The sequence below is a fragment of the Oncorhynchus masou genome, chromosome 8 (genome assembly GCF_036934945.1).
Source record: "Oncorhynchus masou masou isolate Uvic2021 chromosome 8, UVic_Omas_1.1, whole genome shotgun sequence".
Lineage (NCBI taxonomy): Eukaryota > Metazoa > Chordata > Actinopteri > Salmoniformes > Salmonidae > Oncorhynchus > Oncorhynchus masou.
In genome coordinates this window covers 37,416,492-37,560,670 of record NC_088219.1, presented here as the reverse complement: position 1 = coordinate 37,560,670, position 144,179 = coordinate 37,416,492, and the positions used below count along the sequence as shown (strand labels likewise).

At 42.8% G+C, this 144,179-nt stretch overlaps 1 protein-coding gene across 1 annotated transcript; it reads left to right on the top strand.

Moving 5' to 3' along the window:
• Window positions 1-54,328: 54,328 nt before the first annotated feature.
• Window positions 54,329-120,451, top strand: LOC135543945 (GDNF family receptor alpha-2-like). Its single transcript, XM_064971266.1, has 10 exons — window positions 54,329-54,368; window positions 59,745-60,044; window positions 84,666-84,737; window positions 108,971-109,164; window positions 109,327-109,514; window positions 117,802-117,911; window positions 118,551-118,691; window positions 118,849-119,033; window positions 119,826-119,873; window positions 120,308-120,451. Exons 1-10 carry the CDS (start codon window positions 54,329-54,331, stop codon window positions 120,449-120,451), a joined length of 1,422 nt encoding a protein of 473 aa, XP_064827338.1.
• Window positions 120,452-144,179: the final 23,728 nt, after the last annotated feature.

Sequence of the window (144,179 nt, the reverse complement as noted above, 5' to 3'; positions counted from 1 at the left end):
ATCCAATGTTGACCTAAATGACTAATGATGATAAATACAATCCACCTGTTTGTAATCAAGTCTCCGTATAAATGCACCTGCACTGTGATAGTCTCCGAGGTCCGTTAAAAGCGCAGAGAGCATCATGAAGAACAAGGAACACACCAGACAGGTCTGAGATACTGTTGTGAAGACGTTTAAAGCCGGATTTGGATACAAAAAGATTTCCCAAGCTTTAAACATCCCAAGGAGCACTGTGCAAGCGATAATATTGAAATGGAAGGAGTATCAGACCACTGCAAATCTACCAAAACCTGGCCGTCCCTCTAAACTTTCAGCTCATACAAGGAGAAGACTGATCAGAGATGCAGCCAAGAGGCCCATGATCACTCTGGATGAACTGCAGAGATCTACAGCTGAGGTGGGAGACTCTGTCCATAGGACAACAATCAGTCGTATATTGCACAAATCTGGCCTTTATGGAAGTGGCAAGAAGAAAGCCATTTCTTAAAGATATCCATAAAAAGTGTTGTTTAAAGTTTGCCACAAGCCACCTGGGAGACACACCAAACATGTGGAAGAAGGTGCTCTGGTCAGATGAAACCAAAATTTGACTTTTTGGCAACAATGCAAAACGTTATGTTTGGCATAAAAGCAACACAGCTCATCACAATGAACACACCATCCCCACTGTCAAACATGGTGGTGGCAGCATCATGGTTTGGGCCTGCTTTTCTTCAGCAGAGACATGGAAGATGGTTAAAATTGATGGGAAGATGGATGGAGCCAAATACAGGACCATTCTGGAAGAAAACCTGATGGAGTCTGCAAAAGACCTGAGACTGGGACGGAGATTTGTCTTCCAACAAGACAATGATCCAAAACATAAAGCAAAATCTACAATGGAATGGTTCAAAAATAAACATATCCAGGTGTTAGAATGGCCATGTCAAAGTCCAGACCTGAATCCAATCGAGAATCTGTGGAAAGAACTGAAAACTGCTGTTCACAAATGCTCTCCATCCAACCTCACTGAGCTCGAGCTGTTTTGCAAGGAGGAATGGGAAAGAATTTCAGTCTCTCGATGTGCAAAACTGATAGAGACATACCCCAAGCGACTTACAGCTGTAATCGCAGCAAAAGGTGGTGCTACAAAGTATTAACTTAAGGGGGCTGAATAATTTTGCACGCCCAATTTTTCAGTTTTTGATTTGTTAAAAAAGTTTCAAATATCCAATAAATGTCGTTCCACTTCATGATTGTGTCCCACTTGTTGTTGATTCTTCACAAAAAAATACAGTTTTATATCTTTATGTTTGAAGCCTGAAATGTGGCAAAAGGTCGCAAAGTTCAAGGGGGCCGAATACTTTCGCAAGGCACTGTATGTTCTCACCCAGTCTAGGCATGAATGTGTGTGCGTACGCTCATCAGTGTATGTGTGTGAAAACACATTCAATGTTATAAAGTGAATCAGACCTGAATTAACTTAATCAGGAAGTGACTAATGACCTACAATTTACTGGTGATTCAGAGAAAGAATGGATGTGGAGGAGAGAGAGTCACACAGTCAGAAACAAATACAAAAGTAGAGAAACATAAATGGAGAAAAGAGGGGAAAAGTGCAAGGGAGAAAGGAGGGAAGGGTGGGTGTGAGGTCTGGTACTTTTTTGTGATAAAACATTTCAATTTGGGTAATGTGTCTACAGCAGGTTAATGGAATGCCAGAGTGCGCTCAGAGTGCGTTCATAAACTCAGAGAGTTTGTCACGTTCTTACCTCTATTTCCTTTGTTTTGTCATTATTTAGTATGGTCAGGGTGTGAGTTGGGTGGGCAGTCTATGTTTGTTTTTCTATGATTTGGGTATTTCTATGTTCCGGCCGAGTATGGTTCTCAATCAGAGGCAGGTGTCATTAGTTGTCTCTGATTGAGAATCATACTTAGGTAACCTGGGTTTCACTGTGTGTTTGTGGGTGATTGTTCCTGTCTCTGTGTTTGCACCAGATAGGGCTGTTTTTGGTTTTCAACGTTTATTGTTTTGTAGTGTTCATCTTTTTTATTAAACATGAATCAATATAACCACGCTGCGTTTTGGTCCGCCTCTCCTTCAAGTAAAGAAAACCGTTACAGCGTTGTCAGATTGTCTGTTAGTAAATTCAGAGCTTACACTGGACGCTCTTGCCGAGGACTAGGGTTGATCCGAACGTTCTGATCTAACAACATTAGTCAAGCATCCAAGCTAACTGGCTCATGTTGGCTAGCATGCTAGCTACTTCAAGACACAAATGAGAGAAAGCTCACTCTGATCATTTTACACGCCCTAGCAGAGCTGGTTAGGCTGTTTTTATGTTATCCAGAGGTGACTAACTGTGCTGTTGGCAACAATTTATTTAAGTTTTTTTGCCAACGCTTACTGACACCGGCCATATTCAACAGGTGTTGAGCGTTTGTAAGTTCATCAGTTATTCTGCGCTGTTGCACACCCAGACAAGAGTACTCTGAAATAGGAGTTGATAGCCAAAGAGAATTTACCAGCTATGTCTATCGACAGCTGTTACAGTGAACATTCTATTGAACTGGTTACTTGCGTAGTGGAGTTTTTTTATTGAGAAATGTAGCTAGCTAGCTAAAAAATGAACCATAATCCCAACTCAAAGTTACTACCCTCCTTGAATCTGCAGGTAGCTGTAATGGGTGTGTGTTGGTGGCAGGGAAGTCAGGTGCAGGAGAACGAACTTGGTAAAAATGGAGTATTTAATAAATGCTGATAAAACTCCAAAAACCAAAATGTACAAAATTACAAAAGTGGGTACAAAACCCATCACACACCATAATACATGCACAATCAAACAATCTCCGACAAGGACCTGAGGGGAAACAGAGGGTTAAATACACAACATGTAATTGATGGGATTGGAACCAGGTGTGAAGGAAGACAAGACAAAACCAATGGAAAATGAAAAATGGATCATTGATGGCTAGAAGGCCGATGACGTCAACCGCCGAACACCGCCCGAACAAGGAGAGGGACCGACTTCGGCGGAAGTCGTGACATTAGCTAACCAACCAGGTTCAATGTCAGCTAGATAGCCAACAGTACGCTTTAACTTTAAATGAAAATTACTTTCTGACATCATTTGAAAGATGTTATATCTGAAAATGTAGCTAGCTTGACTATATTACCCATATAAATGGATAGACCCCTTTTCCCTCTCTGTCACAGATGCCATGGTTGCCCTTAGTTTGTAGATGTTTTATACAATCAAATGCTAGAATCTCCTTAGCTACCATACTCTAATTCCACTGGGCATTCCAATGGGCACGCCAGTCCTCCAGAAAGTGGAAAGCTTTTGCAGTTCTACTACGTGATATATTTCAAAAAAGCCGGAATCGAAAGGATTACCTACATATTCTGACCAGCTCATATTATAGACAGAAGCGTGCTACATGGCAGACCAATCCAAACTCATCTCTCTACATGAAGTGGCGTGTGGTGCAGCAGTCTAAGGCAGCGGTCTAAGGCACTGCAGTCCCTGGTTCAAATCCAGACTGCATCACATCTGGCTGTGATTGAGTGTCAGATTGGGCGACGCACAATTGGCCCAGCGTCATCTGGGTTTGGCCGTAGTAAGACGTCATTGTAAGTTAGTTACTAACTGACTTGCCTAGTTAAATAAAACAAAAATAAATCAAATGAAATTTCACATGAGCCAGAAGGTGTTTCTGCCCAAAAATTATTTCTCATTAAAAAAAGTTTACATTCAAAGGTTCTCCTGTGAAGCAGTGGCAAGCGACATAGACCTAGTTTCCTGAAACATGTCACATTGGGCCTTGTGTTTTAGGTTATTGTCCTGCTGAAGGGTGAATTTGTCTCCCAGTGCCTGTTGGAAAGCAGACTGAACCAGGTTTTCCTCTGGGATTCAGCCTGTTCTTGGCTCTATTCCATTTCGTTTTATCATAGAAAAACTCTCTAGTCCATGCTATTGACAAGCATACCCATAAAATGATGCAGCCACCACTATGCTTGAAAATATGAATAGTGGTACTCAGTGATGTGTTGTATTGGAATTGTTCCAAACATAACACTTTTTATTTAGGAAATTAAGTTAATATCTTTGCCAAAATGTTTTGCAGTTTTACTTTAGTGCCTTATTGCAAACAGGGTGCATGTTTTGGAATGTTTTTATTCTGTACAGGCTTCCTTCTTTTCACTTTGTCAATTAGGTTAGTATTGTGGAGTAACTGCAATGCTCTTGGTCCATCCTCAGTTTTCTCCTATTACAGCCATTAAACTCTGTAACTGTTTTAAAGTCACCATTGGCCTCATGGTGAAATCCCTGAGCGGTTTCCTTCCTCTCCGGCAAGTGAGTTAGGAATGACGCCTGTATCTTCGTAGAGACTGGGTGTATTGATACACCATCCAAAGTGTAATCAATAACTTCACCTTGGGATATTCAATGTGTGCTTTTTTAGTTTTTTACAAATCTACCAAAAGGTGCCCTTCTTTGAGAGGCATTGGAAAACCTCCCTGTTTTTTTGTGGTTGAGTCTGTATTTGAAATTCACTGCTCGACTGAGGGACCTTACAGATAATTGTATGTGTGGCGTACAGAGATGAGGTAGGGCTAGGACCCTTTTTTCTCCACTTCCTGTCTGAATGATGTGCCCAAAATAAACTGCCTGTAGCGCAGGCCCAGAAGCCAGGATATGCATATAATTGGTATCATTGGAAATAAAACTCTTTGAAGTTTGTCGAAATGTTAAAATAATGTAGGAGATATGATAGATATGGTAGATATGGTAGGAGAAAATCCAAAGAAAAACCAAACAGAATTCATTTTTTGAGAGAGACCATCCTCTTAGAAATGCAAGAGAAAGGTTGTATTGAAAAACGCTTCCATGGCTTCCACAGGGTGTCAGCAGTCTATGTTAAAGGTTTCAGGCTTGTAACTTCAAAACAAAGAAAAATATATGTTTTAGTAGAAGGACACAGTCTTGGAAATTCATGTTTGCTTTCGCCATGAAGATATTACGCTTTGTCATGCCCTGACTGTAGATTGCTTTGTATGTTTCTATTCTTAGTTTGGTCAGGGTGTGATGTGGGTGGGTATTCTATGTTTTGTTCTATGTTTGTATTTCTATGTGTTTGGCCTGGTATGGTTCCCAATCAGAGGCAGTTGTCAATCGTTGTCTCTGATTGAGAACCATACTTTGGCAGCCTGGTTTCGCCCTTGAGTTGTGGGTAGTTGTTTTCTATTTCGTATCTGTACCAGACAGAACTGTTTCGGTTTCGTTTGTTCACGTTGTTGTTTTTGTATTTTTCAGTGTTCTATTAAAATAATTATGAACACGTACCATGCTGCACCTTGGTCTTCTCCTTCATCCACCAATGACAACCGTTACACGCACCTGCTGAAATTTCCTATTGATCATACTTCTTTCCGAAATAAATATTATACTTTGATTACATTTTAGGGTATTTGAGGAGTAAATAAAAACATACTTTGACTTGTTGAAACAAAGTTTAGGGGTAGATTTTCAGAATCCTTTCTCTGCAAGTTGAACAAGTGGATTACTCAAATCGACGGCGCCAACTAAACATACTTTTTGGGATATAAAGAAGGAGTTTATCTAACAAAACGACACCACATGTCATAGCTGGGACCCTTTGGATGAAAAATCAGAGGAAGATTTTCAAAAAGTAAGTGAATATTTAATCGTTACATGTGAATGTGCCGGTGGAAAAATATTTTGATGTGGGGTGCCGTCCTCAAACAATCGCATGGCATGTTTTCGCTGTAATAGCTACTGTAAATCGGAGAGTGCAGTTAGATTAACAAGAAGGTAAGCTTTCAGCCGATATAAGACACTTATATGTACCTAAATGTTTAAAATCCATAATATTTATGATTATTTATTTGAATTGCACGCCCTCCTGTTTCACCAGCTAGCGGGACATCGATCCTTGAGAAGTTTTTTACAGAGTGTGAGTCCGTGCAACTATTTACGTGATTTGTTACATTTTTAGTCTTGAACTTATTTAGGCTTGCCATAACAAAGGGGTTGAATACTTATTGACTCAAGACATTTATAACGTCAAATGATGAGGCTACTGTCCGCACGCTTCTCGGTCTTGGCCACTCATCTCAACCTTTGCAAAATGTAGCTGTTGTCGTAGAACCACACGTTTTCAAGTCCATTTGTTCATTGTTCACGCGGGTGACACACGTTAGTGATAAATAATTGTGCAAAATCTATAATAGTATTTTTGGCATCTTTGTTTGAATTATTGTGATAGGCTCATGTTCACCCTGTATGTCAAAGACCCCACTATTTATTTTGCGGTACCAAAAAGTACAGGCTTGCTTTCACCCCTGCTGTGTATATACACAGTAACTATCAGCCATTCAGCAGCTAAATGTGGCTCTGCTTTCACTGGAGCTCTTTAAGTGTTTTAAAACCCCTGCTATCTACTGAACTGATTGTCACCTTAACCACCCCAGAGCCAGACAGAGGGGGATGGGGAGAGGAGGAGCGAGATACAGAGATGGGGAGAGGGGGAGAGGAAGAAGGAGAGAACAAGAAATACAGCGAGGGGGCTGGGGGGGAGAAAATAAAAGGATAGATACGTGATAGATTGGAACGAATTAACAAAAACACAGAGCAAACTAGAATGTCATGTGGCCCTAAGCAGAGAGTACACTGTGGCAGAATACCTGAACACTGTGACTGACCCAAACTTAAGGAAAGCTTTGACTATGTACAGACTCAGTGAGTATAGCCTTGCTATTGAGAAAGGCTGCCGTTGGCAGACCTGGCTCTCAAGAGAAGACAAAATTAGGTGGAAACTGAGCTACAATTCCTAACCTCCTGCCAAATGTATGACCATATTAGAGACACATATTTCCCTCAGATTACACAGATCCACAAAGAATTAAAGAAAAAACCCAGTTTTGATAAACTCCCATATACACAGGAGCAAGATTTGTGACCTGCTGCCACAATAAAAGGGCAACCAGTGAAGAACAAACACCATTATAAATACAACCCACATGTATGTTTATTTATTTTCACTTTTGTATTTTAACTTTCTGCACATCGTTACAACACTGTATATAGACATAATGTGACATTATTTTGGAACTTCTGTGAGTGTAACGTTTACTGCTAATTTGTTTAATTTATTTCACTTTTGTGAGAGATAGGGATAATGGGGGAAGTGGAGATAGAAAAAGTAAGCGAGAGAGAATCACAAAAAGAGAGAAACAGAGGGAGAGAGAGAGAGACAGAGAGAGGGGGAGAGAGACAGAGAGAGAGAGAGAAATGAGAGAGATTGACAGAAAGAGAGAGAGCAAGAGAGAGAAGGAGAGAGAGAGGGAGGGAGAGAGAGAGGGAGACAGGGAGATAGAGAGAGAGGGAGAGGGGTAGAGAGAGAGATGGGGAGAGAAAGAGAGAGAGATTGACAGAGAGAGAGATAGGGAGAGCAAGAGAGCTGTGCCGAAGTGCTGCACGAGCAGAACTACATTTGAAAAGACAAAAATATCATTAATATTATCTTCGTTCCCCCCTGGAAGAATGTTCAAATTAAATATATGTTTCTCCAAGTCTGCACTGACAATGTCCCCAATTACAACTAGGATATTATCTGTTACCTAACTGTACAACTCGTCTGTGTAAACTAACCACACACACACACACACACACACCCCCACACACACACACACACACACACACACACACACACACACACACACACACACACACACACACACACACACACACACACACACACACACACACACACACACACACACACACACACACACACACACACACACACACACACACACAGACACCCACAACTGTACCTACACACTATACCTCCCTATTACTACCCAGAGACCTCCCGCCCACAGTATCCATTTGTGCCGCTTTCTGGTACGTGTGTGTGTGTGTGTGTGTGTGTGTGTGTGTGTGTGTGTGTGTGTGATTATAGTGCTGAGAGAAAAAGAGGTGGTTTGAGAGAGTGTCAGTCTGCATGACAAGTGCAGTAAGAGAAATAAGCCCTAAGAGCAGCCATGGATAGACTGTTCTGTGCCCACAAATTACTGTCATTTCACACATAATGCCTCTATGTTTGTAAGCCAGGAATAGCAGCGTACGTGTGTCTGGGTCTTTATACATGCTTCTGTAGTCATGCACTGTATGTGTGTGTGTGTGTGTGTTAGGTTGTCGTGCTGTACATGTGATGACCAGAATGTTATAAAAAGGCTATTTTAGGCTTATGGGTTAAGTTCAGGTTTAGGGATAGAATTAGGGTTAGGGTTAGGCATTAGCTTTAGGGTTAGGAGTAAGGTTAAGCATTAGATTTAGGGTAAGGGTTTGGGGTTAAGGTTAAGGTTAGGGTGAGGACTAAAAGTCCTCACAAGTATAGTAATATCCCACTTTGTGTGTGTGTGTGTGTGTGTGTGTGTGTGTGTGTGTGTGTGTGTGTGTGTGTGTGTGTGTGTGTGTGTGTGTGTGTGTGTGTGTGTGTGTGTGTGTGTGTGTGTGTGTGTACACTGTACCGTTAGATAATCATTAGATAAGCAGCCCGCCGCCCCTGGTGGGAGCATGATAGACTAATCAATTATCTTTCGCTGTAATGATTTCTATGGAAACATAACTCCGGGGAGGGGGGGCATTCAAAGCGAGCGACCCTATATGACCCCAGGGACGCCAACCCCAGAGGTCAAATATCATCATTAGCCAAGGCTTATTCTAATTGGATAAGCATATGGTTGAGAAGCCAATCATCATGCACCTTTCATCCCCAAATGCTTTTTTCACGTATAGATACCTAGAGAGAGACTAGATTGACAGCAAGTGTGTTTTATGGGCCACTTTATGCATGGAGTAACAGGGTTAGCAGTGATTTGCCTTCACATTGAACGATTTGCCTTTGATCTTGAGAAACTGAAGAAAACAAATGTTTGTTTCATGTCAAAAGTTTTGCAGTGTAAAGGAATTGGTTTATAATTTACTGTTGCTGAGATTTGCCCGGAGAGATAAAGTCATCCGAGATGACGAGATAGGATTAGATATGATATGATTACATACCCTCCCAGCAGATGTCTACCTCCGTTACGTAATAATATTATTACATTAAAATGTGAACAGATTCCCTAACGTCATATAAGGCCAGAGAGAGGGAGAGGGAGGGGAGAGGGGGAACAGAGAAAGAAATAGAGAAATAAGAAAGAGGGAGAGATTGAGAGGGAGAGAAGGAGAGAAAGTGAGTGATAGAATGATTAAGAGAGAGAGAGAGAGCGATAAAGATAGATGACAGCTGATAATGACATATGTGGTTACAGTACTGTCATACAGAATCTGTCATAAGTGATAAACAGGCCATGAACAGTAAGACTGTTGGGCTGTATCTCCAAACGGAATACTTTTGATAAGCTTTGTGCGCGCGCGCGCGCGTGTGTGTGTGTGTGTGTGTGTGTGTGTGTGTGTGTGTGTGTGTGTGTGTGTGTGTGTGTGTGTGTGTGTGATTCCTGAGGGTGTGCTGGCAATAGTTTGACGTGTCACCCTCCCATGGCATTATTACACATCAATACCAGCTAACTCATTAGCCAAAAGCCACACACACACACAATATCATACCCTGCAGACACCCAGTGTGTGTATATGTAGCAGGGGGGTATCTGTGTGTGCGTGTGTGCGTTTGTGCACGTGCGTGTGTGTGTTGTTTCCTACGTCTGAGTGAGGGTGTGCATCTGTGTGTGTGCGTGTGTGTTCATGTGTGTCCATGTGCCTGTGTGTGTGTGTGCATATGTCTCTGCGTGTGTGCATGTGTGTGGTGTGTTGTTTGGGGTCAGACTGAGACAATACCTACTTCCAGCTGTGCAGAATAAAGACTGTCCAAGGGGTTTTCACTAAACCACAGCAATCACTCTCCTATCCATGCTGCTTTCCCATGAGGCTGTATGAGGCTCTGTTGAGACTAATCTAGGGATTACCACACCTGAATACACTGTGAGTACATACAAGATAATACAATGTACACTGTTAGTACACACACTATACCCTACACATGCTATGCTAATGCTAATGTTATATTAGCATACTGCACACATGCTACGGTAATGATATACACACACTAACTATATTTACACTCACTAATTTCAACAACAGTAAAACAATGAACCATTGGAATAACTACATTATTGGCTGCTTACTTCTATGTCCTTTACTGAGCCTTTATGCAGTTCAATTGGAGAATGTTGCAATGTTTCAGGCCTTCGTAGTTCCGTAATTGGATTCGTGAGTAACGTTAAATCACTAGATTGATGTGGGCCAGTAAGTGCTATTCCATTTCATGAATAAAAAGCCCTTCATAACAGAGTGTGTTTGTGTTGTCCGGGTCTGAATAAAATGTCACTTTTGTCACTTTCAAACAAACAAGGTCAAGCACAGGACGAGAATGGATGTAAGTGTGAGGGAGAGTGTATCTTCTCAGGTTTTCGGCGAAAAACACTGCTGCCAAAAACACTGCTGCCAAAAACGAGGAGAATATCCATAGAACACACACATACTTTCACAAAGACATGCGGGCCACACACACACACACACACACACACACACACACACACACACACACACACACACACACACACACACACACACACACACACACACACACACACACACACACACAAACATTATAGAAAATAAATATGAATTTTTAGAAATATCATAATGAGCAATGTCAGAGGCAGGAATATTAATATATATATATATATACATATAATGTATATAAATATACTGTATATACGTATAATCCCATACTGAAAAAACAGTATGGGATTATGTGGCAAACCTTTGGTCAATTTGTGATGCACATTTGCAGCAAACTCATAATTCCACATGCAAATTAGTTTTGTGGCAAACAGTTGTGGAAAATTGGTGGCGACTCGTGAATTTCTGGCTCTGGGAAACTTGTAGAGAACATTCTTCTGTTTTCTGAAAATTTGTTGGAAACTTATGAACAGGCAAAATATATCAAGTTTTTGGTTACTATGTGTGTTAACAACATTGAAATGTCATATCTACATAAACCAAATCACATATAACCTGAAATGAACTTGATTCTCACAGAGAAAACTTAACTGAAGATACTAAATGCACTAAATACTGAACATGTATTCAATGTCTTAAAAGATCAAAATAAATCCAATACAACCTGAAATCATCAGCATGTTAATGAAAAAAATAGCACAGAATGGATATTTCCCAAGAAATGTGAACACTATGGTGATGTTGACCGTACAATGTTTAAAGGGGCTAAATGTAGAATTTACATGAGCCAATGGAGGTTGAAAAGATAATTTAAAAAAATGTAAATAAACATCAAAATCCAAATAAAATGCAGTTCAAAACTATTGCATTTTTGAGTGAATTTCAGAGATGAACTGTGGAAATAAATTATATATAAACAAATTATGTAGCTATTATTGTCACGCCCTGACCTTAGACATCTCTGTTTTTCTATATATTTTGGTTAGGTCAGGGTGTGACTGGGGTGGGTACTCGAGTTTTTGTATGTCTAGGGTTTTGTATATCTAGGGAGACAGCTGTTTATCGTTGTCTCTGATTGGGGATCATATTTAGGTAGACATGTTCCGCATTTGTGGTGTGGGATCTTGACTATGTTTAGTTGCCTGTCTGCACTAAGTTGTATAGCTTCTCGTGTCATTTGTTGTTTTTGTTGTTTTTGTTGTTTTTGCTGTTTTTGCTGTTTTTGTTGTTTTTGTTAAGTGTTTTCATTCATTAAAAGAGAAGGTAGGCATACCATGCTGCGCCTTGGTCTCACTCATACGACGATCGTGACAATCATAAACTACTGTAGGACTTAGGCCTACTACATCTACCTTTAAGTGTGTGGCCGACTGTTCCTAGGGAGCAACAGTATACATTCTTTTTCTCTAGCTAAGCCTCAACACAATTGATTCAAACTAGTCCGCCAATTATGGTTCACAATCTAGACTGGGGATAGTTGTCTACCAGTTGTCCCTGCATCCTTACTCAGATATATAAGGCTTTGATGGAAGAAAAGCAACACAAAATGGAGTTATGCTTATGCCTAAAAAGACATTTCACATAATTTTTCCTAAATCACTTACATCTCAAAGCCATGCACGCAAGCCTTGACCTGGTGCATACACATTTCTCGGTCCTCAGTTTGATTGAAGGCCTCAATCTGTCTTTTTGCCTTGTAACAGATTGCTTCTAGAAAGAGAGAGGGTTTTAGGTGCCAAGCCAAATATCTTCAGCCTCCTGAGTTTGAAGAGGCACTGTTGCTCATTCTTCACCACACTGTCTGTATGAGTGGACCATTTCAATTTGTCAGTGATGTGTGCACTGATGAACTTGAAGATGTCCACCTTCTCCACAGCGGTCCTGTCGATATAGATAGGGGGGTGCTCCCTCTGCTCTTTCCTGAAGTCCACAATCACCTCCTTTGCTTTGTTGACGTTGAGTGAGAGGTTATTTTCCTAGCACCACACACCCAGGGCCCTCACCTCCTCCCTGTAGGGTGTCTCATCATTGTTGGCAATCAGGTCTACTGTTGTGTCGTCTGCAAACTTGATGATTTGAGTTGGAGGCGTGCGTGGCCACACAGTGAACAGGGAGTACCGAAGGGGGTTGAGCACGTACCATTGTGGGGCCCCAGTGTTGAGGATCATCGAAGTGGAGATGTTGTTTCCTACCTTCACCACCTGGGGCGGGCCGTCAGGAAGTCCAAGACCCAGGTGCACAGGGCGGATTTCAGACCCAGGGCCTCGAGCTTAATGATGAGCTTGGAGGGTACTATGGTGTTGAATGCTGACCTATAGTTAATGTACAGCATTCTTACATAGGTATTCTTCTTGTCCAGATGGGATAGGGCAGTGTGCAGTGCAATGGCAATTGCGTCGTCTGTGGATCTATTGGGACGGTAAGCCAATTGAATTGGGTCTAGGGTGACAGGTAAGGTGGAGGTGATATGATCCTTGACTAGTCTTTCAAAGCCCTTCATGCTGACAAAAGTGAGTGCTATGTGGCGATAGTAATTTAGTTCAGTTACATTTTCTTTCTTGGGTTTTTTCTTTTTTTCTTTATTTTACCTTTATTTAACCAGGTAGGCCAGATGAGAACAAGTTCTCATTTATATCTCGCACGCAGGCAAGATAAAGCAAAGCAGTGTGATAAAAACAACAACACAGAGTTACACATAAACAAACGTTCAGTGAATAACACAATAGAAAAATCTATGTACAGTGTGTGAAAATGTAGAAGAGTAGGGCGGTAAGGCAATAAATAGGCCATAGAGGCAAAATAATTACAATTTAGCATTAACACTGGAGTGATAGATGTGCAGATGATGATGTGCAAGTAGAGATACTGGGGTGCAAAAGAGCAAGAGGATAAATAACAATATGGGGATGAGGTAGTTGGGTGTGCTATTTACAGATTGGCTGTGTGCAGGTACAATGTTCGGTAATCTGCTCTGAGAGCTGATGCTTAAAGTTAGATAGGGAGATATAAGACTCCAGCTTCAGTGATTTTTGCAATTCATTCCAGTCATTGGCAGCAGAGAACTGGAAGGAAAGGTGGCCAAAGGAAGTGTTGGCTTTGGGGATGACCAGTGAAATTATCCTGCTGGAGCGCGTGCTACGGGTAGGTGTTGCTATGGAAACCAGTGAACTGAGATAAGGCAGTGCTTTACCTAGCAGAGACTTATAGATGACCTGGAGCCAGTGGGTTTGGCGACTAATATGTAGTGAGGGCCAGCCAACGAGAGCATACAGGTCACAGTGGTGGGTAGTATATGGAGCTTTGGTGACAAAAATGATGGCACTGTGATAGACTACATCCAGTTTGCTGAGTAGAGTGTTGGAGGCTATTTTGTAAATGATATCAGCGAAGTCGAGGAACGGTAGGATAGTCAGTTTTACGAGGGCATGTTTGGCAGCATTAGTGAAGGAGGCTTTGTTGCGAAATAGGAAGCTGAATCTAGATTTAATTTTGGATTGGAGATGCTTAATGCGAGTCTGGAAGGAGAGTTTACAGTCTAACCAGACACCTAGGTATTTGTAGTTGTCCACATATTCTAAGTCAGAACCGTACAGAGTAGTGAAACTAGTCGGGCGGGAGGGTGTGGGCAGCAATCGGTTGAAGAGCATGTATTTACTTTTATTAGCATTTAAAAGTAGTTTGAAGCCACGGAAGGAGTGTTGTATTGCTTTGAAGCTTATTTGGAGGTTTGTTAACACAGTGTCCAAAGAAGGGCCAGAAAGAAAAAGAAGCGACATCATTGATATATACAGAGAAAAGAGTTGGCCCGAGAATTGAACCCTGTGGCACCCCCATAGAGACTGCCAGAGGTCCGGACAACAGGCTCTCCGATTTGCCACACTGAACTCTGTCTGATAAGTAGTTGGTGAACCAGGCGAGGCAGTCATTTGAGAAACCAAGGCTATTGAGTCTGCCGATTAGAATGCGGTGATTGACAGAGTCGATAGCCTTGGCCAGGTCGATGAAGACGGCTGCACAGTACTGTCTTTTATCGATGGCGGTTATGATATTGTTTAGGACCTTGAGCGTGGCTGAGGTGCACGCATGACCAGCTCAGAAACCAGATTGCATAGTGGAGAAGGTACAGTGGGATTTGAAATGGTTGGTGAGCTGTTTGTTATCTTGGCTTTCAAAGATTTTAGAAAGGCAGGGCAGGATGGATATAGGTCTGTAACAGTTTGGGTCTAGAGTGTCTCCCCCTTTGAAGAGGGGGATGACTGCGGCAGCTTTCAAATCTTTGGGGATCTCAGACAATAAAATAGAGAGCTTGATCATTTAAGAAAGAAAAAAAAAAGTCCAGATTGTCTAGCCCGGCTGATTTCTAGGGATCCAGATTTTGCAGGGGGGGTGGGGTAGCAGCACCCCCTGCTGCAGGATGTGCTGAGCTGATGGCCAGGGGTAGGGATAGCGAGGTGGAAGGCATGGCCAGCCATAGAAAAATGCTTATTGAAATGATCAATTATTGTAGATTTATTGGTGGTGACAGTGTTTTCTAGCCTCAGTGCAGTGGGCAGCTGGGAAGATGTGTTCTAATTCTTCATGGACTTTATAGTGTCCCAAAACTTTTTGGAATTAGTGCTACAGGATGCAAATTTCTGTTTTTAAAAGCTCGCCTTCGCTTTCCTAACTGATTGGGTATGTTGGTTACAGACTTCCCTGAAAAGTTGCATATCACGGAGGCTATTCGATGCTAAGGCAGTACACCACAGGATGTTTTTGTGCTGGTCAAGGGCAGTCAAGTCTGGGGTGAACCAAGGGCTATATCTGTTCTTAGTTCTACATTTTTGAACGGGGCATGCTTATTTAAATAAGATGGCGAGGAAAGCACTTTAATAGAGCAACCAGTTATCCTCTACTGACAGGATGAGGTCAATATCCTTCCAGGATTCCCGGGCCAGGTCGATAAGAAAGGCCTGCTCGCTGAAGTGTTTTAGGGAGCATTTGACAGTGATGAGGGTTGTTCCTTTGACCGCGGACCCATCACGCACGCAGGCAATGAGGCAGGGATCGCTGAGATCCTGGTTGAAGACATCAGAGATGTATTTAGAGGGCAAGTTGGTCAGGATGATATCTAAGAGGGTGCCCATGGTTACGGATTTAGGGTTGTACCTGGTAGGTTCTTGAATAGTTTGTGTGAGATTGAGGGCATCTATCTTAGATTGTAGGACAGTTAAGCATATCCCAGTTTAGGTCACGTAACAGTTTGAACTCTGAAGATAGATGGGGGGCAATCAATTCACATTTGGTGTCCAGGGCACAGCTGGGGGCTGAAAGGGGTCTATAACAAGCGGCAACAGTGAGAGACTTGTTTCTGGAAAGGTGGATTTTTAAAAGTAGAAGTTTGAATTGTTTGGGCACAGACCTGGATAGTATGACATAACTCTGCAGGCTACAGTGGGACAAAAAAGTATTTAGTCAGCCACCAATTGTGCAAGTTCTCCCACTTAAAAAGATGAGAGAGGCCTGTAATTTTCATCATAGGTCTGATGACACAAAAGTAGAACTGTTTGGCCATAATGACCATCGTTATGTTTGGAGGAAAGAGGGGGATGCTTGCAAGCTGAAGAACACCACCCCAACCATGAAGCATGGGGGTGGCAGCATCATGCTGTGGGGGTGCTTTGCTGCAGGAGGGACTGGTGCACTTCACAAAATAGATGGCATCATGAGTTAGGAAAATTTACTGTATCCCATAAAACATGACATTGCTAAATATGCATTAATTTCCTACACAATTTTAAAGTTTATTACAAAATGTAAATAATTAGTTGGACAATCACCGGACAACTTTTGGTAGGTAGCTAGCTAGATAGGATGGTTTCCATTTTCCAACAGATTTTTCTAATCCCCCGATTGGTCGTCAACAGCCATTTTCAAATCTTGCCATAGAAGCCGATTTTAGTCAAAACAGTAATAAGGCCACTGAGGAACATTCAATATTGTCTTGGTAAGCAACTCCAGCGTATATTTGCCCTTGTGTTTTAGGTTATTGACCTGCTGAAAGTTTAATTAATATTTTAACCATTGTGTGGTGTTCGGGTCTGTGGAACCCATTTTCAATGTTTACTCAAATAAAAATGATACAAGACTCATTGGTTTTAGCTCATTTTCTGTGAAGAATATGTAAAATAACACATGTTCATTGAGTACACACTGTGCACCCCCCTACACATTTATATTACTTATGTGGTGTTTGGATCCACTGGACCCGAGGGTAATAAAAGTGTGTGTAAGTGAAAACAAGTAAAAATTAAACAAAAAGGTTTGCTTGTGTGCCTACACTCTGTCTTCCTCCTCCCTGGGCCTGCTGTTTCAACATATTGTTACGCCCTGATCTGTTTTACCTGTCCTTGTGCTTGTCTCCACCCCCTCCAGGTGTCGCCAATCTTCCCTATTATCCCCTGTGTATTTATACCTGTGTTTTCAGTCTGTCTGTTGACAGTTCATCTTGTTTGTTCAAGCCAACCAGAATTTTGTAAAACAATGCAGTATTTTCCCACACTCTACCCCAACCAGGTGCAAATTGGGGGAGTGACACAACAAATAAATAGCTTTGCATGTATGGCAAAAATAATCTCTGCTCAGAGGGCCTTAAAAATATTTTTTGCAGAGATAGAAGCTAGTGTGGAAGGAGCGTCTCTGTCAAATCAGAGTCTGACAGTGAATTCTAAGAATGGGATGAGATTGACCCTCAGCCATGCCCCAGGGCCAGCCCGCCAGCCCCAGGACCAGCCTTCAGCAAACAGCTCATCAGCAGCCTGCAGGAGGAAAAAATATGGATGTCAAAAAATTGTCTTCTTGCCCAAGGAATGAGCCACCCCGCATGGCTGCCAATGTGATAAGGATGCAACCACGGCCGACAAGGATGGTGGTTACTCAGGTGCAGGACATAAAGTCTTCAATTGAACTGTTCACCCCAGACACCAGCCAGAATAATATTCTGGACGGCACTAATTTGGAGGGAAGGCGTGTTTTTGGAGAGAGATGAAAGGAGATGGACCAAAATCAATTACATGTATACTTTAGGGTTCTTATCCTTGCTGCTGGTTTCAGATCCAATGGGGAATCCACAGAATCCCTGTGGGATGCAGAAACTGGCAGAGAACTTCTCTGTGCAACAATGTCTCTGGAAAACTTCCTCATTATTTCCAGGATGATCTGCTTCGATAACTGAGACACCAGACCAGCTCGGCGGCTGAGAGGCAATCTAGCTGCAAACAGGTCAATGTGGGACAAGGAGGTGGACTGCATTCTCCAGTTTTACAACTCTTGACCCAACTTTACTGTTGATGAGCAGTTTATGCCATATAGGGGCCGCTACCCCTTCAGGTAGTACCTACCGTCTAAATCCGCAAAACATGGAATCAAGATCTGGGCTGCCTGTGATGCCACTTCATTATATCAAATCAAATTGCATTTGTCACATTCGCCAAATTTCACCTTACAGTGAAACGGTAACTTACATAACCAACAATGCAGTTTTAAGAAATTCAACAAAAAAAAGTAAAATATAAGAATAACATATAATTAAGATGCAGCAGGAAATAACAATAGATGGGCATTATACAGGGGATACCGGTACAGAGTCAATGTAACGTCTGCTTACAACTCACACCCTCAAACACCTAGATCCCCTGAATGCAGCTCACTCTCCAGATCCCAATCACCTCACTTTCCAGCCCACTTTCCATCTCACACACTCAAACACCTAGATCCCCTAGAACTCTCCAGATCCCAATCACCTGAATTCTAATCACCTGTTCAGACACCTGTATGTCATTATCCCACAGTCTTTTCAGCCCATCACTGTGAGGTATTGTTTGTTTTGTGACACACTTCTTTCTGAGCTCTGTTTTTCCTGTGATTTAGTCCTTCCGTGTATGATAGTTTTTGCCTACCTCACTGACGATGCCTTTTGCCTATTCCCTGCCTGTACTTTAGCCTCGGATTTCCTGTTAACAACCTATTGCCTGGTCCCCCGGACTACGTTACTATCCTTTTCCCTGCCTGTACTGTTGCCCTTTTGAACCCCCTGTATATGAGCTTCTGCCTGGACCCAGCTACCTACCTGCCTCCTCCTGTGGTCCTTTACAATAAATACCTGCTGTGCCCTGCGCTTGAAACCAGCGCTCTGTCTCCTCTAGTGTTCATTACAGTCAATGTCAATGTGCGGGGACACCGGTGTCGAGGTAATTGAGGTAATATGTAGGTGGAGTTATTAAAGTGACTATACATAGATAATAACAGAGTAGCAGAATCATTCCAGAGGGCGTTGAGTGTGTGGGGGGGGGGGGGGGTAATGCAATTAGTCGGGCTAGCCGTTTGATCATCTGTTCAGGTGCCTTATGGCTTTGGGAAGAAGCTATTTAGGAGCCTCCTGGACCTAGACTTTGGCGCTCTGGTAACTCTTGCCTTGCGGTAGAGCAGAGAGAACAGTCTATGACTAGTGTGGCTAGGGTCTTTGACAATTTGCAGGTCCTTCCTCTGACACAGCCTGGTGTAGAGGTCCTGGATGGCAGTAAGCTTGGCCCCAGTGATGTACTGGGCCGTACGCACTACCCTCTGTAGTGCCTTGCGGTTGGAGGCCGAGCAGTTGCCATACCAGGCAGTGATGAAACCCGCATGCTCTCGATGGTGCAGCTGTAGAACATTTTCAGTATCTGCAGACCCATGCCAAATCTTTTCAGTCTCCTGAGGGGGAATAGGTTTTGTCGTGCCCTCTTCACGACTTTCTTGGTGTGCTTGGACCATATTAGTTTGTTGGTGATGAAGCTCTCATCCTGCTCCACTACAGCCCCGTCGATAAGAATGGTGGCGTGCTTGGTCCGCCTTTTCCTGTAGTCCACAATCATCTCCTTTGTCCTGATCACATTGAGGGAGAGGTTGTTGTCCTTGCACCGCATGGTCAGGTCTCTGACCTCCTCACTATAGGCTGTCTCATCATTGTCAGTGATCAGGCCTACCACTGTTGTGTCATCAGCAATTGTAATGATGGTGTTGGAGTCGTGCCGTGCAATGCAGTCATGAGTGAACAGGGAGTACAGGAGGGGGCTGAGCATGCACCCCTGAGGGGCCCCCGTGTTGAGGATCAGCGTGGCGGATGTGTTGTTACCTACCCTTACCACCTGGGGGTCAGGATCCAGTTGCAGAGAGAGGTGTTTAGTCCCAGGGTTCTTAGCTTAGTGATGAGCTTTGAGGGCACTATGGTGTTGAAAGCTGAGTTGTAGTCAATCAATAGCATTCTCACATAGGTGTTCCCTGCAAGGGCAGTGTGGAGTACAATAGGTATTGCATCATCTGTGGATCTGTTGGTGCTATATGCAAATTGGATTGGGTCTAGGGTTTCTGGGATAATGGTGTTGATGTGAGCCATGACCACCCTTTCAAAAGCATGTCATGGTTACAGACTAGAGTGCTAGGGGTCGGTAGTCATTTAGGCAGGTTACCTTGTGTTCTTGGGCACAGGGACTATGGTGGTCTGCTTGAAACATGTTGGTATTACAGACTCAGACAGGGAGAGGTTGAAAATGTCAGGGAAGACACTTGCCAGTTGGTCAGCGCATGCTCGGTGTACACGTCCTGGTAATCCGGCCTTGGGAATGTTGACCTGTTTGAAGATCTTAATCACATCAGCTGCGGAGAGCATGATCACACAATCATCCCGAACGGCATATGTTCTCATGCATGCTTCAGTGTTACTTGCCTCGACGCGAGCATATACGTTTTTTAGCTCGTCTTGTAGGCTTGTGCCACTCGGCTATGCTTCCTTTTGTAGTCTGAAATAGTTTGCAAGCCCTGCCACATCGAGCGTTGGAGCCGGTGTAGTACGATTCGATCTTAGTCCTATATTGATACTTTGCCTGTTTGTTGGTTCGTTGGAGGGCACAGCGGGATTCCTTATAAGCGTTCAAATTGGAGTCCGGCTCTTTGAGAGCGGCAGCTCTACCCTTTAGCTCAGTGCAAATGTTGCCTGTAATCCATGGACTCTGGTTTGGGTACGTACTGTCACTGTGGGGACAACGACCTCGATGCACTTATTGATGAAGCCAGTGACTGATGTGGTGTACTCCTCAATGCCATCTGAAGAATCCCAGAACATATTCCTGTCTGTGCTAACAAAACAGTCCTGTAGTTTAGCACCTGCTTCATCTAACCACTTTTTTATAGACTGAGTCACTGGTGCTTCAATTTTTGCTTGTAAGAAGGAATCAGGAGGATAGAATTATGGTCAGACTTGCCAAATGGAGATCGAGGGAGAGCTTTATATAAGTCTCTGTGTGTGGAGTAAAGGTAGGGTAGAATTTTTTCCCCTCTGGTTGCACATTTATAACATGATGATAGAAATTAGTTAAGACTGATTTCACTTCTTAGTGATAGGGGTCAGTATTCGGAAGTTTGGATGACTGAGGTGCCCAAAGTAAACTGCCAGTTACTCAGGCCCAGAAGCTGGGATATTCATATAATTGGCAGTATTGGATAGAAAACACTCTGAGGTTTCTAAAACTGTTACAATCATGTCTGTGAGTATAACAGAACTGATATGGCAGGCGAAAGCCCGAGGAGAAATGTTTTTTTTTGTTGAGGTGACCACCCATTGAAATGGCTGTCTATGGGAAAATCAAAGGAAATCCACTAGATGGATGCCATAGAAAGGGTTTCAAGCTTGTGTTTGAAAAATGAGCTAGAATTTCTGGCATTTCAAGGTGGCTCTCATTTTGACTGTAGTCTTGTGGCGCGCGTGGATGAGGGTGTGCACTTCATTATTTATCTCCGGTATTGAACACACTATTCTCCATCTTAAATTTGATTGTTTATTTACATATTCGGGTACCTGAGGATTGATCAGAAACGTTGTTTGACTTGTTTGGACGAAGTTTATTGGCAACTTTTGGGATTCCTTTGTATGCATTTTGAACGTGGGGAACAGGTGGATTACTGAATCAAGCTCGCCAAATAAACTGACTTTTTTGGGATATAAAGACTTTGTTCAACAAAAGGACCATTTGTTATCTTCTTCGATATAGGGGGCGCTCTTTTAATTTTTGGGTAAAAAAACGTTCCCATTTTAAACAAGATATTTTGTCACGAAAAGATGCTTTGACTATGCATATAATTGACAGCTTTGTAAAGAAAACACTCTGACGTTTCCAAAACTGCAAAGATATTGTCTGTGAGTGCCCCAGAACTAATGCTACAGGCGAAACCAAGATGAAATTTCATACAGGAAATGCCCCAGATTTTGAATGTGCTGTGTTCCAATGTCTCCTTTTATGGCTGTGAATGCGCCAGGAATGAGCCTACACTTTCTGTCATTTCCCCAAGGTGTCTGCAGCATTGTGACGTATTTGTAGGCATATCATTGGAAGATTGACCATAAGAGACAACATTTACCAGGTGTCCGCTTGATGTCCTCCGTCGAAATTATTGCGCAAAATCCAGCTGCGTCCACTTTTCCATTAGGTTCAGAGGAGAAAGGCAACTGCCACGAATGATTTATCATCGAATAGATATGTGAAAAACACCTTGAGGATTGATTCTAAACAACGTTTGCCATGTTTCTGTCAATATTATGGAGTTAATTTGGAAAAAAGTTTGGCGTTGTCATGACTGAATTTTCGGGTTTTTTTCTTAGCCAAACGTGATGAACAAAACGGAGCGATTTCTCCTACACAAGTCTCCTCATTGAAAACATCCGAAGTTCTTCAAGGGTAAATGATTTTATCTGAATGCTTTTCTTGTTTTTGTGAAAATGTTGACTGCTGAATGCTAGGCTTAATACTATGCTAGCTATCAATACTCTTACACAAATGCTTGTGTAGCGATGGTTGAAAAGCATATTTTGTAAATCTGAGATGACAGTGTTGTTAACAAAAGGCTAAACTTGTGAGCCAATATATTTATTTAATTTCATTTGTGATTTTCATGAATAGTTAACGTTGCGTTATGCTAATGAGCTTGAGGCTATGATTACGCTCCCGGATACGGGATTGCTCGACGCTAGAGGTTATGTAGCTTGGACCCTTGGGATTGCAAACAGAGGTAGCTCTTCAAAGGTAAGTGATTTATTTTATCGCTATTTCTGACTTTTGTGACGCCTCTGCTGGTCTGGAAAATGTTTTTAATGCTTTTGTATGTGGGACACTGTCCTCAGATAATCACATGGTATGCTTTCACCATAAAGCCTTTTTGAAATCTGAGAAAGCGGCTGGATTAACAAGAAATTAAGCTTTTAAACAATGTACACTTGTATTTTCTTGAAAGTTTAATATTACAATTTTTGTATTTTGAATTTCGTGCTCTGCAATTTCAACGCATGTTGTCGAGGTGGGTCGCTAGCGGCACGTCTAGACCAATGAGGTTTAAGTTTTTCTGTGTTAAAGTCTCCGGCCACTAGGTGCGCTGCCTATGGATGAACATTTTATTTTTTGCTTATGGTAGTATACAGCTCATTGAACGCAGTATTAGTGCCAGCATCTGTCTGGTGATATGTAGACAGCTACGAAAAATACAGATAAATTCTCTAGGTAGATAGTGTGGTAGCTTATCATAGGATACTCTACCCCAGGCGAGCAAAACCTCGAGACTTCCTTAAACATCTTGCACCGGCTGTTGAAAAGAAATAAACGTCCTCTCACTTTGAACTGCGTTTATTTTCAGCAAACTTAATATGTGTAAATATATAATGGATTGATGAGCCTGCAGGAAGGGTACCACATGAGGGAGGAGGATGTCTTCCCTGTAACGCACAGCGTTGAGATTGCCTGCAATGACAACAAGCTCAGCCCGATGATGCTGTGATGCACCGCCCCAGACCATGACGGACCCTCCACCTCCAAACCGGTCCCGCTCCAGAGTAAAGGCCTCGGAGTAACGCTCATTCCTTCGACAATAAACATGAATCCAACCATCACCCCTGGTGAGACAAAACAGCGAATTGTCAGTGAAGGGCACTTTTTGCCAGTCTTGTCTGGTCCAGCAACTATGGGTTTGTGCCCATAGGTGATGTTGTTGCCTGTGATGTCTGGTGATGACCTGCCTTACAACAGGTTTACAAGCCCTCAGTCCAGCCTCTCTCAGCCTATTGTGGACAGTCTGAGCACTGATGGAGGGATTGTGCATTCCTGGTGTAACTGGGGCAGTGGTTGTTGCCATCCTGCACCTGTCCTGCAGGTATGATGTTCGAATGTACCTATCCTGTGCAGTTGTTGTTATACATGGTCTGCCACTGCGAGGAAGATTAGCTGTCTGTCTTGTCTGCATGTAGCACTGTCTTAGGTGTCTCACAGTACGGACATTGCAATTTATTGCCCTGGCCATATCTGCATGCCTCCTTGCAGCATGCCAAAGGCACGTTCACGCAGATGAGCAGGGACCCTAGGCATCTTTATTTTGGTATTTTTCAGAGTCAGCCTCTTTCGTGTCCTAAGTTTTCATAACTGTGACCTTAATTGCCTACCGTCTGTAAGCTGTTAGAGTCTTAACGACCATTCTACAGGTGCATTAATTTGTGGTTCATTGAACAAACATGGGAAACAGTGTTTAAACCCGTTACAATGAAGATCTGTGAAGTTATTTGGATTTTTACAAATTATCTTTGAAAGACAGGGTCCTGAAAAAGGTTTCTTTTTTTGCTGAGTTTATGCATAGGCCCCTGCCCCATATCTTACCAGAGGCTGCTGTTCTGTCCTGCCGATGGAGTGTATAACCCGCCAGTTGTATGTTCTTAAAGTCGCCGTTCAGCCACGACTCGGTGAAACATAAGATATTACAGTTTTTAGTGTCCAGTTGGTGGGATATGCGTGCTTTCAGCTCGTCCCATTTATTTTCCAGCGATTGAACGTTAGCTGGCTGGATGGAAGGCAAGGGCAGATTAGCCACTTATCGCCTGATTCTCACAAGGCACCCTGATCTTCTTACACAAAATCTCAGAATCACGAGGACCTGGGCCATGTCGGGTGTCTGTAGTAATATATCGCTCCCATCCGACTCATTGAAGAAGAGCTATTCGTCCAATTTGAAGTGAGCAATCGCAGTTCTGATGTCCAGTAGCTCTTTTCGGTTATAAGAGACGGTAGCAGCAACATTATCTACAAACAAGTTAAGAACATCGCAAACAAAACTAACAAAATAGCATGGTTGGTAAAGAGGCCGATAAGACGTCAGCCCTCCCCTCCGGCGCCATCGTAATATTGTAACTGGAACTTGTAACTGTACACCGCGAAGCCAGATGGAGGAGCCTCTGAGAAGAACCAAGGGATGCTGGTTGTCCTGGGCGTCACACAGGGACTCCATGGCCACAACAACACATGTGATTACTTAAAAATATGTTTTTTTACTTCGCCCAGCTGGGACAGGAGCTCCTCAAGAGGTAGCTGATGATGGTAGGAACATTACGAGAAAACAAGCCAGAGCTCCCACCTCAGCTGTTGAATACACAGAACAGGCCTGTCAGTTATTCTAAGTTTGTGTCCTACGTGCCAAAGAAAGGCAAACATTTGGTAGTCATGAGTATGCTGCATAGGGTTGGGAGAATCTGTGGCCAGGAACATAAAAAAAACAAAAATCATAATGGATTACAATGCTACAAAAGGAGGGGTGGACAGTTTAGACAAACTGGTGACTGGCAACAGCTGCAAAAGAAGAATCCTACGCTGGCCGCTTATGATATTCTTCAACATCTTGGACATCTCAGTGTACAACGCATTTCTCATCTGAATGGCGTTGAACCCAGATTGGTACAGAGGGAAGCTCCAGAGGAGACATCTCTTTCTAGAAGTGCTGGGCAAGGCATTGGTAAGACCTCTAATCCAGAGGAGCCAACATATCCCAAGGACCCCAGCTTCTGCAGCCATCGTGAGGAGGATTCAGGAGGAGGATGCTGGTGCCCCATCCGCCCAACCCACAGAACAAACAAGTCCAATACCGAAAGTACGTTTGAGTGATGTTGTTGCATGTGTCTGTCTGACTCTCTATCTTGGCCTGCTGTAACTACTGTGTATATATGTGAGTGAGATGTTAGTAAAATGTCTGAACTCAGTGTTATCATCATTCTAGATTGCAGCCGGTAGCAACAAGAAGAAGCCCTGCGATGTGTGTGAACAGAAGAAGGACAGGAAGACACAATACACATGCATCAAGTGCAATAAATACATTTGCAACACACGCACAGTAAACTCTGTCCCTCATGTGCTGTGTAGACCGGCCTTAATTTGTGTTCAATAGGGCTCATTTATCAATTCCATAAAATACTGTTATGTACAATTTGTCCTTCCAATTTGTTCAGTTCAAAGCAATAAACATCAATAGTGATGAAAACCTTGTTTCATTTATATTTGTTCAAGATAAACATTTATTCCACCCATATTTTTTTATACATAGATCACATTTTAGATCAACAACAAAAAAACTAACAGGGCTTTTATTGATAAATGTGATCTAGCAGAGGTAAATGGCAGAAATTAACCATGTATGCTGTCTATATTGCTTGTAATTGATATGTGTTATTTTTACATACATTATTATGGCTGTATTGTGACCCAATAACGTTGTGGGTCCATCAAACCTGCGAACATCGGGTGAATAAAAGAAATATGAACACTACACTAATGTCTAGTTGAAAGCAGACTGTTTCTTTTTTATCCTGAAAAACATCCCAGTCCTAAATGATTATAAGCATACCCATAACATGATGCAGCCACGACTATGCATGAAAATATGGAGAGTGTTACTCAGTAATGTGTTTTATTGTATTTGCCCCAAACATAACACTTTTTTTCAGTACAAAAAGTTAGTTGCTTTGCCACATGTTTTGCAGTACTACTGGAGTGCCGTTTAAAATATATATTTTACTCTGTATCGGGTTCCTCTTTTCACTCTGTCAATTAGGTTAGTATTGTGGAGTAACTACAGTGTTGTTGATCCATCCTCTGTTTTTTCCTATCATATATGATTTAAAGTCACCATTGACCTCATAGTGAAATCCCATAGTGGTTTCCTTCCTCTCCAGTCACTGAATTAGGAAGGACACCTGTATCTTTTTAGTGACTGTGTGTATTGATACACCATCCAAAGTGTAAATAATACGTTTTTGGCTTTTTAATATTTTACCCATCGACCAATAAGTTCCCTTCTTTGCAAGGAACTTGAAAACCTCCTTGGTCTTTGTGGTTCAGTCTGTGTTTGAAATTCACTGCTTGACTGAGGGACCTTACAAATAATTGTATGTGTGGGGTACAGAGATGAGTTAGTCAACACAAAATCATGATATTGCACACAGTGAGCTCATGCAACTTATTGGGACTTGTTAAGCACATTTTCACTCCTGAACATATTTATGCTTGCCATAACGAAGGGGTTGAATATTTCAGATTTTCATTTTTTATTCATTTGTAAAAACGTTGAAAAACATAATTTCACTTTGACAATATGGGGCTAGTGTAGGCCAGTGAAAAACAAATCTAAATTGAATCCATTTTAAATTCAAGCTGTAACACAACATTTGAAAAAGTTATGGGTTGTGAATACTTTCTGAATGCACTGCACATATAACATGGGTGAAATAGTACGTAAACATTATTAAACCTTCTTGGGGATCGGTGTCCCGTCCACGAGATGGTTGCGCTAACGTAGGCTAATGTGATTAGCATGAGGTTGTAAGTAACAAGAACATTTTCCAGGACATAAACATATGATATCGGCAGAATCTGCACTGTGCAATTTACAGTAGCTCTTACAGTGAAATAATACCATGCTATTGTTTGCGGAGAGGGCACAATTTTGAACTTGATAAGTTATTAATAAACAAATTAGGCACATTTGGGCAGTCTTGATACAACATTTTTAACAGAAATGCAATGGTTCATTGGATCCGTCTAAAATGTTGCACATAAACTGCATAAATCTAAATTGCACCTGGGCTGGAATAATACATTATGGCCTTTCTCTTGCATTTCAAATATGATGGTACAAAAAAAATACAATAGAACAGTTGTTTTTTTCTTTGTATTATCTTTTACCAGATCTATTGTGTTATATTCCCCTACATTCCTTTACCATTTCCACAAACCTCAAAGTGTTTCCTTTCAAATGGTACCAAGAATATGCATAGCCTTGCTTCAGGGCCTGAGCTACATGCAGGTAGATATTGGGTATGTAATTTTAGGCAAAAATGGGCTGCAGTCTCTAAGGTGCAGGGTAGAGTACCAGGTGTTGGCCGGCTAGACCAGTGACTAAGGTTCAGGGCAGGGTCCTGGGCGGAGGCCAGCTAGTGGTGAATGTTAAACAGTCTGATGGCCTAGAGATAGAAGCTGTTTCTCAGCCTTTCTGTCACAGTTTTGATGCACCTCTACTGCCGGCAATTTCTAGATGGTAACGGGGTGAACAGGCCATGGCTCAGGTGGTTGATGTCCTTGATGATCTTCTTGACCTTCCAGATGTCCTGGTGGGACCGGCAGTGTGCCCCCAATAATGCATTGGGCTGATAGCCCCACCCTCTGGAGATCCCCTATCGATTGTGGATGGTGTAATTGAGTACCATGTGGTGATACAGCCCGACAGGATACTCTCAATGGTGCATCTGTAGAAGTTTGTGAGCGTTTGTGAGCCTGCTGAGGTTGAAGAGGCACTGTTGTGCCTTTTTCATCAGGTTGTCTGAAGGTTATCAATGATGTGCACACCAAGGAAGTTGGTCCCTCAGATGTGTATGGGGCGTGCTCTCTCTCTGCTGCCTCCTGTAATCAATCATCAGCTCCTTCGTCTAGTTGACGTTATTAACTTGTTGTAACTCCCATCCCGTGAACGGGATCGTTGTCATCATCTGACACTAATTAGCATAACGCAACGGACATAAATATTACTCTAAAATATTCCTATTCATGAAAATTACAAGTGAAATATATTGAAACACAGCTTAGCCTAGCCTTTTGTTAATCACCCTGTCATCTCAGATTTTCAAAATATGCTTTACAGCCAAAGCAAGACATGCATTTGTGTAAGTTTATCGATAGCCTAGCATAGCATTATGTCCAGCTAGCAGCAGGTAACTTGGTCACGAAAATCAGAAAAGCAATCAACTTAAATCGTTTACCTTTGATGAACTTCGGATGTTTTCACTCACGAGACTCCCAGTTACATAGCAAATGTTCCTTTTTTCCAAAAAGCTTATTTTTGTAGGCTAAATAGCTCCATTTGTTCACATTTGGCTGAGAAATCGACCGGAAATTGACAACGCTGAAAAAGATTCCAAATTAGCTCCATAATATCGACAGAAACATGGCAAACGTTGTTTATAATCAATCCTCAAGGTGTTTTTCAAATATCTATTCGATAATATATCCACAGGCACAATTGGTTTTTCAGTAGGAGCGAGAGGAAAAATGGCTACCTCTGTATTCTACGCAAGAATCACTCTGAGAACCATCAGGTGACCACTTGCGCAATGTAGCCGCTTACGCTTATTCTTCAACATAAAGGCGTGAAACTACGTCACAATGCTGTAGACACCGTGGGGAATACAGAGAAAAAGTAATCTGGTTGATAGCATTCACTGCTCAATAGGGACGCATCGGAACGCAGAGCATTCAAAACATGAGTCACTTCCAGATTGGATTTTTATCAGGCTTTCACTTGCAATATCAGTTCGGTTATTCTCACAGACAATATTTTTACAGTTTTGGAAACTTTAGAGTGTTTGCTATCCTAAGCTGTCAATTATATGCATTTTCTAGCATCTTGTCCTGACAAAATATCCCGTTTACTTTGGGAACATTATTTTTCCAAAAATGAAAATACTGCCCCCTAGTCACAACAGGTTTTAAGGGAGAGGTTATTTTCCTGGCACCACTCCTCCAGGGCTCTCACCTCCTCGCTGTAGGCTGTCTCATTTTTGTTGGTAATCAGGCCTACCACTGTTTTGTCATCAGCAAACTTCATCATTGAGTTGGAGACGTGCCTGGCCACGAATTGTAGTGGGTCTAGGGTGTCGCGTAAGGTAGAGGTGATATGGTCCTTAACTATCCTCTCAAGCACTTTATGATGGCAAAAGTGAGTTGATGCTCATTTAATGCAGTTACCTTCACATTCTTGGGTATAGGAACAATGGTGTACATCTTGAAGGAAGTGGGGGACAACGGACTGAGTGATGGAGAGATTGAATATGTCCGTAAACATTCCATGCACTCTCACATACCAAAAATATCTCATGGTTTCACACAGTTTGACTTCAGTATTCAACACTTGTCCAGGGGGGTGATAAATGTAAAATGGTTAAGGTAAGGTTTTAAAAAATTGAACAATAGTCTAGCACTGGGATTGAACATGCAACCCTCAGAGCCAGAACTTGTGGCTAACACCCATCCTCCATCCCAACCCTCTAGTTAGCTGCAAGTGACCTCATGATTTTACATGTGGAAAATCTTATGATTTCTCATTTAACATTTCCACATGTTTTACCATATTTTTTGGACCACTTAACATGTGATGATATTTCACATGTGGCTCTTCCCATGTGATCACTTTCACATGTGGATTAACATTTTCACATGAAATTTCATAGGTGATTGTTATGAGAATTTTGTTATCAATGTTCATAAACTTAAATTAATCTACTCAGTCTGCTACTCAGAATTTGTCAGGTTCAAAACGTTTATTCATGAGAGCACTCTGAAGTCCATTATGCAAAGACATCCATTTTATACTTGCTCCCTACTTACGCACATACTTCCACACAAACAGTAGGTATCCTACTCACATACATACACACAAAGAGTAGGTGAGTTTTATCCTTCTCCATAGTTCTCACCACTGTGTATCACTACCCAGCCGACAGTTCCATTCCCCCGAGATTAGGGAAACCTTGAGAAGTACTCCCTGTCCTAAAGTTTCTCAGAGTTCTAGCCAGGTCGGGTCAAACACAGTTTAATTGTTCTCTGTATTTTCTTAGGCACACACATTTCTCTCCCTCACAGGTCTCTTCTGAGCCTAGTTGGACTTATGTTTAATACTTAAAATTTTCCTTATACATGCTACATAAACTATAATCCCTAATAGTTAGGTTTCAGGGTAGAATTATTTCATCATTATCTTTAAAGTTATAAATGATGTTTTTATCAGTGATGCCCTACAAACAAAAATGAGTCGTTATGGTACATGCACAGTGTTCTTTTATTTGTGTTTGTTTTTTCTCCCCAAATTTCGATCTTGTCTCATCGCCTCAAATCCCTAACGGGCTTGGGAAAGGCGAGTCATGCGTCCTCCGAAACATAGTGTCTTCAACGTACACATTTGACATACTTTGACGTACATGACTACATTGTGTCTGTTTATTCATACAGTAACTATTATTTGACATGTCCTTACCTGGGATTTGAATTCACAGCATTCTGATCATCCTACTGCGCCACCATGTCTATGTCAGTAACTGATTTCACCTGTATTGCTGCACTTTGTACTTCAAAGTAAATCTCATCTTTGTTAGACATACACTCAAGAAAAAACGATTCTATTTATCATAGTGATTCAGAAGTAACATTAAAACAGAATAATATGCCCCAACAACATTAGACAACTGCACAGAAAACCCTCAAATTGCTCAAATAAGTCAATTAAATGAATGATGAGAGAATAGTCAGAATAACTGATCAGTGAAATAGCAGTGCATATGGCACTCTTTTGCTAAGTGCAGAGATGTAATATAGGGAATGAATGTTTCGGGGAATGCTACAGACTTTGGTGCAGCAGAAAGATCTGCGTACCTCAAATCCAGAGGTTGTGAAATAAAGGTGAAATTATATATATATTTTTAAAGTAAACAGTAACCTGAATTGCCTGCTTCACCACCAGGTCTGTGGCTATGACAGAGAAAAGCCACAGATTTATTATCAATAATACAATTCTGCACTTTGCTAAATGTTGCCCAGAATCAAGTTAATAATTGTGCGATTATCTGACAACACCAACTAAAAAGTAGCAGTGTTCAGGGACACGACATTAAGGCCTAGATTCAATTAGATCAAGCGTAAACACACGGTAGCCAACACCTATTTCCTGATTGCCTATGTTAGCAGGTGATGTTACTCTTCAGTAACACAGACCCCAAAGCAAATCAGGGGGGATAAAAATAGGTTTATTAGAAGATGTCAAATCATAGATGTTATGCTGACAGGTAGATGTTCATTCTCCCCTGTACTCAGTGATTCTCTTCAGTGATTCTCTTCAGTGATTCTCTCCTATGATTCTCTCCACAGAACAAAGCGACAGGATGCACTTTATAACCCAGCCCTAGTCTGAGGTTCACCAGAATTCCTTGCAATAAAACTGGGCCAAAGGCCAAATAACAAGTATCCTATTTCAGGTTCAACGTATAAACAATTTGGACCAATTAGAACTTGCCTTGTAGCTATGAGTCCCAGACTGAAATTCCTCCCATGTCTTTGATCCATGGATCACTAATAACCTATTACAGAAAAAACACTACTTCCATTGATTGTTAGTACTCTATTGACGTTTAGTCCTCTTGACCTTTAGTGTTCTACTGACCTCTCGTCCTCTGCGTTGTGAATTTGGGTTTGAAATATTCTTACACTGCCCCTGGACCATTTTAAAAAGAAATATACTTCAAATTATTTTTTTTTAAAACATGAGAAAATAGACAGTATAAAAAACATTAGTAGTAAGCGTAAAATCATTCACATTAAACACCTTGCATTTCTATAAAACAGAAAGCGCACATTGTACTTGCTGTTGCAATAAGAAATAGATTTCAAGCAAAGTTATAGAAAACAAGTATGAACAGCTGTCGTGCTGATGTTCCTTACGATTCCTTCCACATCCTGTATTAGGAGGAAACTCTGTCTACAAGACAATAATATTCAATTGTCCTACTGGCAAGGTAATCATTCACCAAGTCCTTTAAATGTGACCAGTTCTTCCACACGGGTATCAGTCCCACTTAGATAACTATTAGAAATGATGTTCTGGCAGTCTGCTGGTAGTGAGGAATTCTTCTTCTGTTCCACTGGTTGACGTCTCTAATGAACACTTCACCGGTGATCTTGTATCGTTTCAAGTACAGTCCTTGGGTCAAGGAATATTGCTTCAGCTTCAGACGGTAGATTCCCATAACCTGTAATGAAGGAAACAAAAGAGTGAAAGTAACATGTCCTAGTTTCAAGAGAAATGTATATTTCACATAGATTTCCCTATGTAAGCATGTCCCGATTTTCAGGAAAAAGTTGGACATTTCACCTCGATATCCCTAATATGATGACTGCGGAGCACAACATAGAAGCATAGAAGTTCTGATCATCTTACTATGCTTCTTCACCCGAGATTGGCCTCGATTGCTAGTCAATCAGTTTTCTATTCTCTAGGCTCCTCTTTGTCATCAAAATGGACAACCTTGCAGTGAGTGACATGTATCCATCGGGATTTTCCCTGGACTTTTACTGCTGACCTCGTTATGAGCAAAACTTGATAAGGACCTTTCCATTTTGGCCCTAATGTTTCTGTTACATATTCTTTTTACCATCATCCACTGTCCTGGCACTACGTCTTGTCTCCCTTGGGAGTTATTAGAGATTTGTATGCAGTAGTTAAGCATTGTGTCACTCATAAAGTGACTGTTTGCTTTCCTCAAATCTAACGTTCCTGGTAGTGACATGGGTCGACCTGTGACGATCTCAAACGGACTCAACCCTGTGGTTTTGTTATGTGTTTCCCGTATACTACAAAATACCGTAAGCAATGCAACCCGCCACGCCGTCCCTTCCTAATGCATATTTGAAAGTCTCTAACGAAACTTGATTTGTGCGTTCCACCTGTCCACTCGATGGAGGATGATAAGGGCACTGTAGTTGCCAGTCTATGTTCAGAAGACGAGCTACCCCCTGACACATTTTTTTCTGTGAAATTAGTGCCTTGGTCAGAATCTAATTGTTCCGGAAAGCCCATCTGGGCATAATTTCTCAAATCAGAATTTTAGCTGTGTGTTCTTTTCTTAGTAGGGTAGGCTTCAACCCATCGTGAGAAACGATCAACAACAACCAGCACATCTTCGTGTCCTTTACATTTGGGTAGCGTGATGTAATCAAGCTGTAGATGTCTGAAGGGTCCTGGTGGGGCAGGTGCTCGTCATGTCTGTACTTTCGCTCGTGCCTTGGTGTTGTTTTCCATACAAATTTTGCAATTCGCCACAACAACCTCAGCCTCTTTCCGCACACCAGGATTCCACCATCACCCATCACCTCTGGTCCATTCTTCACAGGAGCTACCAGTGATGTCATGAATCCTCTGTTTTTTCCATATTTGTCCAAAATCATTGGTAACACCAAAAGCATGCCTTGAGTCTGTATAGATATTACCTGTTTTTCCTTAAGCCTGTTATATGCTTCTGTCAAAGTCACCCATTCCGCTACTAGTGCTGATGTCCCTGCCGGGAACATGCCTGTCATTATCACATTGTCCATTGTAGTAAATACCCAGCCTGCCTTCCTCACACCCCCCTCCACAATGATTGAATCATCTGTATATAAAATAAACTCAGGGTTTTCCAATGGATGACTCTTAAGAAAGGAAGAAGGCTGATCCAAAACCAACTCACAACAGTCATGTTCAAGTAATGTGGCATCTGGAGGAAGCATCAGAGTAGCTGGATTACATGGTGTGCCATGTTGTATGATGATGTTAGATGCCTCCAAAACAGTTTACCACTTGTTCCAATGAGCAGCTGTGACCTGTGCAGCTCGATTCATTGTCAAAAGAGTGTGAACATTATGTCGGCAGAATCTTTAATCACTACTTTAGTAGCGTCCAGTAGCTTCCTTGCTAATGAGATTTTGTTTTGTGCAAGGTAGGGCAACAACTGTCAAGCACAGAGGTTCCATATCCAAAGCTCTACACTAATTTTTCTTTGTAGTCCAAATAGCATGGTTCTGAACCGTAGAGGCCTGCAGTTGTCGAATTTGCCACGCCACCTTTCCTTCAGAGATGTTCAATGAAGAGTCAAGTTACATAATAACATCAATGCCTAAAATAGGTTGTTCAAATGAGCCTATCCACACCCCTGCATCAAACTTCATTGGACCAATAGAAATTGATAATGGGCTTGGTTTGTTTCATATCTGTCCCACTCCGGTTGCTCTCATCTTCTTGCCTGTGTACTGAGGACATATATGTTTTGCCTAAGATATGGACAATACAGTGACTTCAGCACCCGTGTCTACAAAGAAATCTACTGCAATGTTGTTAACCATCATGTTCACATATATTGCATCTGGTTTTATATGTACACCAGCTGAAATGAGACATAAGATGAGGTCTATTAGTTTCCCTCCACAGCATCCAGCAAACTCTGCTGCTGAGCCAGAGAGAGCTTCTTGAATTTCTGCATCAGTATTGTGTTGTTGGGGCTGTTGTCTTGGTTCCATTTCCCTTAGACGGACCCTGCTTCTCCTGGCCATTCCTCAGAAGAACAAGTTTTCTTGCCAGTGACCTGAAATCCCGCAATAATGACATTCACGAGGTTTCTCTTCTGCTGAACGAATAGTGTTGTTGGTTTCACTCGGAACCTGCACAACTCTGATAACGTCCGGTTTATTATGTTGATTGATGTTTCTGTCCAGTCATGACAACCTGTCGATGATGTTGCCATTGTTTTGTCTCTCCTAATCACTAGTGGAAACAAAAGTTTTTAGCAAATCATCGTGTATGGATTGCATAAGCTGATGTTTGATTGCCACATTTTTGGAGGAATTGAGTGTATCTTCATCTTCCATTTCGTGTCTAATCACTTCTGCTCTAAACCTTTCTTCAAATTCAGCAAACGGTTCTTTCGGTTTTTGAACACATTTGTTATCTCTCCCCAATTGGCGGTTGCATTGGTCAAACCATTAAGGAAAACATGTATGTCTCTCCATCCATCGGCCACATCTTGCTCTTCACCACCCACATCTCTATCAACCTTTTCTTCAAGTACACCATGTTGATGGTTGTTTCAAACAAAGGCTAATAACTGTAACCATCATAAGGATGTAGATTGTAGAGTTTCTTATGAAGCTTTTTTACCCACGTCTTGTGGATGTTTCAACGTTTTTGACCATTCATCCAACTGTTTTTGAGATGCTGATTTTTGTGTAGTTACTGTCACTGGAGGTTTGGCTTTACTACCTTTTACAGCCTGTGTTCTGGTTGGCCTAAGACATCGTTTGTCACCGTTGTCAGTATCTGTTGACTCAAAGCCAGGCAGTGCTGACCAGATGCTTGAAATCTGATAATCCTTGAACAACTCAGTGTGAGTGTAGATTGAGGGAACAAAGGGTCCACATGTTGGAGCCAAGTCGGTTTTTAAAAGCCTTGCATGTAATTGTTTCTCCTTTCAATTTTTTTATCTGTTCACCAAGAGCTCTCAAACTCTCTTTATCTCTCTGTAATGTCCTATCACGGTTATCAAAACAGATTTTCTCACCCCTCTTCCTTACTTTGGCTAATACAGTTAAAGACCATCTTGTTTTTGTCAACGAGTTAGACATTCTCTGTATTTTTCCTCAAGCTTTTTCTATATCAGACAGATTCCATATTCCATCTTTGTCAACAATGATGGAATATGTCTTTATTATCTCTTGCGTACACAACTTTGAAATGGCTCTTCACCAGACAGTGACTTTAAAATATATTTCATGCTCACATCCAGAGGAGCTGTCCATCCTTTTCCAGAGTGGTTTTCTCACTTAACAATGGCATTACGTTAACTTCTAAAGTTGTATAATACACATCTCTGTGTTTATATGTTTATTTAACCCCCATATATATATATATATATATATATATATATACACACACAGTGGGGAGAACAAGTATTTGATACACTGCCAATTTTGCAGGTTTTCCCGACTTACAAAGCATGTAGAGGTCTGTAATTTTTATCACAGGTACACTTCAACTGTGGGAGACGGAATCTAAAACAAAAATCCAGAAAATCACATTGTATGATTTTTAAGTAATTCATTTGCATTTTATTGCATTTTATTGCATGACATAAGTATTGGATACATCAGAAAAGCAAAAGCAGAACTTAATATTTGGTACAGAAACCTTTGTTTGCAATTACAGAGATCATACGTTTCCTGTAGTTCTTGACCAGGTTTGCACACACTGCAGCAGGGATTTTGGCCCACTCCTCCATACAAACCTTCTCCAGATCCTTCAGGTTTTGGGGCTGTCGTTGGACAATACAGACTTTCAGCTTCCTCCAAAGATGTTCTATTTGGTTCAAGTCTGGAGACTGGCTAGGCCACTTTTTTGCACTCCAGGACCTTGAGATGCTTCTGACAGAGCCACTCCTTAGTTGCCCTAGCTGTGTGTTTCGGGTCGTTGTCAAGCTGGAAGACCCAGCCACGACCCATCTTCAATACTCTTACTGAGGGGAGGAGGTTGTTGGCCAAGATCTTGCGATACATGGCCTTACCCATCCTCCCCTCAATATGGTGCAGTCGTCCTGTCCCCTTTACAGAAAAGCATCACCAAAGAATGATGTTTCCACCTCCATGCTTCACGGTTGGGATGGTGTTCTTGGGGTTGTACTCATCCTTCTTCTTCCTCCAAACATGTCGAGTGGAGTTTAGACCAAAAAGCTCAATTTTTGTCTCATCAGACCACATGACCTTCTCCCATTCCTCCTCTGGATCATCCAGATGGTCATTGGCAAACTTCAGACGGGCCTGGTCATGCGCTGGCTTGAGCAGGGGGACCTTGCATGCGCTGCAGGATTTTAATCCATGACGGCGTAGTGTGTTACTAATGGTTTTCTTTGAGACTGTGGTCCCCGCTCTCTTCAGGTCATTGACCAGGTCCTGCCGTGTAGTTGTGGGCTCATCCCTCACCTTCCTCATGATCATAGATGCCCCACGAGGTGAGATATTGCATGGAGCCCCAGACCGAGGGTGATTGACTGTCATCATGAACTTCTTCCATTTTATAATAATTGCGCCAACAGTTGTTGCCTTCTCACCAGGCCTATTGTCCTGTAGCCCATCCAAGCCCTGTGCAGGTCTACAATTTTACCCCTGATGTCCTTACACAGCTCTCTGGTCTTGGCCATTGTGGAGAGGTTGGAGTCTGTTTGATTGAGTGTGTGGATAGGTGTCTTTTATACAGGTAACAAGTTCAAACAGGTGCAGTTAATACAGGTAATGAGTGGAGAACAAGGGGGCTTCTTAAAGAAAAATGAACAGGTCTGTGAGAGCCGGAATTCTTACTGGTTGATAGGTGATCAAATACTTATGTCATGCAATAAAATGCTAATTAATTACTTAAAAATCATACAATGTGATTTTCTGGATTTTTGTTTTAGATTCCATCTCTCACAGTTAAAGTGTACATATGATAAAAATTACAGACCTCTACATGCTTTGTGTGTGGGAAAACCTGCAAAATCAGCAGTGTATCAAATACTTGTTCTCCCCACTGTATATACAGTGGGCTCTGAAAATACTGGCACCCCTGACTGGCAATGCACTAACAATACTTAAAAAATATAAACAACATAATTATAGAGATAATCTCAAAGTACCAACATGTGAGAAATACTGTACTTTATTACTGTTTCAATGGAGCCCATTAAAACATTTATTAATTTAATTAAAAATCAATGTACTCAAAAGGTTTCACAATTAATGGCACCGTTAAAGATTATTGTAAATAACATCTACCAAAATTAACCCAGGAATTAAATTCCATTTATTTAAGTTTATCGAAGTCTTAAGGAACTATATTGAGCCATTACATCACTTCCTGTTTCACTAAGGTATAAAAATTAGGTATCACGCATACAAAATCCCGCTGTCATCCAACACCATGAAGAAAACAAAAGATCTGGCAGTTCAAAAGAGACAGATGGTCGTAGACCTTCATAAATCCGGTAATGGCTACAAGAAGATCCACAAACGATTGAATATACCACTGAGCACTGTCAGGGCATTTATTAAAAAAAGTTATTGAACAGTTGAAAACTTCACGGGTAGAGGATGCAAATGCATTTTCCCCCCAGGATAGGGAGGAGGATGGTGAGTGAAGCCACAAAATCCCCAAGAATCACTGTGAAAGAATTGCAGACCTTGGTGGCATCTTGGGGTCACCAGGTTTCAAAAATCACCGTCAGACAACACCTTCACAACCACAAGTTCTTTGGAAGGGTTGCCAGAAGAAAGCCCTTTCAGACCCCAAGCAACAGGCGCAAGTGCTTGAAGTTTGCCAAACGTCATCTCAATTATGACTGGAAGGTGCTCTGGTCAGATGAGACAGATTGTTTTGGTCAGATACAGCATCTGCATGTTTGGCGTTGAAACAGAGATACATACAAGGAGAGGCACCTCATACCCACGGTGAAATATGGAGGGGGGTCAGTGATGTTTTGGGGCTGTTTTAATTCCAGAAGTCCAGAGGCACTGGTTAAGATTGATGGCATAATGAATTCCACCAAGTATCAGGCAATTTTGGCTGACAATCTGGTTGCCTCTGCCAGAAGGCTGGGACTTGGTCGTAGATGGACTTTCCAACAAGACAATAACCCAAAACATCCACACAGAGATCCACACAGATATGGTTCTGTGACAACAAAATCAATGTTCTGCCATGGCCATCTCAGTCGCCAGACCTCAATCCAATCAAAAACCTGTGGGCAGTTGATGAGCGCAAACCCATGAATGTGAAGGATCTCGAAAGGATCTGCATGAGGAATGGTCCAAAATCCTTCCCTAAGCTTGTCAAACATTACAGGAAAAGACTCCATGCTGCTATCCTTGCCAGAGGTGGTTGCACTAAGTACTAAATGAGGAGTGCCAATAATTATGAAACCTTGATTTTGGTGAAATTTATTTTGTATTAAAAAATTATATGCTTTTGGTTGGTTCCATTGAAATGTTAATAAAGTACAGTATTTCTCACATGTTGATGTATTGAGTTTCTCTATAATTCTATTGTTAGTAATTTTGGACCCCACTCTATATATTTATAACCTCTTGAGGACCCAAACCTCCTGTCCACAGAACACAAATTGTTTCTGTAGGGCCTGGTTATCCATAAAACGTGTGTGTTCACTTCAAAAGCTTGTTGAAGGCTTACATTACCCGCTCGGGTAAAAATTGCTACTCAACTAGCAACTCACTTCTATGCAACAAGAAGGTTTCACAAACTTTTTAATAGAGGACTTGAACCCCTATAAAAGAGATTTAACAAACCTTGTAACAGAACAAAGGACTTGAACCTTGTAACAGAACAAAGGACTTGAATCTCATACGTTACAGATACGTATCACTCATTGCATGCACCAATTGTAACCTGATTTAGTTCTTTTAACACTCCTGTTGTGTTCCTTTCATGTTCATTAATTCTGTGTTCCCGGTCCAAAATGACCGTCCCATTATAGCTGATTATAAATCCATAATAATACATATATTATCACCTAATGTTGTGTTAGATCTTTTTATCCACTTAAGTTCCTGTGAACATGACAAGTTTTGAACTTCTTCTTCTTGTTTTTCAGTAAAAGAAAACACATAATGTATGGATTATTTTGACTATAACAAATACTCAGATGAAGCATAGAGCTCGTCATATTGTGGGGGAAAGATTCTATTGGGGAAAGGTTCCCGTGGGGGTTGCCATGGAAGCCAAGAAGGGGAGTGAGGTGTGGGTGTGTGCTCCAACACACATGTATATGGTGGTCTGGGAGAGGAAGTGTGTCCCTCTGATGAATGGGCATGTGCCTGAACTCAATTTTATACACTAATTGTAGTCTCACCCATTCATTTCTTATTTATTTATTTTTTTACTCCCTTTTTTCACCCCAATTTCGTAGTATCCAATTGTTTTTAGTAGTTACTATCTTGTCTCATCCGCTACAACGCCCGCACGGGCTGGGGAGAGATGAAGGTCGAGAGTCATGCGTCCTCCGAAACACAACCCAACCAAGCCGCACTACTTCTTAACACAGCGCACATCCAACCCGGAATAAAACACCAAAACTTGTATGATGCCCTGTGTGGACAAAGTCATGGAACCTTATGACAATCAGATTAAATTAACTACATTTTTCAGAGAGAAAACTTGTAAATCGGTCCAATTTGACCGGAACACAGCAGGAGTGTCAAGTTGCTATGAAGGATCAGGAGACAGACCCAGGAATGCATATTAGTTTTTTTATAAATCCCAAATTACGGTGTGCCGTGGAAAGGCACAGGGACGAAGTCCAAACAAACATGTAACAAAACACAGGGTAGAAACCCAAAACAAAAGAGCTAGGAGTACCTTGAATAAATAACATGCGCACAATGATTAACACACAGGACCAGACCCATAATCATCTGTGCAATCCACAAAGGCACAAAGGCACAAATTCCCAAAACACACAGCACAGGTACTCACACGCACCAACGGACAATATAACAATAATCGACAGCCCAATGGAATCCAAAGGGCACATAAATACAAATACTAATCAGTGGGAATAGGGGACAGGTGCGCGTAATGAAAGTTCTGGAGGGATCCATGACAAGGAGGATTAAATGATATCGGTCTAGACTCACCCAGCACTCATGCCATCATTCAGGAGATTAAGACTTGACTCCATTGGTGGGTTGCGCTCAGCCTCCTCTCTTTCTTCTGGATCAACACACAGTTTAATTGTTCAATTAATCCGGGTCACGGCACCAAGTTTTAGCAGTTGATGTTACTCTTCAATAACATAAATGGCAAAACAAATCAGGGGGAGAAAAATAGGTTTATTCGAAGAGGAAAAATCATAGATGTCATGCTGAGAGGTTCAATGTATAAACTATTTGGACCAATGAGAACTTACCATGTAGCTATGAGTCCCGGACTGAAATTCCTACCATGTCTCTGACCCCATTGATCATTAATCCCCTATTACAGAAAAAAACACTATTTCCATTGATTGTTTGTACTCTATTGACTTTTAGTCATTTTGACCTTTAGTATTCTATTGACCTCTCGTCCTCTAAGTTGTGTATTTATCTTCGAAATATTCTTACACTTTTACCCCAACCCACATGTACTGTACATAATGTAGTACCTCAATTACCCCAACTGCCTTTCACCCATGCACATTGATTCAGTGGTGGTACTCCTTGTATATAGCCATTTTATAGTTTTTATTATGTTACTATTTACTTTTTTATTTAACAAATATTTGTTTTACTTTTTAAACTCTGCACTGTTGGGAATGGGCTCGTAAGTAATCATTTCACTGGAAAGTTTACACCTGCTGTTTTTGGTGCATGCGCCAAGCACTACACTACACACCTGATTCAAATCATCAAAGCCTTTTGATGAGATGATCATTTGAATCAGCTGTGTAGCACTTGGGCAAAACCCTTTGGGTCCCCAGGACCAGGGCTGAGAATCAGTGTGCTCGAGCTGTAAAACTGGTAAGCGGCTGCTCTTGTGAAGCCACACCCATCCTACTCATGCGAGAAAGCTCTTGTGAAGCCACACCCATCCTACTCATGCGAGAAAACTCTTGTGAAGCCACACCCATCCTACTCATGTGAGAAAGCTCTTGTGAAGCCACACCCATCCTACTCATGTGAGAAAGCTCTTGTGAAGCCACACCCATCCTACTCATGTGAGAAAGCTCTTGTGAAGCCACACCCATCCTACTCATGTGAGAAAGCTCTTGTGAAGCCACACCCATCCTACTCATGTGAGAAAGCTCTTGTGAAGCCACACCCATCCTACTCATGTGAGAAAGCTCTTGAAGAGCTCATGTGAGAAAGTGAAGCCACACCCATCCTCTCATGTGAGAAAGGTCAGAAAGCTCTTGTGAAGCCACACCCAAATGTGAGAAATGTCTTGTGAAGCCACACCCATCTCATGTAAACAGAAATAATGACATTCAAATTGAAAATCATTCAATAAAATAAAGAGGATTTCAATCAAATAAATAACAGTTGGATGAATTCACATGCTTTGATATGTTGGGAAACGGAAATTGGCTAATGGCCAACAAGCTGTGTCAACCATAAATGAAAAGTACAGCTATATGCTTATAAACAAATGATAGAGTTCAAAAACCATATTAACAGATTGCTTTTTATAAATCATGTTATGTTGTTACATTTAACTGCTAAAATACTGTTATCAAGGTCATTTCCTTAGCGCCCTAGAGTCAATGACCGCATCATTTTCAATAATTTACTGTCAACTACGCTGAACAAAAATAAAAATGCAACATGCAACAATTTCAAAGATCTTACTTAGTAACAGTTCATATGATGAAATCAGTCAATTTAAATGAATTCACTATGCTCTAATCTATAGATTTCACATGACTGGGAATATAGATATGTATCTGTTGGTCACAGACACCTTAAAAAAGGCAGGGGCGTGAATCAGAAAACCAGTCAGCATCTAGTGTGACTACCATATCCTTCATGCAGCGCGACACATTCACATAGATTTGATCAGGCTTCTGATTGTGGGCTGTGGAATGTCCTCCCACTTCTATTCAATGGCTGTGCAAAGTTGCTGGATATTGGCGGGAACTGGAACACGCTGTCGTACACGTTGTTCCAGAGCATCCCAAACATGCTCAATAGGTGACATGTCTGGTGAGAATGCAGGCAATGGAAGAACTGGGACATTTTCAGGTTCCAGGAATCGTATACAGATCCTTGCGACATGGGGCTGGGCATTATCATGCTTGAACTTGAGGTGATGGCGGCAGATGAACGACAATGGACTTCAGGATCTCGTCACGGTGTCTCTGTGCATTCAAATTACCGTCGATAAAATGCAATTGTGTTCATTGTCCATGGCTTATGCCTGTCCATACCATAAGCCCACCACCACCATGGGTACTTTGTTCACAACGTTGACATCAGCAAACCACTCAACCACACAATAACAATCACGCTGTCTACCATCTGCGCAGTACAGTTGAAACCGAAATTCATCTGTGAAGAGCACAATTCCCCAGGGCGCCAGTGCCAACTGAAGTCGGTTACGACATCGAACTGTAGTCAGGTCAAGACCACAGTAAGGACAACCAGCACGCAAACGAGCTTCCCTGAGACGGTTTCTGACAGTTTGTGCAGAAATTCTTCAGTTGTGCAAACCAACAGTTTCATCGGGTGGCTGTTCTCTAGATGATCCCGCAGGTGAAAAAGCCAGATGTGGAGGTCCTGGGCTGGCGTTGTTACACGTTGGCTGTGGTTGTGAAGCATTCTCTGGCAACAGCTCTGGTTGGAATTCCTGCAGTCAACATCCCAATTGCACGCTCCATCAAAACTTGAGACATCTGTGGCATTGTGTTGTGTGAGAAATGTGTGAGAAATGCTCACTAATAGTGATGTTAACAAATGTGTGCAGCAAAGAAAATAGAGAAATAAGCTTTTAGAGCATATAGAAAAATTCTGGGATCTTTTATTTCAACTCATGAAACATGGGACCAAGACTTTACATGTTGCATTTATAGTTTTGAACACAATGGTTTTCTCCATTTTGCTGTACGACCCGCACAAGTGTCACGTGACTCGTCTGAAGATAAGGTGTTAAATATGTGTAATATACAGTATATATATATATACAGTATATATATATATATATATATATATATATGTAACGGCGTTCTTTTGTTGTTGAAGGAGAGTCGGACCGAAATGCAGCGTGTAAGTTACTCATGTTTATTTAGTGAAGACAAAAACGAACGAACTAACACGAATAACTAATAAATACAAAAAAAAACAACAAACAGAACGAAACCTAATACAGCCTAACTGGTGCAAACTACACAGAGACAGGAACAATCACCCACGAAATGCAAAGCGAAAAACAGGCTACCTAAATACGGTTCCCAATCAGCGACAACGAGAAGCACCTGACTCTGATTGAGAACCGCCTCAGGCAGCCAACCTAATTAACACACACACACACCCCTAATCAGCTACAATCCCAACTACTACAAAACCCCAATATGAAAATACAATACAATAACCCATGTCACACCCTGGTCTAACCAAATATATAACGAAAACACAAAATACAATGACCAAGGCGTGACAGAACCCCCCCCTAAGGTGCGGACTCCCGAACGCACCTCAAAACCATAGGGAGGGTCTGGGTGGGCGTCTGTCCATGGTGGCGGTTCCGGCTCCGGACGTGGACCCCACTTCATAATTGTCATTGTTCCTCCCCTTCGCGTCCATGGATAATCCACCCTAACCGCCGACCATGGCCGAATAGTCCTCACCCAGAACCTTACATAATAGAGGAGCAGCTCGTGACTGAGGGGCAGCTCGGGACTGAGGGGCAGCTCGGCACTGAGAGGCAGCCCGGTACTGAGAAGAAGCCCAGTACTGAGATGAAGCCCAGCCAGGAAGTTGAATCCGGCAGATCCAGGCTGACTGGCGGATCCTGGCTGACTGGCGGATCCTGGCTGACTGGCGGATCCTGGCTGACTGGCGAATCCTGACTGACTGGCAGATCCTGGCTGACTGGAGGATCCTGGCTGACTAGCAGATCTGGCAGATCCTGGCTGACTGGAGGATCCTGGCTGACTAGCAGATCTGGCAGATCCTGGCTGACTGGCGGATCCTGGCTGACTGGCGGATCCTGGTTTACTGGCGGATCCTGGCTGACTAGCAGATCTGGAAGAGTCTGGTTGACTGGCAGATCTGGAAGAGTCTGGTTGACTGGCAGATCTGGAAGAGTCTGGTTGACTGGCAGATCTGGAAGAGTCTGGTCGACTGGCAGATCTGGAAGAGTCTGGCTGACTGGAAGAGTCTGGCTGACTGGCAGATCTGGAAGAGTCTGGTTGACTGGCAGATCTGGAAGAGTCTGGCTGACTGGAAGAGTCTGGCTGACTGGCAGATCTGGAAGAGTCTGGCTGACTGGCAGATCTGGCTGCTCCATGCAGACTAGCTGCTCCATGCAGACTAGCTGCTCCATGCAGACTAGTAGCTCAGGCTGCTCTATGCAAACTGACAGCTCTGGCTGCTCCATGCAGACTAACAGCTTAGGCTGCTCTATACAGACAGGAGGCTCCGGCAGCGCTGTAGAGGAGGAAGGCTCTAGAACCGCTGAACAGACGGGAGACTCCGACAGCGCAGGAGAGGGAGAAAGCGCTGGCTGCGCTGAACAGACAGGAGACTCCAGCAGCGCTGTAGAGGAGGAAGGCTCTAGAACCGCTGAACAGACGGGAGACTCCGACAGCGTAGGAGAGGGAGCAAGTGCTGGCTGCGCTGAACAGGCGAGGCGCACTGAAGGCCTGATGCGTGGTGCTGGCACTGGTGGTATTTGGCCGAGGACACGCACAGGAAGCCTAGTGCGGGGAGCTGCTACTGGAGGGCTGGGGTGTGGAGGTGGTACTGGATAAAGGCCAGGCACAGGAAGCCTGGTGCGGGGAGCTACTACCGGAGGACTGGTGTGTGAAGGTGGCACAGGATGGACTGGACCGTGAAGGTGTACAAAAAAAACAAACAGAACTGGAGAGCCTGAATGCAGGACTGGCACAGGACGTGCAAGGCTAGGTAGGTACTCAGGAGGCTTAGTGCGTGAGGCTGGCACACTTTCCACCAGCCGACTAACACGCACCTCAGGACTAGTATGGAGTGCTGACCCAGGTGCCATTAAATCCCCGACACGCTCCGTCGGCCGAATATTATATCTAAAGCACCAAACTAGCAACTCCCTCATTAAACTCTCCTCCAATTTCCCCATTAACTCCTTCACAGTCTCTGCTTCGCTCACCTCCAACACTGGTTCTGACCTCCTCCTTGGCTCTTCACAATAAACAGGGAGAGTTGACTCAGGTCTGTCTCCTGACTCAGCCACTCCCCCTGATAGCCCCCCCCCAAAAATTTTTTGGGGCTGCTTTTCGGGCTTCCATCCACGTCGCCGTGCTGCCTCCTCATACTTGCGTCTCTCCGCTTTAGCCGCTTCTAATTCCTCCTTGGGGCGGCGATATTCACCTGGCTGAGCCCAGGGTCCTTTTCCGTCCAGTTCCTCCTCCCATGTCCAATTCTCCAAATGGTGTAGCCTCTCCCTCTGAAGCTGCTTCTGTTGTTTCTCGTGTAGCTCCTGTTTGCGCTGCTCCTGCCTGTTGACACGCTGCTCGGTCCGTGTTTGGTGGGTGATTCTGTAACGGCGTTCGAATAACTAATAAATTCCCTGTTTGTCCGTTGCCAGTTCGTCTTGTCAACCAACGTGGTTTTCCGTGCTCCTGCTTTTTCCTTATCGCTCTTTTGCCAGTCATCCTGGTTTTGACTCTTGCCTGCCTTGACTCTGAAACCGCCTGCCTGACCATACTGCCTGCCCTGACCTCGAGTCTGTCTGCCACTCTGTACCTCCTGGACTCTGACCTTGTTTATGATCTTTAGCTTGCCTGCCCCTTGGATTATAATAAATATCAGAGACTCGAACCATCTGCCTCCTGTGTCTGCATCCGGGTCTCGCTCTGTGCTCTTAAGTAATTGACATCCACCTTTGATTATTCCATATTTAACAGAAAGACTTTGCTTTTTATGTTTTATTCTACATAATATTGTAAGTAATAAAACAAATGAAATGGACAAATTATAGGACCCTTAACCTAATATTTTGTTGTACAACCTTTAGAGGCAATCACTGCAATCAAACGTTTTCTGTAGCTCTCAATGAGAATTCTGCACTTGACAACAGGTCGCTTGGCCCACTCTTCCTGAGCAAACTGTTCCAGCTGTCTCAGGTTTACCTTCACCTTGGAGTTCAGCTCGTATCTCTTTTGGCAGTTATCCTTGGTTCTGTTTCTACCAATCGCACTATCCTTCTGTTCAATCTGGGGTGGATTTTCCTCGTGCGGCCACGCCCAGGGAGGTTGGCTACAGTTCCATGGACCTTAATCGTCTTTTAATAATATTTGCAACTGTTGTCACAGGAACATCAAGCTGCTTGGAGATGGTCTTGACCTTTACCATGCTTGTATATTATTTTCTTTCTGATCTCCTTTGCTTTCTCTGGTACATGTTCAGTGTGGTGCACACAATTATACCAAACTACTTTTCTCCATTTAAATAGGCTGAATGACTGATTACAAGATTGGAGACATGTGTGCTACTAATTAAATAAATGAATTTGTTTGAAATATCACCATAATCCAATTATTTCTTTTCTTTTCTAAGTGGTACCAACAAATGTGTCCAGGAAATTTTAGAATATCTTTGTAGATTAGGCAACAATTCATCTCTTTTCACAGCTTCTTTGCTTTATTCTATGACATACCAACGGCATGCAAGTATACATGATAAAATAGCTTTTAATTTCATCACTTTTCAGGAGGAATGAAGCACTTTTTTGAGCTGTAAGGGTACCGACACATTTGAGTACGTCTGTATATCATGAGCGTTCATATATCTCAGATATGACAGGCACCTCAAAACCTTATTCCTTATGGTACATTTTTTGACTGTCCCGTTTTCCTTTTATACATGTGCTGCTCAATGTGTTTCTATGGGCTACAGTAGTAAAGGCCAAATTCCATATTTAAAGGGGTCCTAAAATTCAAAATCAAATAGTGAAATGATCTATGGTTTGTCCATCTTAAAACAAGTTCATAGATTAGCTTTTAGAGGTTAACTGGGATGCCATTCCTTCTTCTGGGAAACCAAAAACAACTAGCTGAAAGCCACGCCTAGAATAAACCACTTCTGTGATCTTCTAATAGGCTCACTTTGTTGCAGTATGCTGCCAATCAGCAAGTGATGTGCATGTTGCTAGTGGCAGCAAGTGTTTGTAGTTTACAGGCAGCAATTTACCAGTAAGTTATTTTCACTTCTACAATAGCTTACTGACAAGTAGTTTCCATTTAAGAAATGACAAATTCACAGCAACTTCTTGCAACAAGTCACCATTAAAGCTGCAATGTGTAACGTAACTTTTTGGGCAGCCCAACTAAATTAACATAGAAATGTGAGTTATAGATCTATCAATTTTAGCAACCAGGAAATGGCAGAGTGATTTCTGCATAGTGCACCTTTAAGTTACTGGAGAATGCACAATAACCTCTTGACACATTCTCTTACCACGTTTACAGAACAGAGGTGTTCTACTTGCATGGGTATAAACATCAAACACTTAAACTGCTACAACACTTCCACTGACGATTCACACAAATACACGTATATTTGACTGAGCCCTCAAATCTGCTAATGAGCCCCACCAGCACATTGCCCACAACTATCAAGGTGCAGTAATGATTTTACCAAAACCAATATTGGGTTTGAAAGATGTCCCATTATACTCTACAATGTACCGAACTGTGCCATGTGAGTTCATATGAATCCCTGTGAAGTGTACCATTGATCTTTTCGTACCACAGGTAACAACACAGTACCCTAACCATATCCTAATTTTAGAATATAGTATGAATAAGTATGAACCTGGTGGCACTGCAAATGTATCGATGCACTCCCAACCGAGAGGTTGCAGGTTCAAATCCTCAAAGAATATATGTACACTACTGTTCAAAAGTTTGGGGTTACTTAGAAATATCCTTCTTTTTGAAAGAAAAATAACATCAAATTAATCAGAAATACGGTGTAGACATCGTTAATGTTGTAAATGACTATTGTAGCAGGAAACGGCAGATATTTTATGGAATATCTACATAGGCGTAGAGGCCCATTATCAGCAACCATCACTTCTGTGTTCCAATGAAATGTGGTGTTAGCTAATCCTAGTTTATCATTTTAAAAGGCTAATTCATCATTAGAAAACATTTTTGCAATTATTTTAGCACAGCTGAAAACTGTTGTTCTGATTAAAGAAGCAATACAATTGGCCTTCTTTAGACTAGTTGAGTATCTGGAGCATCAGCATTTGTGTGATCGATTACAGGCTCAAAATGACCAGAAACAAAGAACTTTGTACTACTCCCTTCACAGAACAGAGCAAACTGGCCCTAACTAGACTAGAAAGAGGAGTGGGAGGCCCCGGTGCATAACTGAGCAAGAGGACAAGTACATTAGAGTTTCTAGTTTGAGAAACAGACGCCTCATAAGTCCTCAACTGGCAGCTTCATTAAATAGTACCCGCAAAACACCAGTCTCAACGTCAACAGTGAAGAGACTCTGGGAGGCTGGCCTTCTAGGCAGAGTTCCTCTGTCCAGTGTCTGTGTTCTTTTGCCCATCTTAATCTTTTATTTTTATTGGCCAGGATGAGATATGGCTTTTTCTTTGCAAATCTGCCTACAAGGCCAGGATCCCGGAGTCGCCTCTTCACTGTTGACGTTGACAGTAGGTGACGTCAAGTGTCCTTGAGCACTACTAGTTTTATATTGTAATGTCCCCCCATACACTGCTGCTACTCTCTGTTATTATTTATGCATAGTCACTTTAATAACTCTACCCACATGTGCATAATTACCTCAATTACCTCAACATTGACTCTGTACCGATACCCCATGTATATGGCCCCGCTATAGTTATTTACTGCTGCTCTTTAATTATCTGTTATTCTTATTTAGGTTTTTCGGACTGGCTGCACATACACAGTGCTGTATATTCATCTAACTCCTACAGCAGTCAGTATACACAACATAATCAAAAGTATATGGACACCCCTTCAAATTAGTGGATTCGGATATTTCAGTGACACCTGTAGCTGACAGATGTATAACATTGAGCACACTGCCATGCAATCTCCATAGACAAACCTTGGCAGTAGAATGGCTCATAGTGAAGAGCTCAGTGACTTTATACGTGGCAATGTCATAGGATGCCACCTTTCCAACGAGTCAGTTTGTCAAATATTTGCCCTGTTAGTGCTGCCCTGGTCAACTGTAAGTGCTGTTATTAAGTGGAAAAATCTGGGAGCAACAAGGGCTCAGCCTCGAAGTAGTAGGCCACACAAGCTCACAGAACTGCACTGCCGAGTGCAAAAGTGCATAAAAATCATCTGTCCTTGGTTGCAACACTCACTACTGACTTCCAAACTGCCACACACAAGCCTTAGATCACTACGCGCAATGTCAAGCGTCGGCTGAAGTGGTGTAAAGCTTGCCACCATTGGACTCTGAAGCAGTCTAAACACATTCTCTGAAGTGATAAATCACACTTGCCAGGAAAATGCTACCTGCCCCAATGCATAGTGCCAACTGTAAAGTTTGGTGGAGGAATAATGGTCTGAGGCTGTTTTTCATGGTTCGGGCTAGGCGCCTTAGTTCCAGTGAAGGGAAATATTAATGCTACAACATACAATTACATTCTAGATGATTCTGTGCTTCCAACTTTGTGGCAACAGTTTGGGGAAGGCCCTTTCCTGTTTCAGCATGACAATGCCCCGTGCACAAAGCGAGGTCCATACTGAAATGGTTTGTCGAGATCAGTGTGAAAGAACTTGACTGGCCTGCACAGAGCCCTGACCTCAACCCCATCAGACATCAGACACCTTTGGGATAGATTGGAACGCTGACTGCGAGCCAGGCCTAATCGCCCAACATTAGTGCCTGACCTCACTAATGCTCTTGTGGCTGAATGGAAGCAAGCCCCTGCAGCAATGTTCCAACATCTAGTGGAAAGCCTTCCCAGAAGAATAGAGGCTGTAATAGCAGCAAAGGGGGGGACAACTCCATAATAATGCCTGTGATTTTGGAATGCGATGTTCGACAAGCAGGTGTCCACATACTTTTGGTCATGTAGTGTACGTGCTGAATGTATTTATATAAGTCCTATATAATCCTTTGCTGAATGGAGAGAAAATATCTTGAAGACTAGAACACAGTGGGAAGGAGACAGCTGTCATTCTCCTATTATAATGGGACTGTCATAGAAAGAGAAAGTTGTACCATCCAATGTGTAAAACAATCTCCTCTAGTCCAGAAAGTTGCTGGTTAAAATCCTGATTGGGGAGAAACATTGTGCACAATTAACTGGCAGCCTAGTTTTCAGATCCCAGGTACCATCCCTTACCCTTGATCTGAAACAGCCCCAGGGCATTCCCTCTCTTCTACCCATGCCCAACATCACTCCATCATTACCACTGATGTATCCTTTAACTTCAGCTCATTAACCAGCTTTAATTATTCATTAATCTTTCTGCTTGGTTAATTAAATTAAAGGTCCGGCTCATTGGGACTGACCCCAATGTTTTCCATTGGGAAAGAGAGAGGGAGGAGAGAGGGAGGGAGGAGGAAAAGAGAGGGAAGAGGGAGGGAGAGAGATAGAGATGCAGAGATAGGGGCTGGGGAAGAGAGAAATGGGAGAGAGAGAAAGAGATAGAGAGAGAGAGAGAGAGAGAGAGAGAGAGAGAGAGAGAGAGAGAGAGAGAGAGAGAGAGAGAGAGAGAGAGAGAGGAGAGCAATGAGGGATGAGTGGAGAGACAGGAGAGAGAAAGATGGAAGAAGGAGAATGATAGAAGAAAGGGAGAGATAATGAAAAAGAGAAATAGAGCGGGCAGGGGGAGTGATAGGAGGTTAGTGAGGAAAGAGAGTGATGAGAGGAGATATTGGGAATGATTTAAAGTAGGTTGTGTGGGGAAACTGTGCCGGATACAATTCAGTATGTGTGTGTGTGTGTGTGTGTGTGTGTGTGTGTGTGTGTGTGTGTGTGTGTGTGTGTGTGTGTGTGTGTGTGTGTGTGTGTGTGTGTGTGTGTGTGTGTGTAGTTGGGATCACTGTTGACCCATCTTATTGTTGTGTGAGTTTCACCCTGCAGCGCAGAAAGCAGTAATACTAGTGGATGTATATTAGCATCAGTGTGTGTGTGTGTGTGTGTGTGTGTGTGTGTGTGTGTGTGTGTGTGTGTGTGTAAGCAGGGTTAGGTAGGTTACATTCTAAATGTAATCCGTTACTAGTTACCTGTCAAAAACTGTAATCAGCACCATAACTTTTGGATTACCCAAACTCAGTAACATAATCTAATTACTTTCAGTTACTTTCGGATTATTTTCCCTTCAAAACGCAATAGAAGAAGACAAAAAGGATCCATCAAATGCATTTGGTGTGTCATCATAATGGTCTCTCACTCAACAAGATCTCATAGTTTCCCTTCAAAATTCGACTAACTATTTTTTACACATTTATTCCGAGAGATTAAGGTTAGTTCTATGGGGGAACATTCTGCTTGCTAGAGCGTTGTGAACTGCCGCAGCACAGTGGTCTGAGCAGAGCATTTCAGCTCTTAGCATTGTGAGTTTTACCCAGGGCTGGGCAATTGTTTTTTTTTGTTTTTGGTGAGCACCAAGGCAGGCATCGACATGCTCAGGAACTTGTCAAAAGTCCACATATTAAGTCTATTTATCAGGCTGCTCTGACTTGTTGTCAGACGGGCTCAGGTGGAACAAACTTAAAGGCCCAATGCAACTGTTTTTATCTCAATATTAAATCATTTCACGGTAACAATTAAGTATCTTACTGTGATTGTTTTCAATCAAAATGATAAAAAATACAAATAGCAATAACAAGTATTTAGCTAGTACTGGTTGGGGAGTGGTCTGACTGGGGAGAGTAAAACTGAAAACTAGCTGTTATTGGCAGAGAGGTTTGGAACTCTCATTCTTACAACATTATGAAATCAGTTACTCCCCAACCCTGTGTTTTTGAGTGTATGTCTATGTCCCTCACTCGGTTTGATTAATGCCCTAAACCTCTGGTCAGGCACCGTCTCGGTTCACTATAGAATAAGTGTACGTGTGTATAGGGGCCTAAGAGTGTTTGAGTGAGTGAGTGTGTGTTGTGTGAAAGACAGCTACTCTCATTGCATTCGTGGTGACGTGCAGAGCCCATACATTCATGTATGTGAGGAGAGAGAGAGAGAGAGAGAGAGAGAGAGCGAGAGCGAGAGAGCGAGAGACAGAGAGCGAGAGAGCGAGAGACAGAGAGAGAGAGAGAGAGAGAGAGAGAGATTTCCTGCCTCCCTCTGATAGAACAGGAGCTGCTTTTCTCCTGCAGGCGGTCTTGAGGCTCCTGGAGTGAATTAGAACTCTCCTAGATCTATTACAGGTTGACTGTCTCCCGGCCAGGCGTGTGTAGGCTACCATCACATAGGCTACACACTCCCGGTCTCGGAAGTTTAATTATTTTAATGACATCTGGACTAAACAGCCATCAGCTGCCCCTGTGAGACGGGAAGAACAACAGAGTTAGAAATAGCATACTGCTTGCTTTCTGACGTCCTTCTCTCCTTCCGTCAACTCCCCCCCCCCACCCTCCCTCTCATTCTCTTTCTCTTTCGCTCACTCAAGCGCACACACCATCCTCCATCACACACTCACAGATGAAAGTTTGACTGCGTGTGGCTTCTGGTGAAGGAGAGAGCGCTTTTAACGGAATCCTCGAATCGAAGTCAGCGAGGAACGGGCACTCTCCAACCTTTTAGCACCAGACATTCAGTCAGTCAAGTAGTTTTCTTGGTCCCACGGCAGGTCTCTGTCTCGCATGGACGAACGTTATTACCTGGGAAACTTTGGATGATTTTCAACAATCGCTCCTTCCAGAGAGGATGTTAACGTTAATGGTCCGTTCCACATGAAAACACTCTGTCTGAGTATGTGTGTCTGTGTAGCCTGTGTGTATGGCTTCAAATGAGGACCTGCGTGTGTTTGTTTTTGGTTTCGTCGTCTGTGGTTTTTGGATTATTAACCGGTGAGGAGCAGTGTTAGAGATGTTTCTCTGTTTTAACGATTTACCAATTTACTTAGCCGTTAACGGCTGACCCGGAAAGCCCACATTCCGCCTCGTGACTTCGGGATTACTGCTCTGGAACCTGCAATGATTCTGTTGAACGTTTTCAGCGTGCTGTTTCTGCTGGGTGAGTACACACACACACACACACACACACACACACACACACACACACACACACACACACACACACACACACACACACACACACACACACACACACACACACACACACACACACACACACACACACACACACACACACACACGCGCACACACACACACACACAATGACCAAACATTCAGTCAGGGACATACCAATAGCTCATGCCTCCACACTAAACAATTAGGGTCCTTTGGGAAGCGTGGTGGTTTTATGTGGAACCATAATGACTCAAAGATCTTCAACAGTTTTTTATTGTTCACAAAAAGGTGCTTTGCTCTTTTAGTGATAATTAAAATATAGGGGAGGTGGCTAATTAGCATGTTTGGGGGCGTGGGTTTGTCACAGCTCTTTTTGTGCAATCGTGAGTGATAGTGTCATTCCAATGTATCTTTAGTGTTGTGTTATGCCATTCCATAATATAAGATGGTGTATGGCGAGATGACACAAGGCAGAAAGAAGAGCACGATGTTTCAAACACAGACCGAAATCCAAGCAGAGAACTTTCTCCTTTGAGTCAAACAGGAGACATAATTACATGTTACTCTCCTGAAAACCCTGAGCAGTTGACGGAGACACTCTCTGAAATGTTACCTGACAGAAGTGAAGCCTTCTGAGCCTCAACGCAATGACGAGGAAAATGCCCAGTATGACTCTGGCCCCCGTGGGAGTACGTCTTGTGAAGAATGCGGATCCATTCCTTTTGACCGATCTGTTTGGGGTAGGGTTTGGATTTTGTCAAGAAGTTAACTTTTTGTGCGTCTGCTGGTCAGGGGGAGAAGGCGCTATGTGTTTCAGGATGAGGGTTGTGTCCTTCTTTGCTCTCCGGAGTAGAGTGCCGCTGAAAGGAGTGATAACTGGGGTGGCAGTTGAGTGTTGAAGTGAAGTTGAGGATCCCCGGTGTCTGTAGTAAAGGACCAATGCACTACTTTCGTGAACATTTTTTGAAGATATTTTTTGAATTCTGATTTATCAGGAGGTGCTGCAGCACTATAATTGCCAGAACCCCAGAAGATTGAATTGGTGGAAGCAGCAGAGATGTTTTTGGGTGTCAGAGATTTTAGTGCAGAAAAACTGCAGGGGGTTTTGAGAGATAGGGTTCCAGCCTCCCAGGGAGACGGCCTGGTGTAGGATCTGTTAGGGCCAAAGTAGTGGAAGGGAGTGGTGGGGTGTGTTGCTGATAGTGGTAATTATATATGGCATTAGATGGTGGTGAAACTTTGTTTACTTTCCTTTTTTTATTTTATTGAGACCATATGTGCAATGCACTATCCGAACTGTGAAATGCAGCAAAGTGTCTAGTCTGACGGAAAACCACATGAATATCACTAGTATTACTTTTTATATATGACTATGACCAGTGACAGTATCTTGTGAAAGACTCATGTATTGCCTTGTGTCATTTGAAAACGATTGACTAAATCATTTAGAACCGTATGACCATGGTTCTTTATAGAACCTTCAAAAAAGGGTTCCACCATGTTTACAAGACAAAGAACCCCTATCTGGTACTATTTAGAACCATACTTTTTTTGTGTGCCTTGGTGCCTTGCTGCTGCTAGGGAAGGTTTGTGATCTAAAGGGATGTTGGTAAAAGTAGAATGTAGAGCCTATTATTTGATAATTATGTGACCTGATGTAGTAAGCATCTAAAGGTGATTCATGGTAATATATATCAAACATAGTTCTTTAGATGGTAAAATATGAAGAGACGTTCAAGCTCTCCCGTCTGGTAGAAGCTGACGGTCAAAGGGACAGCGCATGTGGCACGTTCCCTCCGTCTCAGCTGCTTGCTAAAGTGTGTGTGCATGTGGATCGGGTTGCCGCTGTGTCTGACGACTGCATGGGCTCGCGCGGCAGAACTGTCCTTGGTGCTGAAATCTGTTCACGGTCGTGGCACTAGCCTGTGGTGTGTCAATTTTTGCCTTCCACGTGCTACCTGCATGTTTGTCCAGTCAGGCACACTGTGTAATCACTATGAGTTTTTTATAGATTAATCTAGAACCCATTACTCACAAATCCAGAAGTTTACACAGTTGTCCTATATTGACATTATTGATATTTTTGTCATGTTTTGAGGTGATCTAAAACAGGAGAGAAGAGGGAAATGGGGAGGGGTGAGAGAGAGAGAGAGGGGGGAGAGAGAGATTGGGATAGAGAGGACCGGAGGGAATGGATAGGAGTGGACAAGGGAGAGGAGAGTAGAGGATGTGAGGAGAGGTTATTTCCCCTGACAGTATTTGACACGTTCAGAGAACTCCCTTGTAAACAGCATGTAGCCAGCTCTACACTGCTACCACACATACACCAGTAGCGTAGCCAGAAATTCATTGGTGGGTGGGCCTGCAGAAATGTTGTTTGCACAGTTCACAATTGGCTCGGCAGGCCTCTCAGTTTAACTCGATCCCATCCAGGATATCGGCTGAACTCCTTGGGCTGGTGGGGGAACTGAAAGTCTGATTCGTGACAATATTATTAATAGCCTATATTCATTGTCAAATCATGAGTGAAGATGCTGATGTACAGCGTGTGCATTTGAGGCAGCAAACAGAGACATGCTTTTTTTTATATACCAAAATGTGAATTCTTCACATCAAGTTCATTGCAGTCCAGACCTCTTGAATTAGACAGACCATCTATCAGAAGAGAGTCTCGGGTTCACAATGCACATACACGTTGATTTTAGAATCAGTGTTCCACAGGTATAAAATACAGGAGTGTTGACTGTGATTGAGGCAATGGACTATGTCTTACTGTCTTATTTGCTAACTGAACAAATTCAGAAGCACAGTGACATCACTTCCTCAATGCGCAATAAATCCGCAATAAAACAATTTAATACACCGTCACAAAGAAATGTGTGATTTCGTTTCGGCAGGCCTTTAAGGAAGCGTATGGTGCAAAAAAAAATAAAAAAGTGCTTAAAATGAACATAAAGGCCAATCAGATCAGATTTGTGTTGCATTAGATTAGGAATGCACTCTCTTACACCAAACAAAGGTCATGATAATAGGCTACAATGTACAGCACAGTAAACCAGTGCAACATACAGGAAAGAAACAGGGGGGGAAATAACATAGAACTGCCATCATTGTCAGACTCACAGTCACAGCAGAAGATGACAGGGCTTGGTGTTGAACTTTGAAATGACATCGTCATAAGCCAAAGACTCAGTCAGTTCTCCTTCAAAAGAGAGCAGTGACAAATTGTTCAAGCGCCCTGTGAGCATGGATGCCCTGTTGCACGCTTTGATCCGATTGACAGTGGAGAATAGACATTCTACAGTGTAGCTGGTGATAGGCAGAGTGATTACGTCTCAAGGAAGCCTGTTCATGTTGGGGAAAATGTATTTGGGACAGGTATCAAGCACCACGATGAGTGTCTTGCAATGTAGATGGGGAGGCAGGGTAGCCTAGTGGTTAGAGCGTTGGACTAGTAACCGGAGGGTTGCTAGTCCCCGAGCTGACAAGGTACAAATCTGTCGTTCTGCCCCTGAACAGGCAGTTAACCCACTGTTCCTAGGCCGTCAATGAAAATAAGAATTTGTTCTTAACTGACTTTCCTAGTTAAAGAAAATAAAATGTAAAGCTGTACTATCAGGGCTCATCAGAGTTCCATTCTTGGGTTGTTGTTTTTTTAATCTCGGGGTGCAAGTTAATTAAGAGACTCCTGGTTTTCGTGGTGCCCACGCAATAGCATGTACTGCTTGGCACATAAAAGCACAATACCTCTTACAGCTTTGACGTGTGCTCGACTCCTTTCAATGTAGGATGCTGCACATGCCTCTGTTGACCTGCTTAAGAATATTTCCACATCCTGACCGGTGCCATTCTTCGAAGGCCGTGGCTCTGGCCACTGCAGCCATGTATGCGTTGCTCGCTTCACCTCTTAAGGGTCCATCCCTTTCTTTTCAATTATCACCTAAAATGACAAACACAAATCTAACTGCCCGTAGCTCAGGTCCTAATGCAAGGATATGCATATTCTTGAAACCATTTGAAAGGAACAACTTTGAAGTTAATGTAGGAGAATATAACACATTAAATCTGGTAAAAGATAATACAAAGAAAAAAATCATGCTTTTTTTGTGTGTTTTTTATTGTACCATCATCTTCAAAATGCAAGAGAAAGGCCATAATGTATTATTCCAGCCCAGGTTTGGATTTAGGCCTCTAGGTGGCAGCAGTGTATGTGCAAAGTGTTGGACTGATCCAATGACACATTGCATTTCTTTTCAACATTTTGTGCCAAGACTGCCCAACTGTGCCTAATTGGTTTATTAATACATTTTCAAGTTCATAACTGTGCACTCTCCTCAAACTATAGCATGGCATTCTTTCACTGTAATAGCTACTGTAAATTGGACAGTGCAGTTAGATTAACAAGAATTTAATCTTTCTGCCAATATCAGATATGTCTATGTCCTGGGAAATGTTCTTGTTACTTACAACCTCATGCTAATCACATTAGCCTATGTTAGCTCAACCGTAGCGCTGGGGACCCACCGATCCTGTATAGGTTTTAACACAAAACTGTCTGATATGCTTCAAATCTTTAAAACCAATCTTAATGAACCAATCCTCCATATCCACATCAGGAAAAAGGCTGACTTTCTGGCTATACAAAGCATCTCTTGATATATGATATATTTCATACCTTGAAATGATTTTATCCTTGCCCATAATCGTTAGTGTTGCAGGGAACGCTGACAGTTTGTGCTGGGAAGCATTGTATTGCCGACATGTCTGCAGGTTCTGATGAAGCCGGGGCAAGGGCTGTGTCCGGGCTGTGTTACTTCAGCTTCGGGGTCAATCATTGGTGACTTCAGGGGTCAGTCTTTGGTGGCTTCGAGGTCAGTCGTTGATGGGTTCGGCTTCGCAGTCAGTTGTTGGTGGCTTCAGCTTCGGGGTCAGTCGTTGGTGGCTTCGGGGGTTAGTCGTTGGTGGCTTCGGCTTCGGGGTCAGTCATTGGTGGCTTCGGGGGCAGTCTTAGTGGCTTTGGCTTCGGAGTCAGCCATGGGTGGCTTCGGCTTCTAGGTCAGTCATTGGTCGCTTCGGGTTCGGGGTCAGTCGTTGGTGGCTTCAGGATCTGTCGTTGGTGGCGCAATAAGATGCTCGGGAGGAGACCGCCTATCCTCCTCTTCTATATGCGGTCGCTTCAAAGATTTGAACAGTGAGGTTTGTTTGTCAATGTTACTTGTTTTTGTTAGTCAAGTTGGCTAGTGAGACTATAATTACAATCTTACCCCCCAGATGCTGTGTGGGAAGGGGGTGTTAGTGTCAGGGTTAACGATTATTAACATCATAATTGCTCATTATTCCTCTTCTCTCTCTGCTGCAGGGTGTGTTTGTGTGGTGTGTGTGTGTGGACATGGATGGAGGGAGTCCCTGGAGTGTGTGCGGGCATTAGAGCTGTGTAACGGGGACAGCCAGTGCAGCTCCAGCTACAGGATTATGCGTCAGTGCCTGTCAGGCGGGGCGCGGGATCGCCAGACCATGCTGGCTAGCAGGGAGTGCCAGGGTGCCATAGAGGTCCTACAGGATTCGTCGCTCTACAACTGTCGCTGTAAGAGAGGCATGAAGAAAGAACTACAGTGTCTGCAGAACTACTGGAGTATACACCAGGGCCTGACAGAAACCGGTGAGTTACCTGGGCTACGCACAAGGAGGGAGGGGGATGCCTGGAGTGCATCTGCTGGCTCTGAACTCAATGCTCCCTTTGTGTTTGTGTGTATTGTGTGTGTGTTCACGGTGGCTCCACACACACACACACAATCACACACACACACTCTCTCTCTCTCTGGGCACGGGTAGCTGGCCTAGTTTAGTGGTTGCGGCAGTAGGGCTCATTAAGGAGTTCCTCTCTTTGTTCTCCCTTCCTCTCTGGACGTTTGCTGCCAACACAAACCCACAGACACATGAACACACATATGACAATGCACAAACACACACACACACACGCACACACGCACACACTCAAGGGCATACACACTCTCCCCCTCAGCATGACTGGTGGCACACAGAGCTCAAGGGCACAGACCGAGAGAAAGCGAGCTAGAGAGGGAGCCTCTAGGTGACTGTATACATTTGTCACTGTAGCTTCCTGTTTTGCCCATAAAGAAAAATTAAAATGCTGTGTTTATATAAGCATCCCAGCTTTGTGTGTGTGTGTGTGTGTGTGTGTGTGGGGGGGGTCTGTATTATACTCTAGTATTTTCAGAAATATACTGGCTCACTAAACAAATAGAGGGAAGAGAGGAGAGGAATGGAGAAGACAATGAGGTGAAGAGAGGTGAAGAGGAGAGGAATGGAAAGGAATGCGTGACAACAAACAACAAATATATAAAGATAACTCTATTCCATTACCATATGAAAACAGATCTAATTACATTGAATAATCTTCCCATTAATTGTACAGGTAGAATGAACCTCTTTACAATGTTATGGCTGATAAAGTCTTTGTGTTTACTTTCAGTAAGTAATACCAATTACCCCACCGAAGTATACCTGGTCATAAGACTTTATATGTGCAAATAAAACTAATAGAATGAAAAGGAAAGTTTTACATCTTCCTAAGTCAGAGGGTGGTTTTAACCTTCCAGACTTGGAATTATATCAACTCTCTACCCAGGGCTTTTACTTGTGACATATCGTTAAATGCACTAATGAGGAACAATGCTTACATCTTCAAGATGTGCACGCTCATCCCCAGAATCGTTTCACGTGTCTATTTTCAAAGGATAACGCTAAGAACATGTACAACATCATAGTATAACGGAATGGAAGAAAATTAAACGTATTCTATAAGAACCAATATCACTTCCTAAAAACACAACCTTATGGAACAATCGTTGGATAGCTTTTCAGAATTCACCGATTGTCACGCCCTGGCCATAGAGAGGTTTTTATTCTCTATTTTGGTTTGGCTAGGGTGTGACTAGGGTTGGCATTCTAGTTTCTTTATTTCTATGTTGGTGTGGTTCCCAATGAGAGGTAGCTGTCTATCGTTGTCTCTGATTGGGGATCATATATAAGTTGTCCTTTTTTGTTTGGGTTTTGTGGGTAGTTGTTTTCTGTTTTTAGTGTCTGCACCTGACAGGACTGTTTCGGTTTTCCCTCTTTGTTATTTTGTTCGAGTGTTTTGAGTATTAAATTTATCATGAACACTTACCACACTGCGTTTTGGTCCACTCCTTCCTACGACGATCGTTACAGAACTACCCACCAAAAAAGGACCAAGCAGCGTTTTCAAGAGGACCAGGGATCCTGGGCCCGGGAGAAAAGAGAGTGGAGGACATCCTGGACCTGGGAGGAGGTTATGGCAGGGGACAATACCCTGCCATGGAAACAGGTGGAAACAGCGAAAGAGGAACGGTGACGATACGAGGGGACACGGCTAGCACGGGAAAATATTTGGGGAGGGGCACATGAGGAGAGTGGCAGAGTCCAGGGTTCAGACCTGAGCCAACTCCTAATGCTTACCGTGGGGAGTGTGTGACTGGTCAGGCACCGTGTTATGCAATGATGCGCTAGGTGTCTCCAGTGCGCATTCACAGTGCAGTGCGTCCTGTGCCAGCTCCCAGCATTTGCAGGGCGAAAATAAACATCCAGCCAGGACGGGTTGTGCCAGCTCTACGCTCCAGACCTCCAGTGCGCCTCCACAGTCCAGTACGCCCTGTGCCTCCAACCCGCACTCCCATTGAGGTGCGTGTCATCAGCCCGGTGCCACCTTTCCCTGTCCCACGCATCAGGCCTCCAGTGCGCCTCCACAGTCCAGTACGTCCTGTGCCTCTTCCCCACACTGACCTGAGGTGCGTGTCTTCAGCCCTTTGCCACCTGTACCGGTCCCACGCATAAGGCCTGCAGTGCACCTCCCCATTCCAGAGCTTCCGGCGACAGTTCCTATTCCAGAGCTTCCGGCGACAGTTCCCAGTCCTTCCGGCGACATTCCAGTTCCCAGTCTTCCGGCGACACTTCACAGTTCCTTTATTCCAGAGTCCTTCCGGCAACAGTTCACAGTTCCCAGTCTTTCCGGCGACACTTCACAGTTCCCAGTCCTTCCGGCGTCACTTCACATTTCCCAGTCTTTCACTCACAGTTCCCAGTCCTTCCGGCGACAGTTCCCATTCCAGAGCTTCCGGCAACAGTTCACAGTTCCCAGTCTTTCCGGCGACACTTCACAGTTCCCAGTCCTTCCGGCGACACTTCACAGTTCCCAGTCCTTCCGGCGACACTTCACAGTTCCCAGTCCTTCCGGCAACTTCACAGTTCCCAGTTCACTCACAGTTCCCAGTCCTTCCGGCACACAGTTCCGGCGACACTTCACAGTTCCCAGTCCTTCCGGCGACACTTCACAGTTCCCAGTCCTTCCGGCGACACTTCACAGTTCCCAGTCTTTCCGGCGACACTTCACAGTTCCCAGTCCTTCCGGCGACACTTCACAGTTCCCAGTCTTTCCGGCGACACTTCACAGTTCCCAGTCCTTCCGGCGACACTTCACAGTTCCCAGTCCGGAACCAGTCCCAACAGTTCCCAGTCCTTCCGGGACACTTCACAGTCCCGGAACCTTCAACAGTTCCCAGTCCTTCCGGCGACACTTCACAGTTCCCAGTCCTTCCGGCGACACTTCACAGTTCCCAGTCCTTCCGGCGACACTTCCAGTTCCCAGTCTTCCGGACACTTCCAGTTCCCAGCGACACTTCACAGTTCCCAGTCCCTCCCAGTCCGGCGACACCAGTTCCCAGTCCTTCCGGCGACACTTCACAGTTCCCAGTCCTTCCGGAACACTCCCAGTCCTTCCGGCGGTCCCCAGTCCTTCCGGGACACTTCACAGTTCCAGCGACCGGCGTCACAGTTCCCAGTCCGGAGTCCTTCCAGTTCCCAGTCCTTCCGACACTTCACAGTTCCCAGTCCTTCCGGGCACAGTTCCCAGTCCGGAACTTCACAGTTCCCAACGCGACACTTCACAGTTCCCAGTCCTTCCGGTCCCCAGTCCGGAACTTCCAGTTCCCAGCGACAGTTCCCAGTCCCAGTTCCCAGTCCGGAACCTCCAGCAGACGGGTCACAGTCCGGTCCCCAGTCCGGAACCTCCAGCGACGGTCCCCAGTCCGGTCCCCAGTCCGGAACCTCCAGCGACGGTCCCCAGTCCGGAGCCTCCAACGATTGGCCACAGTCCGGAAACTCCAATGACGGTCCCCAGTCCGGAACCTCCAGCGACGGTCCCTAGTCCGGAACCTCCAGCGACGGTCCTCAGTCTGGAGCCTCCAGCGACGGTCCCGAGTCCGGAGCCTCCAGTGACAATCGTTACACCGATAAATTGTTCCACATGGAAAACTAAAGGCATAGAAACCATAAATGACTTGGTAACAGGCAATTAATTTATTTCCATAATACAATTAAAAAGTAATTTTGGACTGAACAATGTACATAGGTTCAAATACAGTGCATTCAGAAAATGTTCAGACCCCTTGACTTTTTCCACATTTTGTTACAGCCTCATTCTAAAATTGATTGAATAAAATGTTTTCCTCATCAATCTACACACAATACCCCATTATGACAAAGCGAAAACATATATTTTTTAAATTGTTGCAAATTTATTAAAAATAAAAATTTAAAAAACCTTGAGCTCAGGTGCATCCTGTTCCCTTTGATCAACCTTCAGATGATTCTACAACTTCATTGGAGTCCACCTGTGATAAATTCAATTGATTGGACATGATTTGGAAAGGTACATACCTGTCTACATAAGGTCCCACGGTTGACAGTGCATGTCAGAGCAAAAAGTATTGATCTGTGGAAGGGTACCAAAACATTTCTGCAGCATTGAAGGTCCCCAAGAACACAGTAGCCTCCATCATTCTTAAATGGAAGAAGTTTGGAACCACCAAGACTCTTCCTAGAGCTGGCTGCCTGGCCAAACTGACCAATCGGGGGAGATGGTCCTTGGTCAGGGAGGTAACCAATAAGCCGATGGTCACTCTGACAGCGCTCCAGAGCTCTTCTGTGGAGATGGGAGAACCTTCCAGAAGGACAACCATCTTCCGCAGCACTCCACCAATCAGGCCTTTATGGTAGAGTGACCAGACGGAAGCCACTCCTCAGTAAAAGTGAGAGACTAGTCAAGATCGAGGGAAAGCTGAATGGAGCAAAGTACAGAGAGGTCCTTGATAAACCTGCTCCAGAGCTTTCAGACTGGTGTGATGGTTCACCTTTCAACTGGACAACGACCCTAAGCACACAGCCAAATAGCTATGCAGTGACACTCCCCATCCAACCTGACAGAGAAAAATGGGAGAAACTCCCCAAATACAGGTGTGCCAAGCTTGTAGCGTCATACCCAAGGAGACTCGAGGCTGTAAACGCTGGCAAAGGTGTTTCAACAAAGTACTGAATAAAGGCTCTAATAGTTATGTAAATGTGATATTTCAGTTTTTTTGATACATTTGCAAACATTTCTTAAAAGCAGTGTTTGCTTTGTCATTATGGGGTATTGTGTGTAGATTGATGAGAAAAACAACAATTTTATACATTTTAGAATAAGGCTGTAACGTAACAAAATGTGGAGAAAGTCAAGGGGTCTGAACACTTTCCGAATTACATATCACAACATTTCGATTGAAAATCTTTTGGACATCAGAGCAACCTTGAGGGAATCTTATTTTAGTCAGAAAATAATGTCCATATGATACCTTGCAGAGAGCCTATCCAATTGAAAATCTCTTAGAAAAAAATATAAACTATTGGAACCCAGACTTAAAAAGAACTGATGTTGGCACAAGATGGAGGGAAAGTTACAGCATAACTAACAAAAGGACAGTAAAACATTTAATCAAGTATAAACTAATGTAGAGAATTTATAAAATGAGACTAAATGTACAAATGTTACAGCACAACGGCAGAGTCATGCCTTTAGTGTAAAAGTAATGGTGACTCAATAATCCATGCTTTCTGGGAATGCTATAAAGACCAGAAGTTGTGGGCGGAGCTGTCCATTTGTATGTAAACGTACTTTTAATCCATCTGTCTGCATATTTCATGACATGCGGGTGTCGAATTATGTATTATTTACATTTTGAAAAGCATGGGCTTGGTAATGTTCTCTAGTTGTGCCGTGATTGGTTCAGTGTTCTGTCACGCATGGGATAACTACGTTACCGCAAAATCTACAGGGAAAGTTCGAAAGTTCAAGCCCCTTGGATGCTGCCATAGATTTACATTAGAAGTGCCCATCCAAGAAGGCTCAAAGTCATTAACCACAGAGAAAATAAGGTCAAATCACGCTGTGTCTACCGTAGATTTGATTTGGCTAATCATGTCAACATTATTCCTTTGAAATATTAGCTAGCAAGCTCGACAAGCAGTCATCATCATGAATCAAGTCGACAGTGTATTGGCAAATCCTTTTCAATCCTTGTCATATGACGAGAAATTATAGATTAAATTTACCGGTGCTCATCGGCCATTGAACATAAACATTACATAGCAAGTAGGAAATCGCAAATTCAACAATTAGTGGTTTGGAAGGAATCAGTGGCTAGCTGTAAGCGTTGCAAAGCAATCACTAGCCTGCTCTTCGGGGGAGGGTGTGTGGTCTAAGTCTGGTTTAAGGGTCTCTTTTCTAAGCTTAAAATGATAAACATTCACATGCATCACCATGGGCCAGAAAAGGTGAAATATATTGGCCATGCTGTCAATCCAGCATGACTTCGCCCATGTTCAAAACAACTGGAAACTCTGAACTGGGAAATCTCAGACTTCAGTGAGTTCAAGACATCTGGGAACAAGATCCGACTGGGAAAATCTGTTTTGAACGGTCATCCAACTCGCAATTCCAAGTTGGGAACACAGGACTCTTTCTAGAGCTCCGACCTGAAGATCACTGATGTCGTGATTCAACCTTGTTTTTTTACAAGTTCCCACTTGTCTTGAAAGAACCGTACATACAGAGAATGCCAGACTTTGATGACAAGGTTTGATGACAAAACATACCCATAAGAAGGACCGCTGCGCCACCTTCCTGTTCAAGTGAACACAGCACACCAAGGTGAGTCCAAAAATGTATTGTATTCTGCTGCATAAATGATGCAATATGCCAGTAAGATATGTATACTGTAGCTAAGATTGTAAAACTAAGTTAATGTTGTGTAGTAAGATAATAAAACCTCTCTGGGATATGTGGGACGCTAGCGTCCCAAATTCAAATAAATTACTATAAATATCAAACTTTCATTAAATCACACATGCAAGATAGCAAATTAAAGTTACACTTGTTGTGAATCCAGCCAACATGTCAGATTTCAAAAAGGCTTTTCGGCGAAAGCAAACAAGAGAGAAGCCATATTTCAAGCCTGCAGGCGCGACACAAAACGCAGAAATAAAAATATAATTCATGCCTTACCTTTGACGACCTTCTTTTGTTGGCACTCCAATATGTCCCATAAACATCATAAATGGTCCTTTTGTTCGATTAATTCCGTCAATATATATTCAAAATGTCCATTTATTTGGTGCGTTGATCCAGAAAAACACTGGTTCCAACTTGTTCAACGTGACGACAAAATATCTCAAAAGTTACCTGTAAACTTTGCCAAAACATACAAAACTACTTTTGTAATACAACTTTAGGTATTTTTTTATGTAAATAATCAATAAAATTGATCTGTGTTCAGTACAGGAAGAAAACAAACTGAAGCTAGCTTTCTGGTCACGCACCTCTATCTAACAGTACTCTTCAAGTGACCCTCGTTCAAGATGGCCGTACTTCTTCATTACACAAAGGAATAATCTCAACCAATTTCTAAAGACTGTTGACATCCAGTGGAAGCGATAGGAACTGCAAGAAGGTCCCTTATAAATCTGGATTCCCAATGAAAACCCATTGAAAAGAGAGTGACCTCAAAAAAAAAGAAATCTGAATGGTTTGTCCTCAGGGTTTCACCTGCTAAATAAGTTCTGTTATACTCACAGACATGATTCAAACAGTTTTAGAAACTTCAGAGTGTTTTCTATCCAAATCTATGCATATCTTATCTTCGGGGGATGAGTAGCAGGCAGTTGAATTTGGGCATGCATTTCATCCGGATGTGAAAATACTGCCCCCTGTCACCAAGAAGTTAATAGCCCTAATAATTTGGTATTTTCCCCCTCATAACTTGGCCTAAAGTTCTGACTTGGTGGTGCACATGTAGCCTATAGCCTGTTTTAGAGAAATGTCATAATTTAATATACTAAGAGCTTTCACTGTCTGCTTATATGCCCCCTTTATTTATCCTACATTTCTGACAGGGAGAATAATTTAAGAACGGCCCATGTTCTGAATTCTGTCACTGTACATTTTAAAAGTGCTGAACAAATAGCTATTTTGACTACGTCCCTCTTAGCTCGCTCATTAATCTCTTAATCGAAATTACAGATTGCCTCTTATCCTCTCATTGTTTCCTTATGCCATAGTTTGTACATCTCAATTGTCAGTAGAAAGCACATTCGTTTAAGCAAGTCAACCATACCTGCTATATATTTTTTTAAAGGCAGTAAATTAGGCTGAATGAACTGTTTCGCAGCCAGACAAGGCTCCGCTGATAGCCAGGTGTAGCTGTGGTAAGGATTCTCTCCATGGTTCTGAAAAGAAAGCTCTGGCCGTTTTTGGGCACCGATTGTTACCGGTATAGTGCAATAATGTATTGTTTAGTGTTGTGTAGTGGCTTTGCTGGCATGCATTAAACTTTTTTTCTTAGTTTGCCCCACCAAGATGTAAATGCTAACATCCCCACTGGGAACCATAATGACTCTAAGAACCCTTTCAGCTCTTCCCTGCTTCTTTAGAGTTCACAAAATGTTTTTTTGCTCTTTTAGTGATAATTCAAATGTAGGGGAGGCGGCTCATTCTAATATTTTGGGGCATGGTTTGCTCAGGCACCCGTGATACAAGTCAGTATTCAATGTCCATCCATGTCTGAGGACGTTGGGAGATGATGTGGAAACCGGCCACTAGGGGCAACAGTGAGCACTCTCAAACGGCATTCTCCAAACGGAACGTGGAGGAGTGCAAGGTCTCTAACATCCACCAGCTCCGTGATGTCGTCACGGAGGAGTGTAGGAGGACTCCAGTGGCAAGTTGTGAAGCTCTGGTGAACTCCATGCCCAAGAGGGTTAAGGCAGTGCTGGAAAATGATGGAAAATATTGACACTTTGGGGCCAATTTGGACATTTTCACTTAGGGGTGTACTCACTTTTGTTGCCAGCGGTTTAGACATTAATGGCTGTGTGTTGAGTTATTTTGAGGGGACAGCAAATTTACACTGTTATACAAGCTGTACACTCACTACTTTACATTGTAGCAAAGTGTCATTTCTTCAGTGTTGTCATATGAAAAAATATACTCAAATATTTACAAAAATGTGAGGGGTGTACTCACTTTTGTGATATACTGTATATATATTTGTTTTAAGCCTATCGCAAACCTTAACCATTTGGAGTTAATGTCCAACCTTAACCTTGGAACGATACAGAGAAGTAATCAAGCACTTCTAAATTTGAAGTTTGAGAGACATGGATGAATGTCTAATTCTGACCTGAGACTGTGAGAGCTAGTTGGGTTTGCTCACAGAAAACCGTAAGTGAAAGGGTCATACCAGTTTATCTAATTTCTTGTTATGCCATTACATATTATATATGACCATGGCCAGTGATGGCTTCTTGTGAGTGACTCACGCATGGCCTTGTGTGATTTGAGAGCATTTGACGAAATCAATCAGTGGTTCTCAATTCTCTCCTCAGGGACCCCCGCTGTTCCAGAGGTAGCTCACTTGATTGAGCTAAAACACGAAAACATAATGGTTCTAAATAGTACCAGCTAGGGGTTCTTTGGGTTGTAACCATAGTGGAACCCTTTTTTGGTGCTATATAGAACCTTTTTTAAATGGTTCTTTATATCAGCAAGAAAAAGAGTTCTGCTATGGTTACAACCCAAAGAACCTCTATCTGGTACTAAAAAAAGAGGAGAGTGGAGGAGAAGATTCATAAAGCTCTGATATATCTGTTGGTCCTTTTTTATCCTGTCGACAGCTGGAGGAAAACAAAATCAGCATTCTGTACATCAAATAACAACAGAACAGATGTGCTTATATACCAGGCATATGTTCACACAAATGTTAACTACGGTTTCTAATGGCCTGAGTAAACTGTAGCTAATCAGGTGAGTCATCCTAGCTTTTTATGAATAAGTTGTTGTTTAAGACTCCCTGGGTTGCAATTGTGTCACACCCATTATTTGCTGCTTCCCACTTACAAGTAGTGTTTGACATAATGGAAGCACACAATGTTTTTCCTAAAATTATCAGCAGCCAAAACTGGTTTTAGAAGATGATAGGCTCTGTTCTGCTGGCATGCATCGAAATGCGTGGTCTTTTTTTGTGTCTTTCTTTTTGCAAATGACTATGAATTAACATCATTTTTTCTCCCCTAAAACGTGTTAATACCTCATATTAAGGGAAATTCACTGTGTGACAATAACTAGCAGGTCTATTAGGTTCCAGCAGCTAGACTGTAAACGTCTACAAATCAACTGTGGGACCATGTCGTCTTTCAACACCAGACAACATAAAGAGCTGGCTGCATATATACATATCTAAGAGATTGTACACTAGATTGTTTGTGAGGAGATTACCGCTGCTCTTGACTTACAATTAAAACCAGTCAAATGAATCATTGGTGGTGCTCACTGCTAAAGTGGATACCTATTCAACTGAAGTGCAAAGACTGGAGAAGACCGCCAACGTGACAGAGGTGCGACTCCTTCACCCGGAAACAGCATGAGCTAAGTAGAAAGGGATGAGCAAATGGAAACGGAATCACTCAAACATTATTCCCCGTAAATTCAATGTGTGAATCACGGGGTTTGAAACTCATGAGGAAGCGGGCAAACCAACTTCCTTCACGAGCATTCTTTTCTATGAACAGTTCGGGCAGGGTCCAATGCCGCTAATGCAGGGAAGGGGGATCAGCGTCGAACCAGATCTCAGTGCCGAACTGTTAAAACAGAGAGACCTACAACGAGGTGAGATCCCAGCTACACAAGCAAAAGATGCTGTTTTGTCCACCGGTAAAATTAATCTTGACACTCCAGAACACAACACACACATTTTCCAATGTCAAGGAAGCACATCAAACAAGCCGGGGACAAGCCGACAGATGGAACCACATAACTAGCTCATTATTGAGCTAAGCAATCCATGCACAATCACGCAGTCTAGCCTATGGCTATGATGTTGCCCTCAGCATAAGAGAATGATGAGGACACCCACTAATGTTTGGGTACAAGGAGTAATATTAGTATTATTGCTGAGTATTGGACTTGTTCTAATTATATTTCCTATGGTCCTGATGACACCATGTCAATTACTGAACAATTGACAATATCTGGGGGTGTCATAGGTACTGGGACTGTAGCAAAGAGAGGGCAGCGAGTGCAGCTTTGCACAGTTCTTCAAATGGATTTGACCCGGAAAAGTCAATGTATTTATTCACTTCACTCCAAAACTCGACTGTATTTTCAGTTGAGTCCCACCCAAACAGATGGATGTTTCTACATTGGGAAATTATTTTATCAATTGTTTGTGGCTGGTACCCCAGTAGCTCAGCTACATTAATAATTTCAGTGATGCCTTTAATTGTGCTTTAGTGTTTCCTTAACACTGAACAAGGCCATTTTTCGCAGGGATTCTAGGTTGTATGGGAGCCTTGCTTGCAGCTCCTTGCTTAAAGCAACAATGTAGTTGATGCACTGTCTCCGAATGACCTTTTAGTCCGCTGGCGCAAGACTGAGTTGGTACACCATGCTCTCGAAAAGGTACCCAAGGTATGGTGATGGACTGAGATGTCCACCAATGGCATCTTTCAGGACATCAATTTTTGCCATAGGGTTGACTACCCTGCTGCAAATTGATGTTAAGAGGTGTACCAGATTGTACAAAAGCTTGACAGGATCTGTTTGATCTCCCTCAAATGACTTCACTGCAACTTGTACGTCGGACAGGATTGATTTCCAGAATGTCAGGTTGACATAGTTGGTCTTCTCCATGTATGTGGCGTGGAGCACATCCACCATGTATCAATGCTCACTGGCCTTGGTCAACTCAAAGTGGAGTTTCAGTTCTTCCTACTGGCTCAATATACGAGTTGCCGCAGGCTCAATCGATAGCCAATCGATGGCACAAACTTTGGTGACCTGCAGTGGTTTTTGGCCACAATTAATGGTGGCATACACTGCTTTGTACGCCTCGCGCCGTTTTGGGGAAATGGAAAACCAGTTGTAGGTTTCCCTGATTACTCAACACTCCTAGGGATGGTTTCTTTGGATGCTGCACTGACAGCCAATTGTAAAGACTGGCACACACAGTCGATGAGTACCAAATTGGTCAATGCACATTCTTCCTTTAAAATCCTGTGCACCCCATTGTGCACCCCAGTCATCACGGACGCATTATCATTGCCAATAAACTGAAGATTATTTTTTTAAGGTTACACTTAAGGTTAAAGTTGCACAACTACCGCCTTTGCTATTGATCTGGCATCGCCCCCCTCCAATTCAACTTACCCGAGAAATGTGGACACAACAGTTCTTCTTTTAGCACTGAAATACCGAATCACCACACCCAGGTCTTTTGAGACACTGACATCAGTGGACTCATCCAAAAGGAGACTGAACTTCTCATCCCCCACATCTGACGTTACCCGTTTGAGACAATAAGGAGCCAGTACTCCCCTAACCATTTCTGTGCACGTGGTGCGGTGCATTTGGAAGTTGTTGCTGCCACAGAATCTGAAAAGGCAGCTATGCAAGCCATACCTAAATGGTCGCATGCTAGCAGCGAACAATGCTTCCGCAATGGCCATTAGAGCTTCTGAGCTTTTGCAGTTATCCACTTTCTTAACCCACTGTGGCAATGTAGACTGCGTTGCGGGGTTGTATGGTTTTGATTTATTTATATGCTTTGCTGTAGCACAATGTTTTTTGATGTCATACATTTTGCAAGCAGATCTGATTTGCAGTACGCACCGTATGCCCGACAATCATCCCCAATTACTGGCTTCAGCCACCCTTTAAATTCAGGTACAGACTCCCTCTCTTTTCTGTACTTCTGGCTGTACAATTTTGATTGAGACATGTTGATTGATGTTGTAAGTTCTGTTCAAGATCAAACCTTTGTGACCAACTATATTCATTGGGTTTGTCTCCTTGAACGCATACTACTGATGCTGCAGTCAGCTAACAATGGCTTGCAATTTGCTGAAATTCCTGCTGGCCTGCTGCTGCTTGTGCACGAGCTGAGCATCTGCTGCTGACGTCACTCACAATGCACTTTTGCACCTAGGCACGTGAGTGTGTGACAGAGAAATTTGTTGTTGTGTCATTTAGAGGGAAAATGTGTGCATTTTAGCGTTTGAGTCACTTTTCAAAGGTTGCTAAAAGTTCAAAATACAATTTTAAAAGTAGCTAGTCTGAAAAATTGCCAGGGTAGTCTGAAAAGTTGCTTAATCTAGCAACAAAATTGCCAAATTGGCATCACTGCATGTAGTGTAGTTAGCTAGCTCAAGTTTACACAAGCCATTTCCGTCTGTTCTAAAGTTCTCATAAATATCTTGCTGTGCAACCGAGCAAACAAATCACCCAGATAATAATTTTTGTGATGATGGCTTTTAGGTAGGCTACAATGCAGCCTCTGAGTGCCACAGAGAATAAATTGAGTGCAGATTCGTGACCATTTTTTATCATTACTACAGAGAAAATGTCTTATGTCCAGCATTTCAAAAGATATTGCCAATATTATTAGTGGTATAGAAATTATTAAATTAAATTAGAATGCCAAGAGTGTGCAAAGCTGTCATCAAGTTCAAAGGGTGAGTACTTTGAAGAATCTCAAATATAAAATATATTTAGATTTGTTTAACACTTTTTTGGTTACTACATGATACTATATGTGTTATTTCATACTTTTGACATCTTCACTAGTATTCTACATTGTAGAAAATTGTTAGGGATAATGCTGCCCCCTTTGGATGAATTGCGTGCCCATAGTAACCTGAAAGAAAATCTGTCTTAAATTGCTAATATATGCATATAATAATTATTATTGGATAGATAACACTCTAAAGCTTCTAAAACCGTTTGAATTATGTCTGTAAGTATAGCAGAACTCACAGGGCAGGCAATCTCCCAAACTAGTTTTGGAATCCTGAAAGTTGGGGCAACTTTGACGTCATCGCCCCCACCCTTCTCAACCAGCTATGGATCTGGAGACACTTTCTATGTCTTCCACTAGATGTCCTCATTCAGTAGAGCATTTAATTGTGCAAATCCCCTGAACTTTGACCCTTTGAGACGAAAAACAGTGGGTGTCGCGAGAAATTACATGTGCGTTAGGGCGCGAATTGGACACAGACCTTCCTCTGTTCCAGCTGTTCCAGAAAAACCCTTGAATGAGTAGGTGTGTCCAAACTTTTCACTGGTACTGTATGTCTTAAGACCAAAAAATGCTGCTTCAGAGATTCCATATGTTACGCTACAACCCTGTAATTATAGTGCAAGGGGAGGGGAACCGAGGAGGGAGGGCTGAGGCCTAGGGTGGAGGGGGCCTGGGGAAGGGGGGACGGGGAAGGGGCGGTTGGGGAATAGTTTATAGACAGGGTCTTCTCGGTGGGAAGCAGCCAATGGTTGTGTTTGCCTGTGGGCCCAGCTTATATTTTATACCCATGGGCTTATCAACACGAAAGATAACAATTACATTGTAGATAAACAATGGCAACACGAGCTATTCTCAAATGGAACTTGATATTCTATCAAGAAACCATATTGATATAGCAATGCTCCAAGAAACCCTCCTGCTCCAAAAGGACACATAGAATAGAGAACCATTTGCACAAACTGGCTACTTTTTTCATTAGATCCAAACAAAACTAAGGGTGTAATCATAAGGATACATAAGAAACTCAAAATCAACATCCTTGTTAAAGGTGTAGACCAAGAAGGCAGAATCACTTTCCTGAAATGTATACATAAAGAAAAATAAATGACATCAAAATATGTTTATGCTCCAAATTCATATGAGCTTACGTGTTTTTATTATCTGAACAGCATATTGTTAGAATTAACTGAATTCCATCTGGTTATTGGGACAGAAATGAATGCCATGCTGGACATGCTGGACAAATCCACTAAGACCAACTACAATCCACAGGCATCCAATGGTCTCCAACACATACTCTCTGATTACTTCCGAGCTCTTAACCCTAAAGCAAAAGAGTACTCTTTCTATTCAAACAGGCAAAAAACATGATCCCGAATCCTTTTCATACTATCCACTCCTCTATTTTCTTTAATCAAAAAATTGAAATTTGACATGACATTTGACATCTGATCATCATGCCTACTACTACCAGCTACACTTCAGAATATCCTAAAAGAGCCACAAGATGACACTTTAATGTTTCCTTACTGCAATATCCTACTTTCTGTGAACAATTCGAAAAACAGAATCAAGTTAATTCAGTTAATGATCCTTGGATTTTGTGTGACTCTAATAAAGATTTTGTTAAAAACAATACAACTGCGTTTGCACCTGGGCTGAATAAATCACAATAAAGAAGATATCGGAATTGTAAAAGTTGGTAACGACATTGGAGCGTTCTCAATACACACTTTTTTTCGACCATGTAGCAACTACTCGCTCCAAAGTCAAGACAGAACATTATAATGGTGCTGGAGGAGATGGCTGCCATTTTACAGTCTCCTAATCAATTGTGCTATTGTGTGTTTTTTTCGCATTATTTGTAACTTATTTTCTACATAATGTTTCTGCCACCATCTCTTATGACCGAAAAGAGCTTCTGGATTATCAGGACAGCGATTATTCACCTCGTACTGGACAAAGATTTTTTCTTTAACAAGTCGGGCGCAAAGGATTTACTTCAGACACCCGACAAGGCCCAAATCCCTTCCTTTAAAAGTTTTGAGCTAATGCCACAACTGTTTGTGGTAGATGGTGGCAGATTATGGTAAATTGCAGCGTTCAAGCAACAATGACTGACACTTAAATAACGTGCCATAGAATTCTGCGGCACCTAGCAAGCTGTGCTGCAGTACACCACAACGTTTAAAGGAAGAACCACATTACCAACGGGACATTAAAAACTGTACTATCTTATGTTTCACCGAGTCATGGCTGAACGATGACATGAATAACATATAGCTGGCGGGGTTTACTCTGCATCGGCAAGATAGAACAGCCGCCTCTGTTAAGACAAGGAGTGGTTATCTGTGTATATTTGTAAACAACAGCTGGTGCATGAAATCTAATAGTAAGGAAGTCTCAAGGTTTTGCTAGCCTGGGGTAGAGTATCTCAAGATAAGCTGTAGATATTTACCAGGAGAGTTTTCATCTATATGTTTCGTAGCTGTCTATTTACCACCACAAACTGATGCTCAATGAGTTGTATAAGGCCATAAGCAAACAGGAAAATGCTCATCCAGAGGCGGCGCTCCTAGTGGCTGGGGACTTTAATGCAGTGAAAATTATACCTAATTTCAACCAACATGTTAAAATGTGCAACCAGAGGGGGAAGAAACTCTAGATCACCTTTACTCTACACACAGAGACGAGTACAAAGCTCGCCCTCCATTTGGCAAATCTGACCATAATTCGATCTTCCGGATTCCTGCTTACAAACAGAAATTAAAGCAGGAAGCACCAGTGAATCAGTCAATAAAGAAGTGGTCAGATGATGCTACAGGACTGATTTGCTAGCACAGACTGGAATATGTTCCGGGATTCTTCTGATGGCATTGAGGAGTAAACCACATCCGTCACTGGCTTCACGAATAAGTGCATCAACTACGTTGTCCCCACAGTGACTGTACGAACATACCCAAACCAGAAGCCATAGATTACAGGCAACATCCACACTGAAATAAAGGGTAGAGCTGCGGTTTTCAAGGAGCGGAACTATAACCTGGATGCTTGTAAGAAGTCCCGCTGTGCCCTCTGACGAACCATCAAACTGGAAAAGTGTCAATACAGGACTTAGATTGAATCGTACTACACCAGTCAGACACTCATCGGATGAGGCAGGGCTTGCAAACTATTACAGACTACAAAGGGAAGCACAGCCATGAGCTTCCCAGTGACATGCGCCTACCAGACAAGTTAAATTACTTCTCTGCTCACTTCAAGGCAAGCAACACTGAAGCATGCATGTGAGCATCAGCTGTTCCGGATGACTGTGTGATCAAGCACTCCGTAGCCGATGTGATAAGACCATTAAACAGGTCAACATTCACAAGGCTGCAGGGCCAGACGGATTACCAGGACGTGTACTCCGAGCATGCGTTGACCAACTGGCAAGTGTCTTCACTGACATTTTCAAACTGTTCCTGACTTAGTCTGCAATACCAAAATGTTTCAAGCAGACCACCATGGTCCCTGTGCCCAAGAAAACTAAGGTAACCTTCCTAAATGACTACCAACCCGTAGCACTAACATCTATAGCCATGAAGTTCTTTGAAAGGCTGGTCATGACTCACATCAACACCATTATCCCAGAAACCCTAGATCCACTCAATTTGCATACCGCCCCAACAGATCCCAACAGATCCACAGATGAGTCAATCTCTATTACACTCCATACTGCTCCACATTGTCCCCTCCTGTACTCCCTGTTCATTCATGACTGCATGGCCATGTACGACTCCAACACCATCATTAAGTTTGGCGACGACACAACAGCGGTAGGCCTGATCACCAACAACGATGAGACAGCCTATAGGGAGGAGGTCAAAGACCTGGCTGTGTGGTGCAAGGATAACAACCTCTCCCTGAACATGATCAAGACAAAGGAGATGATTGTGGACTACAGGAAAAGGAGGACCGAACATGCCCCCACGAAGGAGCTGTAGTGGAGCAGGTTGAGAGCTTCAAGTTCCATGGTGTCCATAAACACCAACAAACAGCATGGTCCAAACACACCAAGACAGTCGTGAAGAGAGCACCACATAGCCTTTTCCCTCTCAGGAGACTGAAAAGGTTTGGCATGGGTCCTTAGATCCTCTTAAAGTTCTACAACTGCACCATCTAGAGCATCCTGACTGGTTGCATCACTGCCTGGAATGACAACTGCTCGGCCTCTGACTGTAAGGCACTACAGAGAGTAGTGCGTATGGCCCAGTACATCACTGGGGGTAAGGTTCCTGCCATCCAGGACCTCTATTCCAGGTGGTGAATAGCCATAGACTAGCCATAGACTGTTTTCTCTGCTTCCACACAGCAAGCGATACCGGAGCACCAAGTCTAGGTTCAAAAGTTTTCTATTCTCAAGCCATTAGATTCCTGAACAGCTAATCAAATGCCGACTATTTGCATTTTTTCTTAACACTTTCTTTTCTTAAAACTGCATTGTTGGTTAAGGGCTTGTAAGTAAGCATTTCACTGTTGTCTTCGGGGGATGTGACAAATACAATTTGATTTGGTTTGAGAACTAAATCTATTGGTAAGACAGAGAGCAGACTTTGCAATCCATCAAGTTAAACTCAACCATTACTTCCATGTAATCAAATCTGTTGTCTACTGGCTAACAAGCTTTGTGGCAAAGACCAATTAGTGGATATTGCAACTATTGAATCTGAATCAGGTGAATCGATACGCACTTACCCAAATTGGTACATCTGAACTAAAGCGGGTTTGCTAAAAGTCGTAAATGAAATGGCAAACTGTAGATTTCCGCCTAAATAGACATACCCAAAAGTAACTGCTATTCATGTATAATTCATGTATAATTCTATGACTGTGACATGCAAAAACTTGGTATATATGGAATGAACACATCTGGTAGAATATGAGGAAATGATGAGAATATAGGAGTTACATAGTTCAGAATACACTAGATAAAGCACACACAAAATAACATATATATATTTTTTTCAAAGTCATCTTTCATTGACAAGTGAATTGTTGATAACTAGAGCTGGAAACACATCAGATGGCTTCCACAACATGTGAACAATATCAGAAAAAATGGGATTGATAGACCGTTCAACTAGAAATAAATTATAGTACAACTCTGTACAAAAGCAATAATGGCATTAAAATGAAGAATTGTCTATATGACAGCAGTCTAAAATAGTCAATTATTTACATGTCAAATGTATCTGTTTCTTTTTCATCAAAATGGAGGTAGCACATGGTCTCTCTGAAGCAATCCCGTGACATGGTTTCTCCAAAGAAAAGTATCCCATGCGAGCTCCCCATATACACGCTCTTTCGACCAAATTCTCCACGGACATACAGGATTGAAATGAAGGCTTCAGCTCATCAACAGATGGATCCCAGACAGTGTCTCCATGTGTGCCTAAGCCACAGTACAGTCCCGGAATTCTGTAGTATGTCCATGTCACTTAAACAATGAAAGCTGGCGAGTGCATTGCTGATGTTGTTTTTTTGCTTGAGAGGTAGGGCCTGCTCTTTCAGTTATGACATTTTGTGCTGATAATCAGCCTGTAGAATGGTCACCGGCTTGTTCTATCTAAACGGTGCCGTCCTTTCCTCTCTCCTGTCTCACCGTTTCATTTGGTGGTGGCAGTGGGCCCCTGCTCATTGTGCATCGTCCTGGCTTTTTTGCGCTTAGGTCTCGGAGGTGTCGGTTAGTCAGGCTGAGGCTCAGAATTAGAAGAAGAATCCTCAGAGATGTCATGATTAATTTCTTCCCTGCCATCTGAGTCGTTTTCGTTCAGATCTTGTAGCAGCGCTAACACAGCATGTGCATCCATTCGTCTTGGTCTTCTTGTCATTGTAAATTACGCAAAGCTCTCACTGTGTACTCCTAGTAGGCCAAAGTAGACTGATCAAACTGCTTGGATTTCGTGGACATATAGGGTACATATCATTTTGATATTACAATTAGAATTGATCAATACAATAGAATGGCTCGCCCTGTTCTTCATTCACAATTAGTGATTCCATAATTATGCATCGTTACCTTCCACAAACTCATCAACTCACCCATTCTACCCCATTCTACTTTAACTTAATTTACTTATTCTTTTGTTATGTGTGAAATTAGTTTCGGTATAGTTTAAATTTAGTTTCAAGGCAATTATCGGGGTGACTATCAACTGGGCGCGCCACATTCCACTGTCAGGAGAAGGAGGGGCAAAGGGAGAAAATCATTGTTTTAAATGACGTACCCTCATAAAACTGGTTATAGCTCCAGATCGGTTTGTGATATTAAGATTCTAACAATGGCAGTGTGTTATATAGACTTATTTGGGAAAAGGCTAGGACGGAGGCAGGCATGACGTTTTATATTTGTGCAACTTAGGTCAGCTATGCCGGCCTATAGAGTCTCCTGGGAAACCCCACTACCAAACTATCCAATGATGGCATTTATACAGCAAATAAATTATCTGGGCTTCCTTAAGGACTAATCTCTATAACATATAACTTTCGGGAAAGCTCATTTTCTGAGCTAGCCATTTAAAAAAAAGTATGGCCACAGATCTAATGAATCTGAACAACCCTTTAACTGTGTCACGTCCTGACTTTAGTTCTTTTGTAATGTCTTTGTTTTTGAATGGTGAGGGTGTGAGTTGAGTGGGTTGTCTATGTTAGTTTTTCTATGTTGTGTTTTGCGTTTGGCCTGCGTTTCTCAATCAGAGGCAGGTGTCGTGTGGTTTGCACCTGACGGAGCTGTTTCGGTTGTGCTTTTTGTTTCTTTGTTTGATAGTGTTCAGTGTAAATAAATAAATAACATGAACAAGTACCAAGGCTGAGCTTTGGTCCTCACCTTCTTCCACCGATGACCGTTACAAACTGGAACATAATATGGAAAAATATGACATTGGCATCCCCAAATCTGAACCATCAACTTATGCATAAAAAAAATCACAGCCTGTGTTTAACACAAAGGAAACGTTTCATGATGAAATTGGCCCCACTGTTCACTGTGTCCCCTAAATCAGGTAGGCACATTCCTTCATATGATGTATGAGTGCCCTCCAGTTAAATGTTTCTGGGGCAAAGTTACAAAATAAATGTTGAAGTGCGTGAATGTAAATATTCATGCATCTTCTATGTTACTTAACGATGATAGCTCCTTGAATCTCTCAATAAATGAGAGACAATTACTGCCGGGAGGCAGAAACTGTGGCAAAAAAAAATGATTTTGGTGGAAATCATCAGATGGAAATAATCTCAATCCCAATTTACCGGTGGATTTTACCGGTGGATAAGGTTTCTACAAGAAGTTAAAACGTTAGAATTTACCAATAACAATTTACCGGTGGATAAGGTTTCTACTAGAAGTTAAAACGTTAGAATTTTCGACAGCGAGAATGAATGGTGCTAGTCAAGAAACAATTGAGGCCTGGAAAAATACACTTCTCAGCTAAAGCCGAACACATACAAATAAACTACCTATGATGAACAAAAATACAAGCGCAAACATACATGAGTTAATTCAAGGATATCAGTCCATTTAAATATATGAAATAAATTAGGCCCTTTTAATCTATGGATTTCACATGACTGGGAATACAGATATGCATATACATTTACATTACATTTACATTTAAGTCATTTAGCAGACGCTCTTATCCAGAGCGACTTACAAATTGGTGAATTCACCTTCTGACATCCAGTGGAACAGCCACTTTACAATAGTGCATCTAAATCATTTAAGGGGGGGGGGGGGTGAGAAGGATGTTGGTCACACATACTGTATCTTTAAAAAAAGGTGGGGCGTGGATCAGAAAACAAGTCAGTATCTGGTGTGACCACCATTTGCCTCATGCACAGTGACACATCTCCTTCGAATAGAGCTGATCAGGCTGTTGATTGTGGCCTGTGGAATGTCGTCCCACTCCTCTTCAATGGCTGTGCGAAGTTGCTGGATATTGGTGGGAACTGGAACACGCTGTCGTAAACGTCGATTCAGAGCATCCTAAATGTGCTCAATGGATGACATATCTGGTGAGTACACAGGCCATGGAAGAACTGGGACACTTTCAGCTTCCAGGAATTGTGTGCAGATCCTTGAGACATGGGGCTGTGCATTATCATGCAGAAACAGGAGGTGATGGTGGCAGATGAATGGCACGTCAATGGGCCTCAGTATCTCGTCACGGTGTCTCTGTGCATTCAAATTGCCGTCAATACAATGCAATTGTGTTCGTTGTCCGTAGCTTATGCCTACCTATACCATAACCCCACCGCCACTATGGGGAACTCTGTTCACAACGTTGACATCAGCAAACTGCTCGCCCACATTGGGGAAATGGGGGGGGTGGAGGCTATGGTGATCATGGTGATCAATGCTTTGTATTTGTGTACTTAAAAAAAAAGTTTTCCTTCTTTTTGAGTGGCACTCAACTGGTGGATGTGAACCATGAAATTATATAAACTTGTGTATTGTGCCTGTAGCCCCTCCCCCTCTCCCCAACAAGAAAAAGATATGGTCACAAATATATATATATTTTTTATCAGCAGCCAGTCCCAAACAGATCGGTTAATCAGGGTTGGCTATCATTGGCTGTTAATCACAGCCCTTGTTTGTCGGTTCTTCTTGTTAAGTGCTTATTAAACTGACGGGACTGTGGCTTATCCATCACACACACACACACACACACACACACACACACACACACACACACACACACACACACACACACACACACACACACACACACACACACACACACACACACACACACACACACACACACACACACACACACACACACACACACACACACACACACACACGGCTGAAAGGAACACAGCAGAGCAGGATTCATCAGGTATTGTTCTCTGCAACACATTGGGGAACGAAGAGCAGCCTAGTGATGCCAACAGTTAGCATCCAAGCTAATAAATCAGCTTTCACTCTGACTCCTCCATGTAGCATTCAGGCACTCCGGTATTTGGCAATCAAGCTAATCTCTCAGGTTTCTAGTATTGACTCAGGTATTTAGCATGCAGGCTAACACATCAACAAGGATAATTCAGACTAATGGATTACTCATTTAGCATTGACTCAGGTATTTAGCCTACAAGCTAATCACTGGGGTACGTAGCATTCGGGATAATAAATAACTAATTTGCCATTCAGACTAATGAGGGAGCTTAGTGCTGTTCCACTGAGGAATGGCACTGTTGTTCTCTGTTTACTCACTTCATTTTCTGGCATGAAACACACACACACACACACGTACAGTCAAGTAAAAAGAAACAGCTTGTGTGACTCATGAGATGAATGATTAAGCGAATCCAAAGACCGAGTAGGCAGAAAAATAGGGTGTTAGAACATGCATATGTATGTGTGTGTGTCGCTGGTGATTTAGAGTCTGTGTAGGGCTAGAACAAAACTGTGCACTGTGTGGTGGTGCCTCAGGAGAGAATTGAGAAACAGTGATTTAGTGCTAAGTATGCAACTGAACTAGAGCAGAAAGACCCTTGTGAAAAATAAATGAACTACATATGCAAGAGAAGAACTCACAGCTCGCTCATTAGTGTGTCCCACTCACACACACACACATACACCGGCACACACACACACACAGGAACACACATGCACACACAGACAGAGTAGGGTAATTAAAAGTAATTATTCTCAATTCTGCTAGGTCTGCGTGGATCAGTGTTCAGGTTGTTGAGGCAGTTTACTGTTTCACTCATTACAGGATAAACCAAACAAATGTAAATCCCCCCCTCCTCTCCCTCAGTAATAATTAAAAAGGGGATGAGGAGGAGGAGTGAAAGATGAGAGGAGGGCTTGAGAGAGAATGCAGCTAAAGCAGTTTCTCACTCCTCAAATTCAGCTTACTCCACAACACGCATGCAATAACCCCCCCCCCCCCCCACACACACACACACACAAACACACACACACACAAACACACACACACACACACACACAAAGACACGCACATGCGGATTGTGTATTTCTTCCTCTAGCAAACCGAGCCACTGTAACGTGAAGCATTTTAACTTTGAACTAACATTGAGTTAATTTGAACTAGAATTGAACTTACATTCAGCTAATGTAGACCTGAACTGAAAATAACATTGACTTGGAGACGTATAAATGCGTAGACCAGGAATGTAATACCCACGGATGTGGCGGAGGCTAAACTCATAACAATTGTGATGTCGATGTTTATAGTGTGTCCATAACTATAGGGCCAGATTGGCATTGTGTTTTCGTTACCCACTTCCTGTCATCATGACGGGTTTTGACTGAGCGTTTTGATGTTAGCCAGGCAGGTGGTCAGCTAATAATATCAGCTCTCTCCTGAGCAATATTTATGAGCACAGAGAAATAGAGGGAGAGAGACTCATACATGTAATCAGAGGTAGTGTGTTGGAAGCGAAACAGCGACTTTACATAAATTACCCACCTGTAATCTGAACGCCCCCTCAATGAAGTCTCCTCAGGGGTGTGTGTGTGTGTGTGTTTTGGAATGGAGTGTAGCAATGAGGAAGAGGCCAAGGGTTGGTGGATTAGCTCTCTGATGAGCAATGGCATTGGTGAGCTGAGCCTTGAAGGAATTGGCAAGGTGAGGTTGGAGGATTGCAATAAAGCTGACCACACACATGCCGGTCAGGTGAGAGGGGAGGGTTGTAGGAGAGGAAGAGGTGGAGGACAAAGGTGAGGGGATGATAGAGAAGATAGGATAGGAGAGGATAAGGATTTGATGGAGTAGAAAAGAGATGGGAGGAGAGGGGAGGGGGAGGTTGAGTCAGTAACTATGTGTAACTGCAGGTGGAATCAGTCTTACATACAGAAACATTGCTTCAGAGCCTCATAAATAAACATGGAGCCTTGTCACCTGCTTCACTAAACCTCTAAGGTACCATACCCCTACACACGTACACGCACACATGCACACACACACACACACACACACACAAACCCACACACACACGCACACGCACAAACATCAAAGTAGTGAGTCACCAGCAGAATTTAATGTGCTTTGTCAGGTCTAGTGTGAATGCTTGATAATGTGTAGTCAACTGTTAAAAGTAAGGCAACATTGTTGCTGGAATTGAAAATGAAATGGTATATGCGTTTTGATTTTATGTTTTAAGAACGGTTTAATGGCTGCTGTCCTGGGTTCCATCCCAATGCTAAAAAGCTCCTAATACCTCTGTTTCTGTGTATCACACACACGCGCTCGCTCTCTCACACTCACTCATGTTTGTTTGTGTTCCAGGGGAGGACTTCTATGAGCTGTCGCCCTATGAGCTCCACGAAGAAGAGTTAAGACACGCCTCCATCATCTCAGGTACCACTGGATGTGTGTGTCCAGGCAGGTCACACCAGATCGACTTCAGTATTCAACGTTTGCCCAGTCCCCCAGGACGTTGGGAGATGCCTTCAGTACTGTCCACTAGGGGCAACCTGAGCACCTATTACCAATTAGTAGGCTCCTGGCTTGCTAGGGCATTGTGGATGGGGATAGAGGAAGGCCTTTAACTGCACACTCTGGCTCCAAGGAAAGGAAAGGGAAAGGGGGATAACCTAGTCAGTTGGATAACTGAATGCATTCAACTTCCCCATTCAACCCAACCCTGGGTTCAATCTCAGTGTTAGGCTCTAGATTTGATTTGTTCTGTTTTAAAAACTATCCCAAGCCTTAACCCTTATCTTAACCAGTCAGAATGAATGCCTAAACTTAACAATCGAAATTTGCCATTTATCCCCACCTTGGACAAATGTTGAATACTGAAGTTAGACCATGATACCTTGTTGCTATGTCTGTTAAGGTAACAGGGTTGGTGTATGTCGGCCTGTTTCTGATACGGAGGGGCTACTTAGAATACAAATCTCCCCTGTTGATTGAGATGAATGAACAGAAGCAATTTCCTGTGTGTGTGTGTGTGTGTGTGTATGTGTGTGTGTGTGTGTGTGTGTGTAACTGAAGCTATCCTCCATCCCTGCATGAAAAGCTATTTTCTTTCCAATTTCCTTTTGCACCAGTTCACATTTCTCATTATTTAAAGCACTGAGAAGTTATCTGCAGCTTCTCTAGGAGACATACGAGCTTCACTATAGAAGAAATTACATCCACCACACACACACATTCCACCATTTCTTGGTATATGTGGAAGAGAGCGTGTTTATATTTTATATAATTTGTGTATTCCCTCTCAGTTCATCAAAGATAAACACTCTATCTGACGATTGATCATACTTCATTTGAACTCTCTCTCTGTTTCGGTATTTCACACAGACTCCTGAGCATTTAGGGCTGGATTCAATCCGTATCGCGGAAGATCCACGTTAAAATGTAAACGTACGCTTCGATTGAACTGACATATGCTGGGAATGCAGTCTTTGCAACTGCGGGGGCATTGCCTATAATTGTCAGTCGCGCTACAAGGAGGATCTTCAGAGCTACAGATTGCATTGAGCCCTTAAAGCGGCAATCTGCAGTTCAAACAATAACAAAGCAGACACCCTGCCACTGATTTAGTAAATAGCTGAGGGATGGGGCTGAAGAAATTTAACCACTTTCAAATTCATGGTCAGAGCAAGGACTGACCATCAATCATATCACAATTATAGTTGTAAACATGTTTTGAGGCTACAAAGTGTGTTCACATTCACACTGTTTTACAAACAATGGAGTAAAACAAATATAGTTTGGGTTCTGACGGGGTACGACTGTTCAACTAAGCTCATGAGGCATCTATAAGTTATATTCTTCCAGAATCAATGGATAGATATGATTCATTTAAAGGGGAATTTCACCCTGGAGACTCTGTTTTTTAATCATGTCCAAGTCAGTGAGATGTGTTTCACACATACAGTACCAGTCAAATTTGGACACACCTAATCCTTCCATGTTTTTTCTTTATATTTCCTATTTTCTACATTGTAGAATTATAGTAAAGACATCAAAACTATGAAATATCACAGTTTACCAGCCAACGTTAGCACATGACTGGCGTTGGCTAGCTAGTTAGCCTGGTGCTTGTTGTGTGCCAAGCTTTTACACTTGTAACTTGTTAGGAATACCTAGGATAAGATAAGTAATCCTTCTCACCACCCCCCTTAATGATTTAGATGCACTATTGTAAAGTGGCTGTTCCACTGGATGTCAGAAGGTGAATTCACCAATTTGTAAGTCGCTCTGGATAAGAGCGTCTGCTAAATGACTTAAATGTAAATGTTAGCAAACATGTAACACCAGGAAATGTAAATCATTTTAATTGACGAGGGTTGACATTTTAAATGATGATATCAGTTGGATGCATTTCAAATCTCGCAAAATTATAGGTATGATGCAAGATAGGATCCCCCCCATTCATTGACTTTGACAGGTCATTCTTGTCTTGGAAGGTTTTGTTGTAGTAATGTCTTTGTGTTGTGTTTTGAGAATCTTCAGGGAGAAAAATTAGGTGGTTGTGTAATTACTGTTGCAGTCTTGATTTTATACTTTTCAGTGTACCTCGTGCTCGTGTACCCAAAATGCAGCTACTTTGTGGTGCATTTCAGCAGGACACTGTGGAAGGATTACAGATAACCCGAGTTTTCCAAAGACAAAAGGTAAATAGAGAAAAGGGGTAGCCTAAATTGATTACGTGGTCTGTAAGGTACTCTGTGGTCCTCAGACTACCTCTAACCACATAACACAAACCCATACAAACATTACCCAATTCATCTTTATGTCATGCTCAGTAGCAGTGCGTGGGTCAAATCACTGGGGAAGCCAGAAAAAATGAGCCATATTACAAACTGTGTTGTGATAATTGCGTTGTATGCTCTGTAACCTGTTAGTTCATATGCCTTGCCGTCATGACATATGGGCCTAAGGCAGAGACAATAAGAAGACACAGTGGCAGAATAAATTCACCCACACCTTTGTTTCATCACAAAACCGGGGAGCAACCTCTGTCCAGTGGAATCCACAAAGCATATCGCATGAAACAAACAGTTACGTGACCTACAGCACGGTCAATCAAGTTAATGTTTTACATTTTTGGACTACTAAACGATTATTGATTTAGAACACCGGAGAAATATTTGACTGTCCATGTTACTGATGTGTGTGTGTGTGTGTGTGTGTGTGTAAGTACAAAAAACACGTTGACTCACCCTACTTGTAGAGAAACGCTAATGCCATCCTCCTCTCTTTCCTGTTGCCAAAACGGTCTACTTCAAGGTCTCAGAGCAAGTGACGTCACCGATTGAAACGCTATTTAGCGCGCACCACCGCTAACTAGCTAGCCATTTCACATCCGTTACACAATCTAGTTAAAATTAGCATACTACATTTAGCTACATTTTGAACTTCCTTCCACTCAGGCCAGGGGCACAATGTATGAATTTAGGATTTGGATCAGAATCGCTGTTATAATTGTTGGCCAGTACGAAAAATTAAGTGAAACCACAAGTCCAAATCCCCATCTCCAGCCATAGCTAACTTAGGAAAGGGACAATTTTAGCTAGCTAGACACCGGAGAACAACAACTGGCAGCAAGATTGCTAGCCAACTGAGAACCAACTAACTAACCAACCAAAGATTATTTATACACATTCATCATTGCTACCAACACACAGAGAGTGAGTTAGCTATATCGGCAACTCTATTTTTTAGCAACATAGTGTTTTCCAGACAAGAGTGTAATTGATGGATACCAAATTTAGCTGCTGATATCTGCTGTGCTGTACAGAAACCCAGCCTAAAACCCCAAACAGCAAGCAATGCAGGTGTAGAAGCACGGTGGCTAGGAAAAACTCCCTAGAAAGGCCAAAACCTAGGAAGAAACCTAGAGAGGAACCAGGCTATGAGGGGTGGCCAGTCCTCTTCTGGTTGTGCCGGGTGGAGATTATAACAGAACATGGCCAAGATGTTCAAATGTTCATAAATAACCAGCATGGTCAAATAACAATAATCACAGTAGTTGTCGAGGGTGGAACAAGTCAGCACCTCAGGAGTAAATGTCAGTTGGCTTTTCATAGCCGATCATTAAGAGTATCTCTACCAATCCTGCTGTCTCTAGAGAGTTGAAAACAGCAGGTCTGGGACAGGTAGCACGTCCGGTGAACAGGTCAGGGTTCCATAGCCGCACGCAGAACAGCTGAAAATGGAGCAGCACCATGGCCAGGTGGACTGGGGAGGGCAAGGAGTCATCATGTCAAGTAGTCCTGAGGCATGGTCCTAGGGCTCAGGTCCTCCGAGAGAAAGAAAGATAGAGAGAAAGAAAGAGAGAATTATAGAGAGCAAACTTAAATTCACACAGGACACCGGATAAGACAGGAGAAGTACTCCAGATATAATAGACTGACCCTAGCCCCCGGACACATAAACTACTGCAGCATAAATACTGGAGGCTGAGACAGGAGGGGTCAGGAGACACTGTGGCCCCATCCGATGATACCCCCGGACAGGGCCAAATAGGCAGGATATTATCCCACCCACTTTACCAAAGCACAACCCCCACACCACTAGAGGGAAATCTTCAACCACCAACTTACCATCCTGAGACAAGGCCGAATATAGCCCACAAAGATCTCCGCCACGGCACAACCCATGGGGGGGGGCCAACCCATACAGGATGATCACATCAGTGACTCAACCCACTGAAGTGACGCACCCCTCCTAGGGACGGCATGGAAGAGCACCAGTAAGCCAATGACTCAGCCCCTGTAATAGGGTTAGAGGCAGAGAATCCCAGTGGAAAGAGGGGAACCGGCCAGGCAGAGATAGCAAGGACGGTTCGTTGCTCCAGAACCTTCACACTCCTGGGCCAGACTACACTCAATCATATGACCCACTGAAGAGATGAGTCTTCAGTAAAGACTTAAAGGTTGAGACCGAGTCTGCGTCTCTCACATGGGTAGGCAGACCATTCCATAAAAATGGAGCTCTATAGGAGAAAGCCCTGCCTCCAGCTGTTTGCTTAGAAATTCTAGGGACAATTAGGAGGCCTACGTCTTGTGACCGTAGCGTATGTGTAGGTATGTACGGCAGGACCAAATCGGAAAGATAGGTAGGAGCAAGCCCATGTAATGCTTTGTAGGCTAGCAGTAAAACCTTGAAATCAGCCCTTGCCTTAACAGGAAGCCAGTGTAGGGAGGCTAGCACTGGAGTAATATGATCACATTTTTTGGTTCTAGTTCTAGTCTGAAGTTTATTTAGTGCTTTATCCGGGTAGCCGGAAAGTAGAGCATTGCAGTAGTCTAACCTCGAAGTAACAAAAGCATGGATTCATTTTTCTGCATCAAAGCTGTCCTTGAAACACTCTTGATATGTTCCTCAAAAAAGAACCTGAAACTGGTAGCTACCATGGCATACCTAGTTAGCAATGATCACTCGGGAGGCCGGCATCCTTCCAGAATGATCAAGTGCCATGCGACAGCTTTTTGCCCATCGCCTCATTCATGGGGCACCCGCGATAGGCTGCCGTGCTCTTGCTGTTAACATGGCGTTTTCCCCTCACACAACCTACCCGCCTTTCACCCACCCTTCTCCCGACCGGCGACACAACAGATGCAACTCCCTGTCGCCACTTATTTACGTAAAATATATTTGTTGATTTTTATTATTTATGATTCATTGGATGCTATGGCCATTTGAAAATGTTTTTTGGAAAAGTACTGGAAATGATTGTGTAAAACATATCAGAACACAAAGTCCTGGTCACGTGGATCCACTGGTGACAACAAAACAACAACAAATCAAATGTACTTGCAGGCTTCTCACACAATTCAATGGCGAAAAAAGCGACAAAGTAATCAAATAAGTGACATAGTCAATATACAGCATAACATACAAAAGAAAAGTTAAAAGACTCAACTAAATCAAGTACAAGAGGCATGCAGATAAAAGAAAATAAGAACTACAAAAAATATTCATTTTTTTAAATAGCCTACAGGGATAGACAGTAGTACGGACATTGTTTGCCCATGTGCATAGTGAGTGACCGAAGGTACAGTACCGTAGCAGCATATAAACAATACTCGTGCAGTAAGGTGACATAACAATTTCATTGGTCCGGTAGACAAATTGTATTTGAATGTGTACAGAATATGAATAAATGGTAAGTGTGTCGTAGTCCAGGATTCAGCTGTTGGAACAGTCTTGTGTGTAGAAGCTGGCTGTGAGACAGGTGGTCTGAGACTTGATGTTGACCCTCACTGCAGCGGATCCCTTGTGCGCCGCCTTTTCCCACCATCGGATGACCTGAATCTGAATCACCTCATCTGTGGCATCCTGGGTTGTTCCCCGAATGGATCGTATACACAGAAAGTACACAGAAAGAACATTTGAGAGAGTCATGTCATGCTGGAGGGTCATGTCAGGATGAGCCTGCAGGAAGGGGATCACATGAAGGAGGAGGATGTCTTCCCTGTTACACACAGCATTGCGATTGCCTGCAACGACAACAAGCTCAGTCCATTGATGCTGTGACACACCGCCCCAGTCCTTGACAGTCCCTCCACCTTCAAATCGATCCCGTTCCAGAGTACAGGCCTCGGTGAAACGTTCATTCCTTCGATGATAAACGTGAATCCGACCATCATCCCTGGTGAGACAAAACTGTGACTTGACAGTGAAGAGCACTTTTTGCCAGTCCTGTCTGGTCCAGCACTGATGGGTTTGTGCCCATTGGCGACGCTGTTGCTGTTGTGTGTTGAGGACCTGGCGACGTTATTGTTGTGTGTTGAGGACCTGTCGACGTTGTTGCTGTTGTATGAGGACCTGCCTTACAACAGGCCTACAAGCCCTCAGTCCAGCCTCTCTTAGCCTATTGCAGACAGTCTGAGCACTGATGGAGGGATTGTGCGTTCCTGGTATAACTCAGTTGTTGTTGTTGCCATCCTGTACCTGTCCCGCAGGTGTGATGTTCGGATGTACCGATCCTGTGCAGGTGTTGTTACACGTGGTCTGCCACTGCGAGGATGATCAGTTGTCCATCCTGTCTCCCTGTTGCGCTGTCTTAGGCGTCTCGCAGTATGGACATTGCAATTTATTGCCCTGGCCACATCTGCAGTCCTCATGCCTCCTTGCAGCATGCCAAAGGCACGTTCACGCAGATGAGCAGAGACCCTGGGCATCTTTCTTGTGGTGTTTTCACGGTCAGTAGAAAGGCTTCTTTAGTGTCCTAACTGTGACCTTAATTGCCTCATTAATTGTTTATGGTTCATTGAACAAGCATGGAAAACAGTGTTTAAACCCTTTACAATGAAGATCTGTGAAGTTATTTGGATTTTAACGAATTATCTTTGAAAGACAGGGTCCTGGAAAAGACACATTTATTTTTTTGCTGAGTTTACAAATAATTACATATGTTCTTTAGTTCCAAAAGCCTGTGCATTTTTTCCTCTAAAATTCACAATCGCCATTCTTCTTGCTCCTAGCCGAGAACGGTAACTTTCTGTTGGTTGCTGTATGGCATCAGTGGATACTCAGACTGCTCTCAGGGCAGATCTGACGGTTTTGACTAGCAGAAGTTACTTTTCGTAGAAGGATAGAAGCAGTTTAGGAGAATTAACATGGCAGGTTAGGAGAATTAGGTTAAAGATTATGATAAGGGTTGGCTAAAATGCTAAAATGCTAAAAAACTATCTAGCTACAACCAGGCTTGCCCTGATGACAATTTGTTTCCACTAATGTGATTCTGCTTTGATGTTGGACTCTTCAACTTCTTCTGTGGGGGTTAATAATTATAAGATCAGACCCTTTTTCCCGCCTAAAATGACATACCCAAATCTAACTGCCTGTATCCAAGCACCTGAAGCAAGGATATGCATATTATTGATACCATTTGAAAGAAACAGTTTGAAGTTTGTGGAAATGTAAAATGAATATAGGAGAATATAACACATTAAACATGGTAGAAGATAAAACGAAGAAAAGACATGCATTCCATCATCTTTCAAATGCAAGAGAAAGGTCAATATAAGACTCAAGGCACAATTTAGATTTTGGCCACTAAATGGCAGTAGTGTACAAAGTTTTAGACTGATCCAATGAACCATTGAATTTATGTTCAAAATGTTGTATCAAGACTGCCCAAATGTACCTAATTGGTTTATTAATACATTTTCAAGTTCATAACTTTTCACTCTCCTCAAACAATAGCATTGTATTATTTCACTGTAATAGCTACTGTAAATTGGACAGTGCAGTTAGATTAACAAGAATTTAAGCGTTCTGCCCATATCAGATATGCCTATGTCCTGGGAAATGTTCTTGTTACTTACAACCTCATGCTAATCACATTAGCCTGCGTTAGCTCAACCGTCCCGCGGGGGGACACCAATCCTGAGGTGCCACCACCTACTGTACACAGTGTGGACCTCTCTACTTTCAGGATTGTGAGTATGAGTCAGATTTTACCCTACAGTATATCAAAAAATGTTAATGCATATAACATTACTTTGGCAAAGGAGGGTAAAAAGTGGGTATATTAAGTTAATTCTCCACAATTATTGGTCACAGTTCAAAGTCTTAACATCCTCTCAATGAAATGGCTATGGATACCAAACACTTTAGCAATGCAGACTTCATTGAAATAATAGAAAGCAGCAACTATGGATTGGACAATATCCATGTATGACAGTGCAACATCTGAACCATTTGACAAAGATGATGAAGAAGCAAACAACAACGAGATGTTACATTTCAAGTTCTGTCAATGATTTTGATTTTATGTTATTGGTGAGATGCCAAATCGTCTTCCGTTTCCAATTTTTGGGGTGAGCCAGGACCATTCACAGTTGAGCTTACTCAGTTTAGCTCAACACTGATTGGCTATTATTGTATTCAAAAAAATATCAAGGGAGGCCAAATGTTTGCTGGCTTCCCTTGCATTTAATTCTATGGGCAGCAACGATGTCAATACTCTGTTTGGCCAGATAGCATCAGAAAGATGAGCTACTGTACACATAGAGACAGAGGGGCACTGTTTCGCTTGATTGGATGCTTCCACCGGTGAGATACATTCAGCAACTTGCGAATTGAAGGAAAATTATTAAATAAAGAGAGACAAATGGTAAAATTCTATGTATTTTTTTATTTATTTATTTACATTTTGGGGGAAAAAATGACATCCAGGAATAGACACCACTGGTCATGCTTACTGTAAATTGAGCTATCTTAGCCATCAGCTTGTAAATATTTTTGCTAAAATTACCTTCACATTGTGTAGAGCTAAGGGTTGGAAGCAAATACTGGTGGAATCAGATTCTGTACCACTTCCAGCAAAATACACAATTTAACCACCCCACTAATTGTATCGATCTCTATTAGACTGGCTAGCGTAGCACACCTAACGTGGACATTTCAATTGTCTATTTTCTGACCATGGCCTCATTCTCGTGGTACCCGCGATAGGCTGCAGTGCTCCTGCCGTTAATGCCCTCACACAGCCCACCCGCCTTTGAAATTCATCAACTGTTTTATTCAAGTGGGTGAGGCAGTTTAGGGAGTGGCATCTCTTATCAAAGCAAAATCCTTTATGGCTACAAAGGAACAGTTGGTATTGCCTTGAATATATAGTAATTAAATCAATGGCAAAATGTAGGCTGTTTTGGGGCTTAATCAATATATCATGAATTAACTTACACTGAAAATTATTCAGGGTATCCTCTGTTTTTAAATGCACTATGTCCAGATGTGTGGTTGTATTGTGTTTTTACATTTGGCAAATAAATCGAATCAAATTAAAATGACAACAACTGTAAGGTATTTATAGAAACAACAAAAAACTGCTTGCAGCCTCTGGCTGGCTGTGGTTAGCTGGAAGGTGGCAGGCCCAATTTGAGATTACAGAAATTCCTTGCTATTGTCTTTCAAATTCACTCATGGCTAGATGGCTGGCCGAAGGCTTATGTCTGTCCTCTGAGTGGAGGCTAAATGGCAGCAATTCAAAATCAGCCTGCCAAGGGTTTATAGCTGTCCTACGAGTGGGGGCTCCCCGCCAGAGATGCAAATCACATCTTAAAACAGAAAACTCTGTTGGTGGTAGGAATTTATAGCCTTGGTCAAACAGTAGGGAAAGTGTTTTGCTGTCTGGGTAGGCTAAATTGATTGACAGTGTGTATCTAAAAGATAGCTATATGATAAACTGATGGCTTTCAGAGTTCAACCCAACACTGTAGCTAGCTAGCTAACATTAGGTTACCTCTAATCGAGAATATTCAATTTTGTTGTGAAGGGGGAAAAACGATGGTATCGCATCACTTCTCAGCTGGCGTCAAAGTGTATTCCCAGTCAGTTCAGCCTGCAAATCCCTCTGATCATTTTTGTAAGCATCCTTCTTCATCGCTGCAAGCCACTGGCAGCATCGTGGTTAATCTCCGGTATGTAGAACGGTGAAAGATAACTCCTTTTTGTGCTTGTTTGTAATTAGCACAGAACACCACACGGGCATGATGACAAACGTTAGTGAAAAACAAACCTAATTATGCATGGTGTGGATCATTTTGATGTCTATGACAAAAACTTTAATAACATAGTATGCAGTGGCAGAGCCAGGATGAAATGTCCCTTTAAGTGTCTAAAAATGTATATAGCAAGTGCAGATTGCCCCTTTAAATGTTAGAAGATTCCAACAGCGCAATGTGTGTGTTTGTATATGTGTACGTGCAAGCCGGTGTGTGTGAGTGTATGTACTTGTGTGTGTGTGTGTGTGTGTGTGTGTGTGTGTGTGTTGTTTAGAGTGAGGTGATGAGCTACAGACAGAGATAAAAGGATCCTATCAGTCTGATTGGATTTATAATGACCTCATGTGAAGATGCCCACTCAACCCTAGATAGTACACTATCCACTCACCATGCAGAGATCGGCAACTGACAAAGAGACAGCGAGAGAGAGAGAGAGAGAGAGAGAGGAGAGAGGGGAAAGACGGACGGGAAGACAGGAGAGAGAAAGAGCTGAAAGACAAAGAGAGAGAGAGAGAGAAAGAGCTGAAAGACAAAGGGAGAGAGTGAAAGAGAGAGGGAGGAGGCAACAAGAGTGGGAGAAGGATGCAGAGGTAGAGACAGATTGGGAGGGAGAGAGGGAGGGATGAGGCAACAAGAGTGGGAGAAGGATGCAGAGGTAGAGAGAGACAGATTGGGAGGGAGAGAGGGGAAGATAAGAGTATGATATAGAGGAGTGTTAAATAGCATGTGCAGAAGAAAGAGGAAGAAAGAAGAGTGGAACATTAAAGGATGTCTTAGACAAGACTGTTACCAATCGATTGGAGGGAAAGGCTAAGCGTGACAGGGAGAGAAAGAGGGGGTGTGTGTGCATGTGTGTGCGTGACAAAGGACATTTGAGGAGACAGCGGAGAGACAATCACCAACGAACACACTTCTTTATCCAAAACACTGAGACGCATCAATATAGACAGCTCTGATGCAAATATGTGTGTGAAAGAGAGGGAGAGAAAGTGTGTATGTATGTGTGTGCAGTTGTGTTTATGCATAAATATTTCTCAGAAGAGAGCTGATGTGATGTTTTTCCTGTTGGCCAGTGTTGGGACGAGTGCAAGACAACCCTATAATATAATCCTACACATTTTATTTTTATTCAACCTTTATTTTAAGCGGGAAGACAATTATTGAAATGTGCCCTGTATATCCGACATAAATATACTATCTACACACACACACACACACACACACACACACACACACACACACACACACACACACACACACACACACACACACACACACACACACACACACACACACACACACACACACACACACACAAATAATCTATATATACAAAAGTATGTGGACATCCCTTCAAACTAGTGGATTTGGCTGTTTCAGTTACACCGGTTTCTGACAGGTGTATAAAATCAAGCACACAGTCATGCAATCTCCATAGACAAACATTGGCAGTAGAATCGTCCTACTAAAGAGCTCAATGACTGTCAACGTGGCACTGTCATAGGATGCCACCTTTCCAACAAGTCAGTTTGTCAAATATCTGCCCTACTAGAGCTTCCCAGTCAACTGTAAGTGTTGTTGTGAAGTGGAAACGTTGAGGAGCAACAATTGCTCGTTAAAATCGTCTGTTCTCAGTTGCAACACTCACTACCGAGTTTAAAATTGCCTCTGGAAGCAACGTCAGCACAAGAGCTGTTTATCGGGAGATTCATGTAAATGGGTTTCCATGGCCGAGCAGCCGCACACAAGCCTAAGATACTGAAAAAGCAAAGCCACGCGTCATATGGAGTGGTGTAAAGCTCACTGCCATTGGACTCTGGAGCAGTGGAAACACCTTCTCTGAAGTGATGAATCATGCTTCATCCTATAGCAGTCCAGTGAAGGGAAATCTTAACAATTCAGCATAAAATGACATTCTAGACGATTCTGTGCTTCTAACTTTGTAGCAACAGTTTGGGAAAGGCCCTTTCCTGTTTCAGTATTTCAACGTCCCCATGCAAAGAGTGAGGTCCATACAGAAATGGTTGTCGAGATCGATATGGAAGAACTTGACTGGCCTACACAGAGCCCTGACCTCAACCCCATCGAACACCTTTGGGATGAATTGGAACGCCGACTGTGAGCCAGGCCTAATCGCCCAACATCAGTGAACGACCTCACGAATGCTCTTGTAGCTGAATGGAAGCAAGTAATTGCAGAAAGGTTCCAACATCTAGGGGAAAGCCTTCCTGGAAGAGTGGAGGCTGTTATTACAGCAAAGGGGGACCAACTCCATATTATTGCCCATGATATTGGAATGAAATGTTTGACGAGCAGGTGTCCACATACTTTTGGTAATTTAGTGTGTGTGTATGCAGATATACATATATACTTATGTGTGTGTAGTAAACTTAGAAATAGTTTTTTACATTGGATAGAGACTAGAAAATGGTATATCATTCACTGCAGTTGAGGAACAATGTTAAAGTGATTCTGCTTTGAAAGTTGATTAACTTTTGAGAAAATGACCCTTGAATATTTTGGTACACCTACTGGAGAGCTCTTCTTTGTCTACACTCGTTGAGCATCTTTCACACCCTCTTAAGCCTTAGCCCCACGCATCACTTTAAGGATTCACATGTGAGGCCATGTGCTAAACAGAGTGAGTAGTGTAGTAAACAACCAAAGATTTCAAGACAAAAGTAGTAGCCTACAATAAGGAAAAACTCCAGGTAAAAATACACTCAATCTAGTCCTTGGCCTATATCCTAATCTGACTGTGGTGCAGGTCATATGTTCTTCACAATACCGTCTCTGGTAAACACACACTATATCAAATCTAATCTATGTTTATATGTCACACGCACATAAAAGGTGTAAACGGTACACTGAATTGGTTACTTGCATAATAGCAATATCAAAAACAGAATGTGTCCAGATAGAAATATTTTAGAAACATTTTCCAAACATTTTATAGTTATTAGATGGCACTTACCCGATACACAGGAAATGCTAAAACCACCCACATATTGCTAAGTGGATGGGTTGTCGAGACATGTACACATTATCGAGACATGTACACACTATTGTCGAGACATGTACACATGTTCATGAAATACAATAGATGACCGTAATCACCCCCAGACACACCTGGCTAACTTGATGGGTCATGTAATCATCTGGCGAAGTGGAGTCTTTTGTTTAGAACCTGCATAATCGCAACTCATCCCACTACCAATGCAAACATTGTCATAGCTGTAGTATTAGGATAACTAGCAATGAAAATGGTTTTCTGATTCAAATAATATTACCACACAGATCATACGCGTAACATTAGCTAGCTAGCTAGCAAGCCAACAGTACTCTGAGGCGGCAGCGTAGCCTAGTGGTTAGAGCTTTGGCCTAGTAACCAAAAAGGTTGTTAGATCAAATCCCTGAGCTGACAAGACACAGATCTGTTGTTTGGCCCCTGAACAAGGCAGTTATCCCACTGTTCCTAGGCCATCATTTAAAATAAGAATTTTTTCTTTACTGACTTGCCTAGTTAAATAAAGGTTAAAAAAAAAATAAAAAAAACTTGCAATGAAAATGACAAAATAAGAAACATTTTGTTTATAGCTACATCTTGTTTGGCCAGCATTGTGTCAAGTCACTCCAGTTCACACCCATAACTTTTTCCAACTAATCTGTCCTTACCGCCTGCTAAATTCAGGACATCAATGTTGTTAAGAAAAGTAGCTAAACCTTTGTAGTTCTTGATGGCTTACGTTATATCTTCCAAAAATGGCATGGAAGAAAGGACTATCAACACATACTGAGCAGCTCACGTTATAGACAGAAGCATGCTACATGGCAGACCAATCTAAACTCATCTTCTGGCATGTCCAGCCTATCCATTATCTACGGCAATCATTGCTAGCGGGAAGGTTCCTACCTTTTTCTGTGGCTAAACTAATTAGGCTTTTGATTAGGCTTTTGATTAAAAACAATTTTTTTATGTTCACATTTCTCTCTGGTGAAATAGTGATGTGCGACATGTGCCTAGTTTCCTGAAACGAGTCACATATTACACACATGAAAATACAAAAACAGTAATGTGAAGGAAACACATAAAACATCACAAATCACCCAGAAAAACAGTTACAATCCTCCACAAATATGTCCCAATAAATACATTAAATTGCCCAAACGGCACCAGAACATCAAAACTAAATGTACTTTCATTTTTTTTCTTCCAGCAATACAGTGCAATTAAACTAAAAGCAGATTTACCTAGCTCGGTGGAGACCCTACGAACCTCAAGAGTTAATCCATCCTGTGAACGGGTTAGGCAACTCATGTGTCTATATTTCAAATGCAGCTTGAGATGAAAAAGTTTTTTGAAGTAGGGCCTTGTAAATAAAAAGGGAGTTATGTAGAAATCTATCAGGCTTTAGCGAAGTCCTGCCAACCTTTTGATACAGAATGTAGTGATGCGTATCAAAGCTGTCACCTGTAACAAAACGAAGGGTACATGGCATCCAAAGGTTTAAGAGCTGTAGCAGCTGCACTCTGATAAATAATGTCACCATACTCAAGAACCGACGAAGAGGTTGACTGAATAATCAGCTTCCACCTGCTTAGAGAAAGGCATGATCTGTTTCTGTAGGAAAAGCCAACTTTAAATCTTAGCTCCTTAACCAGCTCATCTACTGTAGATTTTTAACCTGTTTGGGATAGGGGGCAGCATTTTCACGTTTGGATGAAAAGCATGCCCAGAGTAAACTGCCTGCTACTCAGTCCCAGTTGCTAATATATGCATATTATTAGTAGATTGACTAATGGTGTTGATATAAATAGTGAAGAAAACAGGTCCCAATATCGACACAGGGTACACCTTTTATGTACTTCAAGAAATTCAGAGTTAACCCCATCAATCACAACGGCTGTAATAGTGTTATGCCCAGGCCTAAACCCTGATTGGTTTACATTCAAAATGCATTTCTCAGAAAAAAATAGTAAAGTTGTACATTTAGCAAGGTTTGAAGAGATCTAGCTAGACACGGATCACTGTTAAGATAATTATTGAGATAACTACTATCCCTTGTGGAGCGGCAGCACAAGAGCCAAATTCCATACTTTTGGAATACTTCCTGATAAGCATGTTAAATAACCAAATGTTGAGTTGACAATGATGGGCGCTGCACACTTAAAGCAGACCAGGATCTAAATCTCCTGTTGTCTATTGCTAGCAAGCATTCAGTACTTATTTTCTGTAAATAACCTAAAAGAAAAGCTTTGACAATCAATTCTCTGATCATACAGCAAGTTTCCACTGCGCCCAATATCATTGTGAATAGGATTACACGGAACCCAAACCGGCTCCTCGCGTGTGCCATCGTGCGCCATCGCACGAAAAGCATTAAACATTTTATGGCGTTTTAGCTAGTTAGCTTGCACTTGCTAGCTATTTTGTCCTATTTAGCTAGCGTGCTGTTGCTAGCTAATTTGTCCTGAGATATAAACATTGAGTTGTTATTTTACCTGAAATGCACAAGGTCCTCTACTCCAACAATTAATCCACACATAAAACGGTCAAACAAATATTTTCTAGTTATCTCTCCTCCTATGCCTTTTCTTTTCTTGACTTTATATTGCGATTGGCAACTTTCATAAATTAGGTGCATTACCGCAACTGACCTCGTTCGTCTTTCAGTCACCCACGATGGCTCTGGTTTGAGTGTTAGAAGCTATTTCGAAGAAATTAGTTATTTCAAAAAGTATTTTAAAATTCACACAAATAAAATAGGTTGGTGAGGAATCAGCTAAATGTCAATCCACACAGATTGATAGTTAGTTAGATGAAATCAAACAGTTTGTAGGATCACCACAGTTGTAGGCAACAAACCAGAGCCCTACAACAGACTAGAACCCAGCCATTACTAGGACCCAGCATATAAATACACCCAAGGCACAAACTCACCAGCCTAACAACAGCAAGGAGAGAGCAGTGACTTATTCAATGCGATTAAATGCTGGGGCCCATCAAAACAACAACGCAGCGGAGGCCATGTTACCAGTATGCTAGCCAAGAAAGAAGCACCTTGGAGGGTATGTAGAAGCCGGGAGGGAGGCAAGCGCTATACCGGGTGGTGGAAGAGTAAGAAAAATAGTAAATCCAAGTATACTAAACAAAGTGGAGTTTGTTTGGTAGAAATTCAAAACCACCCAAGGCACAATGTCAAGTGGAAGGATGAATAAAGCAGTAGGAAGGTGTCTGCTCAGAAAAATGCCCCAGTGCAGAGTAGCCCAGGTAAATCGAAGTAGGTCTCAAAAGTTTCAGCAGACCTGTTTTGTATGTCTCCTTAAAAGTCAGTATGCACTATTGTCCAAAGTGTTCACAGTTATGTGAAACAAAAATTCAGCTACAAACAATGATCAGAGAAAAAAAGACATGCTTGCCGCCATCTTGAAAAATGGGTGTGACTGAATCACATGGTGACATAACGGACATCATTATTACAGGCATAACGGGCATAACACTATTACAGCCATCATAATTGACGGGGTGAACTCTGAATTTCTTGAAGTATATAAAGGGGTACCATATGTCAGGGTGGCAGGGTAGCCTAGTGGTTAGAGCGTTGGACTAGTAACCGGAAGGTTGCAAGTTCAAATCCCCGAACTGACAAGGTACAAATCTGTCGTTCTGCCCCTGAACAGGCAGCTAACCCACTGTTCCTAGGCCGTCATTGAAAATAAGAATTTGTTCTTAACTGACTTGCCTTGTTAAATAAAGGTTAAATAAATGTAGACCCCCTCATATCATTATTATGTATGAGGAGAACAGGCAAGATAAGGAGGTGAAGATAGTAGAAGAGAGCAAACAGAAAGGAAAGTTGAGAAGGAATAAGAAAGGAAGGAAGAGGGGATATACATTGAACAAAAATATAAATGCAACTTATAAAGTGTTGGTTCCATGTTTCACAAGCTGAAATAAAAGATCCCAGAAAGCTTATTTCTCTCAAATGTTGTGCAGAAATGTGTTTATATCCCTGTTAGTGAGCTTTTGAAACTGTGTTTGCACATCCAAAGCATTTGTCTGTCAGAAACCGTCTCAGGGAAGCTCATCTGAGTGCTCGTCATCCTCACCAGGGTCTTGACCTTACTGCAGTTCTGTGTTCTAACCTACCTCAGTGGGCAAATGCTTACCTTTGATGGCCACTGGCATGCTGGAGAAGTGTGCTCTTCATGGATGAATCCCGGTTTCAACTGTACCCTGGCATACAGCGTTTATGGCGTCACGTAGGCGAGCAGTTTGCTGATGTCATGCTTGCTTGCATACACAACAAGACATTTCAAAGTTTCTCAAAACGTCAAAGTTTGACCCTTATTAATTTTGTGTAGAGTTACGGTAACAACAGAAACAACTCGTTAAAGTGGAACTGACAGCGATTTAATTACATTGCAGATATGATAACAAACACACAATCATAATATCAAATTCCCAGTTTATGCTACACAGCCATCTTTATAAGAGGTTTTAAAAATAGGTTATATTTGAGTCAACGTTCCATGACGTAAACGAAGACATTGTTGGCAGAATAGATGGATGCAGTTCAATGCATGATTAATATAATTCAGCAATACATTTCTTGGTACTCCAAAAATATTGCTATCAGGTTGCAAATCACAATTGGCCTGGTACATTGTTTGCTGCCTCTATTCGGGATGCACTGTTTCAGTTACAATGACTCAATATTTTGGACTAAAACTGACTAATGTAACGAAGCAAGGGCAATGATCACAAGTCAGTCATAGCGTGTGTGTGACTTTTTCCCCTCATGTCATTTTTCGGTGGATAAACACAGCTAGTAAGAACTTGAATGACTGTTAACCAGTTAGCATATCGCTAGCGTTCGCAAATTCACTCTGGCTATGTACTCTGATTTCAGAGCACTCTTGTCTGAGTGTGTCAGAGCGCAGAATAACTGATGAATTTATGAACGTGCAACACCCACTGACACCGCACATTGACTCGGTACCGGTAACCCCTGTATATAGCCTCATTATTATTATTTTTTGTGTTACTTCTTTTTATTTTTTTACTTTAGTTTATTTATCATTTATCTCTATTTTCTGAATTGCGTTGTTGGTTAAGGGGTGGTAAGTCAGCATTTCATGGTAAGGTCTACACCTGTTGCATTCGGCGCATTTGACAAATGCAATTTGATTTGATATGACCAACCGGTGTCAGTAAATGTAGGCAAAGAAAGTAACACTTAGTCTCGATGCCCCCTAGATAACATGTAAACAGCCTAACCAGCTCTGCTGGAGCGAGTAAAATGGTCAGAGTAAGGTGTTCTCTCATTTGTGTCTGGAAGTAGCTAACTAGCAAGCTAGACAACTTTAGCTAGTTAGCTTTGGGTGCTTGATTGGGACGAGGAGGCCACAATTCCCCATCGTTTATCAGTGCAATTTTGACAGCCAGCTAATTGAAAACATTTGAGAGGGTTTATCTAATGTTCCTTTGTTAGATTTTAGCTCATCTTTCTCTGGCTAACATTAGTTCTTGAGCTTTTTGTTGTTGGTGTGCATAACTGATGGAGAGAGAGCCTACCTTTTCATAGTTGTTTGATCAATAGGACTGTAAAGTTCCCAAATGTAAGATGACTCCCGTGGTTGTTACATATTTGCAGAAATTAATTCAGGTGTTTTTTGGGCTGGGGCTTTTGGTGAATGCGTTGTAATGATCTCAAGTCGCGCTGTTGCAACTGCCCGTAAACACACAGCCCAGTTCAAACGTGAATGATGGCAGGCCTGTGTGGCAAATAAATGCCTACAGTAGCTCTGATTGGCTGAACGAGACAGACGTTTTATTAGGTTTTATTACTGCAGTTAATTGTCCAACCGCACGGCCACTTTCAAACGCACGGCCGCTTTCCCAATCTAATTTTCACAAATACCTTCGCATACCTAATTCCCAAACATTATATTAATTTTTGAAAATGGGAAAATTACCATATCTAAGTGCTCGCTTGTCAGAAAATGTAAAAAAAAAAAAAAAATGGGTAAAAAAGTGATATTATTCCTGGGGTTGTATATGAACAGATGTCATGTTGCTAAAATCCTGTCAGTTCCAGTTTAAGTTTAGGCATTCATTCCGAATAGTTAAGGTTTTGGTGAGGTTTAAAACGAAAAACCAGTGCCTAACACTTGGATTGAATTTGCGGCCCTCTGAGACAGAGCCGGAGCTTGCTGCTTACTCCCCTCCACTACCCCCATCCACAACTGGGCTCCAGGGTGGCGCAGCGGTCTGAGGCACTGCATCTCGGTGCAAGAGGCGTCACTACAGTCCCTGGTTTGAATCTAGGCTCTATCACATCCGGCCATGATTGGGATAGGGCGGGGCACAGTTGGCCCAGGCGTCGTCCGGGTTTGGCCGGGGTAGGCCGTCATTGTAAATAAGAATTTGTTCTTAACTGACTTGCCTAGTTAAGTAAAGGTTAAATAAAAAATAAAATAAAAAATCCCTAGCAAAACTGCAAGCCCAAAGGGGCTGGTTTTTAAGTAATCTCCCGACGTCCTTGGTACCTGGATGGACATTGAATTTCACAACCTGGCTGTGCATACGTGCATGCTTGCATGTGTGTGCATGTGTTTGTGCATATCTGCTATTGTGAAACCTGCTACATGCACATTAAATCTTTTGTGTGTGTTCCCTGCAGTACATCTGAGCACAGGGGACTCTAGACATGGATCATTATCTAAGTTAGGGGGTTTGAATACATTCCATGTTCGGTTCTGTTTTATCAGTCTCTGGTTCTAACAAGGTTCCTCTTCTTTCATCTGACACATCATCGCTCTGTCTGTACAGCAGTGGAGGATGCTGAGGGGAGGACGGATCATAATAATGACTGGAATGGAGTCAATGGAATGGCATCAACCGCATGGAAACCACATGTTTGATGTGTTTGATACTATTCCTTTACTCCATTCCAGCCATTATTATGAGCCATCCTCCCCTCAGCAGACTCCACTGCTGTACAGTTCGCTCTGCTCAGTACTGTCTCCCTTCACATGTACATCTCCATATCTTTTTCTACCATATTCTTTCCATCTATCTAGTTCTACAGATATCTGTGTGCATGTGTGTCTTATGTCTGTCGTTGTGTGTGTGTGTGTGTGTGTGTGTGTGTGTGTGTGTGTGTGTGTGTGTGTGTGTGTGTGTGTGTGTGTGTGTGTGTGTGTGTGTGTGTGTGCTTTGGTTAGGCTAGCCAGCTGTGTCTATGCTGCTCCCAGGCGTCTCTCTTCATCTTTCCTCTTTTCCCCTTCTTGTCAAATTCCTTCTCCTTTCCTTTTCCGTTCCTCACTTTGCCAGTTTCCCATCTTCCTCTCTCCGCCTCTCCTCGTCCCCCACTCCCCCTTCTCTCTGACCTTGTCTAGGGGGAGGGTGGGGGGTGTAGTTGAGAGGATGCCCAACTGCAGCACTTTAATAAAACATACGTGTAAGACACTACATGTTTGTGTGTGTGTGTGTGCATGCGTGTGTACAGATCTGAATGCGTGTGTGTCTGGGGGCAAGGCTTTGTGTGTAGATACCCGTAAAGGCTGTGTGAGAGCGATAACAGCTGACCCAGGGCAACACTGTAATTGGCCCATGCACTCACTCTGGATATTGCGCTCTCTCTCTCTCTCTCTCTCACCATCTCTATGGCTCCCTCTCCTGGGATCCCTCACTTTTCCCCCTGAATACTTTAGCACAGGAAGGAGAGGAGAGGAGGATGGACATGAGATTAAGAGATAGACAGGGCCTTGGACTATGGGTTTGAGACTCTTTAACAAGAAGACACGGTTTAGATTGCAATCAAAGCCCTCGCACCTATGCGCCCGAGCGTGCACGCACACACACACACACACACACACACACACACACACACCAGCCAGTTATCTCATGATACAAGTCAGTATTTGACGCCAATCTATGTCAGGATAGGAGACATAGTGGAGAGGGGAGATAGACAGAAAGAGAGATAGGGATAGAGAGAATCAGAGGTGGTCTACAAATCATCTGCTCGAGAAAATATTGGCCCGTGGCTGATTCTAGTTGATGATCCCTCCATCTTAGCATTCATCCACCATTGTAAGACATATTTTTTTAAGCTATAGAAATGCATTCATTAACATCTACATTTATTTTTGCCAGATGTATTATATTGCAGACACACAAATGCATATGTTTTAATTATATTATGTGATCTAAACATAAACATTAAAAAAAATTTAAATATATTTTTTTAAATCCTTAAAGTATCATTTTTGGAATGATGTTGTAACGGCTTTCTTCCTGGGAAGGAGATGAGGACCAAAATGCAGCGTGGTTAAAGTTCATGGTTCTTTAATAAGAGAAACTTAACATGAACAAAATGTGGCAAAAACCAAAACAGTCCTATCTGGTGCAGAAAACACAAAGACAGGAAACAACCACCCACAAAACCCAACACAAAACAGGCTACCTAAATATGGTTCCCAATGAGAGCCAATGACTAAAACCTGCCTCTGATTGAGAACCATATCAGGCTAAACATAGAAATAGACAAACTAGACACACAACATAGAATGCCCACCCGGCTCACGTCCTGACCAACACTAAAACAAGGAAAACACACAAGAACTAAGGTCAGAACGTGACAGATATAATGTTAATGTCTTCACTACAATAACAAAAATATTCAAATCCATGTAATTCTGTCCCATTAAATTCATTCCTATGGAGGACTGCTCCTTCTGGAGAGGGCCAATATGGCCGACCGGTGGCTTCAAAGCCTCTCACTGGCCAACACATAGCATCAGCAATCCAGGGTTTGTATACATCATTGGAAGGAACACACAGCCAGAGAGATATAGAGATATATGCACAGCGTCCCCCAACATTCCCCAAGGCCCGAGTGAGACTAATCCATCCTGGCTGTAATTGAGTTTAATAGGTAAAACAATTGATACCTAAACTTAACCTTAAACACTTCAGAATTTAACGTTTGGAACAACTTAGAAATTTGACTTTTCTGAAGCATGGATGAACTTCTAATTCTGACGTGAGACCTTGAGAGCTAGTTCACACACAACCAAACACTTATGTGAAATGTCCTACATTGGCATTAGGCAATTTGAATCGGCCGCAAATAAGAGTAAATGCCCATTCCGAGAGCAACACACACACACCGGAAAATAATACAGACATGAGTGCACACATCAGTAATTCTGTGCAGCTGGAAGGTGAAGCTGTAATGAAGTCGTTATTCTCCAGTCATTAAGGCTTGTCTACTTCAATCACCCTGAGCTCAGCTCATTTGACACGATCAATACACTACAAGGAGGGGGAGGAGGGGGAGGTGTGTGAGTCAGAGTTGCCCTACGGGGACCAATAGTGCTCTATTAGCAGTCTATTATAAGATGTGGAATATGAAATAAAAATGCTGATTTAGAATGTGTTCCCACTACAACAAACCGTGTCACCGATAATGAGAATAAGGGCTTGAACTTTACATAACAGTTTCTCCTTCCCACTGACAGTATTGTTTCTTTATATTGTGTGTGTGTGTGTGCTTCTAGCTTAAACAGATATTATCCTGAGTTTAAATTTGGCCACAGTCACATTAAACCAGCCTGCGTGCCGATTTTGGCCCCCAGGTGGTTTTATTTGGCCCCCCAAGTTTTCTGAGCAAAGAATACATATATCATTTTTTGGTAGAATTTCATTGTTGGACATAGACTGTAAAAACACCAGGAAATCAGCTGAGTGATTTCAATTTAAGAAATCTATTCTCAAGTATTCCCACGCATGATAGAGAGACACGTGATTGTATTCAAATGTAAGCAAGATTTGAAAATATGTTTCAGTCAAACATTATTTCAGTTTGGGCTTCGAGGTCAATTGAGAGTCTACAAATGATTTGTAAATTAATTTCCGTCCCCCCGACCATCTGCTCCAGAAAAACAATTGGCCTGCAGCTGAATCTAGCTGGTGATCCCTGCATTAGTCTCTGGTGATGTGTAACAAGACGAGCACTGGGGTCAGACACAGATGGTGTCTGTTATTAACTTTTAGTACTCATATTAGCCTTTTCCTCTCTAGCTTTCTCTCCATCTCTCTCTCTGCCTCTCAATTCAATTCAAGTGGCTTTATTGTCATGGGAAACATGTTTACATTGCTAAAGTAAGTGAAGTAGATAATAAACAAAAGTGAAATAAATTAAAAATTAACAGAAAACTCACAAAATTTCCATACGTTTCAAGTGTCATATTATGGCTACTGTCACGGTTTTCTTGGTGTGAAGGAGAGTCGGACCAAAATGCGGCGTAGTTATTTAGATACGTCTTTAATGAAGATGAAACACGATCAATATAAAAACGTAATGTGAAAACTGAAACAGCCTAAACTGGTGCAAACTAACACAGGAACAGGAACAATCACCCACAATACCCAACACCAAACAGGCTACCTAAATATGGTTCCCAATCAGAGACAATGACTAACACCTGTCTCTGACTGAGAACCATATCAGGCCAGACATAGAAATAGACAAACAAGACATCCAACATAGAATGCCCACTCATATCACACCCTGACCAAACAAAACATAGAAACATACAAAGCAAACTATGGTCAGGGTGTGACAGCTACTGTATATACAGTGTTTATATATATATTTATATATAAATATAATATAATATGGGTTGTATTAACAATGGTGTTTGTTCTTCACTGGTTGCCCATTTCTTGTGGTAACAGGTCACAAATTTTGCTGCTGTGATGGCACACTGTGGTATTTCAGCTAATAGAAATGGGAGTTTATCAACATTTGATTTTTTTTTCAAATTCCTTGTGGGTCTGTGTAATCTGAGGGAAATGTGCGTCACTAAGATGGTCATACGTTAGGCAGGAGGATAGGAAATGCAGCTCAGTTTCCACTACATAGCACACTCTCTCAAGAGCCAGGGCTGCCTACGGTGGCCTCTCTCAATAGCAAGGCTATGCTCACTGAGTCTGAACAAAGTCAAAGCTTTCCTTCTTTTTGGGTCAGTCACAGTGGTCAGGTATTCTGCCACTGTGTACTCACAGTGTACTCTCTCTCTCTCTCAACCCCACCCCTCTCCCAGACTCCTCTCTGTCCAAGGCAAACCCATGCTCAGAGCCAGGAAAACCGTGTAACCCATGCCTTGACGCAGCCAAGGCCTGTAACCTCAACGAAACCTGCAAGAGACAACGCTCCAATTACATCGCTATCTGCAACAAACCTCCTCAGCCCTCACAGGCCAACCAGGAGCCTTGCAGCCGCAAACGATGTCACAAGGTGGGTGGTGGTTGGACTTAAGTCTGAAATGATCCTATTCCCTAGTAATACACTACTTCTAACGAGAGTCCCATCACATGGTGGATGATGATAATGACGATGATGATGTTGATGATGAAGAAGACGACTATAATGATTGCAATTTGTCCTGTGTGTCCCCAGGCGCTGCGTCAGTTTTTTGAGCGTGTGTCATGGGAGCTGAGTTACCCCCTTTTGTTCTGCTCATGTCCTGACCAGGCCTGTGCAGAGAGACGTAGACAGACCATCGTACCTGCCTGCTCCCACCAGGAGAAACACAGACCCTCCTGTCTAGAGCTACGGCGCAACTGCCGCTCCGACGCACTCTGCAGGTAGGCTACACGCTCACGCACACTCAAGTGTACACACTCATCAACACACGCATGCATGAACACACACACACAACCAGACACACATTGAGCACTGGGATCAGAATCATTTGGCTGCCTCATGAATGAGATTTTCTCTCTTCCTCCAACATAATGTCCCAAATATCCCAACAGTTTGTGCGGGCTGTTTGGGTGGTTTGGTGTTTGTGTGTGTACTGAAAGGCTTTCAGGGCAATTTAGAGAGTGAGAGAAAGAAAGACGGAGAGCAGAGATGGAGAGAGAAAGAAGTGTAAAAAGAAAGAGCGAGGGGGCAGAGGAGAGAGTAAGAAGAGGAGCGAGGGGAAGAGAAGAGAGAGAGAGGTAGAGATTAAGAGAGAGTTAGAGGATGGTAACTGCGGGTATAACTTGAGGCCTCTGAGTTGGACACTGATTGGAGCAGGCAGCCATGTTCTCATTAGCTATGCAAATATTGTAAATATGTAATGACAATTAATTAAAGAGAAGATTTAGTCGGAACAAAACCCCTGATTATAACCAAATACACACTCACAGATGCACCGGGGGGGTGTATTGCTTTAGAGCCCTATTAAAACGAGGTAGATTGGTCCTACTGCTTTTCAAATGTGCAAAAATGTATCTGAAATGTAGCCAACGACTGTCGTTTTATATAATAACACAAAGATATGCACCCCATTGTGACATACAAGTGTATCCGAAATGCAGCTGTAGTTGCCGTAGGCCTACACATCATTTTTCTGTGGGAGAGTTTCAGAAAAGCAAACTAAATCAAACTAAGTGCATGTTCTATATTCATAGCTGATGTGAAATGTCCTACATGGCAGAAGCCAATTAGAATCTGCGGCGAATAACAGTAAATGGCCATTCCGAGAGCAACACACACACACACACGCACACACACACACACACACACACACACACACACACACACACACACACACACACACACACACACACACACACACACACACACACACACACACACACACACACACACACACACACACTATAGCAGATCAGCAAGGAGCGGTGACAAAGTAGGCTGTGTCCTTTTCATAATATTGACATCACTTTTACAGTAGCCTATCACATAACAACTATGTGTAATGAAATTGATAACAGAGTGAACGTTTCGTCCTGTACTACTGCGACATACAAAATGTCAAAAATGTTGGCCCTTCTGAAATGCAGCCATATACACAACTCTCATTTTGCACACAAGAAAGCATGCAATGTTGAAGAGAAGCCCGACACACACCGTAACCATTGATTAAGATCACTTCATTGGTCAACTGCACACAAGGTCCAACCCGAATTTGACTTCCGCTTTTAGCCCAACTCCTCCAAAAGACACACATACAGCTGTTTTTTTTTTGGAGAGGTACGGGGAGCTGTCACACACTGGGAGCCCAGGAGCTGTTCACTTGCAGACAGATTTCTCCTGTCGGAACCGGGATATGAACTGGTAACCCTCTGATTGCTGGCTCGCCTCTCTAACCGCCAGGCTACCTGCCACCAGTCAGTGTGATGAAAGGATAACGTTAGATGCACCAACCAAGAGGAGCACCAGGCCAGGGGTCACCTCCGAGCACAACCAATAGGCTACATTGGACATTTTCTCAGCAACTCACGCAAATCTGTCTATCGATCAATAGCAATTAGACCCGCAAAAGCAAGAAGTTATATTAAGACTCAATTAAATCTCAAATATGCATTAAAGTAGAAAGCAAACGCCTAAACTATATATTACATTTTAAAAAATGGACCAACAACCAGTAGGCTTACATGAGGGAAAACAAACCGTTTTAGCTTAGCGTTTAGAAGAGTTGCAGCCTCCTCGCTGTGTTGAACCGTGCAAGGAAAGATGTGCTTCAGGGTGGAGAAGGAAGTTTTGCACAGTGCTGAAGGTGCCCCAAATGTTAATCCAAGTTGCAGTGCCAACAGCACAGTCGGCCCGCTGTCATTTTGAAGAACACTGAGTGGGGTCCTTGTTGTAGCTGGGTGTGGTTGCGATTTCTCTTCGCAAGCCACATTAAGCTCAGCTTCCACTAGTTCAGTTGTGGTTAGATCCAGCAAAGGCTTGACCTTGTTCACATCAAAATGTTTGGGATCAGGATCCATAGCACACAGGCTCCACCAGTCGACTATTTGGTTGGCTGAATCGTGATGACATTTCCCCCAGCACGGCATCCAAAATGCTGAAAACAGTTGATCACTTCTCATATCCATCACCATGCTGACCCACTATGCTTTCAGTACTCTTGCAGAGTTTTACTGATGAGTCTCCATAGTTTGCTTGGAGCTGGTGTGCTCATGACCTCCTGGCATTCACCCGAAATCTTTTAGAATTCAGCATCATATCGCAGTTTATCAACGCACCCATAAGTACTGTGAACAAGTTTGACACCGGTGTGGAGATCAGTTGCTTCAGACTGCAGTAACTTATTAGGAGGGTCGAGGAGCCCCAGGATATTGTGAATTATTGTTAGCAATGAACTTAAACCTCTGCTCTGTCACTGTTTTCAATAAGCCTGTGGCCTTGAGTCTCACATCTGTGCCATACGTGCAAGGAGATTCAAGCATCTCTGTGATGTTGTCACTTGATTTCAAAATGACTGACACACACCACAACCAAATACGATTACATTTAGCATGCAATATTTTCTGCACACCCCCATGTTTTTCCCAGACAACACTCTAGCTGATGCCAACATTTGTTAGCGCTGACTCTGATAGATAGATGCCCCCCCACAAAATGAAATAAAATGGATGGGAAGCACCTGCCCCATATATCTGGGCCTGTCTCCTCTCCTCTCATAAATATACAGTAGGTGTTGTTAAAATAGGAGTGTAGGTTATTTCTGACCAATTATATTTAAGGTCAGCAGTGTCAGTTATACATTTCCATATTATTATAATTTCACTGTGTTTGGTTTGTATGTGTTTTCCTTCTTATAATGTACATATTATAATAAGGTGTTTCCCACGGGATAACTGTGAATCTGCTTCACTGTAACTGACAAGTCAGGGTCAGAGGGAGAGGGAGAGGGAGAGGGAGAGAGAAGAGCACTGGGAAGAGAGAAAAAAGAGAGGGATAGAGTGAGAGTTGAAAGAGCGGTCGGGAGAGAGGAGTGGACAGAGAATCTGTGTCCTTATTTGATATGCATGTGCACTACTTTGGCAACCCAACGCTGTTAGCTTGGATACTAGAATACAGCATAGCAGCTAGCTGTCAGACAGTGAGTCTGTCTTGTCTTTCAACACAGTTCTCTTATCGAATATGAATTTACACACACACACACATAAAAATACACACACAAATGTACACAAGCATGCACACACTCTGCCCTTTGATCTTTGTCAATGAGTCAGACACCACATCCACCATCACAGCTCCCCCAAACAAAGGGCACAGAAGGCAGTGTGAGTGTCAACTTCAAAGGTTCCTGTGAAGCATTGCTCATCCATCCTAAGACACCTAAACTCATACCGACATAGACACTAAAACACACACGCAGGCATAAGCACACACTCCCATGGAATGACTGAAATCTATGAGAGCGTCAACAGCACAGTATTCAGACCTGTCAGTCATACACACACATGCAATTTGGTAAATATTTGGTACATGTTTTAATCGCTTATTAATAAACAATCAACCAAATTGTTATTAATGAAAACACTATAACTAATTGGTAGGTCTAACTTTACTAGTTACTTCTGTGAATGTTCCTTATCCTCCCTCCTAATAAGGGAGGAACATTTGAAAATATCTTAAAGATATGTGAGTTTTTGGTAACAGAATGACAACACTAGGCAATATTTTTCTTACATTTACAGAAGGCCAATCATTTCTGCAAAACTAAATACACATGTTGATACTATTTGGCGGTCGTCTTTACTTCGACTATTGTTTTTTATGTACAGTGCCTTGCGAAAGTATTCGACCCCCTTGAACTTTGCGACCTTTTGCCACATCGCAGTTTTCAGTTCTTACAGCTGTAATCGCAGCAAAAGGTGGCGCTACAAAGTATTCAAAAGTATTAACTTAAGGGGGCTGAATAATTTTGCACGCCCAATTTTTCAGTTTTTGATTTGTTAAAAAAGTTTGAAATATCCAATAAATGTCGTTCCACTTCATGATTGTGTCCCACTTGTTGTTGATTCTTCACAAAAAAATACAGTTTTATATCTTTATGTTTGAAGCCTGAAATGTGGCAAAAGTTCGCAAAGTTCAAGGGGGCCGAATACTTTTGCAAGGCACTGTATTCATGATGCACTTTAGTATATATATATATATATATATATATATATATATATATATATATATATATATATATATATATATATATATACACACCGTCGTTTTCATGATGCACTTCAGTTTGGGTGGAGAAATAAAAACCCTATTACGTATTCCTGCGCCTGTCTCATATCATTATACAGTGTGAGACATATATAAGTGCATCCGGAAAGTATTCAGACCCCATTGATTGTTTTCCACATGGTGTTATGTGAAAGCATTATTCTAAAATGGATTCAATATCATTTTTTTCTCATCTATCTACACACAACACCCCCCATAATGACAAAGCGAAAACAGGTTTTTAGATTTTTTTTACAAATGTATTAAAAATTAAAAACAGAAATACCTTATTTACCAAGGTATTCAGACCCTTTTGCTATGAGACTTGAAATTGAGTTCCGTTGCATCCTGTTTCCATTGATCATTCTTGAGATGTGTCATGCCCTGACCTTAGTTATCTTTGTTTTCTTTATTATTTTGGTTAGGTCAGGGTGTGACAAGGGTGGTTTGTTTAGTTTTTGTATTGTCTAGGGTTTTTTGTATGTCTAGTGATTTTCCCTAGTCTAGGTGTTTATATGTCTATGGTTGCCTAGATTGGTTCTCAATCAGAGGCAGCTGTTTATCGTTGTCTCTGATCGGGGACCATATTTAGGTAGCCATATTCCTTGGGTATTTTGTGGGTTGTTATTCTATGTTTAGTTGCCTGTCTGCACTAGCCATATTAGCTTCACGGTTCATTTTGTTGTTTTGTAAAGTTTGTTCAGTGTTCTCTCTTTCATTTAAAGAAGTATGTATTCATATCATGCTGCGACTTGGTCTCCTCCATATGACAACCGTGACAGAACAACCCACCATAAAAGGACCAAGCAGCGTGAAAAGGAGGAGCAGCATTTGATGGAGCAGACAGCATGGACATGGGACGAAATACTGGACGGTAAAGGATCCTAGACGTGGGAGGAAATATTGGCAGGAGAGGATCGCCTACCGTGGAGGCAGGTGGAGATAGCACGGGAGGAACGGCGACGATATGGGGGTACACGGCTAGCACGGAAGCCCGAGAGGCAGCCCCGATATTTTTGGGGGGAGGTCACACGAGGAATTTGCATGAGTCAGGTCGGAGACCTGAGCCAACTCCTGGTGCTTACTGTGGGGAGCGTGTTACTGGTCAGGCACCGTGTTATGCGGGGGAATGCACGGTGTCTCCAGTACGCTATTCTAGCCCGGTGCGCTCTATTCCAGCTCCTCGCATTGGCTGGGCTAGAATGGGCATCCAGCCAGGAAGGAGGGTGCCGGCTCAGCGCTCCTGGTCTCCAGTGTACCTCTTTGGACCAGGATATCCTGCGCAGGCTTTGCGTACTGTGTCTCCGGTGAGTCTGCACAGCCCAGTGCGTCCTGTGCCAGCGCCCTGCAATTGCAGGGCGAGAATAAACATCCAGCCAGGACGGGTTGTGTCAGCTCTACACTCCAGACCTCCAGTGCGCCTCCACAGTCCAGTACGTCCTGTGCCTCCTCCCCGCACTCGCCCTGAGGTGCGTGTCACCAGCCAGCCGTGTCACCAGCCCGGTACCATCAGTGCCGGCACCACGCACCAGGCCTACAGTGCGCCTCGGCAGTCCAGTACACCCTGTTCCTCCCCCCGGTTTTGTTGTTTTGTAAAGTTTGTTCAGTGTTCTCTCTTTCATTGAAAGAAGCATGTATTCATATCACGCTGCGCCTTGGTCTCCTCCACATGATGACCGTGACAAGATGTCTCACTTTTATTTTTTTATTTTGCCTTTATTTAACCAGGTAGGCAAGTTGAGAACAAGTTCTCATTTACAACTGCGACCTGGCCAAGATAAAGCAAAGCAGTTTGACACATATAACAACACAGAGTTACACATGGAGTAGCTAGTGAGGGAGATACAGTGCCTTGTGAAAGTATTCGGCCCCCTTGAACTTTGCGACCTTTTGCCACATTTCAGGCTTCAAACATGAAGATATAAAACTCTATTTTTTTGTGAAGAATCAACAACAAGTGGGACACAATCATGAAGTGGAACGACATTTATTGGATATTTCAAACTTTTTTAACAAATCAAAAACTGAAATATTGGGCGTGCAAAATTATTCAGCCCCCTTAAGTTAATACTTTGTAGCACCACCTTTTGCGCTTTTAACGGACCTCTGAGACTATCACAGTGCAGGTGCATTTATACGGAGACTTGATTACACACAGGTGGATTGTATTTATCATCATTAGTCATTTAGGTCAACATTGGATCATTCAGAGATCCTCACTGAACTTCTGGAGAGAGTTTGCTGCACTGAAAGTAAAGGGGCTGAATAATTTTGCACGCCCTCTAATCCTCTAATTTTTCAGTTTTTGATTTTGACCATCCTACAACGGGAAATCGCCAATAAATGTTGAACGAATTATGATAGAGCCATGACGTTTTGGCCATTGGTTTTCTTAGAGGATCATCTACACAATTATCCATTGGTCAAAATATGTGGTTTTGATTGGACACCGTATACCAAGCTAGGAAGCTGATGTCATATAGAAATATGTGTTTTTCATGTTAATGGTAGGGCAGAAAGAAATAGTATACTGCTTTTGACCAGGGTACATATGGCTCTGGTCCAACGTAGTGCACAATATAGGGAACAAGGATAGGGAACAAGGTGCCATTTAGGACATAAAATTGAAAATAACTCTAATTAGAATCGAGGAAGACCGGATGAGGGAAATATTCACAACTGAGAAAGGCTCTTTTGAGTTTCTCTTTTGAGTTCCTCTTTTGAGTTTCTCTTTTGAGTGCACATCGGCGACTTTGAACGTCCTTGGTGTTTTTTTTAATGGGCATTGAGACAAAACTGGAAGATATCAACAGGACATTCATGCTCGACTCACATTCCCTTCCCCGTGAGAGACTGAAAATGTAAAGCAAATAATGATCTCTGTGCGTTTCTTTTTCCACTGGCTACCTATGCCTGCGGAGGTGTCTGACACTCTATAGTACAAAGCAGATAGCTACTGTTTGGCCTTGGTTAACACCGCCTCATAGCCTTACATAGCCTCATTCACAATGCAATGAAAGACGACTTACTTTGGCTTGAGGTAACATGTGAATGCGATGTAGTTTTTATTCAACCTTCCATTATCGTTGGCTTGTGTCGAAGTCGATTATTTCCCCTCTCAAATCAATCGGAGAGGACTGTGAGAATGGATGGTAGGTTGGGATTGAGATTCTTCAACAGCAAAAAGTAGTTGCTGGGTAGATAATCAATAACCATTGTAATTCAAAACAACTGATTCACCTTATTTTCGAAATACAAAAAACTATAATATCTCTCATAAAATAGCCTTACAATATGATCATAATGCTTACTGTAAGTACTATAGTGGGTGGTTCCAATGGCTTCGGGAATTAGAGCATGATGCGGGCAATAGTAGGGTTGTGGGTTTGATTCCTGCATAGGCCACATATATACAAAACATTATCGTCACCTGCTCTTTCCAATACATAGACTGACCAGGTGAAAGCTATGATAGACTGACCAGGTGAAAGCTATGATCCCTTATTGATGTCACTTGTTAAATCCACTTCAATCAACTGCAAAGCTGCTGGGTTTTTCATGCACACACTGCTGGACTTTTCATGCTCAACAGTTTCCCGTGTGTATCAAGAATGGTCCACCACCCAAAGGACATCCAGCCAACTAGGCACAACTGTGGAAAGCATTGGAGTCAACATGGGCCAGCGTCCCTGCGGAACGCTTTCGACACCTTGCAGAGTCCACGTCCTGACGAATTGAGGCTGTTCTGAGGGCAAAAGTGGGGTGTGCAACTCAATATTAGGAAGTTGTCCATAATGTTTTGTACACTCAGTGTATGTGTCACTGTCTTTAAGTTCCTTCGGTTGAAATGCTGAAATGGCGATATTACGAGGAATGTTTTTCATCTGCCCATGTGTGTGCATGTAGGTCAAGACTGGCTGATTTCCATACCACCTGTCAGATGACTGGTCACTCCATCAACAGCTGTCCCCATGATAACTACCACGGCTGCCTAATGGCCTATGTAGGCCTCATTGGTGAGTACATACACACACTCTCTCGCAACTCAATCCCCAAAGAAAACGCCATACCTTACCATAACTGCAGATACAGAGATATGACATAGCTTGCCATTTTAAGTATGGCGTGTGCGGCGGTCTGAAGATCATGGAGTGTTCCACATCATTTTCTGTATGTTAATAAAACTGTGAAAAATTAAAACCGAAACTAACCTTGATTTTTGTTCAATTTAGGCATTGGAGTTATTCTTTGCCTTTAATTCCGAGTGGTTACAGTTAGCGTTAAGGTTTGGGGTAGGTTTAAAACAGAAAAAAAAAACATTACTAAACGATTGCCTAGCACTGGGATTGAAAACACGATGCTCGGTTGAAGACCATTCTCAACCCTATCCCCAGAGGCCTAGCTCGTCGCAAGCCTACTAGATAGTATTAGGGGCTCGCGTTGCCTTTAGTGGATGGTAGGAAATTGCTATGTAAATTAAATGTCACCCCTTGCCATAATTTCGTCATTTCAAATATGCCTAAATATGCCGTAGTCCACTAGAGTTTGGCTTCCTCTCTCCATTTAACAGCAGTTTGCTGTAGGGTATCCCAGCAGAAGCGTTCTTCAAACGTACTCTTGGTTCTGAATATTGTCTACTCCCTCCCTCTGTCCAGGGTCTGATGTGACTCCTAACTACATGGACAGCAGTCCCAGTAACAGCACCATCTCTCCCTGGTGCTCCTGCAGAGGGACTGGCAACCAGGAACAGGAGTGTGACGCCTTCCTCAGAGACTTCACACACAACACCTGTCTCAGTGAGTGGAATGTGTGTGTGTGTGTGTGTGTGTGTGTGTGTGTGTGTGGTTGTGTCCCTCTGTTTCTTTTTCTAACAGTGACCTAGCTGTAATACCTGCACTCCATCTAGCCTTTCTCTTCTTTCTTCTTCTCTCTCTCGCCTGCCTGTTTCTGTAGAGAATTCCATCCAGGCGTTTGGCTATGGATCAGAGGGGAGTGTACTTCCCGTCACGGAGTCTTTGGCCACGCCCTTTCCTCCCATACAGCCACCCCTCAACTCTAAGCCCGCTCCTTCTCTCCAAGCCAATGACATCAAGCCTCTGGATAGCGCTTGTGTTTTCTCAACCTGTGCCAACCTTAAGGTGTGTGCCTGTGTGTGCATGTCAATGGTTATCAATAGTGACGTTAGTTCATGTGACGTATCTACTTTCATAGTGTATGTATAAATGATTTAATCATCCGACACTTGACCGGCTGAGGAAATCTCTAGTCCTGACGTTCTAAATATTCCGTAACTGGGATGGAGGCTGGAGGGGAAATACACACACAGACAGAACACATCAGGGTAACTGTGAGATGGATGGAAATATTCATGCTATGTGTACATGGATGAGTGTGTGTGTGTGTATACTGGACTGTATGTCTAAACTGTCAACGGCCTGCAGCTGGCAGTCTAATCCCAGGACTTCTGTCTCCTGCACGGAACCCCTGACATTCAGACTGATCACGAAGAGGTCGGGGGGAGGGAGGTGTGTGTGTGTTTGTGTGAGTGTGTTTGTTATACTAGTTATTTATACTAGTTATCTCTCAGTTCTCTGCTCCCTATTATTCTCTTGATTTCCTGGCCATGAAAAGAGCTCTTCCTGTTCCGAGAGGAGATAAGATCGGATTGGCTCTCCCACCCAGGAGACGGGCATGGATATGCTAATGAGAGCCATAGAGTCGCTGATATGGGGTGGGGTGGGGGGGAGAGAGAGACTGTCCCTCTGGCAGTGTGAGGAGTTAATCACAGACTTCGTTCTTTCCTCCTGTAACTGCATTTATAACATAAGCTGATAATGTGAGGATTCATCTGCAATATATATATATGTGTGTGTGTGTTGTTGCTTATGCTGTGTGGACGTCGATGCTGATGGCGTGTTTATTTTTTCCAGGATGGAGGACAAAAGTGCATTCCTTCCAATGACTTCGAGTGTGAAGAGGTGAGCATGAGTGTTTGCGCATTGGTGTGTGTGTGTGTGTGTGTCTCTTTGACTGTGACAGAACTCATAACAGGTTTTCTGAAAGCAGCAGCCCTCCATTTCTCTCTCCTCCTCCGAGACACTGTCCATTTCTCTCTCCTCCTCCACGTTCTGTCCATCTGTCATATCTGCTTTACTCTTCTCTGCATCTCCATCTACTCTGTCCATCCATCCATCTATAAACATCTCCATCACTATGTTCATCCATCCATCTATTCACTCATAACTCAACTCTGTCATGCTGCTCTTTCTCTCATCTTCGCTCTCTTTTCAAAGAACATTTACATCAGTACATCATGACTAATCCTCTTTCTCCCTCTTTTTCTCTCTCTCCAATTACCTTTACATGACCTCTCTTTACCCCCCCCTTCTCTCTCTCTCTCTCTCCCTCTCAGGCATTATTGGCCCAGGGTTCAATGGACTCTGAGGGGGAGGAGGAGAAAGCCCAGAGGTCTGCAGCAGCCTCTGGACCCCTGGGTGTGAGAGGGTGTGTGAGTGTGTATGTGACCATGCTGGGGCTTCTGCTCCAGGCTCTGTAGCACACATACTCACCTGACCCCTAACCTATAACCCCGTCCTCGGGTTCAGACAGGAAGCTAGAACGCCACGCACAGGAACTTCTGTGACATCCCATCCTCCACTGCCATGTCAACCAAAACAATAACAACAACATCAATAGAAGAGCCGAGAGAAGAGGAGAGCAGAGGATAAGAGAGGAGCAAAGTGAGAATGGAGAGGAGAAGTGAGGAGATGATGAGGATAAGAGAGGAGGGGAGGGAGAAGAGATGGGCACTGATCCCACAGCACAGAGAGAAAGAGAACAATAGAGAGAACATGAGACAGATGCTGAATCGACTGAAGGATGTTTTGATGGATCACCAGAGAGACTTGAGCCTCTGATTCTGTCCTATTCTCCTACCTGAAACATTGAGGACTGAGTTCTACATTACCGTACTTTTTATTGATGCGTTTCTGAGTGCATGGACACTTTGGCTGAGCTGGCAGTTCGGATGTCTTAACTGGTAGAGAGTACAATGAGCTTGTGAAGTGTGCTGCCAACAGACACACTTGTTAAAATAATGGGAGACTGCACCTCCAGAAATTCATGCTCATACACATTTTAAAAGAGACTGTAAACCTCAAGTGTGGAGAATGGGACAGAGCAACAATCAAGGAGAGGACTAATGTGATAGAGCCAGTGACTATATACTTTGATTGAATGGACTACACTGACATTGGACCGGACAGTACTGACTATTGTGATTGGAGCAGAAAGACCAGAGAGGCGGGACTGTTCCTCTGTCTCTTACCTCAGTAATACACATCACCTTCACACACAGAGACACAAATCACACCCTTGCATCTCTCTCTCTCTCTCGCTCCCTGTAGTCCTCACTGCCTGGTAGACAGGGTTAACACACATGCACACGTGTGTTACACATGTGCGAACACACATTCAAATAAATACACACACACATACATGCATACATACATACATACATACATACATACATACATACATACATACATACATACATACATACATACATACATACATACATACATACATACATACATACATACATACATACATACATACATACATACAGTGGGGCCAAAAAAGTATTTAGTCAGCCACCAATTGTGCAAGTTCTCCCACTTAAAAAGATGAGAGAGGCCTGTAATTTTCATCATAGGTACAATTCAACTATGACAGACAAAATGAGAAAAACACATTGTAGGATTTTTTATGTAATTATTTACAAATTATGGTGGAAAACAAGTATTTGGTCACCTACAAACAAGCAAGATTTCTGGCTCTCACAGAGAGGCTCCTCTGTCCTCCACTCGTTACCTGTATTAATGGCACCTGTTTGAACTTGTTATCAGTATAAAAGACACCTGTCCACAAGCTCAAACAGTCACACTCCAAACTCCACAGAAACAAAATTGTAGACCTGCACCAGGCTGGGTAGACTGAATCTGCAATAGGTAAGCAGCTTGGTTTGAAGAAATCAACTGTGGGAGCAATTATTAGCAAATGGAAGACATACAAGACCACTGATAATCTCCCTCGATCTGGGGCTCCACGCAAGATCTCACCCCGTGGGGTCGGAATGATCACAAGAGCGGTGAGCAAAAATCCCAGAACCACAAGGGGGGACCTAGTGAATGACCTGCAGAGAGCTGGGACCAAAGTAACAAAGCTTACCATCACCAAGGGCATTGAAGACGAAACGTGGCTGGGTCTTTCAGCATGACAATGATCCCAAACACACCGCCCGGTCAACGAATGAGTGGCTTCGTAAGAAGCATTTCAAGGTCCTGGAGTGGCCTAGCCAGTCTCCAGATCTCAACCTCATAGAAAATATTTGGAGGGAGTTGAAAGTCCGTGTTGCCCAGCAACAGCCCCAAAACCTCACTGCTCTAGAGGAGATCTGCATGGAGGAATGGGCCAAAATATCAGCAACAGTGTGTGAAAACCTTGTGAAGACTTACAGAAAACGTTTGACCTCTGTCATTGCCTACAAAGGGTATATAACAAAGTATTGAGATAAACGTTTGTTGTTGACCAAATACTTATTTTCCACCATAATTTGCAAATAAATTCATTAAAAATCTTATTTTTTCTCATTTTGTCTGTCATAGTTGAACCAATGATGAAAATTACAGTCCTCTCTCATCTTTTTAAGTGGGAGAACTTGCACAATTGGCGGCTGACAAAATACTTTTTTTGCCCCACTGTACATACATACATACATACATACATACATACATACATACATACATACATACATACATACATACATACATACATACATACATACATACATACATACATACATACATACATACAGCTGAAGTCGGAAGTTTACATACACTTAGGTTAGAGTGATTAAAACTTGTTTTTTAACCACTTCACAATTTTTTTGGCAAGTCAGTTAGGACATCTACTTTGTGTATGACATAAGTCATTTTTCCAACAATTGTTTACAAACAGATTATTTCACTTATAATTCACTGCATCACAATTCCAGTGGGTCAGAAGTTTACATACACTAAGTTGACTTTGCCTTTTAAACAGTTTGGAGTATTCCAGAAAATTATGTCATGGCTTTAGAAGCTTCTGATAGGCTAATTGACATAATTTGAGTCAATTGGAGGAGTACCTGTGGATGTATTTCAAGGCCTACCTTAAAACTCAGTGCCTCTTTGCTTGACATCATGGTAAAATCAAAAGAAATCAGCCAAGACCTAAAAAAATGTTGACACGTTCTGTCTCCTAGAGATGAACGTACTGTGGTGTGAAAAATGCAAATCAATCCCAGAACAACAGCAAAGGACCTTGTGAAAATGCTGGAGGAAACAGGTATAAAAGTATATATATCCACAGTTAAACGAGTCCTATATCGACGTAACCTGAAAGGCCACACAGCAAGGAAGAAGCCACTGCTCCAAAACCGTCATAAAAAAGTCAGACTACGGTTTGCAACTGCTCATGGGGACAAAGGTTGTACTTTTTGGAGAAATGTCCTCTGGTCTGATGAAACAAAAATAGAACTGTTTGGCCATAATGACCATCATTGTGTTTGGAGGAAAAAGGGGGAGGCTTGCAAGCCGAAGAACACTATCCCAACCGTGAAGCACGGGGGTGGCAGCAGCATGTTGTGTGGGTGCTTTGCTGCAGGAGGGACTGGTGCACTTCACAAAATAGAGGAAAATTATGTGGATATATTGAAGCAACATCTCAAGACATCAGTCAGGAAGTTAAAGCTTGGTCACAAATGGGTCTTCCAAATGGACAATGACACCAAGCATACTTCCAAAGTTGTGGCAAAATGGCTTAAAACTTGTTAGGGATAGCCACCTTTTTTACATTTTCGCCTAAATGACATACCCAAATCTAACTGCCTGCAGCTCAGGCCCCAAAGCAAGGATATGCATATTCTTGGTACCATTCGAAAGTAAACACTTTGAAGTTTGTGGAAATGTGAATTGAATGTAGGAAAGAGAATATGACACAATAGATCTAGTAGAAGAAAATACAATCTTTGAAATTCAATAGATAGGTCCCAGTTGAAGCCATCACTCTGGTTGTAATTCGATGGTGTCCACAAGATGGTAGCAGTGTAGTTGCAAAGTTTCAGACGGATAACGTGAAGTATTAGCGAACTACATGACCTTTAGTGTGAAGTCACCCAGGTACATTTAGGCAAATCGTGAAAGAGACATTTGCATTCATATTAAATTTTTCTGCAAGAATATCGTCAAGTCTGTATACTTGGACTTTTCCAGTATTAGTAGCCACATTATAGAAGTTCAACATTTGCAAAACAACCAGTTTTCATAACTTCATAACTCTGAATATTCTTATAATTTTTGTTGAAAAGGAAAAGGCATGCTGTCGTACAAGATTAGTAGCTACATTTTACTACATATACAGGGTTTCCGGATACTCCCGCAAAGCCCAGCTCGTTGGCTATCTAGCTAGCTTTGTTTGACCCTGACTGGTGCTTATTTGACAAAGTTAGTCGTTCAAGTGAAGACCGCCCGCGTCATCGGCGTGCTATGAAGGCCTCGCTCTCTGACCAAATATGGTGTCCTATAGAATATACTACACCCCTAATGATATAGTGAAGTCTGGTTACGTTCGAGTGGGATTTGGCTGGTTGAAACAACGTTTAGGGTTCGATTTTTACAGATTCCTTTCTTTGGAGTGGAAATACAAAATTGATCATACATGCTATATGGACCTTTATAGGATATGAAAAAGGATTAAATCTAACAAAACCACACTTTATGTTATCTCTGGGACCCTTTGGATGATAAATCAGAGCAATATTTCAGAATGTAAGTATACATTTCACATTCAGAGGTGAATTTATCAAACCTATCGCGGTGAAAAAAAGTGTTTTGTTGTTAGGAGTTCTCCTCAGACAATAGCATGGTATTTCTTCACAGTAACATCTACTGTAAATTGGATGGTGCAGTTATATTAACAAAAATGTAAGCTTTCAGCTGATATAAGACACTTCTATGTGTCGACAATTGTTGTTACTCTAAAATCTGCAATCATGATGCAAGGCGCTGCATGATTTACAACTGTCCGGTTGATGGGACACCTATCCCTAATTAAGGGTAACAAAGTCAAGGTATTGGAGTGGCCATCACAAAGCCCTGATCTCAATCTTATAGAAAATTTGTGGGCAGAAGTGAAAAAGTGTGTGCGAGTAAGGAGGCCAACAAACCTCACTCAGTTACTCCAGCTCTGTCAGGAGGAATGGGCCACAATTCACCCAACTTATTGTGGGAAGCTTGTGGAAGGCTACCTGAAATGTTTGACACCAAGTTAAACAATTTAAAGGCAATGCTACCAAATACTAATTGAGTGTTTATACACTTCTGAACCACTGGGAATGTGATGAAAGAAATAAAATATGAAATAAATCCTTCTCTGTACTATTATTCTGACATTTCACATTCTTAAAATAAAGTGGTGATTCTAACTGACCTAAAACAGGGACATGTTTAACTAGGAGAAAATGTCAGGAATGAACTGTCAGTGGAAAACTGAGCTTAAATGTATTTGGCTAAGGTGTATGTAAACTTCTGACTTCAACTGTACATACATACATGCATGCATACACACACACACACACACACGTGCATAAACACCACCTCAATGACACCTTGCAGACTTCTGCAGACATTATTGTAAGTTAGTGGTTTTCTATCTCAGTTGTGTTGTTGAGAACTGCTAAAGGCAAACGGAGTCAATGTAAAAACATGATCAAAAAAAGTCTCACTGCACAACTGTGTGCGGCAGTTTGAGTGTATACATTTGTATTATATAGCTGTGTGTGTGTGTGTGTGTGTGTTTGTGTGTGTGTGTGAGCGTGAGTGCGTGTGTGTATTATAATTGTGTGTAATATACCTCTGAGACTGTGGAGTATTTTTCTATGTTGGAGACACGGAGCGCGGACGCGGCACACACTTGTTGTGTGTAACACAACTGTTGCTACGGAGACTGTTGGTGCCAACACTCATTTGTGTCCGGTCTATTGTACTTGTCATCTTTTCTTTTCCTGCCGGGAGAGAGAGGGGGGGGGGAAAGAGAGGAGAGAAGAAGAAGAAGGGAAGTTAGAGGAGGAGGAGAAAGGAGATGAGCGGAGGCTTATAACGTGCAGGTTTCTGTGTAAAAGCTTTAACGGAATTACAGCAGTGTATATGAAATATGTGTCTAGAGGCCTCAATAAAAAACCTCTGTAACATTGCCTGAGTCCTCTGTGTGTTTTGGCTGAAGACTGAGATCTGACTGATGTCTGTCTGCGTTTTCCTACTTCAATCAGCAATGGTTTTATTTAGTACAAATACCATATTAAACTTACGCAATAAGGCCCGAGGGGGGTAGGTATATGTCCAATATATTACGGCTAAGGGCTGTTCTTAGGCTTGTTGCAACCGTGATATACCACGCCTGTCAGCCAATCCGCATTCAGGGCTCGCACCAGCCAGTTTAAAATATGTTATAACTAGTGAAGTATTACTATATTTGGAGCCTGGGATTGTTCAGAGCTTCTGTTCTTTTCTATAACATGTAGGTGGGTAGGACTGGAGCCTGGGATAGTTCAGAGCTTCTGTTCTTTTCTATAACATGTAGGTGGGTAGGACTGGAGCCTGGGATTGTTCAGAGCTTCTGTTCTTTTCTATAACATGTAGGTGGGTAGGACTGGAGCCTGGGATTGTTCAGAGCTTCTGTTCTTTTCTATAACATGTAGGTGGGTAGGACTGGAGCCTGGGATAGTTCAGAGCTTCTGTTCTTTTCTATAACATGTAGGTGGGTAGGACTGGAGCCTGGGATAGTTCAGAGCTTCTGTTCTTTTCTATAACATGTAGGTGGGTAGGACTGGAGCCTGGGATAGTTCAGAGCTTCTGTTCTTTTCTATAACCTGTAGGTGGGTAGGATTTTGAACACATAACACATTTTGAAGTACATAACTACAGCTGTAGGATAACATTTTTTAGCCAGTTTACTACAGCTGGAAAATAATCCTACATCAACAGGAAATGTGAATTATTATGTGGATTTTTTAGGACATTTCTGTAGGGGTTGGTACATTTTTGTTGTAACGGAAAATAAAGTCGGACATTTCCAAGGTGAAATTCAAAACTTCAGAAGACTTTTTAATAAACCTAAAATACACTGCAAGTTTTACATTTCTTCAACTGCAGTCAAGTTCTCCTGCAACAGGGTGACTAAATGAAGACGCTACATCTGTACCTTGGAAAAGAAGAGAATATATTTCTGATGATGTCATCTCTATTTCTCAACTCCTAATATTGAGCAAATGAAACTGATTGGAGCTAATTGCACTTACTGATATCTGCTTTCAAAAAGAACCTGCAAATAGTGCCTGCCGCTGGCTGCTGATAAGCGTTATTGACTTGCCCATCAAATTTTGCCAACACACGGCTAAACTTTGTATAACCAGCTAAACAGCTGCTCTTAGCTAAAATGTGTTTGGAATTACAGGTAGCTGCCAAAATAAAGAAAACGCTTGAGTAAATGAGAGCTACAAAGTACTGTATATTGAAAGCAGGGGCTTCCACACAGTTGTAGTTTGAGTTAATTAAGCAATTAACATCCCATCATGCTTAGGGTTATGTATAAAAATGTCCAGTTGCCCATTATTGTGGCTACCATGGCTAGAAGAAGAGATCTCAGTGACTTGAAAGATGGGTCTCAAAGGAGCATAGGGGGTTTAGTGTGTGTGTGTGTGTGTGTGTGTGTGTGTGTGTGTGTGTGTGTGTGTGTGTGTGTGTGAGATCTCTCAAACCAATTGAACTGAACACTCATGGGAGATTCTAGAGCATTGCCCGAGACAGCTTTTTCCACCACAATAACAACGAAACACACAATGATGGAATTTGTCACAGAACAATGGTGTCACATCCCTCCAATGGAATTCCAGACTTTTGTGGACTCTTTGGCAGGGCATATTGCAGCTGTTCTGGCAGCTCATAATGGCTCATCAACCCTATCAGGGCACTTTATGTTTGTTTCCTTTATTTTGGCAGTAGGTTTCCCACTCATGGGTGGCACTAATTGGGATATGAGTGGGGTTTACGTACCATAGTATACTACCATACATACCATAGTATACTATGTTAAACTATAGTACATACTATAGTACACTATGTGACATTTCTAATGGTACAGGGTATTGCAATGTAGTAAAAAAAGTCTATAGTAAGTTCTATTACAGTTTTTCTCAATCGCGTACATGCATGTTTTGGAACTGTGGACTTTTGCAAAACAGTAAATACATTAATCAAAACTATATTTTACCATCAACATTGCAAATACGTTCATCGAAAGAACACAACTGCCTGCAAAAAGATTAACGTAACCATAGTTATCTCTTGAGTCCAAGCAGATAAAACAAACCAAATCAGGTCAACATTGAAAGTATAACTATCCACAGGTGCAGAATTATGGGCATAAACATCAAATATGATTCCCAGTGTTGGGGAAGGTACAGTAACCTTCGTTAAGTAAACTACGTTTTTCTTAAGTGTAGCATATAATGTAGCTTAAACACAAAAAAAGGATGTTTCAAGTGAGAATTATGCAGGTCTGATGCCCGAAAAGAAAGTTTCCTACTTGACCCATATTTTATTTTTGCAAAAAGAAGTTGTGTGTAGTTCCAGTAGTTAGCTACACCGCTACATGGAAAAAAATGTAATTAACTACGGAAAACACTACCACGATTTGAATTTAGTTCAACTACCACCAAGCTACTTCAAAATGTAGTTATATTCCTAGTTAAACTACATGTAGATCACTACTCCCCAACACTGATTATTCCTGACAAAAAATATGTTTTTTTATGAGAAATTTGTTAGCAGGATTCATTCATTGGTATCATCACAATACAATTCCATGTATTCCATGTATTCAATACAAGGGTTGGTTTAATCGTTTTGTCAACTTTCTATTGGCGCACAGACACACAATCCCACACTAGAGATAAGGAAAAGAGATGGAGGATGGAGGACCACAACAATGGAGGAACACAACTGATATGAATGAGGCCTCAATCCACACCCCAGCAAAGCTCTATAATGGAAGGTCACAATGTTGGAGATGAAGACTTAGGAGTAACCCAACTTAATTCTCTGCATGTCTGCAATATTGTAAAAAATGATAACAATTACAGTGCCCATTGCCTCAATCTTTCCATATGTAGTTCATGGTATGAAACTGATGGGGTAATTTAGAATTTTGTGCAGTACAATTTATTGATTGTTGGGAACTGTGAACACAATTGCACACAGATTCTCATCTGATGAAAACAATGTGTTAATATTGTGTTAATATTCTGTGAACAAAACACTTCACTGATGACATTTATTTTTTATTTTTTATTTTACCTTTATTTAACTAGGCAAGACAGTTAAGAACAAATTCTTATTTTCAATGACGGCCTAGGAACAATGGGTTAACTGTTATATGTAATCATTTGCAAAAGGTGGTCTACGATACAGATGAAGTTGGAAGTTTACATACACCTTAGCAAAATACATTTAAACTCAGTTTTTTACAATTCCTGACATTTAATCCGAGTAAAAATTCCATGTCTTAGGTCAGTTAGAATCACCACTTTATTTTAAAAATGAGAAATGTCAGAATAATAGTAGAGAGAATTAATTATTTCATTTTCTTTTTCTTTCATCACATTCCCAGTGGGTCAGAAGTGTACAAACACTCAATTAGTATTTGGTAGCATTGCCTTTAAATTGTTTAACTTGGGTCAAATGTTTCAGGTAGCCTTCCACATGCTTCCCACAATAAGTTGGGTGAATTTTGGCCCATTCCTGGCCCATTCCTCCTGACAGAGCTGGTGTAACCGAGTCAGGATTGTAGGCCTCCTTTCTCGCACACGCTTTTTCAGTTCTGCCTACAAATTGTCTATGGGATTGAGGTCAGGGCTTTGTGATGCCCACTCCAATACCTTAACTTTGTTGTCCTTAAGCCATTTTGCCACAACTTTGGTATGCTTGGGGTCATTGTCCATTTGGAAGACCCATTTGTGACCAAGTTTTAACTTCCTGACTGATGTCTTGAGATGTTGCTTCAATATATCCACATAATTTTCCTCCCTCAGGATGTGATCTATTTTGTGAAGTGCACCAGTCCCTCCTGTAGCAAAGCACCCCCACAACATGATGCTACCACCCCCATGCTTCACAGTTGGGATGGTGTTCTTCTACTTGTAAGCCTCCCCGTTTTTCCTCCAAGCATAATGATGGTCCTTATGGCCAAACAGTTCTATTTTTGTTTCATCAGACCAGATGACATTTCTCCCAAAAGTACGATCTTTGTCCCCATGAACAGTTGCAAACCGTAGTCTGACGTTTTTATGACGGTTTTGGAGCAGTGGCTTCTTCCTTGCTGAGCGGCCTTTCAGGTTATGCCGATATTGGACTTGTTTTACTGTGGACATAGATACTTTTATACCTGTTTCCTCCAGCATTTTCACAATGGCCTTTGCAGTTGTTCTGGGATTGATTTGCACTTTTCACACCAAAGTACGTTCATCTCTAGGAGACAAAATGGATCTCCTTCCTGAGCGGTATGACGGCTGCGTGGTCCCATGGTGTAAATACTTGCGTACTATTGTTTGTACAGATGAACGTGGTACCTTCAGGCATTTGGAAATTGCTCCCAAGGATGAACCATACTTGTGGAGGTCTACAATTTATTTTCTAAGGTCTTGGCTGATTTCTTTACATTTTCCCATGATGTCAAGCAAAGAGGCACTGAGTTTGAAGGTAGGCCTTGAAATACATCCACAGGTACACCTCCAATTGATTCAAATTATGTAAATTAGCCTACCAGAAGCTTCTAAAGCCATGACATAGTTTTTCTGGAATTTCCCAAGCTGTTTAAAGGCACAGTCAACTTAGTGTATGTGAACTTCTGACCTACTGGAATTGTGACGCAGTGAATTATAAGTGAAATAATCTGTCTGCTGTCACGCCTTGGTCTTAGTATTTTGTGTTTTCATGAATTAGTTGGTCAGGCCAGGGTGTGACATAGGTTTATGTTGTTGTATTTCGTATTGGGGTTTTGTAGTTATTGGGATTGCGGCTGAGTAGGGGTGTTGCATAGGCTTGGCTGCCTGAGGCGGTTCTCAATCAGAGTCAGGTGATTCTCGTTGTCTCTGATTGGGAACCGTATTTAGGTAGCCTGGGTTTCACTATGTATTTCGTGGGGGATTCTTCCTGTCTCTGTGTAGTGTTCACCAGATAGGCTGTAATTAGTTTTCACGTTCCGTTTGTTGTTTTGTCTTTATTTAAGTTTCATGTATCACTATCTTCTACATTAAAGACATGAGTAACCACCACGCTGCATTTCGGTCCGACTCTCTTTCAACAAACGAAGAACGCCGTTACAGAATCACCCACCACACACGGACCGAGCAGCGTGTCAACGGGCAGGAGCCACAGGAGAAGCAACAAAGGCAGCAACAGCGATCACAGGACTTCTGGAATTGGGAGGAGAAATTGTTCGGAGAAGGACCCTGGAATCAGCCTGGAGAATATCGCCGCCCCAAAGAAGAACTGGAGGCGGTGAGAGCTGAGAGGCGCCGGTATGAGGAGGCAGCGCGGCGACGCGGATGGAAGCCCGAGAGTCAGCCCCAAAAATTTCTTGGGGGGGTCTCAGGGAGAGTGTGGCAGAGTCAGGAGTCAGACCTGAGCTCACTCTCCCTGTTTATCGTGAGGAGCCAAGGAGGAGACCAGAACCGGTGTTGGAGGTGAGCGAAGCAGAGACTGTGAAGGAGTTAATGGGGAAATTGGAGGAGAGAGAAATGAGGGAGTTGCTGTGTTGGTGCTTTTTGCATGGAATTCGCCCGACTGAACGTGTCAGGGATTTAATGGCACCTGGGTCAGCGCTCCATACTCGTCCTGAGGTGCGTGTTAGTTGGCTGGTGAAGGTGGTGCCAGCCTCACGCACCAGGCCTCCTGTGCACATCCCTAGCCTTGCACGTCCTGTGCCAACACTTCTCTCAAGATCTCCAGTGCGCCTTCACGGTCTAGCCCATCCTGTGCCACCTCCACACACCAGCCCTCCGGTGGCAGCTCCCCGCACCAGGCTTCCTGTGCGTGTCCTCGGCCCAGTACCACCAGTGCCAGCACCACGCATCAGGCCTACAGTGCGCCTCGCCTCTCCTGCACTGCCGGAGCCTGCCGCCTGTTCAGCGCTGTCGTAGCCTTCCTCCTCTACAGCGCTGCTGGAGTCTCCCGCCTGTTTAGCGCTGTCGGAGCCTTCCTCTCCTGCGCTGCCGGAGCCTCCCGCCTGTTTAGTGCTGCCAGAGCCTTCCGCCTCTACAGCGTTGCGAGAGTCTCCTGCCCGTTTAGCGCAGCCAGAGCTGCCAGTCTGCATGGAGCAGCCAGAGCTGCCAGTCTGCATGGAGCAGCCAGAGCTGCCAGTCTGCATGGAGCTGCCAGTCTGCATGGAGCTGCCAGTCTGCAAGGAGCTGCCAGTCTGCAAGGAGCTGCCGGTTTGCAAGGAGCTGCCAGTCTGCAAGGAGCTGCCAGTCTGCAAGGAGCTGCCAGTCTGCAAGGAGCTGCCAGAGCTGTTAGTCTGCATGGAGCAGCCAGAGCCGTCAGTCTGCAAGAAGCCGCCAGAGCTGTCAATCTGCATGGAGCAGCCAGAGCCGCCAGTCAGCATGAAGCAGCCAGAGCCGTCAGTCTGCCAGGATCCGCCAGTCAGCCATACTCTTCCAGATCTGCCAGTCAGCCAGACTCTTCCAGATCTGCCAGTCAGCCAGACTCTTGCAGATCTGCCAGTCAGCCAGACTCTTCCAGATCTGCCAGTCAGCCAGACTCTTCCAGATCTGCCAGTCAGCCAGACTCTTCCAAATCTGCCAGTCAGCCAGACTCTTCCAGATCTGCCAGTCAGCCAGACTCTTCCAGATCTGCCAGTCAGCCAGACTCTTCCAGATCTGCCAGTCAGCCAAACTCTTCCAGATCTGCCAGTCAGCCAGACAAATCTGCCAGTCAGCCAGACTCTTCCAGATCTGCCAGTCAGCCAGACTCTTCCAGATCTGCCAGTCAGCCAGACTCTTCCAGATCTGCCAGTCAACTAGACTCTTCCAGATCTGCCAGTCAACCAGTCTCTTCCAGATCTGCCAGTCAACCAGAATCTTCCAGATCCTCCAGCCAGCCAGGATCTACCGGAGCCTACTACCTGCCTGAGCTTCATCTCAGTATTGGGCTTCCTCTCAGTACTGGGCTTCCTCTCAGTGCTGGGCTTTCTCTCAGTACTGGGCTGCCCCTCAGTTCCGGGCTGCCCCTCAGTTCCGAGCTGCCCCTCAGTCCCGAGCTGCCCCTCAGTCCCGAGCTTCCCCTCAGTCTTCGAGCTTCCCCTCAGTCTTCGAGCTGCCCCTCAGTCCCGAGCTGCCCCTCAGTCCCGAGCTTCCCCTCAGTCCCGAGCTGCCTCAGTCCCGAGCTGCCCCTCAGTCCCGAGCTGCCCCTCAGTCCCGAGCTTCCCCTCAGTCCCGAGCTTCCCCTCAGTCCGAGCTGCCTCAGTCCCGAGCTGCCCCTCTGTCACGAGCTGCTCCTCAGTTCAGTGGGGTTCTGGGTGAGGACTATTAGGCCATGGTCGGCGGCGAGGGTGGATTATCCCAGGACGCGAAGGAGAGGAACTATGACATTTATGGAGTGGGGTCCACATCCCGAGCCTGAACCGCAACCATGGACAGACGCCCACCCGGACCCTCCCTATGGTTTTGAGGTGCGTCCGGGAGTCCGCACCTTAGGGTGGGGGTTCTGTCATGCCTTGGTCTTAGTATTTTGTGTTTTCGTTAATTAGTTGGTCAGGCCAGGGTGTGACATGGGTTTATGTTGTTGTATTTCGTATTGGGGTTTTGTAGTTATTGGGATTGCGGCTGAGTAGGGGTGTTGCATAGGCTTGGCTGCCTGAGGCGGTTCTCAATCAGAGTCAGGTGATTCTCGTTTTCTCTGATTGGGAACCGTATTTAGGTAGCCTGGGTTTCACTTTGTATTTCGTGGGTGATTGTTCCTGCCTCTGTGTAGTGTTCACCAGATAGGCTGTAATTAGTTTCACGTTCCGTTTGTTGTTTTGTATTTATTTAAGTTATTTCATGTATCGCTATCTTCTACATTAAAGACATGAGTAACCACCACTCTGCATTTCGGTCCGACTCTCTTTCAACAAACAAAGAACGCCGTTACATCTGCAAACATTTTTGGGAAAAATTACTTGTGTCATGCACAAAGTAGATGTCCTAACTGGTCTGCCAAAACAATAGTTTGTTAACAAGTAATTTGTGGAGTGGTTGAAAAAACGAGTTTTAATGACTCCAACCTAAGTGTGTGTAAACTTCCAACTTCAACTATATACAAGTCACATATCCAAAAATTGTACACGATTGAGAAGACTGCAATGACTGAGTATTATAAAATTATATAGTAATCACTGCACAATCAAGGGGTACTACAGTGTGTATTATTGTATTATAGAGCCTAATACACAATTATATAGTAAGGACCACACATTATCAAGGGAAAATACGGTGTACAACAGTTTACTACAGAATACTATAGAATACTATATAATTCTACAGTAGAATAGTATTAGAAAGTTAACTGTAATATTTTTTTATGTGGGTTGAGCTACTGCCCTAAAGTTACATTAAAGTTACATTTAGGGTTCTCATAAATTTTATGTGTCAGTGCTGATTTTCATTCTTCTCCTCTAATCAAGGACAGATTGAGACCTGGGACACCAAGTATATCATATTCGACTCTCCATTATAGAGAAAGCTTGGTCAGAGAATATCTTCAATCTATTTTTATTTCACAATCCCCCTCTTTCACTTTTTCGATACACCTCTTTTTTTCTTGCTTTCTTGCTTTCTCTCTCTCTCTCTCTCTCTCTCTCTCTCTCTAGTGCACACGTCTGTCTTCCCATCCCACCTCATGCTGTTATTGTTTATCTTGGACTCAGATCTAATACAGGTTGTATGAAAGCAGCAGCTGTTCATCTGTTCTCCTCCTCTGTCACGCTCTGTCCATCTCTCTCTCTCTTCCTCGTGCTCCTCCTCTACAGACTGTCCAGATGTCATATCTTCTTTACTGTTCTCTACATCTCCATCTACTCTGTCCACCCATCCATCCACTCAGCCATCCATCCATCTATCACATTGCATTAAAACAGTATTTTACCTGTCCAGACAGACCCACTGACATATTTAACCCTCACAGTGGTGTCTGCATTGCGTCTGTAAGAAATTTGTTTGTCTGTGGATTCATCATTATTACTACATTATCACACACACACAAGCACGCACACACAAGCAGAGGAAGACAGACAGACAGACAGACAGACAGACAGACAGACAGACAGACAGACAGACAGACAGACAGACAGACAGACAGACAGACAGACAGACACAAACACACAAACACACACACTGTGCCTCTGTCAGCGAGCGAGAGGAGTTAATCACAGTCTTCATTCTCTCCTGCTGTAACTGTTTTTCAAACATTAGCTGATAATGTGAGGATTTATCTGCAGTGTGTGTGTGTGTGTGTGTGTGTGTGTGTGTGTGTGTGTGTGTGTGTGTGTGTGTGTGTGTGTGTGTGTGTGTGTGTGTGTGTGTGTGTGTGTGTGTGTGTGTGTGTGTGTGTGTGTGTGTGTGTGTGTGTCTGTGTGCGTGTGTGTGTGTGGTTATGCAGCAGCAGAGACAAAGGGGCATTTAGCCCTCCTGCCCTATCGCTATAGCAACATGTGCGAAGTGCGTCGGGAAAAGGCTAATTACGAGCTATGAAGGGGAGGGGAGGGGGGATGGACAGAGGTGAGAACGGGAGGAAGAGGGGAGAGAGGGGTGTTTTAAAGAAATGCCAGAAAAGGAAGAGAGAAAATAAAGAGCAGTCTCTGCCTCACTCTCTCTTTTTCTCTCTCCCATTCCTCCTCCTTAGCCCTCTATAGATATTTCTTTCTCTCCCTCCTAGTCTCTATCACTACCACCCACTTTTTCCCCTACTCTGTCTTTCTGGCACGACGTGATTTCACCAAACAGGAGACGTTCCTGGATCGTCTTTATTATGTTGCCCCTGACAACAAGTCCATCAACCAATCAGACCATCGCATGCCTTGTGAAATCATCAGCATGTGCAAGATGTGCAATGCCCCGCTTGTACCCACCAAGATTCAAAATGTCTTGTTCATTTAACTAACCTACTGTGCGCTGCTGCAAATCTGCACTGCTCTTCAATAGAAGAGGTAAGCTGTTATTCAAATGTTCCTTTACCATGAACCTCAAGTCCAAAAATTCCAAGTACAATGTTAGCAAACATTATTCTTTGTTTGGCCTTCCTGTAGATCGCAGCCTTGTTAGAGACCATCGCTTAGCATTGAGCTAGCCTGCTAAGAGAAATGAATTGTAAAAAGTGAGCAAGCTAACATTTAGCTAGCTGGTACTGAAGTGTCATCCCATGCTGCTTATTAGCGGATAATACGTTTGGATGATAATTGTAGAAGTTGTTGAAGTTTTGCAAGTACTGTAGCTGGAATGGAGGTAAAATAGGTAGCTGGTAATATATCATTATCAGCCAATAACAAGCTAATACTAAGCACATGTGACATGTAACATTAGGCAAATTCTATGATTAATATCTTCAACATCAACACCAGACCTAGCTAAATATTAGCAATGGATTGTGGTGCTGGATAGTCATTGAAGTCTGTTCTGGATCGTCATATCCCTGTGGTGGTCCTGGATCATCATATCCCTGTGGTGGTCCTGGATCATCATATCCCTGTGGTGGTCCTGGATCATCATATCCCTGTGGTGGTCCTGGATCATCATATCCCTGTGGTGGTCCTGGATCATCATATCCCTGTGGTGGTCCTGGATCATCATATCCCTGTGTGGTCCTGGATCGTCATATCCCTGTGGTGGTCCTGGATCATCATATCCCTGTGGTGGTCCTGGATCATCATATCCCTGTGTCTGTCCTGGATCGTCATATCCCTGTGTCTGTTCTGGATCATCATATCCCTGTGTCTGTCCTGGATCATCATATCCCTGTGGTGGTCCTGGATCATCATATCCCTGTGTCTGTCCTGGATCATCATATCCCTGTGTCTGTCCTGGATCATCATATCCCTGTGGTGGTCCTGGATCATCATATCCCTGTGTCTGTCCTGGATCATCATATCCCTGTGTCTGTCCTGGATCATCATATCCCTGTGTCTGTCCTGGATCATCATATCCCTGTGTCTGTCCTGGATCGTCATATCCCTGTGTCTGTCCTGGATCATCATATCCCTGTGTCTGTCCTGGATCATCATATCCCTGTGGTGGTCCTGGATCATCATATCCCTGTGGTGGTCCTGGATCATCATATCCCTGTGTCTGTCCTGGATCATCATATCCCTGTGTCTGTCCTGGATCATCATATCCCTGTGGTGGTCCTGGATCATCATATCCCTGTGTCTGTCCTGGATCATCATATCCCTGTGTCTGTCCTGGATCATCATATCCCTGTGGTGGTCCTGGATCATCATATCCCTGTGTCTGTTCTGGATCATCATATCCCTGTGGTGGTCCTGGATCATCATATCCCTGTGGTGGTCCTGGATCATCATATCCCTGTGGTGGTCCTGGATCATCATATCCCTGTGGTGGTCCTGGATCATCATATCCCTGTTCCTGGATCATCATATCCCTGTGGTGTCCTGGATCATCATATCCCTGTGTCTGTCCTGGATCATCATATCCCTGTGTCTGTCCTGGATCATCATATCCCTGTGGTGGTCCTGGATCATCATATCCCTGTGTCTGTCCTGGATCATCATATCCCTGTGTCTGTCCTGGATCATCATATCCCTGTGTCTGTCCTGGATCATCATATCCCTGTGTCTGTCCTGGATCATCATATCCCTGTGGTGGTCCTGGATCATCATATCCCTGTGGTGGTCCTGGATCATCATATCCCTGTGGTGGTCCTGGATCATCATATCCCTGTGGTGGTCCTGGATCATCATATCCCTGTGGTGGTCCTGGATCATCATATCCCTGTGTCTGTCCTGGATCATCATATCCCTGTGGTGGTCCTGGATCATCATATCCCTGTGTCTGTCCTGGATCATCATATCCCTGTGTCTGTCCTGGATCATCATATCCCTGTGTGGTCCTGATCATCATATCCCCTGTCCTGGATCATCATATCCCTGTGGTGGTCCTGGATCATCATATCCCTGTGGTGGTCCTGGATCATCATATCCCTGTGTGGTCCTGGATCATCATATCCCTGTGTCTGTCCTGGATCATCATATCCCTGTGGTGGTCTGGATCATCATCCCTGTATCTGGATCATCCTGTGGTGGTCCTGGATCATCATATCCCTGTGGTGGTCCTGGATCATCATATCCTGGATCTGGATCATATCCCTGTGGTGGTCCTGGATCATCATATCCCTGTGTCTGTCCTGGATCATCATATCCCTGTGGTGGTCCTGGATCATCATATCCCTGTGGTGGTCCTGGATCATCATATCCCTGTGGTGGTCCTGGATCATCATATCCCTGTGGTGGTCCTGGATCATCATATCCCTGTGTCTGTCCTGGATCATCATATCCCTGTGGTGGTCCTGGATCATCATATCCCTGTGGTGGTCCTGGATCATCATATCCCTGTGGTGGTCCTGGATCATCATATCCCTGTCCTGGATCGTCATATCCCTGTATGGTCCTGGATCATCATATCCCTGTGGTGGTCCTGGATCATCATATCCCTGTGGTGGTCCTGGATCATCATATCCCTGTGTCTGTCCTGGATCATCATATCCCTGTGTCTGTCCTGGATCATCATATCCCTGTGGTGGTCCTGGATCATCATATCCCTGTGTCTGTCCTGGATCATCATATCCCTGTGGTGGTCCTGGATCATCATATCCCTGTGGTGGTCCTGGATCATCATATCCCTGTGGTGGTCCTGGATCATCATATCCCTGTGTCTGTCCTGGATCATCATATCCCTGTGTCTGTCCTGGATCATCATATCCCTGTGTCTGTTCTGGATCATCATATCCCTGTGGTGGTCCTGGATCATCATATCCCTGTGGTGGTCCTGGATCATCATATCCCTGTGTCTGTCCTGGATCATCATATCCCTGTGGTGGTCCTGGATCATCATATCCCTGTGGTGGTGGTCCTGGATCATCATATCCCTGTGTGGTCCTGGATCATCATATCCCTGTCCTGGATCATCATATCCCTGTGTCTGTCCTGGATCATCATATCCCTGTGTCTGTTCTGGATCATCATATCCCTGTGTCTGTCCTGGATCATCATATCCCTGTGGTGGTCCTGGATCATCATATCCCTGTGTCTGTCCTGGATCATCATATCCCTGTGGTGGTCCTGGATCATCATATCCCTGTGGTGGTCCTGGATCATCATATCCCTGTGTCTGTCCTGGATCATCATATCCCTGTGTCTGTCCTGGATCATCATATCCCTGTGGTGGTCCTGGATCATCATATCCCTGTGGTGGTCCTGGATCATCATATCCCTGTGTCTGTCCTGGATCATCATATCCCTGTGTCTGTCCTGGATCATCATATCCCTGTGGTGGTCCTGGATCATCATATCCCTGTGGTGGTCCTGGATCATCATATCCCTGTGTCTGTTCTGGATCATCATATCCCTGTGGTGGTCCTGGATCATCATATCCCTGTGGTGGTCCTGGATCATCATATCCCTGTGTGGTCCTGGATCATCATATCCCCTGTCCTGGATCATCATATCCCTGTGTCTGTCCTGGATCATCATATCCCTGTGGTGGTCCTGGATCATCATATCCCTGTGTCTGTCCTGGATCATCATATCCCTGTGGTGGTCCTGGATCATCATATCCCTGTGTCTGTTCTGGATCATCATATCCCTGTGGATCATCATATCCCTGTGGTGGTCCTGGATCATCATATCCCTGTGTCTGTCCTGGATCATCATATCCCTGTGTCTGTCCTGGATCATCATATCCCTGTGGTGGTCCTGGATCATCATATCCCTGTGGTGGTCCTGGATCATCATATCCCTGTGGTGGTCCTGGATCATCATATCCCTGTCCTGGATCATCATATCCCTGTGTCTGTCCTGGATCATCATATCCCTGTGTCTGTCCTGGATCATCATATCCATGTTTCTGTCCTGGATCATCATATCCCTGTGGTGGTCCTGGATCATCATATCCCTGTGTCTGTCCTGGATTGTCATATCACTGTGTCTGTCCTGGATTGTCATATCACTGTGTCTGTCCTGGATTGTCATATCACTGTGTCTGTCCTGGATTGTCATATCACTGTGTCTGCCCTGGATTGTCATATCATTATGGTCATCCTGGATCATCATATCATTATGTTCATCCTGGATCATCATATCATTATGTTCATCCTGGATCGTCATATCATTATGTTCATCCTGGATCGTCATATCCATGTGTTTGTCCTCGATCATCATATCCATGTGTTTGTCCTGGATCGTCATATCATTATGTTCATCCTGGATCGTCATATCATTATGTTCATCCTGGATCATCATATCCATGTGTTTTTCCTGGATCATCATATCCATGTGTTTGTCCTGGATCTGTGGTGGTCTGGATATCATTATGTTCATCCTGGATCGTCATATTATGTTCATCCTGGATCATCATATCCCTGTGTTTGTCCTGGATCATCATATCCATGTGTTTGTCCTGGATCGTCATATCATTATGTTCATCCTGGATCATCATATCCCTGTGGTTTGTCCTCTGGATCATCATATCCATGTGTTTGTCCTGGATCATCATATCAGTATGTTCATCCTGGATCATATCATTATGTTCATCCTGGTCCTGGATCATCATATCCATGTGTTTGTCCTGGATCATCATATCCATGTGTTTGTCCTGGATCATCATATCATTATGTTCATCCTGGATCGTCATATTGTCTGTTCATCCTGGATCATCATATCCATGTGTTTGTCCTGGATCATCATATCCATGTGTTTGTCCTGGATCTGTCATATCATTATGTGTCATCCTGGATCATCATATCCATGTGTCTGTCCTGGATCATCATATCCATGTGTTTGTCCTGGATCATCATATCCATGTGTTTGTCCTGGATCTTCATATCCCTATGTTCATCCTGGATTGTCATATCACTGTGTCTGTCCTGGATTGTCATATCACTGTGTCTGTCCTGGATTGTCATATCACTGTGTCTGCCCTGGATTGTCATATCATTATGGTCATCCTGGATCATCATATCCATGTGTTTGTCCTGGATCATCATATCATTATGATCATCCTGGATTGTCATATCATTATGGTCATCCTGGATCATCATATCCATGTGTTTGTCCTGGATCATCATATCCATGTGTTTGTCCTGGATCGTCATATCGTTATGTTCATCCTGGATCATCATATCCATGTGTTTTTCCTGGATCGTCATATCCCTATGTTCATGTTCTGGATCATCATATCCATGTGTTTGTCCTGGATCGTCATATCATTATGTTCATCCTGGATCGTCATATCCACTGAGTCTGTCCTGGATCATCATATCTGTGTCTGTGTTTGTCCTGGATCATCTGGATCATCATTCCCTGTTGGTCCTGGATCGTCATATCCATGTGTTTGTCCTGGATCGTCATATCATTATGTTCATCCTGGATCGTCATATCCATGTGTCTCATATCCCTGTGGTGGTCTGGATCATCATGTCATATCTGGATCATCATATCCATGTGTTTGTCCTGGATCATCATATCCATGTGTTTGTCCTGGATCGTCATATCCATGTGTTTGTCCTGGATCGTCATATCCATGTGTTTGTCCTGGATCGTCATATCCATGTGTTTGTCCTGGATCATCATATCCATGTGTTTGTCCTGGATCATCATATCCATGTGTTTGTCCTGGATCGTCATATCGTTATGTTCATCCTGGATCATCATATCCATGTGTTTTTCCTGGATCGTCATATCATTATGTTCGTCCTGGATCGTCATATCACTGAGTCTGTCCTGGATCGTCATATCCATGTGTTTGTCCTGGATCGTCATATCATTATGTTCATCCTGGATCGTCATATCCATGTGTTTGTCCTGGATCGTCATATCATTATGTTCATCCTGGATCGTCATATCCATGTGTCTCTCCTGGATCGTCATATCCATGTGTTTGTCCTGGATCGTCATATCCATGTGTTTGTCCTGGATCGTCATATCCCTGTGTCTGTCCTGGATCGTCATATCCCTGTGGTGGTCCTGGATCATCATATCCATGTGTTTGTCCTGGATCGTCACATCCATGTGTTTGTCCTGGATCGTCACATCCATGTGTTTGTCCTGGATCGTCATATCCATGTGTTTGTCCTGGATCGTCATATCCATGTGTTTGTCCTGGATCGTCATATCCATGTGTTTGTCCTGGATCGTCATATCATTATGTTCATCCTGGATCGTCATATCCATGTGTTTGTCCTGGATCGTCATGTCATTATGGTCATCCTGGATCGTCATGTTACTGTGGCGGTTCTGGATCGTCAGATGACAGACCTGGATTATCAACTATTAATCTTATTCAGATGATAAATAGCTTTAGTTGTAACTGACATCAAACATTTGTGCTTATTGAGTTTTACACGTCAGATGTAGTTTTTCACATAGGCATGGAAGGCTTCATAAAAAAACTGCCATTGGGGAAGAATGAAAGAAAGGAAAGAAGAAAAACATGCACATTGAAGTCCACATCATAAAACCAGATGATGACGAAGATAAATATATTTCTGAATTGGTCAAAGGGCAAGTTCCACTTTCATCAATTAAAACATGCAATTCTGCATGCCCCAAGGACAAAGTCAAGGGATACTATTTGTTTCGTTGTGTGCGGTCTGGCCAGACGTTCAAATGCAGTGTAAGAGCTACAGGCTGCAAGGCATATGTGTCCTATAAGTTAAGAAAAGACTGGTTGGATTACAAAGTAATTGTACAGAGGACATTTAGTCACCACAACGACCATGATCCCACAGTCCCAAGAGGATGGCCATTTCCAAAGAATATGCCCTGAAATGGTCACTCAAATTGAAGAAAGGATCTCTTTGGGAGTGAAACCCGACATCATACTCCTTCAGGCCCACCTAGGTCCCAAGGACACAGTGATTTGTGACTCGTTTCAGGAAACTAGACATACGCCGGGTATCACTACTTCACAGGACAGCCATTTGATCGTAAAAACATTTTTTGTCAGAAATACCTTCTGGAACATGTGAACTTTCATGTGCCTTAGTAATAAACTTGTATGCCATCTGTAAATATGAATTAAATTGCCTGTCACTCCAAAGGACATACAAATATTGGTACTGGTATGCTGCACAAGAAACATTTACACCAGGATGATTCTGAAAGTACAGGGATATTATTAGCAGGTCCTTGTAAAGACCGTAGTTTAGTTCTGAACAAGATCTGGATATTGTTCTTCAGACTCTGTGTCACATTGTAGAATGATTAGAGACAGGCGCAGGAATACGAAATAGTTTTTTAAAATTTCACTACCCAAAATAGTGTACGTCATGAACATGACTGGGACGAAGCCCAAAACACAACACGTGTATATATATATATAACACTGGGCTGTAACCCATACAAAGAGCGAGGTGTAAACCTCTAATAAATGCATGGGACGAGACCCGTAATAACACGGTAACACGCAAGCTGATACAACAGAGCACAGGTACTCAAAAGACCAACGGACATGGGACAATAATCGACAAGGACAATGGGGAACAGAGGGCACATATATACACATACTAATCAGGGGGAATGGGAACCAAGTGTGCGTAATGGGACAAGACAGTCCGGGGTTGGTGGTAATGATCCAGTTCAGTGATGCCTAGAAGGCCGGTGACTAGACCTCCGGAGCTGGTGAACGGAATGAGCAGCCGTGTGGGGGGAATCCGAGACACTTTATCCATAAGGGATAACTCGGAAGACTAGGGAAATAACATTGTGTTTTTAGATGACAATCTGCGTCCACCAGCACTCCTTTCCACTTTTTACTTTGGCAGTTAGACATTTTCATGCACATTCCTGTGGCATGTCCATTGTTTCCTATCCCACTAGGGTATTACATCCATAGAATAACATTCTTTTCAAATTCTTAATGTATGTTA

Excerpts from the sequence above, each read along its gene's own strand:
- LOC135543945 (XM_064971266.1), top strand. The coding sequence starts at position 54,329 with ATGATTCTGTTGAACGTTTTCAGCGTGCTGTTTCTGCTGG. Across the intron at positions 60,045-84,665 it reads CCAGGGCCTGACAGAAACCG|GGGAGGACTTCTATGAGCTG; the intron begins GTGAGTTACCTG and ends TTTGTGTTCCAG. Across the intron at positions 109,165-109,326 it reads GCCGCAAACGATGTCACAAG|GCGCTGCGTCAGTTTTTTGA; the intron begins GTGGGTGGTGGT and ends GTGTGTCCCCAG.